Source organism: Emys orbicularis, chromosome 19 (genome assembly GCF_028017835.1).
Source record: "Emys orbicularis isolate rEmyOrb1 chromosome 19, rEmyOrb1.hap1, whole genome shotgun sequence".
NCBI lineage: Eukaryota > Metazoa > Chordata > Testudines > Emydidae > Emys > Emys orbicularis.
The window spans coordinates 19,544,216-19,673,153 of NC_088701.1; the positions used below are offsets into that span (position 1 = coordinate 19,544,216).

Consider the following 128,938-nt stretch of genomic DNA (forward strand, 5'->3'; position numbering starts at 1 on the left):
AAACTGAGGCACATGGCAGGGCCGTGATTTACCCATGCTCAGTGGCAGGAGTCAGGGATAGGACCCAGGTATCCTGACTCCCAGCCCAGTGCTCTAGCCGGTAGACAGCTCAGCCTCAGGCTTCCCACTTGCTGCCCCCTTGCGCTGGTCTGTGCCCTCCCCCGTCCGCCCAGAACCAGCATTCGTCTCTCCTCCCCACCCGAGTGAACCCGAATGCCCCCGGGAGAGGGGCCAGGTGCTGGCGGCTGGGAGGGAGGGAGTGACTCCCCCAGCTCTGGGAGTGCTGAGTGCCCCTTATCTCCATCTCCTCCCGGCTTAATGCTGCTGCTCTTCCTCCTCTGCCCACAGGCTCCTCCGCTCGGGCTGGCTACTGGTGCTAAAGAGACAAGGGGTGGGGGCTGCCAACGCAGACCTCCCTCCAGCTGCATTGCAGCCGTGCCTTGCCAGTTCTCAGCCAGGACTCCAGCGCTGTGAGCTTCCCCGCAGTAGTGCCCAGCCGGGACTCCAGCGCTGAGAGCTTCCCTGCAGCAGTGCTACTCCAGCGCTGTGAGCTTCCCCGCAGCAGTGCCACTCCAGTGCTGTGAGCTTCCCCGCAGCAGTGCCCAGCTGGGACGTCAGTGCTGAGAGCTTCCCCGCAGCAGTGCCACTCCAGTGCTGTGAGCTTCCACGCAGCAGTGCCCAGACGTGACGTCAGTGCTGTGAGCTTCCCCGCAGCAGTGCCACTCCAGCGCTGTGAGCTTCCCCGCAGCAGTGCCCAGCCAGGACTCCAGTGCTGTGAGCTTCCCCGCAGCAGTGCCCAGCTGGGACGTCAGTGCTGAGAGCTTCCCTGCAGCAGTGCTACTCCAGCGCTGTGAGCTTCCCCGCAGCAGTGCCACTCCAGTGCTGTGAGCTTCCACGCAGCAGTGCCCAGACGTGACGTCAGTGCTGTGAGCTTCCCCGCAGCAGTGCCCAGCCGTGACTACAGCGCTGTGAGCTTCCCCGCAGCAGTGCCCAGCCGTGACTACAGTGCTGTGTGCTTCCCCGCAGCAGTGCCCAGCCGGGACTCCAGCGCTGTGAGCTTCCCCGCAGCAGTGCCCAGCTGGGACGTCAGTGCTGAGAGCTTCCCTGCAGCAGTGCTACTCCAGCGCTGTGAGCTTCCCCGCAGCAGTGCCACTCCAGTGCTGTGAGCTTCCCCGCAGCAGTGCCCAGCTGGGACGTCAGTGCTGAGAGCTTCCCCGCAGCAGTGCCACTCCAGTGCTGTGAGCTTCCACGCAGCAGTGCCCAGACGTGACGTCAGTGCTGTGAGCTTCCCCGCAGCAGTGCCACTCCAGCGCTGTGAGCTTCCCCGCAGCAGTGCCCAGCCAGGACTCCAGTGCTGTGAGCTTCCCCGCAGCAGTGCCCAGCTGGGACGTCAGTGCTGAGAGCTTCCCTGCAGCAGTGCTACTCCAGCGCTGTGAGCTTCCCCGCAGCAGTGCCACTCCAGTGCTGTGAGCTTCCACGCAGCAGTGCCCAGACGTGACGTCAGTGCTGTGAGCTTCCCCGCAGCAGTGCCCAGCCGTGACTACAGCGCTGTGAGCTTCCCCGCAGCAGTGCCCAGCCGTGACTACAGTGCTGTGTGCTTCCCCGCAGCAGTGCCCAGCCGGGACTCCAGCGCTGTGAGCTTCCCCGCAGCAGTGCCCAGCCAGGACTCCAGCGCTGTGAGCTTCCCCACAGCAGTGCCCAGCTGGGACGTCAGTGCTGTGAGCTTCCCCGCAGCAGTGCCCAGCCGGGACGTCAGTGCTGAGAGCTTCCCCGCAGCAGTGCTACTCCAGCGCTGTGAGCTTCCCCGCAGCAGTGCCCCGCCGGGACGTCAGTGCTGAGAGCTTCCCCGCAGCAGTGCTACTCCAGCGCTGTGAGCTTCCCCGCAGCAGTGCCACTCCAGCGCTGTGAGCTTCCCCGCAGCAGTGCCCAGACGTGACGTCAGTGCTGTGAGCTTCCCCGCAGCAGTGCCCAGCCGTGACTACAGTGCTGTGAGCTTCCCCGCAGCAGTGCCCAGCCAGGACTCCAGCGCTGTGTGCTTCCCTGCAGTAGTGCCCAGCCGGGACTCCAGCGCTGTGAGCTTCCCTGCAGCAGTGCCCAGCCGGGACGTCGATGCTGTGAGCTTCCCCTCAGCAGTGCTCTGCCTCTCATGATATTGCTTTACAAACCTGCAGGGGATGCTCCCAGTGTCCTGCTCTAACCACTAGACCCGCCTTGCTCAACTTTTCAGGGAGAATAAATCTCTGCCTGTTAGGGTGCCCAGCATGGCTGAGCGGCTCTGCGGGAATTCCCTACCCCACGGGTGGTTCTAGGAAGGGGAATCACCCTGCTGCCCTGCAAGCTTGCACTGCCCCAACCCCCCGCAGCTCTGAAATCCCCAGATCCCGCGCCCCCCAGCCCCAAATAACCGACCCTCTCCCACTTCCCCCAGCCACCCTCTCCCCTAGCACCGCTCAGCTGACGTCCCCTCCCCATCCCCCATTGCAGGGTCCCTGATTGAAGTCCAGAGCGGGGAACGCACCCAGGGAGCAAACGGAGGGTGAATCTGTGAATCCAAAATGGGGGGGGGCTGCCCCCCATCCCCATCCTGGATCCACAGCAGGAGTTGGATCCCCCCTGCCAAATTCCCCTTCCCCCAATGTCCTGCCCCTACTGCTCAGCTTGTATATCTCCCACCCCGTCAGCCGGGTCTGTTCCCCCTTTCGGGACTAAACCAGGGGGCCCAGCATCCGTCAGACACGTTTATGGCCCCTATCGAAGGGCTGCGCTCCCAGCTGTCTGGGAGGGGTCCAGGGGAGCTGACTGCCCTCCCCACCCGCTGATGTGCAGGTGTCCAGGCGTTTATGGGCGCCCTCGCCTTTAACGAGATGGGGGACGGCTGGAGGCCGGGATGCTAATTGATCCCTGCAGCCCCAGCACAAGGCCCCGGCTGGCTCCACTGGCCCAGGGGGGGTGGTTGTGTCCCGAGTGTCGAGTGTTACCGAACCCCACCCCTAGGGGCGCTGCGACCATTTCAAGCAGCCTCTGGTCTTGGATCATCTGTCAGCTGTGAAGCTAAGCAGCGGTGGGGGTGTTCAGGAGTGGGAAGGGAGACCTCCTCTTGGAACCAGTGGGGTGGGTGACTCAGTGGGGAGCGCTCTCCCCTCACAGTCAGGCCTGATCCCAATGCCTCAGTGTGGTTCTAGGGAGTGCTCTTCCTTCAGTCAGTGCTGACTCCCTGGCTGAGCTTAGGGGTGGAGGGACAGTAGGGGGCGCTGTGCTGCAGGGAGCGGGGTGGGGGCCTCAGGAATGTGAGAGATGATTATTACTAACTTTCCCCCCCCCCCCCCGCCTTGGGGCTGCCCGGCCCCACTCATGGTGATGGTGATGGTGCTGCCCCCTCCCCCTCTGTTCTCACCATATGGATCATGAAGGTTGCAGTGTTTATGGCATCAGTGGGGCTGGAATGTGGGAAGGAGCCTTGGGGCTGTTGCTGGCTCCAGAGAGGGCCTGGCCCCTCGCCTCCCCCCTGGGCGAGCCTTTCCTTCACTGCCACAATGAGATCCCCTTACTGGGGCACGCCCGAGAGAGAGCCAAACAGCCCCCAGATCAGACCCATGGCCCCATCCAGCCAGGTGTCCCCCCCCCCCCCCCGCGAACAGAAGCAATGGCCCGTGTGCCCAGTACCCCATCTGCTCCAACCCCTAGTCAGGGACCCTTTCACGCCCTGAAGGAGGGGGCGGGGGTGGATCTACAGCAGGGGTAGGCAACCTATGGCATGCGTGCCGAGCTGATTTTCAGTGGCACTCACACTGCCCGGATCCTGGTCACCAGTCCGGGGGGCTTTGCATTTTAATTTAATTTTAAATGAAGCTTCTTAAACATTTTAAAAACCTTATTTACTTTACATACAACAATAGTTTAGTTATATATTATAGACTTATAGAAAGAGACCTTCTAAAAACCTTAAAATGTATGACTGGCACGCGAAACAAATTAGGTGAATAAATGAAGACTCGGCTCACCACTTCCGAAAGGTTGCCGACCCCTGATCTACAGCCTGTGTCTTTGTGAACCCAGATGTTGAGCACCACCGAAATGCAGCCACCTCTGAGGTAGAGCTTGGCAGCTGTTTAACAGTGGGGATGGGGTATCTTAGCCAAAGTTAGGCAGCCCCTGCACTTGGGTAGTGTGGCCTAGCAGACTGAGCAGTGGATAGGGAACTGGGAAGCCGCAGGTTCTAATCTCGGGTGCTGACTCACTCTGTGGCCTGCGACCAGTCCCATCCCGTGCTTCAGTTTCCCCCATGTGAGCTGAGAGGGTCAGTCGGTCTCAGGGCGCTGGGGTGATAGTGCCCCTATGGGGTTTGCATGGCCTGTGCAGAATTGCTTGGGCCTGGTGTGAAAGACCCCTACGTGGGCTGCAGGCAGTTCTGCCGGGATTCTGAGCTGGGAAAGAGGCTGGCTAGAGCATGGTGCTGAGGGTGTGTGTGTGTGTGTGTGTGTGTGTGTGTGTGTGTGTGTGTGTGTGTGTGTGTGTGTGTGTGTGTGTGTGTGTGTGTGTGTGTGTGTGTGTGTGAGAGAGAGAGATGGGGGAGGGGATCTGCCAAAGATGCCTGGGGGTGGCTGATGGAGAGGGAAATTCTTCGCTGTGGATTTGACGGTCAATGAGGAACCCACTGGAAGGTCTCTGACACTAGTGATGGTGCAACTGTGAATGAGTCAGGGCACGAATGCGAGAGACTGACGTGTGACTGTCTGCCTGTTGGTATGCGGCTGTGATGGTGAGCGTTTGTGATAGTGATCGAGTGACCGATGAGCCAGTGTGTGGGAAGCGCAGTAGTGCTGAGTGTGAGTTGCATCTGAGAGCGTGCGGGAGTGACACCAGCGCCGTGCACGTGCCGCTGTGAATAAACGTGAACGTGACTGTGCATCGTTCGTCTGTCCATCCTGGTGGGGAAGGGGAGGAGTTGGAGGGAGGCCAGGGGCGACCCAGCTGTGTTCCCAGTTTGCTGACAGAGTCGGGTTCCTCTTTCCAGACAGTGAGTGCGTCACTCCCAGCAGCTGGTGCCCTGGTGGGGCATGGCATGCAGGGCTGGACGGTGGAAGGGCCTGGCACCGGGCCATGTGGCCAGTGCAGGAAGTAGTCAGAGCGCCACAACAGGAAGTGGAAATGCCAGCCTCACCCTCTGCTAGGAACCCAGACGGTTGCAGCATACACTGCTTCCTGGAACCACAGTGGCCGGCCAAGGGCGGGTGTCACCTGGAGCTGTCCAGCGGGGCTGGGTGGCAGATGGTAGGATGCACCAAGCCCCAGGAACAGGCCAGGCCTGGCAGGTCTGGCCTGGCCCCTGATTGGGCTCTGGGCAGAGATGATGTCATTTCAGTCACACTGTTGCACAAGGGGGCCAGAGTGACTCTGCTTCTCAGAAACATGCATCAATGCAGGGGAAGAGGGCAGGAGGGCTGCCCATGTGGGGAGCTCCCGGCTACTCCAGCCCAGCCCTCCCAGCAGGGGGCGCTGTGGGGAGCAGGGCAGGAGGGCTGGCCATGGCGGGAGCTCCTGGCTACTCCAGCCCAGGCTCTCCCAGCAGGGGGCGCTGTGGGGAGTGGGGCAGGAGGGCTGGCTGTGGGGGAAGCTCCCAGCTTCTCCCAGCAGGAGGCACTGCGGGGAGTGGGGCAGGAGGGCTGACTGGGGGGGGAGCTTCCAGCAGAAGTGCTATTGCTAATGGAACAAAGGTTCACGCCCATGCTTTGCAAGTACAAGGTGGGCGGGGTGTCTATAATATCATTAAACACAGGTCATTTTGTGGGGGGTCCTTGCCCACCCTCCCCATCTCAGTGGCGCGGGGGCTTGCTCCTCCCCCTCCCCCTGGGGATCAATCTCTCCTGGAGCTGGCAGGCTGTGGAGGTTTCAGACATAATAAGAGAAAAGTTTCCCCGGAGGCAGAGGGAGGGATATGGGAGGCGGCGGGGGGGCAGCAGAGGTTTAGCCCTGGGGCGGCTGGGCACATGGGAGCCAGCCACCAGCAAGATGAGGGATTCATTTCTGGCATGGGTCAGCTTAACCGGGAGGGGAGGGGGCAGGGGGGGCAAAGGGGGGGAGACGTGGGGAGGCCTCAAGGAAAGAAGAAGGAAAGTGTGAGCGTCTCTGTGCAAAACAAACAGGGCTTTATTCAGACAGGAAGCCACAGTGGCTGGGCGGGCGGGCGAGGGGCCAGGGCCTGTACCCTCCCAGCGGCATCCCGTCCCCTCCCTGTGCCCCCTCAGCCAGCTCATGGGGGTTGAGGTGTAAGGTGACGCTGTACCCCCAGGTACATGGTAAAGCCAGGCTGCCACCCCACCCCACTGGCTGACTGGGGGTAAGTGACACTGTGACCCCGAAGGTGTCCCCCCCCACTCCCGATGTGAGTGACGCAGGTGACATTGTGACCCAGAAAATGTTGCCCCCTCAGTGCGGGTGACAGGGGGAGCAGGTGCCACCGTAACTCCGAGGATGCTGCCTGCTGATGCAATCAGCCCCATTTAACCCACTGGGACGGCCCCACAGGAGTCCTACACCATAGTCCACAGCTGCCCTCTTTGATGGGGGCGGCCCAGGGAGACTACAGCTCCCAGCATGCACCGGTCCCAGTGGCCTGCCTAGGATGAGGGCATTGTAAGTTGGGACTTGTAGTCAGTCTCTCTGGGGCACCTGGCGACAGGCCGGACTGCATCCCTTTGTGCCGCTGAGTGGCGGCTCTCAGGGGGGCTCCTGGCCTGTTGGCAGAAGGCTGCAGGGGTCCCTGGTGTTGGCATCTCGCTAGCCTGCCGCGTGCCCCACCCCCACAAAGGCTAGCCCAGGCACATCTGGTTCTCGTGAAACATTAGAAGGCTAATAGTTTTAATTGCCACAGTTGGGGGGAGGGGGTTCTGGTCCCTGTGCTGCCTGCAGCTGGGGGGGGGAGGGGGGAAGGCTTCTTGTAGGCCTCTGCCCTCCCCCCAGCTCAGCTCGCCTCCATCTTTCAGAGTCATTAGGGCAGCCCTGGCCCTTCCTGTCGGGGGCTCTGCATGGAGCAGGCAAGAAGCACCCGGGTTGGGGGTCCCAGTTCATTGGCAGCGGTTGGGTCGGGAGTGACTAGCAGAGGGGGATGAGGCTGAGCAGGCTGGGGGGGGAGGGTGAGTCGAGGGATGTCACCTGAACTTATGCAGGGGCTGTTGGGGTGGGGTGTGGCGGGCCTGGGGCCTCCGGAATTGAACCATGAAACTGTAGGGGCCTGGATGGGAGCAGGAGCTAGACTCTTTGCTGCCCCAGAAACACAAGCTCGACCCCTCCCCCCAAAAACAGACATCACACACGGCTGCACACGCCACACACACGCACCACAAGGGTGTGCACAGATATTGCACGCAAGCACATGCCACAGACATCACATGCACTTGCGCATGCCACACATGCGCCGGCGTGACACGCACGCATATGGGCCTGCATGTGGACATGGTGCCTACCCCCGCACACACGCACTAGGCTGAGAGGAACATACGTGTTTCTGCAGCCCAAACACATGCACAGCACATGGGCCCACACGTCACACATGCCTATGCATGCCAGCCCAAGGCAAGCACGTACCATGGTGATGTAAGCATGAAGGCAATGACACACGTGTTGAACAGATGGGAGCACACAGGAGAGCCATGGTGACAGCAGCACACCCACGTGGACACTGACAGAAGTACACAGCAGTAGGACACGCGTGCCACACTGTACCGAACATGCACACACAGACACGATCCTATCACACCCACACAAGCATGGACAGATGGACACAAAGACATGCAGACATCGCACATGTCTGCATACGTCATACACATGCACAGACATGTGTCTCCATGTGCCACACTGACATGACATACACACATGCATTGCACTGACAGAAGCCCGTACGTGATGAAGCCAGATGCAAACATGTGCAGTGATACAAGCGTGCACACCTGGGCATCACATTGACTCAAGAACACATGCGCCAACACGAACATGCAGACACACGCACCACACCAACAAGCGTGCACCAACATGCATGTGCTGCACCGGCACATGCTCCATGTGACGCCACACTGACACGAGTGTGAATATAGTGAATAATGGAGCAAAAAATCTCCCTGAGCACGTTAGGATGATTAAACCAAAATGCTTCTAGTTCACTCCCTTCCTGCTGATGCTGGAGCCTCTGGAATAACAGTGACTCGTGCAATGGCATGCCCCAGTGGGGTGAGCTGGGAGGGGCCCGGGAGGGGCCCATCCCAGTCCGGGGGCTCATTCCAACCCCCCACCCCGACGTTAGCTAGCATAGGACCCCTCGATGTGGGGCTGCTTCGAGAGTTTGAGCGGGTGAGTTCTGCGCCCAGGGAGTGAGGGAATGTCTGCAAGGCTTAATCGAGTCTGTGTGAGTCTGGGAGGGGAGCGGGAGCCCGCGCCTCCACGCTCAGGCCTTCTACAGAGCCAGGGTTTGTGCCGAGCGGCTTCTGGTTTTAATTACCGGGCAGGCGGGTCAGGATAATTGGGACCTTTTGGATTTCAGCAAACGCATGCGAAAGGGAAGGAGGAAAGAAAAACCCTTTCGGGCCCTGCAGCACGTCAGCCCCGACGTGGCATGCCCCACCCAGGGTCCGCCGTGGCACGGGTCAGTGTGTGTACCTATAGCCCCCCCCACACACACACACCACCTCTCTCCAGCCGCAATGTGTGCGTCACTTTATATATCATTTGCAAGTTCAGGGTGCATTGAGGATTTAAAGCTGGGGGTGGGGGGGTGGGGGGGGAATACTGCCCCTCCATTCAGACTTGCCCTGCTGCCACCAGGAGTTGTGGGTGCTCTGCCATGGGTGATCTGATGTGGGGAGTACAGGAGGTTCCCCCCAGGAGATCTGGGGGGAGGGGAGCAGTTTTGGAGGGGCGAAGAGCACTAATGCCCCCATGGAGCGGGGACGCCTGATCCCAAATCTCCCAGCAGTTTCTGCTCTAGGAGATCCACAGGGTGTGTAGAGCAGATCTGCCCCCCTTGGCCCCCTGCACACACACATGCTCACCCCCTGGCAGGAGGCACTGGGCTCTGGCCCCTGCTTCTGGCTCAGTGGCCAGCTCCCAGGGCGGGTCCGTCTCTCGCTGACGGTTTATTTTTTCCAGGCAACTATAAATTGCTGAAGCTGCCTGTGGAGCCACGTGGCTGCCCCTCCAGAGGCTCGGGGCTGCGGCCCCCCACAACCCCTGTGAATCCCCCTTTCCCCTCTTTGCAGGGGGCATTGGGGCCCAGCCATTTCATGTTGAAACCCCCAGCGCCCTGACTAGGTCTTGGCTGAAAACTGTGTTTCAAACCAGCGCCGCCAACATAGCCCCCCCCCCTGCCCCCCCAGGGACCCGGGGCCTCAAGCTACGAAACTGGAGCTAAACCCCAGCTCCAGACACCCCTGAGTCCCGCATCCTGAACTGGCCCCTCCAGACGGGAGATGTGGCTGGGGCAGGGGCGTGCGGGGTGGGAAGGTCGCCCCTGTCCTGGGTCGGGGGGCAACAGTGGCAGAGGCCTGGGGGGCGGAGTGGGGGGGCTCGGTAGGAACAGGCGGGTGCCTGCTGTGTCCTGGCGGCTCCTCATCGGATCTGTGCCGCGCGCTGCAGGCAGGGAAGGGAAGGGTTGACATGGAGCTGGGTCAGTTGAAGGTTACTGTACCCAAAGGGGGTTCTCGGAGAGTTCAAGCCGAGCTCGCGGCTCTGCCTCTGCGCTGGAAGGAAAGGGAGGGGAGCTGGGGGGGGGGGTAGGCTGGCCCAGCCAGCAAGGGAGCGGGGAGCCAGGCTGGCCCAGCCAGCGAAGGGGGAAGCTGGAGTGGGGGGAAGCCAGCCCAGCCAGGGAGGGGGAAGACTGGGGGAGGGGCCAGCCCAGCCAGTGGGGCCAGTGTGAGCCAGTGTGAGGGGAGATGGGGGGAGGGCAGGCCAGCCAGTGGGAGGCGGGGGGGGGGGGGGGCTTCAGCCCAGCCAGTGGGGAGGGGCTGGGGAGAGGGCAGCCCAGCCAATGGGGAGGAGGCTGGGGGGAAGCCAGCCTAGCGGGGGGGGGGGGGGGGCAGCCCAGCCACTGGGGAGGAGGCTGGGGGGGAAGATGGACTAGCCGGGGAGGGGGCTGGGGAGAGGGCAGCCCAGCCAATGGGGAGGAGGCTGGGGGGAAAGCTGGGCTAGCTGGGGGAGCAGCCCAGCCAGTGGGGAGGAGGCTGGTGGGGAAGCCAGCCTAGCCAGTAGTGTTGGGGGGTTGGTGGGGAAGTCGGCCTAGCCAGTGGGGGGGGGGGGCAGCCCAGCCAGTGGGGAGGAGGCTGGGGGGGGGGAGCTGGCCTAGCCAGTGAGGGCGGAGGCAGCCCAGCCACTGGGGAGGAAGCCTGGAGGGGGGGCAGACCAGCCAGTGGAGAGGGGGCTGGGGGAGCAGGCCAGCCCAGCCAGCATGAGGGGAGATGGGGGGAGGGCAGCCCAGCCAGTGGGGGGAAACCAGCCCAGGCAGCGTGGGGGGAGGCCAGGGGAGGAGGCCAGCCCAGCTAGTTGAGGGAGAAGCCTGGAGGGACCTGGGGTGGTCCAGGTAGTAGAGTAGGGAAGGCTGGTGAGAGCCAGGTTAGAGCTGAATGGTGGGTGTGGGGCAGGGGAGGCCAGGCCAGCCCAGGTATGGGGGGTGGGGGAGGCTGGCTCTAGGGGGAGGCTGGGTCTGCCCAGGCAGCAGAGATGGGAGGTTGGGGGGAGGCAGTGGAGGTAGGAGGCCAGGGGGGCGTGGGTGGAAGCTGGGCCCAGCCAGCCTACACAGCATATAGCAAAGTGTGGGGGGGGGGGGGTGGAGAGGCTGGGCCAGCCCAGGAAGCAGAGGAGGGGAGGCCAGGCCAGGCCAGGCCAGGCAGCAGAGGGAGGGGGAGGATGGCTCGGCTTGGCCTTGCTTAGGCTGTGGAAAGGGTAGACTAGGCCTGCCCAGGCAGCAGGGGGGGGAAGGGAAGGCCAGGGAGGGGGAAGGCCAGGCCAGCCCAGGCAGCAGAGGGGGGAGGAGAGAGGCCGGGTCAGCCCAGGCAGGGTGTGTGTGTGTGGGGGGGGGGGGGGCTGGGTGAGGGCGGATCTTATTTTTACTGAGAGGCATCTGAGATTGAAAGGAAATGGAGCCTTTCAAGCCACAGGAATGTATCACTGCGCCCTACCCAAGGGTGGGGGTGGGGGTGAGATGGGGTCGTGCGGGCAGCTTGTGGGGGCGGGCAGGTTGGCACAAGGAGATGTGTAGATGCATCCCTGGTGTCAAGGCTTTGCCACCCACAGCCCCTGTTGCCCACAAGCAGTGGAGAGGGTGTGTGGAAACAAAAACACTGCATGTGGATGGGTGTATGTGAGACTGTGCGCATGTGAGACAGTGTGAGCAAGCCTGTGAGACTTTGTGTGACCCTGTGAGACTGTGAGTGTGAGAGCGACGGTGTGCACATGTGAAACTGTGCGTGCATGATAGTGAGACTGTGTGTGAGAGAGACTGTGAGACAGCGTGACACTGAGACTGCACATCTGAGACTGCATGACACTGAGACAGTGAGACTGTTTGCATGTGACACTGCGTGTGACACTGTGTGAGAGCATGAAACTGTGCGTGACACTGAGACTGCACATGTGAGACTGCGAGACCGTGTGTGCGTATGACACAGACAGTGTGCATGTGTGACACTGAAACGGCGTATGACAAACTGAGGCTGAGTGTGACACTGACACTATGTATGAGACTGTGTGTGCATGTGATACTGCAAAACACTTTGTGTGTCAGACTGAGTGTGTAACTCTGTGTGTGACATTGTGTGTGACTGACTGTTGTGTGTGTTTAAGACCTTGTGTGAGGATGGAAGGAGGTGAGAGACTGTGTGTGTCCCTATGATGTGCATGTGTGACATTTTGTGTGAGACCTTCTATGGTGGAACAGTAAGAATGTGTGACTGTGTGTGTGTGTGTGTGAGAGAGAGAGAGAGACTTGTGTGTGTGTGTGTGTGGGGGGGGGTGCAGCTTGTGCACGTGTGTTTGTCCGAAAGCCCGTGTGTGTGTGTGTAGGTGTGCCCTCCTCTTTATAGCCACGCCCACTTTGTCCCAAGCCCCACCCCCAGCGCTGAGGCGTTTGCTTTTCCAATAGGTACCCAGCACTAGCCGCTGGGACTCACCCAAGGCGCGTCCAGCGCAGCACCGCAAGCCACTGCCGGGCTTTTTGGGGGAGGTCTCAGTTGACCCGGCGCCCCCCAAACCCGCCCTCCCGCCGAAGTGTGGCTCTCTCCCCCGGTGGTTTTGTGGGGGAGGGGGCGCAGCAGGGATTCCCTCCCCCCACCCCCGCTCAACCCCCAAATCACCCCCCTCCCCGCCGCGATGTACGACTGCATGGAGGCGTTCGCTGTGGCTCCCCGGCAGCTCTTCGATGTCACCAACCAAGGCTCCTGTATGCTGCGCAAGGCGAGCATCAGCCCCTGTTTCGGGGCGCTGGATCCCTTCGGCTGGCCCCAGCCGGCCAGCCTGCAATGTAGGTGGACCCCGGTTCCTCCTTGGGCAAGGGAGGGGTGGGCCGCGGCTTGACTGATGTGGTGCCGGGGATGGATGGATGGATGGGTTGCCACGCGTGGGGCTGGGCCGTGGGTGGGTGTTTCCGTGGGGAGGGGCGCACGCCCGGTGGCTGAGCGCCAGTGTGGCGGGGGGCGTGTGCCACCCCTGCCCGGGGGAGGGGGGGGGGTATACATGTGCGTGTGCGTGGGTTGTTACCCGAGTGGGGGGAAGCAGAGAACCCACTTCGCGCCCGCGGTCTGGCCCCGGCTCTTCGCTTCGCTCGTTTCCTCCTTTAGAACTTTACGCGGGGGGGGGGGGGGGGAGTTTGGTGAGAAGTGTTTTTGGAGAGGGGCGGGGGGGGGCGTGGGTTCCCCCCCCGCCACCGTCATCCTCCATCCATGGCCTCTCTCCGCTTTACCCTGCTCCTGGGGTGGGGTACAGTTGGGGGGACAACGTGGCTCAGTTTCAGGGGCCCTGGGGTCCCCTGTCTTGTTTGGCTGGGGTTGGGGGTCGCGTGTCCCTTTCCAGTCCCCCTTTGTCTTTAGCGCGTTAATGAAAAGCCCCGGAGGGCAGGAAAATGAGGACCAGATGAGGGTGCGCTTTGAAGCCGATCCCAGGGGACCTCGAGCAGGGGGTGGGTGTGTGTGTGGGGGGGGGGCGGGGGCGGCGAGCAAGGCAGGAGGGGTCATTTCTTCCAGCCTCACTAGCCAGAGCCAGGGAATTTTTCTGTTTCTTTCTTTTAAATATGGAAATTTGGCGGCGATCCACCGAGCCGTGCAAACAGGATGAGGGATTGGAGATGTGCTGGGAGAGGAGCCTGTGGCCGGAGGTGTGTAGGGGGCACAGCATTGGGTCTAGCACCCCAGCTGTAACCCCCCCACCCCGGCAGAGCCAGGAGCAGGGACGGGGTGTGGAACTAGTAAATGGGGGGGTGGGAGGAATCTTCCATCCCCAGGACCCCCTGGCTGCTCTGAGCCTACGACCCTTTGAGTGGCGGCCAAATCTCTCTGCCTTTGGCAGCCACCACTTCTGTTTACAAGTTGAGGAACAGGCTGTTTTCAGCAGCCGGTTGTAGGGCAGGGAGAACGCCCCGTCGCAGCCCCGGGCACCTAGCGGGGCAGAGATGGGCATAGGGATGGGGTGGGGCGCCCCCCCCCAAGTAAATCTGACCTTTTCTCTCCTCCATCTCAGCCCCCCACCCCCTTTCCAACGGTTTCATTTCAGTGCTGGCCCCACCCCACTCTGCCAAGCTTTTCCCTGCCAAGGCTGCTCCTGTCTCGCTAACTCCCCGCTCCAAAATGGGGCACATAACCGTTCCTTAGCACCCTGGGCTTAGGGAGCAGGTCGAGGCCTGGACAGATCCCTAACGTGCCACCCCCCCAAAGTTTCCATCCAGGTGGGTTTTTTTAGACTAGGAATCCATTGCAAACCCAGGACCTGTCTGGCATTCAGAGCCAGGTGGTAAAGACACCCCAAAACACTGTGGGGGATTGGGCCCCCCCATGTGTGTGCGGTGGGGGGGAGGAGGGTGACTGCTTTTCCTTTCTCTCCTTCATTTGCTCCCGGCTCCTAGCCTCACTTGCTCCTCTCTTCAGCCTCAGTTTCCCACAGGGTACCCATCCCCCTGGAATTTTTAGCTTGGGCAGGACCCCACCTCTCCCAGGTGTAGTGTAGGCTTGGGCTATGCCGATTGGCTACATGCAGATGTGCCTGAATGGTTCTGTCCAGACCTGGTGCAGGGTGCCCCAGAGAACAACCAAGGCGGAGTGCTCGCCCAGTGCCCACCCAGCCTGGAGAGTTACCTCTGCCATCTGCTTTCACCACGGTGGGAATCAGGGATCGGGGTCGGGTGGACCCGGAACATGCATGTTCCTGTGGTTGTTTAGAATAGTAGCAGCTAGACGCGTCGGCTGAAATCAGGGTCCCCTTGTGCCTGGTGCTGCAACAGAGCCAGTCCCTGCCCCAAAGAGCTCCCAGTCTGCAGAGGCGAAGGGAAACTGAGGCAAAGGGACTTGCCCCGGGTCACACAGCAGGTCACTGGCAGAGCTGGGAACAGAACTCAGGTCTCCCCCATCCTTGGTGTAATGAGTCGCTCCTTGGCACTGGCTGCATGGGACACCTAAAACATTCACCTCATTTGCCTGGAATGAGCGCCCCCCCCTTGCGTTAACACCCCTCCCTCTACCCCAGCGACCTCTCTGCCCATGGGCTCCGGCTGGCAACCCGATGCCAGAATCCCCCCTCTCCTTGCCCCAGGTTTCACGTGAGGCTGACCCAGCCTCAGCCGACCCCCAGGTAGTTCGGAGAAGCAGCACCTGGACTGGCCCTCCAAACCGAACCTCTCTTTGCTCGCTCCTCCCCTTCCTGAGCCAGGACACACCTCTGTCTGTCCTCATCTCTGGGCTGGCAACTCCTCTGGCTCAGGGCCTAGCTGCTAATCTCCCCCAATGGAGCCAGGCCAGCCGGGTTGTCCCCCCCCTGGAGCTGGCATCCCCACCTGGGAAGGAGGGGCTGCCAGACAAGAATTCCCACTCTGCTTGGCTGCACGCACCCCCCCAAGGGGCATAGCAGGGGCAATCAGGCCGGGTAGAGGGGTGGCCCCTGCTCTGTGCACACTGGGGGAGCAGGGGCCACCCCCACCCCTCAGGCAGCAGGGTACACAAGGCTCAAGGGTGTAGGTCTTACATCAGCATGGCCCCATTGAGATCAGCGACCGGGCCTCAGGGCCCCATCCAGACCCTAGGTGGAAGAGTCCTATTTTGATTTCCTGCCATCTCGCCCCCATGCCCCCCTGCCTTGGCAGCAATCTTCCTGAGGGCAACTTTTGGGGTAGTTCTCCACAACCCGCCCTGTTCCGCTGACCCATATGTCGTGGAAACCACAGTGAGCGAGGTCACCAGGGTGGCCCCGGAGCGGCTGTTGTCAAAGGGAGCAGGAGGCAATTTGGGGCTGGGCTGGCAAAAGCAGTGGCTACTAAGCTTCCCAGCCTGGTAGCCTGTGGCACCTCCTGGGCAAGGAAGAGCTGCTGTAGTGATTGATCAGGGGTGTGGGTGTGGGTGAGTGTGTGTCTCCTAGCAGAGGAGCATGCATTTGTTTGTGTGTGTTTGTGTCGGTTTGCATGGGTGTGCCCAGGCATGGGGTGGGGGTGCGGTTCTGGGTGAGCCCTGCCCCGGGCTGGGCTGTGTGTCTTTGCTTGAGGCTGCGGGCATGTGTGGGTGTTTGGCTGTGGTGTGTGTCTGAGTGTGGGGGGGGGGAAGAGGGGGGCCGTGTGTGGATTACTCCCTTTGTAAAGTGTCAGGAATGCAGTTACTGAGACAAATGGCTTATATAGCGACCCAGCTGCAAACATTTTACGGCCGGTTATAAATGGCCTGTTTGAAGCTGTGCGAGGCTAGGGCAGGAATTTCCTCAATTTCAGCAATTTAGGCTTTAAAAAAAAAAAAAATCTCAACCACCACCAAACTTCCTGCCCCAGGTCAGGCAGCGGGAGAACTGGGAGAAGGACCCTTAGCTGGGCCCAGCAAGAACAAGTGGGCTGGGCCGTCAGAACCAGGCTTGTGGGAGAGCTGGCCCCGTGACAGCTCCCTCAGGAGCCTGCCCAGGGACCTTGTATTAAAGGATTCAATAGGGCCGTGGGTTGCTGCTGATGCTGGCGTGGTTGTGCCAGGACATCAGGGCACCGGGCTGCAGATGCCAGGCAAGAGCTTTGCAGCCTCCTGTGAGCACGGGGTGTACTGGGTGAAAGGTAGAGCTGTGGGGCCACAAATGAGCCCAGTTAAGAGAACTGGTCGCCAGTGGTGTGTGCCCCTAAATGTTCCCTTGCTGGAGGGCAAGACCACCCCTGCCCTTCGGCCCGCCACGCCCCCAGCTAGTCCAGGAGCGGGATAGGCAGCCCCCCTGTGCTGGCATCGCTGGTGGCAATCCAGAAGCGAGCAAAAGGCACAAGCCACAAGGTGGGTTGGTGTCCTGTGGAAGACGAGCGTTGCAGCGGGAGTCCCAGCCCAGATCTGCACACACACAGGCCTCGGGCTACCAACACCACCATAGCGACTGGCATTAAGCAGCCCCGCTGGCGGGCAGACAGGCCAAGGGCTGAACAGGTCGGGCAGCCCAAATTCCCATCCGACCCGCTGGCTGCTCCTCCGAGAGAGTTCAGAGCGGTGCTGGGATGGGAAAGCAGCGCAGGGCTGAAGGAAGAGGGGATGCCAGGCAGCTGAGCTGGGGTGCAGCGAAGGGGGAGCAGAGACATGGCAGGGCCGAGCTGGGCACAGCACCTGCCGTCCTGCCCCCTCCAGCCCAGCCGTTAGCTCGGCAGCTGCCCCTTCTGCGCTGAGCGTTTCCTGCCAGCGGCTTGGCTCTCCTGCCCACACCCTCCTGCTGGTGCCCGCTCTGACGCGGGCATGCGGCGGCGGGCAGGATGCAATTGACTAGCGAGGGACCCTGCCCTGGTGTGACGCCACCCCCGGCCCCTCTCTGATTGGCTGCTTGGTGGGTGGTGGAGGGGCACCTGCTGCGCTGAGAGGAAATGACCCAGCATTATGGGAACAGGCTGGCAGCGGGGCCATGGCAGTGGGGCGTGGGGGGGGGGAAGGGGAGCGCCGTGCGTCAGGTGCCCACGTGGCTTTGGCAGAGAGACGATTGCAAGCCCAAGCTGGTGCCGGGGGGGGGCGGGGAAGGAGATTGAGTCACACGAGCCCGTCGGCGCCTCCCCAGGCAGCCCCGTGTAAAACAGCCTGGGGCCGCATGAGCTCTGGCTGCCTCTGAGTGCTACGCCCCAGGATTCGCGGGGCCCGGGCCCTTCCTGGCTCCCGGCGCTGGGTCTGCAGGTGGGGCTGTCAGATCGCTGGGGAATGGGGTGACAGGCTCCGTCCGTCTGCGTGTCCCTCCATCCCACACACATCCCCAGGGGAGCGGAGCACCCAGCGTTCTCCCTCTGGGGTTGAGGATTTAGGGGAGCAGGTGGGGTGGTTCAAGCCACCCCTTCCCCAAAGTAACCCCCCAAGCCCCCACCCCAGGGCTCCTGGGAGGGTTGGCGTGTTGTGTACAGAAGCTATTAGGAAGGGATTAAGTTAGGGTTGTAATGTGATTCTCTCCAGGAAATGACAGGCCCGATAGCTGGTGGCCTCAGAGGGCCAGGAGCCTGTCCCAGCCTCTTGTAAAGTTACCAGCAGGCTCCAGATCTGATAAGCCAGGAGCTGGGCCCCTTTCTCTCTCTCACCCAATGGATGGGGAGGAAGGGCTGGGCTGGGTGTGGGGGAGGGGCGGGAGGGCAGGAAAGCTGATGGGGGTGGGGGGAGAAATGTTGCACTCTGCCCTGGATCCTGGGGCCAAAGGGATGGACATGCAATGAGGGGAGAGAGAGGGGGCTGGATGCGTGGGGTAGGCGGCGGGACGGGGGTGAACGCCAAGGGGCAGAGGGATGCGTTACAGGGGGTGGAATAGGAAAAGTGGAGAAACATTGTGGCAGGGGGATTGATCCAGCCAGAGAACGACTCTCCCCCAGGGGAAAAGCTGCGAGCCCCATTGCGCTGCGGCCTGGAGCTGGATCTGATAGGCACGTCCCCCCCCCAGGGGAAAGGGCGGGGAGCCCCATCATTCCACAGCAGGGAGCTGGATCTGGCTGGCTCATTGTTCCCCCAGGGGAAGGGCCAGGAGCCCAGGTGCTTTAGGTCAAAGCGATGTAGCAGGGACCCACCCTGCCCTGGCTGGGAGGGCTGCACTAGACAGGACCAAGGGGCTCTTCTCCGCTCCCAGATCCCAAAGTCCTGACTCCCCGCTAAGGGGAAACGAAGCCCCTGGCAGTGCTAGGTCAGTTACAGACCTTGGAACTTGACTGCCTGGTCTCTAGGAGGAGGGTAGGGCAGGGCAGTCTAGTGGCTGGGGGGTCCCGACACTAGGATTCTATTCCCAGCTCTGCCAGTCACCTTGGGCAAGTCTCTGTGCCTCAGTTTCCCCCGCCACCCTCCATCTAGACTGTGAACTCTTTGGGGTCAGGGGCTGGCTCTCACTCTGTGTCTGTGCAGCGCCTGGCACAACGGGGCCCCGATCTCAGTAATATCAACGATAAGGTTGGCAAGGGGCCAGCTGAGGAGGTGCAATTGGGAGAGTGGTGTCTGGGTACCCGTGCCATTGCTGAACCCCTTGCAGTGCCAGGGGGAGGGACCAAAAAGGGCCCCAGAGCTGAGCTTGTGTGTGGGGAGAGGGGTTGAAATATAATGGGGTGTAGGGGACAGGATTGCCCCTCTCCCCTTTGCTATCCATATATTGGGAGCTGGTGGGGTGCAGGGGGCAGCTCTTGGCCACCCACACTGTTGTGTGGGCCAAATCCAGGGCTGGCGCTTTGATCATCCAGAGTAGAATAAACAGATTTTAAATTGTTTCACAAAGGAGATCAGTATATTATCCCCATTATATAGCTGTGGAAACCGAGGCACAGGGAAGCAACTTACTCAAGGTCACACAGCAGAGCTGGGACTAGAACCCAGGTCTATCCTGACTCCAAGTCTAGTGCTATAGCCATTAGGCCATACTGCCCCATTGCTTTACCCCATGGCTTTGCCCAGCCTAAGCTTTTGCCTGGATCTGGTTTTTGCATCTGAACATGAGGCTGGTCGGTGGAGCACTGAGCTCCACTAGAACCACCATGAACCTCCCTTTGGCAGAGGAATTGGCCTTTCCCCTCCTGGCCCAGTGAGCGCAGGCATTGGGAGGCAGGGCTCCTGGGTTCCCTCACCAGCTCTGGGAGGGTTGATATCAGTGGATAGAGCAGAGGAAGGGAGTCAGGCCTCCTGGATTCTATTCTCAGCTTTGGGTGCTGTGTGATCTTTGGGATTACAGCTGGGAATCAGGACTCCTGGATTCTCTTCCCGGCTGCTCCATGTATTAGCTGTGTGATCTTAAGCCAGTCACTTCCCTGCGCTGCGCCTCAGTTTCCTCGTCTAGGAAACCCCCACTCTGCCTCCCTGAGGCTTAATTAACAAGTGTCCGCGGAGCGCTTTCAGATCAAAGGGCAAAGGATCAGTGTTATTAATCACTCTGGCAGGTTGCTGCTCGCTGCACCTGCTGGAATGTGGCAGCCACCTGACGGGAATGCAAAGCCCTCTTCCACGCTTTGACTCCCTGACATTGCCTGGCCCTGCTTTAACCACCGCCACGGTGTTTGAACAGCAACCCGTCCTTTTATCCAGCTGCTGCAGAGACACAGGAGTGATCCTGGGCGGGGAAATGAGAGCATCTTCCATCATGTACCAGAGCGGTTCGGATTGAAAACACGGGGGCATCTGCTCCGTGGGCCACGTGCAGTTACACGCCACCGGGCGAAGACCACGTCTCAGGGAGACCATGCGGTGCCACGGAGCAGCCCAGGGCCAGCTCTGACCGAAAACCTTTGCTGGTGCAGCAATATTGGAGAGGGGGGTGATTTTTAATGACATTTCTTAAGCCCCAGTGTAGACACGGTTCTACTGGTGTCAGAGCGCTTAGGTAGGTGTAGCTTAGGCCAGAGCGCAGTACAGACTTCTGGCAATGCAACTGTAGGCTGCCTCCACATATAAGTACATAGGTATTCCTGTACCGGGAAAGCACCACATGGCTTTATTTTGCCTTATTATTCCTATCCCGGCAAAAGCATGTTTTGGCCGGCAGAAGCTGCGTGCTAGGAGAGTTTGCTGGGGTAGCTGATCTGGTGAAGACCTAGCCCAGGCTGGGAGCTAGAGAGCCAGAGGCCTGGTCGACCTAGCTAGCTACATTGCTCAGGACTGTGAAGAATTTCATGGCCTAAGTTCTGTAGTTCAATCAGCCTAACAACGTGGGAAGTGTCTACATCACGGTGCTTAAGTGGCACATTTGCAGCGGCGTAGCTGGGCGGCTGTAGCAGCTGCCATGTAGACAGACCCAGAGAGAACCCCAGGGTCCTATCTGTGTCCAGCCGCCTCAGTACAAACTCCCCTTTATACTCCTCACAGCAGGGCCCCATCTAGGACTGATGCCCTAAAAGGGATCCAGGATCCAGGCAGATGCCCCGGAACGGAGCACGAGTCACATTGTGGTCCCCATTACACGTCACTGGGCTGGGTCATTCATAAGCCCATAAGAACGGCCATAGTGGGTCAGACCAATGGTCCGTCTAGCCCAGTATCCACAATGACCAGAGCCAGATGCTTCAGAGGGACTGAACAGCACAGGACATGATCAAGTGATCCATCCTCTGTCCAGTCCCAGCATCCGGCCAACAGAGGTTTAGGGACACCCAGATCATGGGATTATGAGCCTGACCATCTTGGCTAATAGCCATTGATGGACCTGTCCTCCATCCACTTAGCTAATTCTTTTTTTATCTCAGTTATACTTTTGGCCTTCACAATATCCCCTGGCAAGGAGTTCCACAGGTTAACTGTGCATTGTGTGAAGTGGTGCTTCTTTATGTTTGTCTGCAACCTGCTGCCTATTAATTTTATCGGCTGATCCCTGTTTTCTGTGTTATGTGAAGGGGTAAATACCACTTCCTTATTCACTTTCTCCACACCGTTCATGATTTTATAGCCCTTTATCACATCCCCCCTTAGTCGTCTCTTTTCCAAGTTGAACAATCCAAGTTTTTTTAATTTCTCCTCATATAGAAGTTGTTCCATCCCCCTAATTATTTTTGCTGGCCTTCTCTGTACTTTTCCCAATTCTAATATACCTTTTTTGAGATGGGATGACCAGCACTGCACACAGTATTCAAGATGTGGGTGCACCAGGGATTTATATAGTGGCATTATGATATTTTCTCGATCCCTTTCCTAATGGTTCCTGACTACTGCTGCACATTGAGCCGATATTTTCAGAGAACTATCCATGAGGACTACCCGGTCTCTTTCTTAAGTGGTAACAGCTAATTTAATTCAGATCAGGATCCCTCTCCCCTCCAATAGCTGATTGTCTAGGACAGTGTTTTTCAACCTTTTTTTGGGCAAAGGCACACTTGTTTCATGAAAAAAATCACGAGGCACACCACCATTAGAAAATGTTAAAAAATTTAACTCTGTGCCTATATTGACTATATATAAAGTAATTCTCTTGAATAGGAATCAAATAAACACAAAGAAAGTATTTTATAATTACTTTATTATGAAATAGTAAGTAAACAGAAATATGAAAAATTATAAAATACTTTATTCAGTGCGCAACCTGGGCCTGTTTGGCTGAACACAAAGCTGATATTCTGAGCTATTTATAGTCCTTAACATCAGTGGTGGGATTCAAAAATTTTAGTAACCAGTTCCGACATTCAAGCATGGTTTAATATTTTTTTCCCACGGCACACCAGGCAACATCTCGCGGCACAGCGGAACAGTGGTTGAAAAACACTGGTCTAGGATACTGCTTCTGAGGGCTGAGGAGGTGATAAAGAACTGAGGAGCTGCTGAGAGTCTCCATAGAAATGCAAAGCACTGTTGTCTGTCAGGGGAGCAGGAGCTAGCATCTTATGTTGGGCCTGGAAGCCCTAGAGAAGGAGAGACACTGCTACTAGATTTTTGTTTATTCCCCATCAAGGAACCAACTGTTTGGGCAATTTCCTTCTCTGGGCTTGCCCACCTGGGAAGTTATACTAAATCATCATCCTGGGATAAAGGGCTCTGGCTACCCCAGTTTAACTCCCTATGTGGACACTCTTAGGCATGGTCTACCTTTGAAATATAGCTCAACCTAGCTACATCGCTCGGTGTGAAAAACTTCACCCCCCCAGAGCCTGTAGTTAAGTCAACCTAGTTCCCGGTGTAGATGCAGCGTCGGTGACTGGAGAATTCTCCTGACCTAGCCACCGCAGCGCAGGGAACTTAGGGTTGCCAATCTTGGTTGGACGAATTCCTGGAGGTTTCATCACATGACATAATCTTTAAATGAAAGATTCACCTTTAATTCCTGGAGACTTCGGGACAATCCTGGAGGGTTGGCAGCCCTCCATCGCTCAGGGAAGCGGCTTGCCTCCATCAACGGATGCATCCCTTCTGTCGATGTAGGAAGCAGCTACGCTGTGGGGCTACAGGGCCGCCCGGGGGGGGCCCAAGTTGGGCAATTTGCCCCGGGCCCCGCAGGGGCCCCCACGAGAATATAGTATTCTATAGTATTGCAACTTTTTTTTATGGAAGGGGCCCCCAAAATTGCTTTGCCCAAGGCCCCCTGAATCCTCTGGGCGGCCCTGTGGGGTTACAGCAGCATCACTGCAGCTGGGCCACTGGACTGCCCGTCGTGTAGACGTAGCCTTAGCCCAGACTAAGAGTGGCTTTTCTGTGACTCAGTTTAAATCACTTCCAAAGCGACATAAGCTATATCGGGTGTTAGACTGGGATAACTATAGTGGTTTCAATCCCCCCCCTCCCCGTCCCTTAGCTTATCTCATAACTTCCCATGGTTTTGGTTTTGAACCTATTTAAGCTAAACCACAGTAAACTGCTCTTAATCTGAGACCTTGTCTACACAGGAAAGATACACCAGCTATGTAAAATCAGTGTGACCGGCTGGGTGGATGCCTGCTCGGTGCACCGTGTTTGTACCCGTATAACTGTGTTGGTTGGAGGGCTGATTTTTTACTGAAAGTGACACCAATACAACCCCTTGGGTGGATACAGTTATGCTGGTATATTCCCCTTCCCATCTGGGAATGAGCCACGCCAGCACTGATCGTGTGTGTGTGTGTGTGTGTGTGTGTGTGTGTGTGTGTGTGTGTGTGTGTGTGTGTGTGTGTGTGTGTGTGTGTGTGTGTGTGAGAGAGAGAGAGAGAGAGAGAGAGAGAGAGACACTAGACCGGTAGGATTCAACCACTACAACGTCCTAGTGTGGCCCAAGGCCAGGAGTTCCTCGGGGGTGGAGTTTGGGGTGCTAGACCAGGGTAGCGTTACCGGTGCCTTCAGTCATACTGAGAAAATCTCTTGTGTAGACAAAGCCTAAATCGGTTTCAATTTTAATCTGGTGCTGTTTTGCCCTGAAGACAAGGCTTTGGATTTGAAATTAACACAACGGCAACTGTATGGGCTCAGACCGCTGCTCACAAGTCATCTATCTATCTATCTATCTATCTATCTATCTATCTATCTATCTATCTATCTATCTATCTATCCCCATACACCCCCTCTATCTATCTATCTATCCCCATACACCCCCTCTATCTATCTATCTATCCCCATACACCCCCTCTATCTATCTATCTATCCCCATACACCCCTATCTATATCTATCTATCTATCCCCATATACCCCTATCTATCTATCTATCTATCTATCTATCTATCTATCTATCTATCTATCTATCTATCTATCTATCTATCCCCATACACCCCATCTATCTGTCTATCTATCTATCTATCTATCTATCCCCATATACCCCCTCTATCTATCTATCCCCATACACCCCATCTATCTATCTATCTATCTATCTATCCCCATACACCCCCTCAGTGGTTTGATCATTGGCCTGCTAAACCCAGGGTTGTGAGTTCAATCCTTGAGGGGGCCATTTAGGGAACTGGGGTAAAAATCTGTCAGGGGGTTGGACTAGATGACCTCCTGAGGTCCCTTCCAATCCTGATATTCTATGATTCTGTCTATCCCCATACACCCCATCTATCTATCTATCCCCATACACCCCCTCTATCTATCTATCTATCTATCTATCTATCTATCTATCTATCCCCATATACCCCCTCTATCTATCTATCCCCATATACCCCCTCTATCTATCCGCATATACCCCCTCTCTATCTATTTATCTATCCCCATATACCCCCTCTATCTATCATCATGCGCACCCACTCTTTCTCCCCCCTCCACATACATACCTCTCTTCTCCTCCTGGACTTTTCCCCATTTATGTCAGTGGCAGCAGGATCCCTGGGGCTTTCTTTATAGACCAAAGTTGCCTTTGGTAAATAGCTGAAGGACCCCACACGCCACCGCCAGCCAGCACGTCGGGATCGGTGGTGCCGGCTGCAGGAAGAACTGCTCCTTTTCTAGCACCGCGAGGTATAACATACACACGGGTCAGAGTGAGTCTCCCAGCCTACGTCTGGGCATTGCTCATTAAAATCTCCCCTGTGCCCTGCCCCTGAGACGAAGGGTCTTAATCCAAGGGCTTGGTGACCAGATCCCCGCTTGGGCAATCCCTCCAATGAGAAGAGATTCTCCTGCACGGTCCCTCACTAAAATCATCACGCAGCACTGCTGGTAACCGGCTACTGTGTTCCTCCCCAGAGGCGGCTGCATCTAAGGATTGCTTGTGGTTGTAACAGGTCCTCTGGGAGGAATGTCCTGTGGAATCAGAGATGGTCCCTGCTCCCAGCAGTTGGGGGGGTGGGGGGGAAGGTGTGTCTTTGGATCAGTGGATGTAGTTTTGACTCTGTCTAATTACAGACACTGGCAGAGAACTTCACGTTAATCATATTAGACTTCGGGGATGTAGTGGTTTGCCTAGGATCACACAGAGAATCAGTGACAGCTGGAAATAGAGTGAGTCAGGACTCCTGGGTTCTTTAACCACCCTACTCCCTCCGAGAGCTCAGACTAGAGCCTGGACGTCCTTATTCCCTGGCCCCTGCTTTACCAAGCAGATACACTTGCCTAGATTCACAAGTCCCAACTGTGTTCTCCATTGCCACATGGCTCACTCAAATCTGGAATCAGAACCCAGGAGTCCTGGAGCCGGCTCCACACACTAGGCCGTGCTCTCTGCCGAGATCTTTGGTTAGAATCCAGGAATCCACTAGGCCATACTCCCCACCCAAGTCCAGGATTAGAACCCAGCAGCCAGAACTCCACCTGCTGCTTCTCGGTGCCGTGAGTCTGGTGGGCTGGGAGTCCCACAAGCAGTGGGGATCCTGCCCCCCGTCTCTAGCCCCGGGCCTGAGATGAGCTAGCCCTGTGAGCTGGCAGCCCTATTCCACCTGCTTGGAGGCAGAATGGCCCCCAGCAAGGGCCGGGAACGTGTGTGGGTTTGTTCGACCCGTGATGAAAGGCGCGGAGCATCAGACGGTTGGCGGTGCAGAGGGGATTTATGGCCCGCCCGGCTCTTCCCCTCTCCGCGGAGGTGGGAGGCCCTGGGCACAGCGCGAACTGTCCTGATGCTGGATTTATTTCCTCCCCTCTGCTCCCACCTGTTGCAGGGCTCCGGGTTTATCTCTGCTAATGATGCTGTAGCCTTGTCAGCCTGGCTTCGGGGCTGCAGCCACAGGGTGGCTGGGGGACCCTGGCCGTGGCTGAGGGTTTGAGCATCACCATGGTTTAGGAGGGCTCACCCGAGCAACCAGTTGGAAAGCTATCTCCCTCTCTCTCTCTCCGCCACACTTTCTTTCTTTCTTTCTGCCTCACGCACCCTCTCCCACCACTCCGCTGCTCCAGGCAGGAAGGAAGGAGGCTGTAAAATGCAATCAGGAGGCCAGGAATTTTGTGGCTCAGTTTGTTGTTGATGAAATGGGTGAGCCGGTTCTGCCAAGCCTGCTGGGGGAGGGGTTTATTTTGAGAGTGGGGGGGGGAGATATCTGGGAGGAGCAGAGCTGTGTTGGGGGACAGTCTTTTGGGGGGACTGGTATGCAGGGGGTGGCACTGAGGGGTGCTATCTGGGAGGAGCAGTAGCTAGGGGAGCTGTGTCGGGGGATGGTATTTGGGGAGACCGGTATGCGGGGGGGGGGGTACTGGGGAGTGATATCTGGGAGGAGCAGTATCTAGCAGAGCTGTGTTGGGGGATGGTGTTTTGGGGGGACTGGTATGCTGGGGGGAGATATCTGGGAGAAACAGAGCTGTGTCGGGGGGATGGTATTTTGCGGAGGACCAGTATGCAGGGGGTGGCACTGAGGGGTAATATCTGGGAGGAGCAGTAGCTAGGGGAGCTGTGTCGGGGGATGGTATTTGGGGGGGACAGGTATTCGGGGGGGGCGGTGATATCTGGGAGGAGCAGTATCTAGGGGAGCTGTGTTGGGGGACAGTATTTTGGGGGGACTGGTATGCAGGGGGCGGTACTGGGGAAAGGGATTAGGGAGCTCCTAGACTGGTTTTCCAGAGGGGTACCCCTCCCTGGGAACCAGCCCTCTCTGTTGCCCACGGCCAGGCCTGGGTATCTCTGCCAGCTCTGATGGCTCATGGGATTGGGCAGACTAGGCAGATCCGGGTTGGTTTGTGGGAATGGATTCGGGGGCAAGGGCGGGATGGATTCATTGCCTCAGGGGGCCCGCTCAGAATCCAGCCGTGTCCCTGGGGAATGGGGCCCTCCCCCAGCACCTTTCAGCAGGCCTGTCACAGAGCACTGGGCCCCCTTCTTCCCAGAGACCTGCTTCTTGGTGCTGGTGTCTCAGCCAGAGGACTCATAGTAAGGTCAGAAGGGACCATTATGATCTTCTAGTCTGACCTCCTGCACAACGCAGGCCACAGAATCTCACCTACCCACTCCTGTAACAAACCCCTGACCTATGTCTGAGCTATTGAAGTCCTCAAATCGTGGTTTAAAGACCTCAAGGTGCAGAGAATCCTCCAGCAAGTGACCCGTGCCCCACGCTGCAGAGGAAGGTGAAAAACCTCCGGGGCTTCTGCCAATCTGCCCTGGAGGAAAATTCCTTCCCGACCCCAAATGTGGTGATCAGCATGTGGGCAAGACTCACCAGCCAGACACCCAGGAAAGAATTCTCTGTAGTAACTCAGATCCCACCCTATCTTACATCCCATCACAGACCATTGGGCATATTTACCTGCTAATAATCAAAGAGCAATTAATTGCCAGGGCAGCACTATGGTGGCTTTGAACCCATCCCTGGGGTGGGGGACCAGGCCTCGTCCACGCACATGCCCCTTCAAGGGCGGGGGGGGGGGGGCTGTAATGATCACTAGGAGCCCAGCCCCATACCCCCTCTTGCCTGCGTAGCAAGAGATGGCAGCTGGGGGCAGGAGGGCTCTGATCTGTGGCTTGGTGACCCCTGTCTGCAGCTTAGCCTTGGACCCCCTGGAAGCCAGGTGGCCAGTGTGGTCTGAGCTCTCAGTCCCCAGTCTTCATAGCAAGATGGGGGGGGGGGGGAGCTCACCCAGGCCTGCATGGGACAAGATCCCATTCACATTGGATTTGTGATCCCACCCATGTAGCCTGGGAACTGCTGTCTAACCCCACCCGGACCCCAAGGCATCTGCCTTCTAGCACTCTAATTCCTGGGGTCAGCTGAGGATTGTCCCTGCCTAGGGGCCTGCGGGTGGCTTCTGGAATATTGCATGGGTTGGGTTTCTAGGCAGGAGTTGGGTCCCATGGATCAGATGCTGGTGAGGGAGGGGCCTTCCCTGTCCCATGGAGACAGATCTCTGGGAGCTGGGGCTGCTGGTGGGGAAGAGGGCCCAGAATCAAATCGAGACGCGCTCATCGGGGACAGTGCACACCCAGAATCAAATCGAGACGTGCTCACTGGGGACGGTGCACACCCAGAATCAAATCGAGACGCGCTCAACGGGGACTGTGCACACCCAGAATCAAATCGAGACGTGCTCACCGGGGACGGTGCACACCCAGAATCAAATCGAGACGCGCTCACCGGGGACGGTGCACACCCAGAATCAAATCGAGACGCGCTCACCGGGGACGGTGCACCCAGTATTAAAGCCAAACATTCTCACCCGGGGCTGTGCACACGCACTCAGTCAAGCACACACATGCTCTCCCGTCTCTGCACCCACACAAACAACGATCCACACAGACACACTCTCTTGCAGACTCACAATCAACTCCACTGATGTAGAGATACACACACACATTCCCATGCCTCTCAAAGGCGCCTCCCTGTGTGTTTATGGGTTACTTTCAGGTAAATAAAAGGCTGCAATTGAGATATAATCACCTTACCCTCCCCTCCTTTGTCTCTCTGCTGATCTCCCAGGCGGGAGGGGAGTCACAGGGCGAGGTCTCAAATCCCCTATTGTCTTATTGTAAAGAAGGGAAAAGATGCAGAGGGTTAAAATTCATGAGCCTCTAATCGTCCACTTGGCCTGTCAGTCATGGAGATGAGATTGTCTCCCTTGGGGGGAAGGGACAGGGATGCTGGAGTCAGGAGCTCCCCCATGCATCAGCCAGGGCAAAAGGCTGCTCCCCCGGGGTGAGATCAAGGGGTGCGGGAGAGGGGCATGGAGTGTGGGACCCCGAGTGTTTTCAGGCTATTAAATGCAGGGGCATTGGTTCGGTCCATGGGGCCAGCCGCCCGCTTTGCCCCTAGATCTGAACCCCTGTGGAACTTGTGGGCTCAGAGCTGAGGTTTTGGCGGGAGGCCCTAGTTCTGTTTGGCAGAAGCTGGGGCAGAAAGAAACAGGCCTGTTCCTTATTGCTGTTATGGTGGGAGTCAACAGGTGGTGCTGTCGCATAGTTGTGCTAGTTCTTAGCCTGCAGGCAGTGCTCCGCCTTGGAAGAGACACCCTATTGTTTAGTTTTGGGGGGGATGCACATGCACCCACCAGGGAGCTGTTGCAAGCAACAAGAGACAGTTTGCGCCCAGGGTGCAAGGAGGCTGCCCCCTGGCCACAGATGGCAGAGGCAGCACCCCACACCCTGCAGCTGGGTCTGCTCTCTGTGCTATGCCAGGCTCAGCCGTGCCCATGGACGGCAGAACTGGGTGGTATGGAGGGCTAGTGTTCCCCACAATGGAAATCTTGTATGTGTGTGTGTGGGGGGGGGGGGCGGGGGGCTGATGTTTCTGCCTCCATGTGTCATTCCCTGTGAACTGCGCACATGCATGGGGGGCAGGAGAGCTAGTGGGACCTGCAGGGGCTGGGGTGGCCACCATGGCATCTGGGAGCCCATGGAAACCCTCGATCTAGGCCCCCTCCTTATTAAACTTTGGCTGCGGCCCGGTTTGCTCCCTGCCCTAATCTCTCTAACCAGGGTTAATTATTCTTGAGGCAGACTTGCTCCCTGGGAACTGGGCTTTGGGGTTGGGGCTGAGATTTATTACAGAGGGGATTGCCTGTGTGCCGTTTGTCACCGCCTCTGTTCCAGGCCTGGCGAAGGAAGCATATGCAAGTTGCACTAAGTAAAGAACCCAGTTCTCTGTGTTACTGCTTTCTCCCGCCATGGGAAGCTGATCAGCAAGGCCCTGAGATCCACACCCCAGTATTATAACCGCTGCTACAGTCATGCCGAGAGGCCCCAGCCGTGATCGGGGCCCTGGTGTGCAAGGTGCTGCGCACGCTGCACAGGGTCACCAATGCTAGTGGTGTTGTTGGAGTGTCACTTTGCGATCTCTGGTTCCTGGCCGCTGAGGATTTCTGCCTGAGCTTGCAAAGGTTTCTGGGCAGCAAGTGCCAGCGGAGGGTGCTGCTCCCCTGCCCATGCAATCTGTGCCCTGCATGGGACCAGCAGTCCAGGGCAGCAGGGCCCAGCTCGGGGGCAGCTCTGCCTTCCTGGCAGCACTAAGTGGGGCTGGGAGAAGTGAGGCAAGCGAGGGTGTGCCCCTTGTGGCGCACCCTGCTGAGGGTGGTGGCGATAGAAGAGGGGATCCCAGGAGTGTGTGTGCCACCTACGCCATCTCTAGCCCGGCTGTACGCTCCCAGCACTGGGCAAGGGCAGTGTCTGGGGTGTTGGGTGGGGACAGGAGCGGCGCCAGGGTTTTTGGCGCCCTAGGCGGGGGTCCTTCCGTGCTCCCGGTCGTTGTCGTCAATTCTGCGGCGGGGGGGTCCTTCCGCGCTCCCGGTCTTCGGGGCACTTCGGCGGCGGGTCCCGTAACGAGTGAAGGACCCGCCACAGAATTGCCGCCGAAGACCCGGAGCGCGGAAAGACCCCCCCACCGCCGAATTGCCGCCCCCCCAAATCCTGGCGCCCTAGGTCGCCTAAATGGAAGCACCGGCCCTGGGTGGGGAGCTGGGGAAGAGCCAGAGCCCGCATCCTGGGAGCAGGAGGAATTAGTCAGGTGGTAGATGGGGAGCTGATGTCCAGGGGAGGGGGAAAGGATCTGAGCAGGGGGCTGGAGCCAAGGAAGGCAGCCAGAGAGGGTGCAGAGCAGAAGTAGGGTAGTGCCCATTGGCGGGGCAGGGCACCGAGGAGGGAGCCTGGGGAAGGGGGTGAGGGTGGGGAAGGGTCCCATCTGTCAGCCAGAAGCAAATGGCTGGGGTATGTATCTCTGTGCGTTTCAGGATGAGACTGGAAAGATGCGTGGACACCAGGTCAGCAGCAGAACCTAGGTGTCCTGGGGCCCAGTCTGTTGCCTGGCCACCAGCTCACGTGGCTGCTTCCCCGAGTCTCATCCTTTTGCTGGGTGGGCTGAACAGTGCCCAGTGGAAAGCCCTTCTCTCTAGAGGGCTCACCGTCTAGCCTGATTTATCACTAAAGACCTCATGGAGACGATACAGCAGCAGGGAAAGAACCTAATCCTGTTCTAGTATAACGCTGGCTTCTACTGCTTGAGCTATAGGAGCATCCCCCTCAGCCAATAACAGTACAGGGCCTATGGCACACAGCTGGGCAGTTCTGACTGTGTCCAGTAGAGGGCAGCATTGCACACATCAACAGCTCTGCTCCTCGCCCGTAATATATAGGGGCTAGTCGCCACTCACACCACAATTTGCACAAGAGAAACAAAGCAGTGAATGAAATATGCTATCAGTTTAAAATGTCTCCCCTAGAAAGTTCCTGGTTTTCATGTATCCTGTGGGATGCTGCTGAACTCTGGGAGTTGCCTGGAAACTCTGCACCTGTGGTATTTCTCGGGCTGTTTCATCAATAAGTTCCAGAGTTAACATCACATCAAAAGGGAGCAGTTTGAGTTACTGCTTTGGGCTGGCTGGCTGCAGACTCAGGCAGTGGCTTGTGGTCGTGTTTGGAAGGTTATTGATATAACTTGAAGGGCTGGCAACTTAAACTTAAATTCTGTAGAAACACCCCCCCCCCCCGCCCTTTGTCCCCCAAAACCCAGAGGGAAGAAAGATTGCTTGGAAGTTGCATACTCTGCCATGCTGGTTTGTTATTGTTGGGTCTCTTGTGAGTGCTGGAGCTGGGTGTACTAGTGTGTTGCTGTAGGGTTGCTTCTTAGCACCAGTCTGTACACACAGATTTGTTATTTTAGAGTTGCTCAGGGCTAGAGGGCTCCACACGCTGGTTTGTTATTGTAGGGTTGCTCAAAGGCCCAACGTTGTAGGGTTGCTATTGTTTTCCTTTTTTAAGAAAAATGAACGTGAGATGCACACCCTGCTGGCCCCCCTCCCCCTGGCTTTGGAGACTGTCCAAACCTAGGCAGCGCCCGCCCCCTCCCGTTCCGTCGCGGGGGTCCACCTGGACTGACGGGGGTTTTGGGACTCCGCTGCTCTGAATGCAGGCTTCCCGGGGCTAGGGTGGGGATAAAGCAGCCAAAAGGCAAGAGGCAGGACACACAATGCTGGGCCCTCTGTGGAGGGATAAGCCCGCAGTCCCCGTGGGGTATGGGTGTGCCCCCTCCATCCCCTTGCCCCCCCCCCCCTCCCCGCCGCCATGGGCCTGGGGGAAGGGGGATTAGGTTACACGGCTCTGGTAACAATTCCAACCTGTTTGGACTGGAATGTGGCATTTAGAGCCCGGCTACAGGAAATTCGCTCTGTGCTGAAAGATAGAATTGAAAACAGTTTGCAGCCCGGCCTGGGGGCGCCTGGCTGGCTGGGGGAGCAGGGGGTGGGGGTCTGCCTCTGGCCTGGGGTGGAGGGCAGGGGGATGGGGGGCTCACTCTGGCCTGCAGGGAGCAGAGAGATTGTGGGGGCTGGTTCTGGCAAGGGGGAAAGTAGGGGGATGGGGGGGCTGGCTCTGGCCTTGGGGGAGAGCAGGGGGATGGGGGGGGGGCTGGCTCTGGCCTGGCAGGGCAGAGGATTGGGGGGCTGGCTCTGGCATTGGGATAGGTTGTGGAGGGATTTGTTCCCCTCTGGTTATTTTGGCCAATGCTAAATTCCTAGCAAGTGGCCCTGGCAGCCCTAGGCCGGAGGTCTCCCACAGTAGCATGTTCCTTGGGGCCCATCCTGACCCCCCAGGACCCCCCCCCAGGATGGGAAGCCCCCAATACCAGGACTCAGAGAAGGCTCCTGACAGAAGTTGGGGGGATTTTACCAGCCCCCCCCACGCTGGCAGGGCCGTCCCCGATCGCCTTGATCCTGCTGCCCTTGGGGTTTACCCGGATGCTGGCTCCTGATGCCCCTGCCGTTCCCTCTCTCTTCAGCCGTGGAGACCCAGAGCACGAGTTCGGAGGAGATGGTGCCCAGCTCGCCCTCGCCGCCCCCGCCCCCCCCGCGTCTACAAGCCCTGCTTCGTCTGCAACGATAAGTCCTCTGGCTACCACTACGGCGTCAGCTCCTGCGAAGGCTGCAAGGTAACGGGGACCCCCACCCTTGGGGCCAGCAGCACGGCTTGGGGCTCCGCCAACTCCTTGCTTTGCCCCTCTGGAGCCTGGCTCTCCGTTGGGCACCCCTCGGGGCAGCCAGAATCGCCTGCTGCCCAGGGTCTTTGCTGGTCACACGGGGGCTTCTTCCCCAGCTGCCGGGCGGGTGGGTCTTGCTCAGGGTCCCACCGACGGCCAGATTTGGGGTTGGGCAGGAATTTCCCCCCAGGTCAGACTGGCAGGGACCATGGGGGTTTCCACCTTCCTCTGCAGCATGGGGGGCGGCTCGCCGGCTGGAATCATCCAGGCACATGACCCCTAATCAGTTCCCTGCCGTTGCCGGGGCCTCGGGCACCTCGGTCTCTCCTGTTCTCTGCGGGTGGCACGCACCAGTTCAGTCTCCTGGGGAAATGCTTCAGTCTAGCCCAAGAGACTCAGTGTCCAGGGGTTTCGGCGTGAAATGGAATGGCCTGTGCTGTCCAGGAGGTCAGACTAGTGGAGCCGAGGGTCCCTTCTGACCTGCACTGAGAGGTCTTAAACTAACCACCGAAAGACCTGGGTACCAGAGAGCAGACGATGGGGAGAGCTTGTGGTATGGTTGCTATGACAAGCTGGGGTCCTATTGTGCCAGGCGCTGCACAGACCTCAGCTGAGATCAGGGCCCCGTTGTGCCAGGGACAGTCCCTCCCCCAAAGGGCTCACAATGCAAACAGAGGGGAACAGAGTTTTGGAAGTGCAGTCATTATTTTGCAGGAATAGTGGCTTTTAGTCCAAAATAGAGTGTCCAGGGGGTCACTATTCTGGAATAGCAACATAGTCTGAACACCTGAGTGCTGGGTTAGGGCTTGGGACCCCTGGGTTCTAGTCCTGGCTCTGTTGGGTGACCAGTCACTGCCTCTCTTTGTTTCTCAGTTTCCCCACCTGTAAAATGGGGCTAGCGATAGGTACCCCCTTTTTAAAGTGCTTTGAGATTTGCTGATGAAACGAGCTAGGTGTCATTATTATTCCAGTCAATTTCCCTGTGTAGACAAGCCCTAAGAGAATGACCAGGATAGAGAGAATTTGTGGGGCGTGAAGGCCAAGGGGGACACCTGGCCCATTTAAAACTGATCCCAGGGCGTTTTCAAAATGATGGCCCTGTGGAACTCACCACCACTGGATGTTCTTATGCAATAGGATCTGTCAGGGATGGCTTAGATATACGTGCTGCCTCAGTGCAGGGAGAGGGACTGGGTGACCTCTCGAGGTCCCTTCCAGCCCTACACCTCTACAATTCAATAGGATTTAGAGAAAGGCAAGGCAATTACATGAATAGTGAATTGCATTGGAGGCCAGGATGTGCAAAGGGGCCCGAGGTGGTTGGGCGCATTGCATTTGGGCACCCCACTCCCTTTGCAGATCCCAGCCAAAAGGCCTATACATTCTCCTGCTGATGGCACAAGCCAGCTGCTAAATGCCAGGGGTCAGTCCATGATTGCCCGTGAGGAGGGGGTTGACTCTCCAGCATCCCCAGTGTCGGAGCCGGCGCACTGGGCTGGATGGACCATTGCTCTGATCTGCTGCAGCGACTGGTGCTCCAGCATGCCAGGTGGGGGGCGGGGTGTGCTGGTGGGGGGGGTTCTGTTTGTGTTTGCCAAGGCACCTGCTCGGAGCTGTAGGGAGCATGGGGTAACCCCTTCCCCGCCTCTTCTCCCCCCCTGGACATCCCTACCTCTGACCCACCCCCCCATCACCTGCATGTCCCTGTCTCTCCCACCCACCCCCAGGGATTCTTTCGCCGAAGCATCCAGAAAAACATGGTGTACACGTGCCACCGTGACAAGAACTGCCAGATCAACAAGGTGACCCGCAACCGCTGCCAGTACTGTCGGCTCCAGAAGTGCTTCGAGGTCGGCATGTCTAAAGAAGGTGAGGCGCCAGGAGCAGCGGGAGGGTGGGGGCAACGGAGATGGGGAGCTGGAGGCCAGGGGGTGAGGGAGGAATCTACCTGCAGCCGGATCACATGGAAGATTGGATCCAGCTGGGGCAATGCCCCGTGCGTGCTCCCGTGCAGAGAGACGGGCCCAAATGCACCTGTTCCCCCCCCACAAGTCCTCTACCCCTGCAGGGCCCTGCCCCACTGCACTGCTGTGCCACAAGACTGGAAAGTCACTGGTGCAGAGGTGTGGGAGCGGGAAGCTCCCAGCCCCACATGTGTTTGGGGAAGGGAGCGCGCTGCGCAGAGCCCCATAGTGTTTGGTGAGATCTTTGCCCGAGTCTGGCGCCCTCAGGGGCTCGTTTGACCAGCTGTGCTGCGGCTAGGACCTGACATCCAGGCCTGGCTTCGGATCATTTGGATCCAGGGTTCGAGTTTGGCCCAGTTCAGATCTGTGGTGGGGGAGGTTGGATCCAGGCTCTGGTTTGAGGCCTGTCTCGTTCAAGGCTGGCGCCCATGGCGAGGACACGCTAGGACATGCTTCCAACACGGGTAGTTCTTGGGCCAGAGTAGCCGGAACCAGGTGAGAACAGGACACAGGGGCCAGAATTGGATCTGAATCTCACGGGGGTCCAAATCCCTTTGGTTCTGGCCCCTTGGCAAAGAGGGCTTCGAGACCCAGCGGCTAGAGCCACTGTAACCATGCCCCCGTGGTGATGATCTCTCGCACTCACCCCTGCCGCCCGTCACATGGGAGCTGGAGGAAGGCTTGGAAGAGGGCGGCTGCCCCTTTAAGAGTGCTGTCAGCTGGATGGTCCATCTGGAGACAGAGTGCCTCTTGGCGGCTGTTGCTTTTACTCCGACTGCTAAGGCATGTCCTCACGAGCCGGCCGGGGTGGGGCCCCCATTAATCACTGTCTCTTTAAGAGCCCGTAATTAGGAATGTCTGTCTCAGCCCTGGCCATTGATTTCCAGGCCCCTGTCGCTTTAAGGGCGGAGGGATTTTGGGGGGTGAGGGAGAGATGTCTCGAAGGAGACAGGAAGTGGGTGGTCTGTGGGAATTGGGCCAGGATTGGGCAGGGCTGGGTATCCTGGGCATCCCTCCCACCCCCAGCGCTGGCTCAGCTAGAACTGAATGGGCTCCAGGATCCCCCGAAGAGAGATCAAGGGGTTCCCTCCCCCCCCACTCCAACAGCTGGTGGGCATGTGAACAGCACTGCATGGGAAGACTGGCACAGGTCCCAGATGTGGGGGACCTGCCGCCTCTCTGAACTGCCCTTCCCTGCTACCCCCCGCCTGCACCCCCCACTGTCTTTGGCTGTCTCACCTGATTCTTCAAACACCCCACCCCCCACCCCACTGCCACACCTCACCCTGGCTTTCGATGGGCTGAAGGTGCCAGTAGATGGGGTGGGAGGGCTGAGCAGCTCTCCCCTCCCCCAAGCCATGGCAGCCCGGGCTGTTGTGCATCGGGGGGGATAGGGCTGGATCCCCAAGGCAGTGGGGTGTCTGGTGAGGGGGGGCGGCTCTGCTGGCAGCCCCTCCCTGCCGGCATTGTGCTGGCCGAGGCTATAAGTGGATATCCTGCCGGCTCGCGTATCCTGTTGCCAGATTCCCCCTGGCGCTCCATGCTGGGGTGAGCAGGAAGTGCAGCCTGGAAACGTGCGGCCACAGGGCGGGCCGGGAGAATGCACACGCAACGGGAACGCTGGGCCCCGGGCGGGGGGGCCCTGCCGGGCTCGCTGGGCCTCAGGACTGCTGGTGCCCTGGTTTGGGGATGGCAGGGATGAACCAACCCCCCCAGGCATGGGGCTGTCTCTGTCCCCCTGGCTGCAGCCTAGTTCGTCTCCCTCCTTCCCCCTGCCACCTGGAGGCCAAGCCGGGCGGTCAAGCGAGGGGTCAGGGCTCAAAGTACTTTGCAATGGGCCCGCCTGGACAGGTGCAGCAAGAGACCGGGCAAGCCTGGGGCTCCCCGGGGAGCGGGGCCGGAGCGGCCGCAGTGGGGCAGAGGGAGAACCGGGAAGCCCCATCCTTCACAGGAGACACTGGGCAGCCAATCCGGTGCAGCCACGTCAGGCACTGACCCGTGTGCTAAGCAAGGTGGCCAATCAGAATCCATTGGTGCTGGGCACCAACACATGGTCGAAGCCGGACAGCCAACCAGAATCCATTTCCATTGGGCTTTAGCCTGCAATAGAAGCCAGGTGGCCAACCGGGATCCATTTCCATTGGTTATTAACCCACATTAGGATCCGGGTAGCCAATCAGACTGGGCTCCCAGCTGCCCGTTGCCAATGTTAGAAGCTGGACGGCCAATCGGGTTCCAGCCTCCCCCCAGGACACATGCCACAGGGATCTAGCCAGCTGGGGCACTGTGAAGGCAGGGGCTATTGGGGTACCAGGCAGGCCCAAGGGGGGCAGCTGGCACAAGCCAGCAGCCATCAGGCTTTGGCATGATGGGCTCGTGGGCTCCCTGGGCATATGCTGTGGGCGAAGGGGGAGAGTCGGGGGGGGGGCAGCCAATGCCATGTCACCCCCCCACTCCCATTTATCTGAGTCGTCCCCCCCCCCCCACACACACACACGCTTTATCTGGCCTCCCTGTCTGCTGCTTCCTGTTTTCCTTGGGCTGAGCACAGGCCTCGGTGTTTCCCAAGTGAAGGCTGGGAAGCGCGGCGGGCAGGGCCCAGCTGGGCTGGCAGAGCCGCCTCCGGGGGGCAGGATGGGCGAGGGGTGTAGAACCTGCGGGGGGGGACATGGGGACACCAGCCCAGTGCAGCCTGGCTCGGAGGAGGCGACACCCAGACCAGACCAGCTCCGACCCCTGTGGGCCCAGCGTGAGTGGCCAGGCGGTGGGCCTAGGTCCCAGCCGAGTGGCAGAGGCCGTGTTTTGACACGGGGGGTTGTAACGGCACCTCCTGCCTCTAACCCGCTGCCCGGAGCCGAGCCTCAGTGGCTCTGCGTCCGTGCCACGCAAGCCATCATCTCGCCGGCTGCCCCCAGGGCCACGGATGGGAATGCGCCTCAAGGGGCGCCCGTCGCTAGGGCAGGGGGCTGGCGGGTTGCTGTGGGCAGATGCTTGCTGGGCCATCCCTGCTGGCTCTGCTCACCCCTGCTGAATAACCCCGCTCCGGGCCACTGGCTCTGCTGCTGGAAGCAGCTTTCAGGAGCGAACCTGGCAAAAATACCCCCCTGGGTGGGGCTCGAACCCGGACCCACTGGATGTAAAAGGCCAGGGCTCTGCTGTCTGAACTGAGGACTGTGCCGATTGCGTGCATTAACTGCTGGGAGGGGGAATAGAGCACCACAGTGTATAAACCTAGGTTACCAGCATTGGCCCCGGGGTGGGGGGAATGTTTCCCTCTGCAGAGACAGGATTCGCTCCCCCCGGCCAGGGGCTGGGGCATGCACCAAATGCTCCCTCACCATGGCAATGCAAGAAAGACCCCCGCCTCACAGAGTGCACTGTCTAAATAGAGCACATGGGGAAACCGAGGCACACAGACAGCAGTGAGTTGCCCACGGTCAACCAGCAGAGCCAAGAATAGAACCCAGGTCTCCTGCGGCCCCCACTGCTGCCCCTGCCACTAGCCCCCACTGCCTCGGCCCAGCTGAGAGGGAATGCCCAAAGCATGTGATCCGAAAAGTGACCGGCAACAATAGCAGCTTCCTAGTCATGCGGCCCTTCCATCCCCAACCCCAGTGTCGCTGGGTTGGAGTCAGGGGGGCCAGATCCCCCTATGGTGTAGGTGGGCGTGTTTCCACTGGAGTCAGGCCAGAGCCCCACCTGGTACAGATCAGCCTAGCCCCACTGAAGTCAGTGGCACCACGGCAGTTTACACCAGCCAGGGATCTGGCCAATTGGGTTGATTGGTGATCTCTGTTTTAAGGAAGAATGTCCCAATGGTGGGGGGTGTTTGGGCTGGGTCAGATCCCCAGGGCCAAACGCCCCCCGTGACCGTGCGGCGTCCCACCCACGCTCCCAGCCCCGGACTCTGAGCCGGGGTCAGGGCCGGTCATACGGTGCCGTGTCCTGACCAACACCCCCCTCTCCGGCAGCCGTGCGGAACGACAGGAACAAGAAGAAGAAGGACGTGAAGGAGGAGGTGGTGGTGGACAGCTACGAAATGACTCCCGAGCTGGAGGAGCTGATCCAGAAAGTCAGCAAGGCCCACCAGGAAACCTTCCCCTCACTGTGCCAGCTGGGCAAATACACCACGGTGAGCCCCCTGCCCGTGGCACTGCCCGTCTCCCCCAGCCCACCCGGGAACCCCCTTCTGCCTCCCCTGCTTCCGTCACTGGCCTCCGGGTCCCAGGGCTCAGCCTGTGGGAATAACAGAACCACTTTCTACCACCCCGGGCTGCCCACTGCTGTCACTAGGGGGAGCTGTTCTCAGCCAGGCTGCCTGGCACCCCTGAGTGCACAATCCCCAAGGAGTGCAGAGCTGGGATTCTGCACATTGGCCACCAGGTGGCACCAGTGCCCCTTAAACATCCAGGTTCAGTGGCTGGCTCCGGCGGGGAGAGGGGGTTGGGGCACCCGGGTTCCATGCCTGGCCCTGGCGGGGAGAGGGGGTCGGGGCACCCAGGTTCCGTGGCTGGCTCCGGCGAGGAGAGGGGGTCGAGGCACCCAGGTTCCATGCCTGGCCCTGGCAGGGAGAGGGGGTCGGGGCACCCAGGTTCTGTGGCTGGCTCCGGCGGGGAGAGGGGGTCGAGGCACCCAGGTTCCATGCCTGGCCCTGGCAGGGAGAGGGGGTCGGGGCACCCAGGTTCTGTGGCTGGCTCCGGCGGGGAGAGGGGGTCGAGGCACCCAGTTCCGTGCCCGGCCCCAGCTGGGTAATCTCCCCATGGCTCTTAGTTGCAGACTGTAGGGGACGATCCTTGCCTAGGTCCCGCGGTGCAGCACTAACCACCACCACCCCCGTTCCCTCCCCCAGAACTCCAGTGCCGATCACCGGGTGCAGCTGGACCTGGGCCTATGGGACAAGTTCAGCGAACTGGCCACCAAGTGCATCATCAAGATTGTGGAGTTTGCCAAGCGCCTGCCGGGTTTCACCACCCTCAGCATCGCCGACCAGATCACCCTGCTCAAGGCAGCCTGCCTGGACATCCTGGTGAGGAGCAGCCTGGGGGTTTAGTGGGGGACTCAGCTGCCTAGAGCCTCTTCTCTCTTCCTCCCCGCTTCCTTGGGCTGTGGCTCGGTGAGACCCCTGGGCCCCTGCCCAGCCTGTGTGGGGAGGGGCTGGCCCAGCGGGTCTCGGCGCTCACCCCACATCCCGTCCCTGGCAGATGCTGCGGATCTGCACGCGCTACACGCCGGAGCAGGACACCATGACCTTCTCAGACGGGTTGACCCTGAACCGCACTCAGATGCACAACGCCGGCTTCGGGCCTCTCACCGACCTGGTGTTCGCCTTCGCCGGGCAGCTGCTGCCCCTGGAGATGGACGACACCGAGACCGGGCTGCTCAGCGCCATCTGCCTCATCTGCGGAGGTACCGGCCGGCCCCGGGCCACCACCGCCTCGCCCGGCACCCAGGAAGGGGGGCTGGGCACACCGACGCCATCACAGCTGCTGCAGCCCTGGCCTCTCCCAGCAGGGGGCGCTGTAGGGGGTGGGGCAGGAGCACTGGCCATGGCAGGCGCTCCCAGCTACGCCAGCCTGGCCTCTCCCAGCAAGGGGCGCTGTGGGGAGCGCTGGCTGTGGGGGGTCGAGGGGGCTGGGTATGGGGCTGTGACAACCAACATGTGTGTGCCCCCCCCTCCCCCCCCAGATCGGATGGACCTGGAGGAGCCGGAGAAGGTGGACAAGCTGCAGGAGCCCTTGCTGGAAGCTTTGAAAATCTACGCCCGCCGCCGCAGACCCAACAAGCCGTACATGTTCCCCCGCATGCTGATGAAAATCACCGATCTGCGAGGCATCAGCACCAAAGGTGTGGGCTGTCAGCTGGGCACTGCTGGGGGGAAGCTCACAGCGCTGGTGCCTCCTGGCACTGCTGGGGTGGAGGCTCACGGCACCAATGTTCCTTGGGGTACTGATAGGGCACTACTGGGGGGAAGCTCCCAGCACCACTCTTCCATCTGGTACGGACAGGGCACTGCTGCGGGGAAGCTAACTGCACCGGTCTCCCATCTGGTACTGACAGGACACTACTGGGGGGAAGCTAACTGCACCGGTCTCCCATCTGGTACTGACAGGACACTACTGGGGGGAAGCTCACAGCACCTGTCTCCCATCTGGTACTGACAGGGCACTACTAGGGGGAAGCTAACCACACCTGTCTCCCATCTGGTACTGACAGGGCACTACTGGGGGGAAGCTCCCAGCACCCCTCTTCCATCTGGTATGGACAGGGCACTGCTGCGGGGAAGCTAACCGCACCTATCTCCCATCTGGTACTGACAGGGCACTCCTGGGGGGAAGCTCACAGCACCTGTCCCCCATCTGGTACTGACAGGGCACTACTGGGGGGAAGCTAACCACACCTGTCTCCCATCTGGTACTGACAGGGCACTGCTGCGGGGAAGCTCACAGCCTCCTGCAGTGCCAGCTCACTGCTCCTTTCTCCCCACCCCCATCGCAGGCGCGGAGCGAGCCATCACCCTGAAGATGGAGATCCCTGGCCCCATGCCCCCCCTCATCCGGGAGATGCTGGAAAACCCTGAAATGTTCGAGGACGACTCGTCGCAGCCGCCCCCGTCGGCAGAGCCCCCCAGCTCCGAGGAGAGCCCGGCCGAGAGCAAGAGCCCCGAGGAGACCCCCTAGCACTCTGGGGAGTGGGGACTGGGAGAAGCCCCATCCTCAGGCACCCCACCTCCCTGTCCAACACCGAGCTGGTTCGAACAAGCCACAGCTGCCTTCACTCTGCCCCCCCCCCATTGCTGGGGGGCGGGCATGGGCTGGGGGGCAGCTAATGGAGATTGTCTGTATGCTGCCTCAGAGGTGTAGCTCTTGCCTTAACCTTCTCTCGGGAGGGGGGCAGTCTGGAGCCCCCCACCCCCAAGCTTTTTTGTTTGCCAAAGTCTGACTCCAAGCCAAAAATCCAGGGGCGGGCAAGGCCCGGCCAGAGAGCTCCCTGCCTGGGGTGGGGGGCAGATCCCTGGAAATGGACCTGGAGGGGTTCAGCAGAGCCCCCCACTCTGCCCCAGCAGTGCAATTGCCCGTCCAGCGGGGGGCGCCCTGGAGCCAGAGAGAGAGAGAGAGAGAGACTTGGAAGTGAGCCTGGGCTGGGATGTCGGGGTGCCCCCCCCTCCACATCCCCAACGATGCTGCCTCCAGATTCCCAACTCAAGATCAGTCAAGACCCTGCCTCCTAAACTGATGTTCCCTGCTGGAACCCAGGCATCCCGGACCACTGCTGCAGATCTCTGGAGCTGGGGATTGCTGGGCGAGAGGCGGGGGACGGAGCAGCCCCCCCAGCCCGTGGAAAGCCCAGGAACCCCTGGGCGTGTTGGGAAAGGAGGCTGAGTGGGAGGGAGGGGGGGATGCTGCTCCCCACCCAGCGTCCTGCAGGTTTCGGGGGACGCGGATCTCGGGGTGCGGGGATGAGGTCCAAGTTTGGGAGGTTTATTTTATTTTATGTTTTTGTTGTATAACGTGCTAATGGTTTGGGATCACTCCTCGGCGGTGGGGGACGAGGGGTCCCTGTCGCGTCTCCTGGGGGCTCTGCTCGGATGGGGGGGCCCCCAGAGGCAGGGGGCCGGGCTGCAGGGCTGTATCTGGTTTTGCTTTTGATGCTGTTCAGGTTTGGTGTAGTTGGGGCGTCTTTCGCTCTTGACCCCCCCCCTTCCCATAACCTCCAGTTCCAACCCTGCCCCCGTGACCCTCCCTCCTCATTCCCTACCCATAACCCCCAATGCTGCTCCCCATAATCTCCTGGCCCTGCCCCTAACCCATCTCCCCATAACCCTCCCCCTCAATCCTGACCCTGCCCCCACAATCCCCCTCCCCAACCTCACCCCTTGGTGCTGATGATTTTGGGAACACACAACACTAGAGACCAAAGATGGGGGGTGGGGATCGGAGGGCAGGAGCTGGTGGGGTCACAGGGGGACAGAGGGAGCTGCCACCCTCCCAGGGGCTCAGCCCCCCCCCCCCAACAAGGCTGCTCCATGATGTATCCATGGGGAACATCCCCCACCCCCTGTGCCCCTAGGAAATGGGCACTGCCAGCTGGGACCCGGCTCCCTGCCGGGGGTGAGGGGAGCAGCCTAGCCCCTTTGCACAGCAGCCTGGAACGCTGCCCCCAGGGGGTGGCACTGGGGGGGCCCTTTGCACATCGCCCAGCCCCTTTGGGCCCCAGCGGCTCTACAGCACCCCCTATGGACCAAAGCAGACAGCACCTCAGCTCTGGACCCCCCCTTTGATCCCCCCCAGATGTCCCCTAGGGCCAGTCTTGTCCCCCAAAACCTCCACTCCAATCCTTGCCTGGGAGACTGTTGTCACCTGATCCCTCCCTCCCCACATGCAGTGTCACGTCCACCAGCCTTGGGGGGGGGGGGAGTGGTGGAGTTTGAATCCGCACACAGCCCCTGTAGGTTCCCCCTCCCCTCAGCACCCCCCAGATGTGGGGGAAGGAGCCCTGCAGGGACCCTGATCTGTTACACTACAAGATGGGGGGTGGGGGGGGGGCGGGGAATCTCCCTCTCCTAAGGCCCCCATTGGTGCTGGGGCTGCAGTTCCAAACTCCTGCATCAGGGGGCACTGCCACCCTCACAAGGAAGCAAGTTCTGCATGGGGGGGGGGCAGGGCGAGCTGTAGCCACGTGCTGCCCCCTGCAGGGCAGCCCAGCCTCTACAGCCCCCAGCCTGGCAGCACTTTCCCTGTTATTTATTGGCTGGTTTTCACCCTGGGAAATGGACCCAATTGCCCCCTCCCCCAACAGAGAGTGGGGCAGGGGGAGACCCAGGGGACCCGCCCTGGCATGAGACACCCCCCTTTGCCCCCCCGAAATCTCTGCTGCTCCCTGATCCTGTTGAACTGCCAAAAAGAAATACCCCAGACCTTAAAACAAAGCCACGGACCCTGTTACGGGGGCGGGGGGGGGGACTGGGAGGGGGGATCTGCACCCCCCCACCCCTCGGTCATGTTTACAGCCAAGCTTTACATGGTATTTTAAAAGAAAAGCCCCTTTCCCATTGCCCACCCCCTTGGCGCCCAGCTCTATCGCAAAGGGGACTTTTCTATTTTTGCAAAATAAAGTGACGGAAACTCAGCCCAGCCGGCTCCTGCTTTGGTGTGTGGGGCGCCCCCACCTGGCCATCCCAGCCTCTCAGCACCCACCCCTCCGCGGCCTGACGGGGTGGGTGGGGCTGGCCTAGCGCCTCGTGCCCCAGCTGGAAATGGGGCACTAGGAGGCACCAGACTGTCTCCTGGAGGAATGGTGGGGCGTGGGGGCTGTTTATACAGGGTTCCCTTGCCCGGTTCTGAGATGCAGCTGCATCTGGGGTGAGTAGTGGCAGCTCTTTAACAGCCTACAAGTAACGCTGCACAAATCCTGCCTCATAAAACAACCCTGTGGACGCTGCAGGCGGAGGGAAGTCTCCATGGCTGGGCCTCCCGGGAACACAGCGAGGCTGGACTTGACCCCCAGCCACGCCAGGGTTCGGCATTGACACAAGCAAGGAGCGCCCCCTCCTGGGTCCTAGCGCTGCCTGCAGCCCCCGTGGCAGGCACTGGCTGAGCCTGGCCATTAGCATTCATAGATTCTAGGACTGGAAGGGACCTCGAGAGGTCATCGAGTCCAGTCCCCTGCCCGCATGGCAGGACCAAATACTGTCTAGACCATCCCTGATAGACATTTATCTAACCTACTCTTAAATATCTCCAGAGATGGAGATTCCACAACCTCCCTAGGCAATTTATTCCAGTGTTTAACCACCCTGACAGTTAGGAACTTTTTCCTAATGTCCAACCTAGACCTCCCTTGCTGCAGTTTAAGCCCATTGCTTCTTGTTCTATCCTCAGAGGCTAAGGTGAACAAGTTTTCTCCCTCCTCCTTATGACACCCTTTTAGATACCTGAAAACTGCTATCATGTCCCCTCTCAGTCTTCTCTTTTCCAAACTAAACAAACCCAATTCTTTCAGCCTTCCTTCATAGGTCATGTTCTCAAGACCTTTAATCATTCTTGTTGCTCTTCTCTGGACCCTCTCCAATTTCTCCACATCTTTCTTGAAATGTGGTGCCCAGAACTGGACACAATACTCCAGTTGAGGCCTAACCAGAGCAGAGTAGAGCGGAAGAATGACTTCTCGTGTCTTGCTCACAGCACACCTGTTAATACATCCCAGAATCATGTTTGCTTTTTTTGCAACAGCATCACACTGTTGACTCATATTTAGCTTGCGGTCCACTATAACCCCTAGATCCCTTTCTGCCGTACTCCTTCCTAGACAGTCTCTTCCCATTCTGTATGTGTGAAACTGATTTTTTCTTCCTAAGTGAAGCACTTTGCATTTGTCTTTGTTAAACTTCATCCTGTTTAACTCAGACCATTTCTCCAATTTGTCCAGATCATTTTGAATTATGATCCTCCAAAGCAGTTGCAATCCCTCCCAGTTTGGTATCATCCGCAAACTTAATAAGCGTACTTTCTATGCCAATATCTAAGTCGTTAATGAAGATATTGAACAGAGCCGGTCCCAAAACAGACCCCTGTGGAACCCCACTTGTTATGCCTTTCCAGCAGGATTGGGAACCATTAATAACAACTCTCTGAGTAATGTTATCCAGCCAGTTATGCACCCACCTTATAGTAGCCCCATCTAAATTGTATTTGCCTAGTTTATCGATAAGAATATCATGCGAGACCGTATCAAATGCCTTACTAAAGTCTAGGTATACCACATCCACAGCTTCTCCCTTATCCACAAGACTCGTTATCCTATCAAAGAAAGCTATCAGATTGGTTTGACACGATTTGTTCTTTACAAATCCATGCTGGCTGTTCCCTATCACTTTACCACCTTCCAAGTGTTTGCAGATGATTTCCTTAATTACTTGCTCCATTATCTTCCCTGGCACAGAAGTTAAACTGACTGGTCTGTAGTTTCCTGGGTTGTTTTTATTTCCCTTTTTATAGATGGGCACTATATTTGCCCTTTTCCAGTCCTCTGGAATCTCTCCTGTCTCCCATGATTTTCCAAAGATAATAGCTAGAGGCTCAGATACCTCCTCTATTAGCTCCTTGAGTATTCTAGGATGCATTTCATCAGGCCCTGGTGACTTGCAGGCATCTAACTTTTCTAAGTGATTTTTAATTTGTTCTTTTTTTATTTTATCTGCTAAACCTACCCCCTTCCCATTAGCATTCACTATGTTAGTCATTCCTTCAGACTTCTCGGTGAAGACCGAAACAAAGAAGTCATTAAGCATCTCTGCCATTTCCAAGTTTCCTGTTACTGTTTCTCCCTCTTCACTAAGCAGTGGGCCTACTGCTGTGGTAAGACACGGAGGCGCCAGCTCAGGACCCCGGTGTGCCAGGCGCTGCCCAGAGCAAGAGACGCTCCCTGCCCGGTGGAGCCCAGGATCTGACTAGACAAAGGGAGCAAGGGGAAACTGAGGCATGGAGCAGGAAAGTGACATGGCAGAGGCAGGAATAGAACCCAGGTGTCCTGCCAGTGCCCTGCCTTCCTGAATGCTGATGGTTCTGCAGTAATGACCCCCACCCCCGGAAATACTCCTCGCTCCACCCCTCCCCTGTGGGCTCTCCTAGCCTCGCCCCTCACTGGAGAGCTCCCTGGCAGGGGCTGGGCCCATTCACACCCCAGGCCGTGCTGCAGACCAGCCCCAGCTTTGGTTTGGCCCCAGGGGCCCTTTGGATGCAGAGCTGGGGGCTGCAGGGGTGGGAGCTGCTGCATCAGCCGCGGGAGCAGCCCCAGCCCCCCAGCAGCTCTGCTCCCCTCTGAGCTATGAGACTCCCCCCATGCAACACCCAGCCTGGGAAGGGGGGACCCTGCTGCAGGCCCAGGAGCGGGGGGAGGAGGGGGAAGAGACTCTGGACATGCAAGAGGAGCAGCAGTGAGGCTGTGGGGTTCAGGGGGCAGGACTGATTTGGGCAGATGTGGGGCTGATGAGCCCCCCCCCTTTTCAGACTATAAGCACTGGCAACCCCCACCAGCTCTGTCAATACACCCCCACCACAGCTCTGCCACTGCCCTCGAATCCTGAGAGCAGCCGCGCCCACCGCCCCTTGATCCCAACCCCCCCCCAGCTCTGCTGGTACCCCTCACTTCTGACCTGTACCCCCCTTGCTCTCCCAGCCCTGGGCTCCCCCCAGCTTTGCTGGTACCCCTCACTTCTGACCTGTACCCCCCCCTGCTCTCCCAGCCCTGGGCTCCCCCCAGCTCTGCTGGTACCCCTCACTTCTGACCTGTACCCCCCCTGCTCTCCCAGCCCTGGGCTCCCCCCAGCTCTGCTGGTACCCCTCACTTCTGACCTGTACCCCCCCCTGCTCTCCCAGCCCTGGGCTCCCCCCAGCTCTGCTGGTACCCCTCACTTCTGACCTGTACCCCCCCCTGCTCTCCCAGCCCTGGGCTCCCCCCAGCTCTGCTGGTACCCCTCACTTCTGACCTGTACCCCCCTGCTCTCCCAGCCCTGGGCTCCCCCCAGCTCTGCTAGTACCCCTCACTCCTAACCTGTACCCCCCCTGCTCTCCCAGCCCCGGGCTCCCCCCAGCTCTGCTGGTACCCCTCACTCCTGACCTGTACCCCCCTGCTCTCCCAGCCCTGGGCTCCCCCCAGCTCTGCTGGTACCCCTCACTCCTGACCTGTACCCCCCCTGCTCTCCCAGCCCCGGGCTCCCCCCAGCTCTGCTGGTACCCCTCACTTCTGACCTGTACCCCCCCCTGCTCTCCCAGCCCCGGGCTCCCCCCAGCTCTGCTGGTGCCCCTCACTCCTAACCTGTACCCCCCCTGCTCTCCCAGCCCCGGGCTCCCCCCAGCTCTGCTGGTACCCCTCACTCCTGACCTGTACCCCCCTGCTCTCCCAGCCCTGGGCTCCCCCCAGCTCTGCTGGTACCCCTCACTCCTGACCTGTACCCCCCTGCTCTCCCAGCCCTGGGCTCCCCCCAGCTCTGCTGGTACCCCTCACTTCTGACCTGTATCCCCCCTGCTCTCCCAGCCCTGGGCTCCCCCCAGCTCTGCTGGTACCCCTCACTTCTGACCTGTACCCCCCCCTGCTCTCCCAGCCCCAGGCTCCCCCCAGCTCTGCTGGTACCCCTCACTCCTGACCTGTACCCACCCCCCTGCTCTCCCAGCCCTGGGCTCCCCCCAGCTCTGCTGGTACCCCTCACTCCTGACCTGTACCCACCCCCCTGCTCTCCCAGCCCTGGGCTCCCCCCAGCTCTGCTGGTACCCCTCACTCCTGACCTGTACCCACCCCCCTGCTCTCCCAGCCCTGGGCTCCCCCCAGCTCTGCTGGTACCCCTCACTCCTGACCTGTACCCCCCTGCTCTCCCAGCCCTGGGCTCCCCTCAGCTCTGCTGGTACCCCTCACTCCTGACCTGTACCCCCCTGCTCTCCCAGCCCTGGGCTCCCCCCAGCTCTGCTGGTACCCCTCACTTCTGACCTGTACCCCCCCTGCTCTCCCAGCCCTGGGCTCCCCCCAGCTCTGCTGGTACCCCTCACTTCTGACCTGTACCCCCCCTGCTCTCCCAGCCCTGGGCTCCCCCCAGCTCTGCTGGTACCCCTCACTCCTGACCTGTACCCCCCTGCTCTCCCAGCCCTGGGCTCCCCTCAGCTCTGCTGGTACCCCTCACTCCTGACCTGTACCCCCCTGCTCTCCCAGCCCTGGGCTCCCCCCAGCTCTGCTGGTACCCCTCACTCCTGACCTGTACCCCCCCCTGCTCTCCCAGCCCTGGGCTCCCCTCAGCTCTGCTGGTGCCCCTCACTCCTGACCTGTACCCCCCCCTGCTCTCCCAGCCCTGGGCTCCCCTGCGGCCAGCTCGGCCCTGTGCGGCCAGTGCCATCTCTAGCTCGCAGTGGGTCGGGCTGGATCTGGCTGAAGTGCTGGTGATGCTAGAGGCCTCAGGTCTCCCAGCTCATAAACGCCACGGGGCTACCGCTGCTGCCCCTGCCAACCCAGCGCAGCCCCCGGCCCCCGGCTGGAAGTGGGGGACCCGGGTGACATCGCTCCCTGGTCCAGGTCAGATCTCAGCTGCTGCCATTTCTGGCCTTGCAGTGACCCCTGCCGGCCACTGGGGGTCGCCGTTCCCCAGCTTTTGCGGCCCCATTGCTTTTACTTCACTCCCCCCATGCTCCCACCTGCCTGGGCCAGCAGGGGGCAGCAGAGGGGCGGCAGCTCCGCGGGGGGGGGGGGGGGGTGTAGGTTCTAAACACGCGACCCCGGAAGGGGGGGGGGGGAGAACCTCCGTCCATCTGTAGTGATGGGGGGGGCAGAGACCAGGAGGGGTGGAGACAGTCCCCTTGCAGCACAGCGCCCCCTAGTGACCCCCCCAGCACACCGCCCCCCTACTGAGCCTGCCCCTCCCCCGCTCCCTGCATCATGGCACCCCCTTACTGAGCCCCCCCCAGCCTAGCACCCCATAGCGCTGTGTTGGGGCATTGGGGGCCAGCACGAATTGCAAGGAGACAGCGCCCCCTGCTGAGCCCCCCGGATTTCCAGGGAGTCTCTCACCCATGTACTGACCAGGCCCCACCCTGCCTGGCCTGTGAGTGGTGCCAGAGCTTAGTCCAGGGGGGCAGGAGGGGCAGGGTGCTGAGCCCCTCCCCCACATGCTGGGTGCAGCCTCCCCTGCCCCCCCGCGCCTCCCCCCACTGGCTCCATTCCAGGCCCTGGGGCTGCAGCCTGGAGGGTGGGTTCATGTATCTCTCCAGGCGGGGGGGACGGGGGGGAGCATGGCAGGCGCGGGGGGGCTGCCAGCAGGGCACAGTTAAAGCTGAAAAAACCCTCTGTGGCCGCAGGGGTGGGGAGATTTCTAAGAGCCAGAAACCAGCACGAAAAGGGGGGGGGGGGGGTCACTCAGCCTGAGCAGTTGCAACATGCACAGCCCAATGCCTCCACGCCCCCCCCACATCCACAGCGCCCCCCCCCCAGTCCTGCTCACAGCCCCCCCACGGCCATGCACATGCCCCACTCACACACAGGAGCAGCCCGCTACACTCACTGTCACGCCTGCCCCCTCCCGCACACACACGCTGGTGCACGTCTGACCCATGCTCAGTGTCTCCCCCCCCCCCCCCCAGTGGCTGGGCCAGGAAAGAGTTTCATGAGACAGCTGTTGCCGTACTGGTGCCCCACCGAGGGTTTCGCTTCTGAATCCAGAGGCTGCGGGGTCAGTCCCCCGGGGTGTCACGGTGCATGATGCGTCTCAGTCCTGACCACTGGCCCAGCCCTGGGCTCCCCTCCCAGCCCTGCCGATGCCCCTCAGTCCTGCCCCACAGCCCCCCACTGTCCAGCCCTGGGCTCCCCTCCCAGCCCTGCCGATGCCCCTCAGTCCTGCCCCACAGCCCCCCACTGTCCAGCCCTGGGCTCCCCTCCCAGCCCTGCCAACGCCCCTCAGTCCTGCCCCACAGCCCCCCACTGTCCAGCCCTGGGCTCCCAGCCCTGGCAATGCCCCGGTATCTCCTTCTTTCAATCTTCACACGGCTCTTTCCTTCTCTCCCCCAGCCCCCAGTGCTTCCCCACCCAACCCCCACGGCACCCTCCCCCTTGCTCTCCCCCCTCCACCTTAAACCATTTCCACTGCTCGACTTTGGTTTCCTATCACAAAAGATTCATGCAAATAGCAGCCAGTACACAGCTGCCTCTGAAGGAGGAAGGACTCGGGCTAGCGCAGCTGCACGGCTCCCCAGGGCTGGCCGGTCCCCAGGACGTTGGGATCTCCCCTTCCCGGGGGCTTCATTCCAGCCGGTGAGTGGCCTTGTTTGCTATCCCACTGCTGGAACCAACAGCCTGGGCGCTGTGGGCTCTGAGCTGTGAGTGCTGACTCAAGCAGCTGTCCCGGGCTGGGCGGGTCGGGGGCGTCAGCGGGGTGGGGGCGGCGTGAGGCTGATCTGTGTCCAGTGGCCCAGATCTGACAGCCTGGACCCAGCGGCTAGACTCCCCCAATGGGACTTCTACCTGACCCCTCAGGTAGTGGCTGCTCCTGCCCTGAACGAGGTGGGTTCTGAACCCCGGCACGTTCCATCCCGCCCAGTGTCACGGTGCATGTTCCCCGTACGGACAAAATTCTCCCATTTGCAAACCTCCTGCCTTTTACATTTTGTTGAATGTTCCCTCGCTTTTATACTGTGAGAGCATGAAAGGTGAACGCCCGATCCACAGCCTCTTTCTTTCACAGAACGAATCTAGCTTTCTCTTTTTGTATCTTCTATCTATCTCTTTCTACCTTTCTTTCTCTACCAATCCATCCCAATATACACCTTTCTTTCTTTCTTTCTTTCTTTCTTTCTTTCTTTCTTTCTTTCTTTCTTTCTTTCTTTCTTTCTTTCTTTCTTTCTTTCTTATCTAATGCACTCATCTCCTTAGTATCCAGAGCCCCGCCTGTGCTGCTTTGCAAGCACAGCTGGGATCCCCCCCCCCCCCCCCCGGGCCAGGGAGGGGGGCTGTCTCCCAGCACTTGTCCGCGGGTCAGGGGTCTCCACCCAGCTTTGTGCTCTGTGACCGGAGTCAGACGTTGCACTTGGCATCAGAAAGTAGCGAGGCTGGGACCCGCTGCAGCTAGGGCTGGGGTGGGCGCCCCTGAGGTCTGGGAGCTGAGTCCCCACGGGACGAAGGTTGAGCGTAGATTCCAAGGCCCGTTGAGCTGGACTAACCTGACTCCAGAGCAGAGGCCTGGGACGTCCCGCCAGCCAGCCCTGCATCGGCTGAGCTAAAGCCAGGGCTGGAGCAAAATCGGCCTCAACTCCCGCTCAGTGTGAGCCTGCTAAATCCTCTCCAGTTTGCCCCAGGGCTGGGGTGATATTTCCCCACTTGGGGGAGAGGAGCTCAGATTTGCCCTCCCGCCAGCTCCATTCTCTGTCCATTCATGTTGCTGCACCAGGGAAAACTCTCAGCGTGCAGGCGTTGCACTAGTGCAATGCGGGATTTGCACATGGGTGTGCACTGCTGTGTCAAGCCCTGTCTTACCCGGGTGCGGCGCACGACGCTGGGAGGTCCCAGGGCAGACAGATCCCCGTGCAATCAGGATACAGAACCTCCTCCAAGAACCTGTGTGACCCAAAGGCTTTGACCCCCCCCACCCCCACCCCAGCACTGCCATGCCGTGAGGCCCATAGAAAGGTGACCAGCAACGGGCTTTTAGCTTGATATTGAATGTGCAAGATCTGGGGAGGGTCTGTGAGAGGCAGAACTGGCCTTGCTGTTCGTTTTCATGTTACAGACGTCAATGTTTTTCTCCCCTGGGAAACGCTAAGGCAGACTAGGGAGCTGGTGGACAGATGGGCTCAGACACTGACTGCAAATGCTGAGAGGGGGAGAGATTTGTATTCGCTCTGTTTAAAACCCGTAGCTGTCTTTTTGCCCCTGTGAAACTCCAACACCCAATGAATGCTGTGGAGAAAAGCGTTGGTTGTTAAATTTCAGGTTTCTCAGCCTTCGGTTCCCAGCTGAGTCAATTCACACCCCAGAGACCTCCGGCCTCAGGAGGGGAAATCTGTGATGCTCATTCTGAGCTGGTCTGGTGTAAATTCAAAGCGGTTCCATTATTTCCAGGCTAGTCTGGGTGGGAAGGCCTGTACCCAGACCGACCTGAGCTCAGGTCAGGAACAAACTGCCTTTCACTCCACCAGCTTTAGCTGCTCTGATTCCGAAGGGGAGCACCCACACCCCGAAACGGCAGAGTCGCTTTGAATTCGCCCCTTTTGCTGCTGAGCCTGTGTGTGGATCGGCCCAGAGGCTTAAAAACCAGGGGGAGTCAATCCAAACCTTTATTCTTTCATGGAAAAATGCGGGCAATGTCCCATGTTGGTGCACGCTCATGTGGACGTCTGGGCCTTTGTGTCGTGCCCTAGGGTGCAGTTTGGGTGTTGTACCCCACTGGGGAGTGTGATATCCGACTCCCCGCCCGCTGCCCGAGCCGCAGATGAGTTGTTGCAGCCTCTAACCAGTGAGTTTTGGGTTTTTCGCTCCCTCTGGAGCATCTTGTCTTTTAGCTCTGGTCGTGCCCGGTTCAGTGCCCGGTGGGTTGGGTCAGGGGGCTCTCAGCAGGGTTGGAAATTTGTTCCCTTGAAGCCAGGGCCCTTTCCCAGGGCGTTGCTGGCCTCCTGTCACGCTGTGGGCTGGAGCATCGAGGTTGTTGTTTGTCACTGAGTTTTTGTTATTTCCGATTTGTAGACTTACAGGAGCCCTGGCTCCCAACTTCCCCCCCCACTCCTCCCCCGCTCTAACCGATTGGACCCCACCCCCACCCAGAGCCAGGGATGGAACCCAGGAGTCCTGACTCCCAGCTCTAACTCCCTACACTCCACTCCCCTCCCAGAGCTAGGAGGAGAACCCAGGAGTCCTGACTCTCAGCTCTAACTCCCTACACCCCACTCTCCTCCCCAAACTGGGGAAGGAACCCAGGAGTCCTGACTCCCAGCCCCTCGCTCTATCCACTAGACCCCTCTCCCCTTCCATCCCCGCCGGGAAGTTTGGTCCCCATGGCAGCAGGATCAGCCCCAGCGGCCGGCTGGTTGTAAAGAGGAAGTGTCACTCTGCAGCTGAGGGCCTAGCAGTGAGCCAAACTGGTGCGGCGAGAGCTTTGCGGGGGAGTCAATACTGGGCCGGATGGGCTGCTGTCGTGGCCTGGTTAAATGCTCCCAGTGCAACCACACGCCCTATAACCCAGGCGAATGCCAGGCAAGGTGAGCGCCGGGCGCCCAGGTGAATGCCTCCAGGCCGGGGGCTCTGTCTGGGGAAGCTGTAGATAATCGCTCCAGTGTGAGCTCCCAGCACGACACCGTGGCAAAAAGGGTCAGTGCGGTCCCGGGGTGTCGAATGGGACTGGTAGGCAGATGTAGGGACGCGCTCGCACCTCCGCGCACGGCGCTGTACCCGCGGCTACTGGAATCCTGCGGCCAGTGCCGGGCGCCACGCTGCATGGGGTGGAGAGAGTTCAATACACTGATCCAGGGGCTGGCAAAGATGTCTTTTGATGAGGGGCTGAATGGGAGAGAAGGCTGAGAGGGAGCTGAGCTGTGGGTCTGGTACTGAGATGCTGCAGAGAGGGCTGAGGGCTGGAGGCTTCTCTCCACCTCGCTGCCAAAGGAAGCCGCCTTTTAAAACCAGGCCGGGGCATGTTCTTTTAAGAGATCGGCTCTCGGAATGAGCTGGGGGCAGATTAGCGGATCGCAACGGTCCCGAATCGCTGAATCTCTAAGATCCAGTGGCTAGCTGCTACAGTTGCAATAAGATGCAATTTCCTAGCTGGGAGGGTAGAACAGGGAGGGTCTGGGTGTCAGGACTCCTGGGTTCTATTCTCAGCTCTGGGAGGGGAGCGGTGTCCGGTGGTTAGAGCAGCGGGGGCAGGGCTGAGTGTCAGGACTCCTGGGTTCTCCTCCTGGCTTGGCCACGGACGCATTCTGTGTCTGCGAAACCAGTCACCTTCCTGTTCCTCGTCCCCTGCATCCCAGGGAGGGGGAGGGAGGCTGGATTCATTCTTGTCTAGCTCCAAATCCCCACAGGGTAGGCGGGGAAACCGAGGCACAGAGCAAGGCCGTGCCCGGTGATTCAGCAGCGGAGTTGGGAACAGAACCCAGGAGTCCTGGGTCCAGTCATGTGCTTTGACCACCTGCTTCCGCTCCGCCGTGATCTCATGTGGAGGGAAAGTTGGGTGAAACCTGCACGCTAACCACAGCTCCTGCCTCTGACAGGCACCTGGCGTGGTGGGGAGCAGCGGGGAGGCTGTGGGCAGGGCTGTGCCTGCAGCCCGACTCTGGGCCGCCTCTGCTCATACCCCTCAGGTGGGAAGGAAGCGTCAAAACCTCGGGGGCACGGGGGGAGGCCTGCGCTGATGTGGTCACAGATTGCATGAGGAGAGGGCATGTAGGGAATCGCCAGGGCGGTGCGTAGCTGGGCAGGCGGGGGCATGGGTTTGAGCCTGTGTCTTCACTGCAGCAATAGCGGCGGGGTTTGGGCATGGTCGGCCCCTGTCCCCACAGCCCCCTGCGGTGACCCCAACCAGCTCCATGGAGGTGAAAGCCCCTGGGCCCATCTGCACTGGGACAGCTCCCTCCCTGGCCAAACACCACAGCTACTGCTGCAGAGTGTGTGTGTCAGTGTGGGAAGGGTGGGTGTGTGAGGGGCCTGGCTGCACGTGTAGAGTGTGTGTGTGTATGTCTGTGTGGGTGTGTACAGGGAGGGTGTGTAAGGGGCCTGGGTACACGTGTTGTGTGTGGGTGTGTGAGTGAGTGTGTGTTTTGTCTGGGTGTGTGCAGGGCAGGTGTGTGAGGGGCCTGGCTGCACATGCAGTGTGTGTGTATGTCTCTGTGTGTGTGTGAGTGTGTGTGTGTACAGGGAGGGTGTGTAAGGGTGTGTGTTTTGTCTTGGTGTGTGCAGGATTTGTGTGTGAGGGGCCTGGCTGCACATGCAGTGTGTGTGTGTATGTCTGTGTGTGTGAGTGTGTCTGGGTGTGTACAGGGAGGGTGTGTAAGGGGCCTGGGTACACATGTAGCGTGCGTGTGTGGTTGTGTGTGAGTGAGTGTGTGCTTTGTCTGGGTGTGTGCAGGGTGTGTGTGTGAGGGGCCTGGCTGCACATGCAGTGTGTGTGTGTATGTCTGTGTGTGAGTGTGTCTGGGTGTGTACAGGGAGGGTGTGTAAGGGGCCTGGGTACACATGTAGCGTGCGTGTGTGGTTGTGTGTGAGTGAGTGTGTGTTTTGTCTGGGTGTGTGCAGGGTGTGTGTGTGAGGGGCCTGGCTGCACATGCAGTGTGTGTGTGTATGTCTGTGTGTGAGTGTGTCTGGGTGTGTACAGGGAGGGTGTGTGAGGGGCCTGGGTACACGTGTGTAGTGTGTGTGTGTGCGTGCGTCCCGCTGTCTGCTGGGCATGTGCGTGAGGGGCCTGGGTGCGTGTGGGCGTGTTTGGGCGTGTCGTGTGGGTGTGTAGGGAGGAGGCCAGTTTACCACACTGCATCCTGTGTCCCTCCCTCCATCTGCACCAACACAGGGTTGGGATTTTCCATTGTTCCTGGGGCGGGGGGGGGGGGGGGGCGTTCTCCAGTATTCCCAGTGTGTGTATGGGGGGGTTTCTCTGTTGTTCCCTGTGGGCGCTGCCCAGAGCTAAGCCCCTCTATGGAATGGGCCCCATCCTGGAGCTGCCTGGCCGCAGGGAGCGGTTCTAGGAATCCAGATGTGGGGTGGGGTGGGGGGAGAAGTGAAACTCCCCAGGCCAGGGTGGGGGCCAGGCCGTGCCCCCCTGCTCAGCACTTTCACTTCCCCACGGCAGCGAGGGGAGAGTTCAGTGCCTGGCTCTGGGCAGGAGACACCTCTGCCTGCAGCGGGCAGGGGTGGGGAGGGGGGGCAGACAGCATCAGGCCTGAGGGGAATTGCGGGGGGGTTGATGGGACAGCTGCCCCCCCACCTCTAACCATCTCCCCTCTCCCTGCCAGGCCATGAAGGGCACCGGGCTGGTGGTGGGGCTGGGCCTCCTGCTGGCGGTGGGGCAGGGAGAGAAGACGCTGGAAGCAGGTAAGGAGAGGAGATGGGAGTGTCGGGGGGCAGGGGGTGGGTGTGGGGCGGCAGGAGACTTCTCTCTGGTTTGTCTGGGCCCTGCAGCGGGTGAGACACCCATGGGTGCTGGGGCAGGGACTGGGGGTGTCACTTCATCCAGGGGCAGCGTGTGGGGGGCCCTGGCCTGTGTCCATTGTGGGGCCCCATCGGTGAGGTCGGGGAGAAGCCTCTGGCTGAGTGGAACCCACCTGCTGCCCCCCTGGGGCACCACAGCAGGGCCTGCCCAGCCCAGCCCCCCAATCCTTGCCCAGCCCTGTCCTGACCCCCAGCCCTGCCCTTTATCCCAGCCTGCCCCCGAGCCCAGCCGCCCAGCCCTGCCCTCCAAGCCTCCCCCCAGCTCTGCCCTGCCCCCCAACACACCCGCCCAGCCCTGCCCTCCAAGCATCCCACCAGCTCTGCCCCCCTCAGCCCTGCCCTGCTTCCCTCCCCTCCCCCCCCCCCAGCATGGCCCAGTCCAACCTGGCCTCACTCCTAGTCAAGGCTTTTGCCATGGCAGGGTTGGCTCCTGAGTGCCCGGCTGCGGGGCAATGCATGTCTGGGGAATGGGAGTGATGGGGGGGGGGGCTGAGCGGTGGGGAGGGGGTCTGCACAGTGGGGGGGCTGCGGGCTGTGCTATACCTCGCGGTCGGGGTCACTCCCGACGGTCTCCCCGGTTCCCTGCAGGCTCCTGCCGGCCCCGAGCCTCCTGTCGCGACTGCATCCGCTCCCAGCCCAGCTGTGCCTGGTGCAAAGCGCTGGTAAGTGCCCGTGGGTGCTGGGGGGCGGGGGGGGGAACGCAAGCGAGGGGATCCCCCCAGCTGAGAGCAGAGCCGGCTCACTGAGCAGCCCCACGGCCACCCCCGCCCCCGGGGAGTCCAGCTGGGGCCAGGGGCTGGGCCAGGGTCGGAGGGATCCCGCTGCCCTTGGGGGCCCTGGGATGTTCTGAGCTGGGGTTGGGGGGGGTTTCCTGCTCTCCTCCCACAGCACCTCCTCTCTGGGGGGCTCCTCTCCCCATCTCTGCTCTCAGCCCTAAGGATCTCCCCTCCCACCTCCCAGCCAGCCCCATTCTGAGCCCCAGGCCCACTCCCCCTTGGCCCAAGGTCCACCCACACCAGAATAGGGACCCCAGGATGCTGCCAGCCCCACTCGTCTGCCCCAGCCGGACGCCACTACCCCCTGAACCTGGGGAACAGGCCCCAGCTCCACCAGAGCCCCTCAGCCCCGACCCCCAGCCAGGGCCGCCCAGAGGATGCAGGGGGCCTGGGGCAAAGCAATTTCGGGGGCCTCTTCCATAAAAAAAAGTTGCAATACTATAGTAACATGTATCTGGAAATGTCAAAATTAACCAGTGAAAGACATTCAACAATTAATTTCTAATAATTTGAAAATACACGAAATACATTATTTAAAAACATTAAAAGCTGTAATGGGATGTATACATTTGCAATTACATAATGGGCTGTCGCTGGGTGATGGTGATGGTTGGTGCCAATGGGTTGTTGCTGCCTGGGGGTGGCGCTACTGTTGCCCAGGGCTGGGTGGGGAGCTGGGCTCTGGGTCGGGGGGTGCCCAGCTCAGAGAGGCTGGGCTCAGAGCTGGGGGTCAGGGCTGGGGGTGGGATGGGGTCGGGGGGTGTCCGGTTCAGAGGGGCTGGGCTCGGAGCTGGGGGTCAGGGCTGTGGGGGAATGGGGTCAGGGGGTGCCCAGCTCAGAGGGGCTGGGCTCGGAGCTGGGGGTCAGGGCTGTGGGGGCGATGGGGTCGGGGGGTGCCCGGCTTACAGGGGCTGGGCTCAGAGCTGGGGGTCAGGGCTGTGGGGGGATGGGGTTGGGGGGTGCCCGGCTCAGAGGGGCTGGGCTCGGAGCTGGGGGTCAGGGCTGTGGGGGGGTGGGGTCAGGGGGGTGCCCGGCTCAGAGGTCCATGTCTTCCGCCTCCAGGCCCTGCAGAGGCTCCTTTATGGTGCAGGTAGTCCGGCGTGGAGAGTACTGGCGCACGCCTTCCTGCGCCGCTTCCGAGGGCTCCGATACGACCGGCAGCTCCTTTATCTCGATCCGAGAGGTCTTCCGCGAGACCTCTCCGGGCTGCCGGTCTTCTACCAGGACCTCCTCCGGACCTGGAAACTGTTCTCAGTGACCAGGTCCGTGGCGGCCACCGGGGGGGCAGATCTCCTCGCGGAGCCCCTGCTACACAACCCCCAGCTCCGTGTGCAGGCGGCGGAGTCCCCCGCGGTGCGCCAGAGGTTGGTCCTGGCAGAAGTCACCAGAGTCGGAGACCTCCTGGACTATGACCGGGGAGACTGGCTGGATCCCCTGACGCTCGCTCGGCGCATGAGGCTCTCCAGGCCTTGTACTCCCCGGCGCGTACTTCAGGAGGCGAGGGCTGCTTTGCCGCCCGCTGCTCGGGTCTACCTCGACCGGGTCCTGCACGAGGGCACTCCCCGCCCTCCCTCAACCCCTGACCCTCCGGACCTTTTCATCGGGCCCCTGCCCCGTGGACCCAACCGGCCCCCCCGCCCCTTCTCCGTGAGCCGGCTGCACGACTTTCAGCCGGTTCGTTTCCAAACCGCGCCAAGGAAACATCTATACACGCTCGTGCTCCACACCCTTCACTTCCTCACCCTCGTGTCCCGCCCCGATACAAAGTGGCAGGACCTCCTACCACCTGTTGAGGGTGAGAAGCCCCGGTGGGCCAGCCTATACTCCACCCTGGTCCCGAGGCCCACCGGGGATATCAGCTGGCGGATCCTTCATGGGGCCGTGAGCACGGGCGTGTACTTGGCGCGGTTTACCCCTGTCCCAGACACCTGTCCTTTCTGCGGCGTGAGGGAGACCCTGGCTCACGTTTACTTGGAGTGCACCAGGTTGCAGCCCCTACACCGGCTCCTCACCAATATTATGTTGCGTTTTTGGTTGCACTTTTCCCCTCACCTTCTCATTTATGCACTCCCTATCCGTGGCCCCACGAAGTCACGGGACCTCCTGGTCAACTTCCTCTTGGCCCTGGCTAAACTGGCCGTTTATAAAACCAGGGAGAGGAGGTTGGCCGATGGAGGCTCCTGTGACTGTGGGGCCTGTTTCCGGTCCTCTGTCCGTTCACGTATCCAGGCAGAGTTCCTCTGGGCGGCGTCCACTGGCTCCCTTGACACCTTTGAGGAGCAGTGGGCGCTGTCCGGGGTTCTCTGCTCGGTGTCCCCGTCAGGTTCCCTTCTTTTGACCCTTTGACCGCACTCCTGTCCCTGTTTTTACATTAGTTGTCCCCCGTAATGATTTGAGTTTCAGGCCCTGTGGATCCTCCCCTTAGGCTGGGGGGGGATCCTTTAGCAGTGGACGGGCTTACGCCCGCCCACTTCCTGAACCCCAATATGTCAGAGGGGCTGGGCTCGGAGCTGGGGGTCAGGGCGGCGGGGGGGTGGGGTCAGGGGGGTGTCCGGCTCAGAGGGTCTGGGCTCGGAGATGGGGGTCAGGGCTGTGGGGGGAGTGGGGTCAGGGGGGTGTCCGGCTCAGAGGGGCTGGGCTCAGAGCTGGGGGTCAGGGCGGCAGGGGGGATGGGGTCAGGGGGGTGTCTGGCTCACAGGGGCTGGGCTCGGAGCTGGGGGTCAGGGCGGCGGGGGGGTGGGGTCAGGGGGGTGTCCGGCTCAGAGGGTCTGGGCTCGGAGATGGGGGTCAGGGCTGTGGGGGGAGTGGGGTCAGGGGGGTGTCCGGCTCAGATGGGCTGGGCTCAGAGCTGGGGGTCAGGGCGGCAGGGGGGATGGGGTCAGGGGGGTGTCCGGCTCACAGGGGCTGAGCTCGGAGCTGGGGGTCAGGGTGGCGGGGGTGTGGGGTCAAGGGGGTGTCCGGCTCAGAGGGGCTGGGCTCAGAGCTGGGGGTCAGGGCTGTGGGGGGAGTGGGGTCAGGGGGGTGTCCGGCTCAGAGGGGCTGGGCTCAGAGCTGGGGGTCAGGGCGGCAGGGGGGATGGGGTCAGGGGGGTGTCCGGCTCAGAGGGGCTGGGCTTGGAGATGGGGGTCAGGGCTGTGGGGGGAGTGGGGTCAGAGGGGTGTCCGGCTCAGAGGGGCTGGGCTCGGAGCTGGGGGTCAGGGCTGCGGGGGGGATGGGGTCAGGGGGGTGTCCGGCTCAGAGGGGCTGGGCTCGGAGCTGGGGGTCAGGGCTGTGGGGGGAGTGGGGTCAGGGGGGTGTCCGGCTCAGAGGGGCTGGGCTCAGAGCTGGGGGTCAGGGCGGCAGGGGGGATGGGGTCAGGGGGGTGTCCGGCTCAGAGGGGCTGGGCTCGGAGCTGGGGGTCAGGGCTGTGGGGGGAGTGGGGTCAGGGGGGTGTCCGGCTCAGAGGGGCTGGGCTCGGAGCTGGGGGTCAGGGCTGTGGGGGGAGTGGGGTCAGGGGGGTGTCCGGCTCAGAGGGGCTGGGCTCAGAGCTGGGGGTCAGGGCGGCAGGGGGGATGGGGTCAGGGGGGTGTCCGGCTCAGAGGGGCTGGGCTCGGAGCTGGGGGTCAGGGCTGCGGGGGGGATGGGGTCAGGGGGGTGTCCGGCTCAGAGGGGCTGGGCTCGGAGCTGGGGGTCAGGGCTGCGGGGGGGATGGGGTCAGGGGGGTGTCCGGCTCAGAGGGGCTGGGCTCGGAGCTGGGGGTCAGGGCAGCGGGGGGGTGGGGTCAGGGGGGTGTCCGGCTCAGAGGGGCTGGGCTCGGAGCTGGGGGTCAGGGCTGTGGGGGGAGTGGGGTCAGGGGGGTGTCCGGCTCAGAGGGGCTGGGCTCGGAGCTGGGGGTCAGGGCTGTGGGGGGAGTGGGGTCAGGGGGGTGTCCGGCTCAGAGGGGCTGGGCTCGGAGCTGGGGGTCAGGGCTGCGGGGGGGATGGGGTCAGGGGGGTGTCCGGCTCAGAGGGGCTGGGCTCGGAGCTGGGGGTCAGGGCTGCGGGGGGGATGGGGTCAGGGGGGTGTCCGGCTCAGAGGGGCTGGGCTCGGAGCTGGGGGTCAGGGCAGCGGGGGGGTGGGGTCAGGGGGGTGTCCGGCTCAGAGGGGTTTACCATGCTGCTTACTCCCGCCTCCCCCCTCTCCTGGAGCCTCAGCGCGCCGCGTCCAGGAGCGGCCCTGGACAGCGCTGCAGCGGCCTGGTTCCACGGGACCTGAGCTCCCGCCGCTCGGCCCGGAGCTCGGAGCCCCGCCCCCTTACCACGCGGCTCTGAGCAGGAGGAGCTCAGGCCACGCTGCAGCGCTGTCCAGGGCCGCTCCTGGACACGACGCGCTGAGGCGCCGGGGGATGGGGGAAGGTGGAGGTCGGGGGGAGCCTCCGACATTCTCATGGGGGCCCCTGCGGGGCCCGGGGCTTGGGGCAAATTGCCCCACTTGCCCCCCCTCTGGGTGGCCCTGCCCCCAGCCCTGGGGTCCCCCCCTCACCTAGCTACGCCAGTGCCCCTCAATCCCGACCCGCTGCCCCTGCTATCCCAGCCCTGGGCTCCCCCCACACCCCCTCTGCCAGTGCCCCTCAATCCCGACCCACAGCCCCACCTGCTATCCCAGCCCTGGGCTCCCCCACATAACCCCTCTGCCAGTGCCCCTCAATCCCGACCCGCTGCCCCTGCTATCCCAGCCCTGGGCTCCCCCCCATCCCCTCTGCCAGTGCCCCTCAATCCCAACCCACCGCCCCACCTGCTATCCCAGCCCTGGGCTCCCCCCCATAACCCCTCTGCCAGTGCCCCTCAATCCCGACCCGCTGCCCCTGCTATCCCAGCCCTGGGCTCCCCCCCATCCCCTCTGCCAGTGCCCCTCAATCCCGCCCCACCGCCCCACCTGCTATCCCAGCCCTGGGCTCCCCCCACACCCCCTCTGCCAGTGCCCCTCAATCCCGACCCACAGCCCCACCTGCTATCCCAGCCCTGGGCTCCCCCACATAACCCCTCTGCCAGTGCCCCTCAATCCCGACCCGCTGCCCCTGCTATCCCAGCCCTGGGCTCCCCCCCATAACCCCTCTGCCAGTGCCCCTCAATCCCGACCCACCGCCCCACCTGCTATCCCAGCCCTGGGCTCCCCCCATCCCCTCTGCCAGTGCCCCTCAATCCCGACCCACCGCCCCACCTGCTATCCCAGCCCTGGGCTCCCCCCACCCCCTCTGCCAGTGCCCCTCAATCCCGACCCACCGCCCCACCTGCTATCCCAGCCCTGGCTCCCCCACATAACCCCTCTGCCAGTGCCCCTCAATCCCGACCCGCCGCCCCACCTGCTATCCCAGCCCTGGGCTCCCCCCCATAACCCCTCTGCCAGTGCCCCTCAATCCCGACCCACCGCCCCACCTGCTATCCCAGCCCTGGGCTCCCCCCACACCCCCTCTGCCAGTGCCCCTCAATCCCGACCCACAGCCCCACCTGCTATCCCAGCCCTGGGCTCCCCCACATAACCCCTCTGCCAGTGCCCCTCAATCCCGACCCGCTGCCCCTGCTATCCCAGCCCTGGGCTCCCCCCCATAACCCCTCTGCCAGTGCCCCTCAATCCCGACCCACCGCCCCACCTGCTATCCCAGCCCTGGGCTCCCCCCATCCCCTCTGCCAGTGCCCCTCAATCCCGACCCACCGCCCCACCTGCTATCCCAGCCCTGGGCTCCCCCCACCCCCTCTGCCAGTGCCCCTCAATCCCGACCCACCGCCCCACCTGCTATCCCAGCCCTGGCTCCCCCACATAACCCCTCTGCCAGTGCCCCTCAATCCCGACCCGCCGCCCCACCTGCTATCCCAGCCCTGGGCTCCCCCCCATAACCCCTCTGCCAGTGCCCCTCAATCCCGACCCACCGCCCCACCTGCTATCCCAGCCCTGGGCTCCCCCCCATCCCCTCTGCCAGTGCCCCTCAATCCCGACCCACCGCCCCACCTGCTATCCCAGCCCTGGGCTCCCCCCCATAACCCCTCTGCCAGTGCCCCTCAATCCCGACCCACCGCCCCACCTGCTATCCCAGCCCTGGCTCCCCCACATAACCCCTCTGCCAGTGCCCCTCAATCCCGACCCACCGCCCCACCTGCTATCCCAGCCCTGGGCTCCCCCCCATAACCCCTCTGCCAGTGCCCCTCAATCCCGACCCACCGCCCCACCTGCTATCCCAGCCCTGGGCTCCCCCCCATCCCCTCTGCCAGTGCCCCTCAATCCCGACCCACCGCCCCACCTGCTATCCCAGCCCTGGGCTCCCCCCCATAACCCCTCTGCCAGTGTCCCTCAATCCCGACCCACCGCCCCACCTGCTATCCCAGCCCTGGGCTCCCCCCACCCCCTCTGCCAGTGCCCCTCAATCCCGCCCCACCGCCCCACCTGCTATCCCAGCCCTGGCTCCCCCCCATAACCCCTCTGCCAGTGTCCCTCAATCCTGACCCACCGCCCCACCTGCTATCCCAGCCCTGGGCTCCCCCCACCCCCTCTGCCAGTGCCCCTCAATCCCGACCCACCGCCCCACCTGCTATCCCAGCCCTGGCTCCCCCCCATAACCCCTCTGCCAGTGCCCCTCAATCCCGACCCACAGCCCCACCTGCTATCCCAGCCCTGGCTCCCCCCCATCCCCTCTGCCAGTGCCCCTCAGTCCCGACCCGCCGCCCCACCTGCTATCCCAGCCCTGGGCTCCCCCCCATCCCCTCTGCCAGTGCCCCTCAATCCCGACCCACAGCCCCACCTGCTATCCCAGCCCTGGGCTCCCCCACATAACCCCTCTGCCAGTGCCCCTCAATCCCGACCCACCGCCCCACCTGCTATCCCAGCCCTGGCTCCCCCCCATAACCCCTCTGCCAGTGTCCCTCAATCCTGACCCACCGCCCCACCTGCTATCCCAGCCCTGGGCTCCCCCCACCCCCTCTGCCAGTGCCCCTCAATCCCGACCCACCGCCCCACCTGCTATCCCAGCCCTGGCTCCCCCCCATAACCCCTCTGCCAGTGCCCCTCAATCCCGACCCACAGCCCCACCTGCTATCCCAGCCCTGGGCTCCCCCCCATCCCCTCTGCCAGTGCCCCTCAGTCCCGACCCGCCGCCCCACCTGCTATCCCAGCCCTGGGCTCCCCCCCATCCCCTCTGCCAGTGCCCCTCAATCCCGACCCACCGCCCCACCTGCTATCCCAGCCCTGGGCTCCCCCCACCCCCTCTGCCAGTGCCCCTCAATCCCGACCCACCGCCCCACCTGCTATCCCAGCCCTGGCTCCCCCCCATAACCCCTCTGCCAGTGCCCCTCAATCCCGACCCACAGCCCCACCTGCTATCCCAGCCCTGGCTCCCCCCCATCCCCTCTGCCAGTGCCCCTCAGTCCCGACCCGCCGCCCCACCTGCTATCCCAGCCCTGGGCTCCCCCGCATCCCCTCTGCCAGTGCCCCTCAATCCCGACCCACAGCCCCACCTGCTATCCCAGCCCTGGGCTCCCCCACATAACCCCTCTGCCAGTGCCCCTCAATCCCGACCCACCGCCCCACCTGCTATCCCAGCCCTGGCTCCCCCCCATAACCCCTCTGCCAGTGTCCCTCAATCCTGACCCACCGCCCCACCTGCTATCCCAGCCCTGGGCTCCCCCCACCCCCTCTGCCAGTGCCCCTCAATCCCGACCCACCGCCCCACCTGCTATCCCAGCCCTGGCTCCCCCCCATAACCCCTCTGCCAGTGCCCCTCAATCCCGACCCACAGCCCCACCTGCTATCCCAGCCCTGGGCTCCCCCCCATCCCCTCTGCCAGTGCCCCTCAGTCCCGACCCGCCGCCCCACCTGCTATCCCAGCCCTGGCTCCCCCCCATAACCCCTCTGCCAGTGCCCCTCAATCCCGACCCACCGCCCCACCTGCTATCCCAGCCCTGGGCTCCCCCACATAACCCCTCTGCCAGTGCCCCTCAATCCCGACCCGCCGCCCCACCTGCTATCCCAGCCCTGGGCTCCCCCCCATAACCCCTCTGCCAGTGCCCCTCAATCCCGACCCACCGCCCCACCTGCTATCCCAGCCCTGGGCTCCCCCCACACCCCCTCTGCCAGTGCCCCTCAATCCCGACCCACAGCCCCACCTGCTATCCCAGCCCTGGGCTCCCCCACATAACCCCTCTGCCAGTGCCCCTCAATCCCGACCCGCTGCCCCTGCTATCCCAGCCCTGGGCTCCCCCCCATAACCCCTCTGCCAGTGCCCCTCAATCCCGACCCACCGCCCCACCTGCTATCCCAGCCCTGGGCTCCCCCCATCCCCTCTGCCAGTGCCCCTCAATCCCGACCCACCGCCCCACCTGCTATCCCAGCCCTGGGCTCCCCCCACCCCCTCTGCCAGTGCCCCTCAATCCCGACCCACCGCCCCACCTGCTATCCCAGCCCTGGCTCCCCCACATAACCCCTCTGCCAGTGCCCCTCAATCCCGACCCGCCGCCCCACCTGCTATCCCAGCCCTGGGCTCCCCCCCATAACCCCTCTGCCAGTGCCCCTCAATCCCGACCCACCGCCCCACCTGCTATCCCAGCCCTGGGCTCCCCCCCATCCCCTCTGCCAGTGCCCCTCAATCCCGACCCACCGCCCCACCTGCTATCCCAGCCCTGGGCTCCCCCCCATAACCCCTCTGCCAGTGCCCCTCAATCCCGACCCACCGCCCCACCTGCTATCCCAGCCCTGGCTCCCCCACATAACCCCTCTGCCAGTGCCCCTCAATCCCGACCCACCGCCCCACCTGCTATCCCAGCCCTGGGCTCCCCCCCATAACCCCTCTGCCAGTGCCCCTCAATCCCGACCCACCGCCCCACCTGCTATCCCAGCCCTGGGCTCCCCCCCATCCCCTCTGCCAGTGCCCCTCAATCCCGACCCACCGCCCCACCTGCTATCCCAGCCCTGGGCTCCCCCCCATAACCCCTCTGCCAGTGTCCCTCAATCCCGACCCACCGCCCCACCTGCTATCCCAGCCCTGGGCTCCCCCCACCCCCTCTGCCAGTGCCCCTCAATCCCGCCCCACCGCCCCACCTGCTATCCCAGCCCTGGCTCCCCCCCATAACCCCTCTGCCAGTGTCCCTCAATCCTGACCCACCGCCCCACCTGCTATCCCAGCCCTGGGCTCCCCCCACCCCCTCTGCCAGTGCCCCTCAATCCCGACCCACCGCCCCACCTGCTATCCCAGCCCTGGCTCCCCCCCATAACCCCTCTGCCAGTGCCCCTCAATCCCGACCCACAGCCCCACCTGCTATCCCAGCCCTGGCTCCCCCCCATCCCCTCTGCCAGTGCCCCTCAGTCCCGACCCGCCGCCCCACCTGCTATCCCAGCCCTGGGCTCCCCCCCATCCCCTCTGCCAGTGCCCCTCAATCCCGACCCACAGCCCCACCTGCTATCCCAGCCCTGGGCTCCCCCACATAACCCCTCTGCCAGTGCCCCTCAATCCCGACCCACCGCCCCACCTGCTATCCCAGCCCTGGCTCCCCCCCATAACCCCTCTGCCAGTGTCCCTCAATCCTGACCCACCGCCCCACCTGCTATCCCAGCCCTGGGCTCCCCCCACCCCCTCTGCCAGTGCCCCTCAATCCCGACCCACCGCCCCACCTGCTATCCCAGCCCTGGCTCCCCCCCATAACCCCTCTGCCAGTGCCCCTCAATCCCGACCCACAGCCCCACCTGCTATCCCAGCCCTGGGCTCCCCCCCATCCCCTCTGCCAGTGCCCCTCAGTCCCGACCCGCCGCCCCACCTGCTATCCCAGCCCTGGGCTCCCCCCCATCCCCTCTGCCAGTGCCCCTCAATCCCGACCCACCGCCCCACCTGCTATCCCAGCCCTGGGCTCCCCCCACCCCCTCTGCCAGTGCCCCTCAATCCCGACCCACCGCCCCACCTGCTATCCCAGCCCTGGCTCCCCCCCATAACCCCTCTGCCAGTGCCCCTCAATCCCGACCCACAGCCCCACCTGCTATCCCAGCCCTGGCTCCCCCCCATCCCCTCTGCCAGTGCCCCTCAGTCCCGACCCGCCGCCCCACCTGCTATCCCAGCCCTGGGCTCCCCCGCATCCCCTCTGCCAGTGCCCCTCAATCCCGACCCACAGCCCCACCTGCTATCCCAGCCCTGGGCTCCCCCACATAACCCCTCTGCCAGTGCCCCTCAATCCCGACCCACCGCCCCACCTGCTATCCCAGCCCTGGCTCCCCCCCATAACCCCTCTGCCAGTGTCCCTCAATCCTGACCCACCGCCCCACCTGCTATCCCAGCCCTGGGCTCCCCCCACCCCCTCTGCCAGTGCCCCTCAATCCCGACCCACCGCCCCACCTGCTATCCCAGCCCTGGCTCCCCCCCATAACCCCTCTGCCAGTGCCCCTCAATCCCGACCCACAGCCCCACCTGCTATCCCAGCCCTGGGCTCCCCCCCATCCCCTCTGCCAGTGCCCCTCAGTCCCGACCCGCCGCCCCACCTGCTATCCCAGCCCTGGCTCCCCCCCATAACCCCTCTGCCAGTGCCCCTCAATCCCGACCCACAGCCCCACCTGCTATCCCAGCCCTGGGCTCCCCCCACCCCCTCTGCCAGTGCCCCTCAATCCCGCCCCACCGCCCCACCTGCTATCCCAGCCCTGGCTCCCCCCCATAACCCCTCTGCCAGTGTCCCTCAATCCTGACCCACCGCCCCACCTGCTATCCCAGCCCTGGGCTCCCCCCCATCCCCTCTGCCGGTGCCCCTCAATCCCGACCCACCGCCCCACCTGCTATCCCAGCCCTGGGCTCCCCCCCATCCCCTCTGCCAGTGCCCCTCAATCCCGACCCACCGCCCCACCTGCTATCCCAGCCCTGGGCTCCCCCCCCACATCCCCTCTGCCAGTGCCCCTCAATCCCGACCCACAGCCCCACCTGCTATCCCAGCCCTGGCTCCCCCCCATAACCCCTCTGCCAGTGCCCCTCAATCCCGCCCCACCGCCCCACCTGCTATCCCAGCCCTGGCTCCCCCCCATAACCCCTCTGCCAGTGTCCCTCAATCCTGACCCACCGCCCCACCTGCTATCCCAGCCCTGGCTCCCCCACATAACCCCTCTGCCAGTGCCCCTCAATCCCGACCCGCCGCCCCACCTGCTATCCCAGCCCTGGGCTCCCCCCCATCCCCTCTGCCGGTGCCCCTCAATCCCGACCCACCGCCCCACCTGCTATCCCAGCCCTGGGCTCCCCCCCATCCCCTCTGCCAGTGCCCCTCAATCCCGACCCACCGCCCCACCTGCTATCCCAGCCCTGGGCTCCCCCCCCACATCCCCTCTGCCAGTGCCCCTCAATCCCGACCCACAGCCCCACCTGCTATCCCAGCCCTGGCTCCCCCCCATAACCCCTCTGCCAGTGCCCCTCAATCCCGCCCCACCGCCCCACCTGCTATCCCAGCCCTGGCTCCCCCCCATAACCCCTCTGCCAGTGTCCCTCAATCCTGACCCACCGCCCCACCTGCTATCCCAGCCCTGGCTCCCCCACATAACCCCTCTGCCAGTGCCCCTCAATCCCGACCCGCCGCCCCACCTGCTATCCCAGCCCTGGGCTCCCCCCCATCCCCTCTGCCGGTGCCCCTCAATCCCGACCCACCGCCCCACCTGCTATCCCAGCCCTGGGCTCCCCCCCATCCCCTCTGCCAGTGCCCCTCAATCCCGACCCACCGCCCCACCTGCTATCCCAGCCCTGGGCTCCCCCCCCACATCCCCTCTGCCAGTGCCCCTCAATCCCGACCCACAGCCCCACCTGCTATCCCAGCCCTGGCTCCCCCCCATAACCCCTCTGCCAGTGCCCCTCAATCCCGACCCACCGCCCCACCTGCTATCCCAGCCCTGGGCTCCCCCCACCTCTGCCGATGCCCCTCAGCTGGGCTGTCAGACAGAAGTGACTTCTCATCCCAGCCGTGGCCTCTGATTCACCCTCGACCTTTTCCTGTTCTTCCTCTGGCTTCTCACGAACCTGGTGTTTCTGAAAATAACAAGCTGAGTCACGCAGACTCAGCTCTCCCCCACCCCCAGCTCTGCCGGTGCCCCTCAATCCTGCCGCGCAACCCCACCTGCTATCCCAGCCCTGGGCTCCCCCCCCCACATCCCCTCTGCCAGTGCCCCTCAATCCCGACCCACAGCCTCACCTGCTATCCCAGCCCTGGGCTCCCCCCCATAACCCCTCTGCCAGTGCCCCTCAATCCCGACCCGCCGCCCCACCTGCTATCCCAGCCCTGGGCTCCCCCCACACCCCCTCTGCCAGTGTCCCTCAATCCCGACCCACAGCCCCACCTGCTATCCCAGCCCTGGGCTCCCCCCCCACATCCCCTCTGCCAGTGCCCCTCAATCCCGACCCACAGCCCCACCTGCTATCCCAGCCCTGGGCTCCCCCACCCACATCCCCTCTGCCAGTGCCCCTCAATCCCGACCCACAGCCCCACCTGCTATCCCAGCCCTGGGCTCCCCCCCCATAACCCCTCTGCCAGTGCCCCTCAATCCCGACCCACAGCCCCACCTGCTATCCCAGCCCTGGGCTCCCCCACCCACATCCCCTCTGCCAGTGCCCCTCAATCCCGACCCACAGCCCCACCTGCTATCCCAGCCCTGGGCTCCCCCCCCACATCCCCTCTGCCAGTGCCCCTCAATCCCGACCCACAGCCCCACCTGCTATCCCAGCCCTGGGCTCCCCCCCCACATCCCCTCTGCCATGCCCCTCAATCCCGACCCACAGCCCCCTGCTATCCCAGCCCTGGGCTCCCCCCGCAGCTCTGCCGGTGCCCCTCAATCCCGACCCACAGCCCCACCTGCTATCCCAGCCCTGGGCTCCCCCCCCCCACATCCCCTCTGCCAGTGCCCCTCAATCCCGACCCACAGCCCCCTGCTATCCCAGCCCTGGGCTCCCCCCCCCACATCCCCTCTGCCAGTGCCCCTCAATCCCGACCCACAGCCCCACCTGCTATCCCAGCCCTGGGCTCCCGCACCCCACATCCCCTCTGCCAGTGCCCCTCAATCCCGACCCACAGCCCCCTGCTATCCCAGCCCTGGGCTCCCCCCGCAGCTCTGCCGGTGCCCCTCAATCCCGACCCACAGCCCCACCTGCTATCCCAGCCCTGGGCTCCCCCCCCCACATCCCCTCTGCCAGTGCCCCTCAATCCCGACCCACAGCCCCCTGCTATCCCAGCCCTGGGCTCCCCCCGCAGCTCTGCCGGTGCCCCTCAATCCCGACCCACAGCCCCACCTGCTCTCCCGGCCCTGGCCCTATCTGGCACAGGCACCCCTTAGCGCGGTGGGGTTTTGGGGTCGTACGGGGGGCCTGGAGATGAATCCCCAACGTCCCCCTCTTGGGTGCCCGCCCCCCGTGGTCAGAACCCATGCAGCCAGCGCATTACCCCGCATGCCAGGGAGCCGTGCAATCTGTGTCCAGCTGCCCCCCCCCCCCCCCAGGTAGGGCCCCCCATGCGGAAATCCTCTCTGGTGCGTTATCCCAGCTGGGGGGGTCCCAGGTGGCGTGTGACAGCAGCTCACCACATCCTGCCACCCAGCAAGGCAGGAAGCCTGGGGGGGGGGGCGGAATCTCAGAGCGTGAGGGGGTCGTGTAACTTAACAGCACCAGCCCCGTCTCTCGCCCCTTCCGGCTGAGGGGCTCGAGATGCAGCGCAGACAGCACAGCCAGGCACCCGGGGGGAGAATGCATGTGGGGGAAACTGAGGCACGGGGGGGGCGACTTGGCGAGGTCCACACAGTGACAGTGGCAGAACTGGGAAAACCCACCCCACCCCACCAGACCTATTCCCCTCCCTGAGCTGAGGATAGAACCCAGGTGTCCTGCCTCTCAACCCCCCCCCCCCATGGTAACCCACTAGAACCTCCCCAAGCCGGGGATAGAAGCCTGGAGTCCTGGGTCCCAGCCCCTCCTGCTCTAACCCACCAGACCCATTCGCCTCCCTGAGCTGGGGATAGAACCCAGGCGTCCTGCCTCCCAAGCCCCTATTGTGGTTGTTCGGTTTGGTGCTGCTCTGTCCTGCAGTGAAACCGGCGGCTTTGCCCTCTCGGGAGCTCGTACCACGGGGTCTGGCGGGGGGTGGGGGGATTCCCAGCTGTCTGTGCAGCCTGGGAGTATGGATCCCTGTGGGTCCCTCTGCCTCCTGGCACAGACAACCATGGGCACCAGCCACTGGGCCAAGCAGACCAAGCCCTTCCCTGCCCCCTCCCCTGGGCACGGCTGGGGCTGGGCTGAGTGGAGGAGCTGCTGGCGAGGATGGGAATGGGGCACTGTCCCCCATCTTGCCCACCAGCTCCCCTTGCAGGGGGTCACACCCATGCAGGATTAAGGCTCCTATTTGCCAGACTTGAGAAAGGGCAGCGTGAAATCCCAGTGGCCCCTCCCTGGGGTGGGGCGGCAGAAATGGCTCTCAGTCCCCCCTGCCCCCCGCCTGCTACACCCATGCCTCCCAGCCATGCAGCTGGGCTGTGCACCTGTGTAACTGCTTGGAGAGATGGGTCAGTGCAACGGAGAGGATAAAAGACTTACTACCAGTGCTGGCCGGGGGAGCGCTCCCATAGCTCAGGGGGATGAGGAATGTGCGGAGGGATGGGGGGACCCAGTCCAGCTGTGTCTGTGGGGGCCATTTGCGAAGGGCTTGGGGGGGCACGATGGTGAAAGCCCCCCAACCCCCAGACGTCCCATCCCCCACTGCTCACGCTGCGGTTTGTCACCTTCTCTGCAACAGGAAACCATCAATGAGAAACAGATGAGATAATCGTCGCCAGCAGCACGTCTTGCACGTCCCGGGGGGGGGGGGGGGGAAGGGGTGGCCAGCAGTGTGGGGGGGGTGTCTCCTGATAGCACCCCATCCCCAGGGGCTTGGAACTGACCATGGGGAGCACCCCCTGCTAGGGCAAAGCATCAGGTGGGTGCCCCCCACTGCTCTGCCAGTGGGCCCCAGTGTGGGCGAGGGAGCTGGGCTTACCCAGCAGGTGCCCTGGGTGGTGTTGACCCATGGGGATGGGAAGGGATCTCGGGGGGGGGCAGCATGTTGGGGGGAACAGAATTGGGGGGAAGTGCCCCCCGGCTGCTCAGGCTCGTGGGCTGACTCCCCCTCCACCCTCCAGAACTTCACCAAGGCGGGCGAGTCGGATGCCACGCGCTGCGCCACGCGGGAGGAGCTGCTCCGGCGCGGCTGTGCCCTGGAGGAGGTGGTTGAGCCCCGGGGCCGGCACCAAGTCCTGGAGGACGCGCCCCTGAGCGACAGCGCCGAGCAGGAGACGGTGACCCAGCTGGCACCCCAAAAGATCGCCCTGTGGCTCCGACCCGGTGGGTCCCACTGGAGGGGGGAGGCTTGTGGTTGGAACCAGGCCCCATGCCAGGCTGGGGGGAAGCGTGGTGCTGGGGCCCAGCTGGGGAGATAGGGAGAGACAGGGATGTGGGATGGATGGATAGATCGAGGGGATGGATGGACAGGTATGTATGGGGTGGGTGGGGAGACAGAGGGGTATGTATGGGAGTGGGTGGATGAGTGGGTAGGGGGATGAAGGGGGCTGGGTGGGTGACTAGAGAGGTGGGTGGGTAGATGGGTTGGTGGATGGGAATGGAGGATACATGGCTGGATAGAGGGGGATGGATGGGGATGGATAGATGGGTGGATAGAGGGGTGGGGCGGATGGATGGGTGGAGGAGTGGGTTGGTGGTTAGAGGGGTGGAGGAGAGGAGTGGATGGATGGAGGGGTGGGGTGGGTGGATGGATGGATGGGAGGATGGGGAGGAGGTGGGAGGTAGGTGGATGTCTGGGGGGGATGGATAGGTGAGGGGATGAAGGGGTGGGGGATGGATGGGTACGTGGATGGATGGGCGGGAGGATGGGGAGGAGGTGGTAGGTAGGTGGATGGCTGGATGGAGGCAGATGAAGGGGTGGGGGATGGCTGGAGGGTGGATGAAGGGTCTCCCCCCAAGCTCCTGGCCTTGTAGCATGATTCCCTGCTGAGCCAGGTCCTTGGCTCCCTCCGCACCCCCTAGGAGAGCAGCACAGCTTCTCGGTGCGGTTCAAGCGGGCCGAGGGCTACCCCGTGGACGTCTACTACCTGATGGACCTGTCCTACTCCATGAAGGACGACCTGGAGAACATCAAGAAGCTCGGCAATGACCTGCTGGCCGCACTCAGGAACATCACCAAGTCAGTGAAGATTGGTACGAGGCAGCACCCCCCAGAGGGGCGATGCCCCCCTGCTCTCCTTGTGCTCCACCCCCCAGCCCCCCATGGGGCGATGCCCCCCATTCGCCTCATGCTCCACCCCCCCAACCCCTCGAGGGGCAATGCCCTCCCCCACTCTCCTCATGCTTTGCCCCCCCATGGGGTGATGTCACCCTGCTCTCCTCAGACTCTGCCCCCCCCACTCCCTGTGGGGTGATATCCCCCCCACCTCTTCCTCACGCTTTGTTCCCCCCCATGGAGCGCGGATGGAGCCACGGGCTGTGGGAACCTGGCCCCATAGTCAGAGCTCCATGGGGCTGGAGGGCAGCAGTGGGTGAAGGCAGGGCAGATGGTACAGGGTGGGGGATGGTGGGTCTAGTGGTTAGAGCAGGTAGGGGCTGGGAGCCCGGACTCCTGGGTTCCATACCTCACCCTAGGAGGGGAGGAGGATGAGGGCTTCAGGGGAGGGAGGGGGACTGGGGTCCATCTGGCAAGGATGGGGTCCCCCTGTGGCGACTGTGGGGCTGGCGCCTGAACCCAGCACCGCCTCTGCCCCGTCAGGCTTCGGCTCCTTCGTGGACAAGACGGTCCTGCCCTACGTCAGCACGGTGCCCGCCAAGCTGCGGAACCCCTGCCCCGACCGCTACGAGCAGTGTGACTCGCCCGTCAGCTTCCGCCACGTGCTGCCGCTCACCGACAACGCCAGCGAGTTCGAGAGCCGCGTGAGCCAGCAGCGCATCTCGGGCAACCTGGACTCGCCTGAGGGCGGCTTCGACGCCATCATGCAGGCGGCTGTGTGTGAGGTGAGCCGCTGGGGGGGGCTGAGTGTAGGTGGGGACAGTAGCCACGGGCTCTGGGTGGTGGTGGGGGGGGGCGTGTGTTGGGGAGGGGGCGGCCGGCTGTTGGGCATTCCCTGCCTTTTCATTGGCTCCCAGTATGTGCACGGCTGTGTGAGGGCACAAGTGTGCAAATGGGTGTGTACATGCACATCGCTGCCCAGGAGGTGTGCATGACTCTGTGTGTGTGCAAATGGGTGGGAACATGCACTTCACTGCCAGGGAGTGTGTGTGTCTGTCTCTGGGTGTGCACACACACACACACACACACACGGGTGTGTACGTGTGCATTGATGCCAGGGTGTGCATTAATGTCGGTGTGCGCGTGGCTGGGTGTGAGCGCTCATGTGTGATTGGCTCTGTGTGCGTGTGCACGTGTGCTCAAAGGGTGACTGTGCACATGGGGGGTGTGCACGCACGGGTTCTGTGAGCACAAGTGCACATAAGAGGGTGTGCATAGCGGTGGGGGGGCAGGCGCTCACACGTCTGTGCGTGTGCACGTGGGTGTGCAGGTGTACATGGCTGCAAGGGGTGTGTGAGAAAAAGTGCCCATTGCTGTGGGGTCGGCAGGTAAAGCCCTGCCCAGATGCTGAGGGCGGGAGGGGGACAGGACGGGGGCATACCGACACAGGGGGATGGGGGCAGACGGATGGGCGGGGAGATCAGGGCAGACGGATGGGGGGGCAGATCAGGGCAGGGGGATGGGGGCAGACGGATGGGGGGCATACTGGGGCAGGGGGATGGGGGCAGACGGATGCGGGGGCAGATCAGGGCAGGGGGATGGGGGCAGACGGATGGGGGGCATACCGGGGCAGGGGGATGGGGGCAGACGGATGGGGGGGCAGATCAGGGCAGACGGATGGGGGGGCAGACGGATGGGGGCAGACGGATGGGGGGGCAGATCAGGGCAGGGGGATGGGGGCAGACGGATGGGGGGCATACCGGGGCAGGGGGATGGGGGCAGACGGATGGGGGGCATACCGGGGCAGGGGGATGGGGGCAGACGGATGGGGGGGCAGATCAGGGCAGTGGGATGGGGGCAGACGGATGGGGGGCATACCGGGGCAGGGGGATGGGGGCAGACGGATCCGGGGGCAGATCAGGGCAGGGGGATGGGGGCAGACGGATGGGGGGCATACCGGGGCAGGGGTCTGGGTAGCTGCAGGGGGCGTGCAGGCTGGAGGGACCAGTGGGTGGCCATTGTACCTGCTCACCTCCCCCCCCCCATTCCCCGCCCCACCAGGAGCAGATTGGCTGGCGGAACGTGACACGTCTGCTGGTCTTCACGTCAGATGATGTCTTCCACACGGCAGGGGATGGCAAGCTGGGTGGCATCTACCTCCCGAATGACAACCAGTGCCACCTCGACACTGACGGCCTCTACAGCAAGAGCCACATCTACGTAGGTCCCCCCCCATTCGGTGCCCCTCGTGGGGCAATCGGGATGGTCCCTGCAGCACCCTGCACCCAGCTGGGGGAGGCTGGGACGAGGACGGGGGGCAATGCGCATGCCCTGTAAAAGAGAGGGGTGCAGTTGGAGCCCAGGAACGGCTGCCCGGATGCCTGGCTTCTATGCCTGGGTCTGGGAAGGGAGTGTCGGCTAGTGTTTCAGCAGTGGGAACTAAGGTGCCTCTTACTACACCCAGAACTCGTATTGAGTTCGTGATCCCTGCTAACCCCCACATTAATTTTCAGCAGCGACTCCCCGCCCCGTTTGGATTCGCGCATTTGATGTTTCCTTCCTAAGCAAAGCGCTTTGCACTTCTCTTTACTGAATTGCCTCTTGTTGATTTCAGACCCGTCCTCCCATGTGTCAAGGTCATTTTGAATTCGAATCCTGTCCTCCAAAGTGCTTGCAACCCCTCCCAGCTTGGTGTCAGCTGCAAATCTCATCCGCCGCCTCTCCACTCCCTTAGCCAAGGCACTAGTGAAAATATTGACTAGTACTGGACCCAGGAGTTACCCCTGCGGGACCCCCGCAGCTCTGCCCTCCCTGTTTGACGGCAAGCCATCCAGAGCGACTGTTGGAGGCCGGGCTTGTACACCCACCTTATAGTAATTTCATGTCGCCCGCCATCTCCCTAGTGTGCATGTGAGACTGTGTGAGAAGCCGTATGAAAACCAAGCGACGGCATGTTGACAGCTTCCCCCATCCATTAGACCAGCAACTCCATCACAGAAGGAATTGAGGTGGATTTGTTCTTGACAGATCCGGGCTGGCTGTTATCCCCTAGCCGCTTACAAATCACTTGTTTCATAGTTGAGGCCAGCTGCTTTCCAAGGGTCCAAGTTAGGCTGACTGGGCTGTAATTCCCCGTTTAAAGCCCGGGGCTGTTTGCCCTTCTCCGGGTACCTCACTCGGCCTCCATGGCCTCTCTCGCGATGGGTTCTGAGTGCCTCGGCTAATTCCTCAGGCCCGGCCGCCCCTGGGTTCCGTTCCCGGTGCTGGGAGGTAGGAGGGGGTCAGAGCCCGGACTCCTGGATTCGACTCCTGCTTGGACGCCCCCCTGGGCTGGCGGTGCTGTGTGGTGACCGGTGGGCGCTGCCTCTCGTTGCAGGATTACCCCTCGGTCGGGCACTTGGCCCAGGTGCTCTCAGCCTCTAACATCCAGCCCATCTTCGCTGTCACTGGCTCCACGCTGCCCGTGTACCAGGTGAGGGCGGGGGCAGGCTGGGGGCGGAGCTGGGGGGGGCGGAGGGGGGGCTCACTCACTCACCCGGCCTCTACCCCCCTCCAGGAGCTGAGCAGGCTGATCCCCAAGTCGGTGGTGGGGGAGCTGAAGGAGGATTCCAGCAACGTGGTGCAGCTCATCTCTGATGCCTACAATGTGAGAGGGAGGGGCAGCTGGGGGGGGAGGGGATGATGGCATGTAATGGGGGTGGGGCTGAAGGTTTTGAGGGATCCTTGCAGGCCCCCCCCCCAGTACCCCTCCAGCACCTCCCCCAGCAACCAGCATATCCCTGCAAGGCCCCCTCTGGCCTGGGCACCCCATGCAGGGTCTCCTTGACACTTGGGGGGGAGGTGGAGGGGCTGGGTGGGGGTGTGGCCTAGTGGTCAGAGCAGTGGGGCCTGGGACCCAGGAGGGCGGGTGGGGGCTTGGAGGGGCTGGGTGGGCGGTAGGAGCCGGGGTGGGCGTGGGCTGGCTGGAAGCTGCAGGGGCAGGCGTGGTGAGTGAGCCAAGGAGGGTCCCTGCAGCCCGCACCCGAGGCCTCGCACCCCCCCCACTCCCGCGGCTCCTGGACGGCCCGTGTGCCCCTCTCCCCCCAGAGCCTGTCGTCCACGGTGAACCTGGAGCACTTCCAGCTCCCGCCCGGCGTGAGCGTGGCCTACGAGTCGCACTGCGAGGGCGCCAACCACTCCCTTGGGGGCCACGGGGGGGTCTGCTCCGGCGTCCACATCAACCAGCTGGTGAGCTCCCCCCCCCTTCACCCCTGCCAGGCTCTGGGGATCCCCAGCTGAGCTGCCCCCATGGCCTGGCTCCCCTCCCCCACCCTGACACCCCGGGGTGGGGGAGGGCAACCCAGCCCAGTCCCTCAGTTGGGCTGCCAGGCTTGGAGGCCGGGGTCTTCCTGGGCAGTGTTAGGACAGCCTGACCCACTGCGGGGGGCTGGGTAGCTTGTCCCAGTGGGGAGAGAGGACAGCCAGCTCAATGGGGGGAGGAGGGCTAGGGGAGCCTAGGGAGCGGAGGGGGCTGGGGAGACTGGTGAGGGAAGGGGCAGGCTGGGGGGGAGGGGGAGAGGGGATGGGGAGCCTGGAGAGGGGAGGGGGCAGGCCAGCTCAGTGTGGGAAGGGAAGCTGGGGGCCCTCTGAGGGGAGGGGGCAGGCTGGCTTGGGGGGGAGTAGGTCTGGGGAACCCAGTGAGGGGAGGGGCAGACTGGGTGGTGAGGGGGAGAGGGGCTGAGGAGCCCGGGGAGGGGATTGGGCAGCTCAGTGGGGCGTGTGGGGGGGGGGGAGTGTCTTTGCTCTGGGCCTGGTGGCCGGAGCAGGCGTGTTTACCCCTCCCCCACGTGCCCGTCTCCCCCAGGTGAGTTTCACGGTGAAGGTGCAGGCCGACGCCTGCCTGGAGGGGCCGCACACCTTCGCGCTGCGGGTGCTGGGCTTCACCGAGGAGGTGCGCGTGGAGCTGCAGACGCTGTGCGACTGCCCCTGTGGCCAGCCTGAGCCCAACGCCACCCACTGCAGCGGGGGCCACGGCACCCTCACCTGCGGGGTCTGCAGGTAAAGCCCCGCCCAGACGCTGGGGGGCGGGGGGCAGGACAGGGGGCATACCGGCGCAGGGGGATGGGGGAGGCAGATCAGGGAAAGGGGAACAGACTGCTCAGCAGGATGGGGGGGGAAGGGAGCCTGGCCTAGTGGGGGGCTGGTCTTGGGCCAGGCTACAGGGAGTTGGGGGCATCTCAGCTGATTGGGGAGGAGCACTGGGGACAGCCCAGAAGCCGGGGGCAGGAGGGGGCAGCTAGGCTGTGTATGTGTGTGTGTTGGTGGGGCTGCAAGCATCTTGGCCCAGTGGCTGGGGGGGGGGGGAAGGGTAAGAGGCCCCCCCACCCTGTTCCCCTGACCCCCCTTCCCCCACCTTGCAGCTGCAGCCCTGGCCGCGTGGGCAAGCTGTGTGAGTGCGAGCTGGCGGAGGCCACGGACCTGGAGGCGGGGTGCCGGGGCCGGAACGGCACGGGCCCCACGTGCAGTGGGAAGGGGCAGTGCGTGTGCGGGCAGTGTCAGTGCAACAGCAACGTGCGAGGGCAGCACTGCGAGTGCGACGACACCAGCTGCGAGCGGCACGACGGGCAGCTCTGCGCAGGTGAGGGCAGCCCCGAGGGGCTGGGCAGGTGCTGGGGGACTTACGAGCTTTGATAGCGCCTGCCTCGCCCACTGGGACAATGGAGGGAGGAGTGAAGGGGTGGAGGATGGCTGACGGGCATGTGCAAGGCGAAGGAGGGATGGAGAGAGGGGACGGGGTGGGGGGCCAGGTTGGCTCCCAGACGGGAGCAGGTGCTCGCCCAGGCTGACGGCACCCTGCCCCCCTCCCCTCCGCAGGCCAGGGTCGGTGCCAGTGTGGGAGTTGCCTGTGCGACGAGGGCTACACGGGCGGCGCCTGTGACTGCAGCCTGGACACCCGCGCATGCCTGCAGGACGGCGTGGAGTGCAGCGGGCACGGGCGCTGCGTCTGCAACAAGTGCCAGTGCCAGCCGGGCTACTTCGACCGGCTCTGCAGCCGGTGCACGAGCTGCCGGACCCCCTGCGAGGAGCACCGGTGAGCAGGGGGCAAAGGGCAGCGGTCGGGACGAAAGCTAAGCACCCCTAAGGCCAGGTGGGGTGGGTCAGGCTGGCAGGGGGCTGGCAGAAGGTGGCAGGTTGGGGCGGGGCGGCAGCAAGTGGTGGCAGGGGCTGGGAGCAGGACAGGGTGTGTATGTGGGAGGGGCCGGCTCGGGATGGCGGACAGGGCAGTGCAAGCAGGGGGGACCCCGGAGGGGCCTGCTGACTGCAGCTGTCTCACTGGCAGGGACTGTGCCGACTGCCAGGCCTTCAGGATGGGCCCGCTGAGCCAGAACTGCAGCATCGCCTGCAACCACACCGTGGCCACAGTGGTGCCCGAGGCCACCGTCAACGAGCACTGGTGCAAGGAGAAGACGGACGACGAGCGGATCCTGATCTTCCTGATTGAGGGCATGGAGGGGGGCAAAGTTGCCCTGAAGGTGAAAGACAAGGACGGTGAGCGCTTGGGGGAGGGGGGGGGGGGAGCCAGGGACAATGAGTACCAGTTGGGGTTGGGCGGGGGCTTGGGTAGAGGGGGTGACATGGGGCAGGCTAGGGGCTGGGTACTATGCCCCAGGAAGGACGAGCAGCAGGGAGAGAGGGGCCCAGTGTGGGCCAGAAAGGGGGAGGCCAAGCAGTCGGCAGGGGGGGCAGTGAGACCAGGGAGCGGGAGTTAGCCCTGCAGGTAACCTCCCCAGAACCCTGAGACGCATCCCCAGAGCTGGGGGGGGAGTGCAGCTGTGCGGGCTGCCGGGGTGGGGTTGGGGGGTGCTGCTGCAGGCTTCACTCAGGCCCGGGCTCTTCCTCCCCTCGTAGCTGTCACTGACCAGACCTCCATGATCGTGCTGGGCTTGGTCCTGGGCATCGTGGTCATCGGGCTGCTGGTCATCATCGCCTACCGCATCTCCGTGGAGATCCTGGACCGGCGGGAGTACATGCGCTTCGAGAAGGAGCGGGAGCAGGCCAAGGGGAACGAGGTCAGGGCCCCACCCCTGCTGTCTGTTCCCCCCCACTGGCAGCCCCTTCCCTCCCCGCTCAGGCCTTCCCCCTTGCCTGGCCCGTTCAGCCCTTGGCCGCTGCCAGTTACTGACACAGGGCCTGTCGGAGGAAGTGGGCTGAGGCTTGGGACCAGATGGGAGCCAGCGAGCTCCCTCACGCCGCGGCCATCCAGTCCCAGCACCCCGGCTGAACTGGACGGCTTCCCCGGGCCCGAAGGCTCCCTACCTCCTTCCCCATGTGCTGCAGCCGGTATTCCCTGCGTCTCATGCCGGGGTGGGTGAGGACGTTCCAGCGCCTGGCCCAGTTCGCTGCTGGCTGAGATCATGCTGGAGTGGGACAGTCTCCTCCTCTCTGGACCAGGCCCCTCAACAGCCCCAGATACAGCTACTTGTCCTAGGTCAGCGGGAACAGACCCCAGGTTCCCTGAGGCCCCCCCGCCTCCCCTTTGATTCCAGCAACCTCTCTGCCCTCCCAGGTCAACAACCCACTGTACCAGAGTGCCACCACCACCGTCATCAACCCCAGGTACAACGAGGACTGAGGCAGCATGGATGGCTACCAACGGCACGGGCCCCCAGGTGCCACGCTCGCTACGGCAGCCCCCCCGAGCTCTCCTGGAAGGGAAGGTGCAGGCAGAGGGCCCGCTGCTCGGCGGAATCCCACACTGCTACCCGCTGCCAAATAGGCCCACGGGGACGTGCCTGCTTGTGCTGCCAGGCGTGCCCACTTCTTACTGGAGGAGCAGGATGCAGCCCTGGCTCTGTCCCGGGGCTCTTCCCAGCCCGAAGCCTCCCTGCTTAAGTAGCCCCACCCTGTCCTCCCCTTGCAGCACTAAGTCCCAGAGCCTGCTGCTTCTCTGCCCCCCGCAGCGCGTCAGTCAGCGACCCCCAGCACCAGGAGAGCACGAGCTGCTGCCCACGCCCAGCAGGAGAGCTCTGGGGTCAGAGACTAGCAGGAAGGGCCGGGCTACGGCGCACCAAAGCTCCACTTTTGGGGGGCTTCTCTCCAGGGCACTGTAGGGCAGAGTAGATCCAGGGGAAACTCATGGCCAACCACTGGGGCAGGGGGGGGCGTAATTGGAGCAGGGCCATTCAGCACCAGAAGAGAAGCAGCAGGCGTAGTCCCTCCTGCCAGCACAAAGCCAGTAAAACCCCACTGGGAACCGGCTGCTTAACAACTTCTGGGAGCCTCTCCTCTTTATCACCACCAGCACCCTCGCGGCTCTCAAATAATGTCCCCCCCCCCCCCCCCCCAGACAAGGCACTGCCTCCCCCACTTTGCTGGGTGAATACAGAGAGGAATAAAGGGCTGGGGGAGCAGCCGGCTCAGCTCTTGCGTGATGTTTTATTGTGCGCTGCCCCTGACGCCTCGTTTCCTCGCAGACCCAGGAAGATACAATGAAGGGAGCAAACTACAGGCAGGCTGGGGGAAATTCGCAGGGATGCATTTGGCCCAGGCGTAAAGCAGGTCAAGCCTCTCTCTCTCTCTCCATCACTAACTGAAGCCAGTGTTTTCGCACACACAAAGAGTCAGGGCAAAGTGTGGGTGGGCCTGTGGGCAGGAGGAATACTTGCTCCCTTCCTCACTAATTAGCTGTTCGTTAGTGGTTGCAAGGAAGTGGGCGGGGGGGTCACGCTTGAGAATCAGTTGCTCGCACCCTTACACCCCCTGTGTACGAGGCAACCAGCCCGCCTCTCCCCAGGCCCCTGCCCTGTGCTCTCACCGGCTGTCCTTTCGGAGGAGGGCGCCTGGGGCTACTCCACATCTCCTGCACCTGCAGCGACCACCCCCTTCCCCTGAGCGCAAGGACTGAACTAAGCCCTAGTGCCTCTAGCCTGCTTGAAGCTAAAGGTTCAGGCCCACTGGCTTAAGGGCAGTAGTAGAAAAACCTCTCTCCCCGGGCTAGGAGGGGGGAAGCTGGGTTAGTGCCAGGAAAACTGGTACCTGTGTGCAGCTAATAGGGCCCTGGAGTTGAAATGAACAGGTGTGGGGTTGTTCCCAGCCCTAGAGGGGTGCCCATGTGGGGTTTGGTGATAAGAGAAAGTCTGGAAGGACGTTGTGTGCATTTCCTCATTTTGGCAGCTTCCCATGCTCAAAAGCGGAACCTCCCTGCAACCGCGTCTGCTTTCCTGACACAAACAAGCGTCAACTCCCACAAAGGGTGTGTGTGTGTGGGGGGGGGAAACCACACAGCACCAGGAGAGCCAGCCCCAGCTGCTGCTCCACAGCCCATGGGAGAGCGAAGGGCCCAGCTCGGAAGCCCTGTCAGCAGGGGGGCAGGGAGGGCTCCGTGGGACAGAGGCTGCAGTGGTGGAAGTCAGAGAGAATCAACGGGCAACGCCACCCAGTCACAAACAGCACCTATGGCCACATCCTGTTACACCGCTGACAAACGCAAGGTGACGATTCAACAGAAATTGCCACAATGCATTACACCAATGCTCCTGACTGATAGCGATTACGGCCCCCGGAGGACATGTCAGACCCTCTCATAGATAACTAGTCAACGACATGCCAAAGAACCAGCAACTGTCTTCTAATCCCCAGCCCCGCACCTCCTGGCCTAACCCCCGAGGAGGGTTGGTACACACTATCAACCAGCTGAGCTCCTGTAACCCCAATTAGCATTCACATTAACTGAGCCTGACCCTTTTCAAAAGGAAGCTAAAAGTCCTCCGCCGCATCTTGTGACAGAAAGTTCCAGGGGTTAATTAAAATCCATAGTTACCATGGTGACAGCAGACGTTTGGCCCTTTAGCTACTTGGGAGAAGTTCTTGGTTTGCTGAAGCTCAGAGGCCAAGTTTGTGTTAGTTGTTAGCTGTATTATGGTAACACCAAGGAGCCCATTTGCTACAACGTTTTCTAGCATGATTAGTGATTGCAGGCATCCAACACGGGGTCTGATGTCCAGAACATGGAGTATTTGCTCTCTCAAAGCAAGGGCCCTCGAAAGAGCCAAAGTTCCCAAAAACCATGACTCCCCTTTTTCATAAACCTTAACCATATGCTATAGGGGCTTTTTTTTTGGTTTTTCTGCACTACTGCTCAGGCCAGGATCCAAGGCCCTAGAGTGAACTAAGATAAGAAGCAGAGTAGAGTTTAGAAAAGAAAAAAAAACACAAGATTTTATTTAAATACTCTAAATAGGTCACAAAGGAACAGACACCACACTAATGGTAAAAAGATACAAGTTTATAACATCTTATAAAAACTACAGTTTAAAAGTGATTCTCATTTATCTCCTCAGTAACACACGCTCCCCCCCACCCCACCCCCAATCGCAAAATAAGTATATTTAAAAAAGACAAATAAGCCATGGGACTTTCCAGATATCACTCAGCTCGGATTCACTAACACAGGAGAGTTCTTGGTCCATCTGTCAAAACAGTAGTTCTGGGACAACTGGGGGCTACTTCCCGCCTGCCTTCAGGGATCAGTGTCACGCCAGTGCAACTGAGTTCGTTCTGCCATCCCCTTCTTGTTCACACACTCCTTGACTCAAGGGCAGGCAGGCGCGTGTATAATCTCTCACCCTTAGCCGGCAGCATGGTTTCCAATCCCTGGCCTTCAGGGGCGCATGCCAGAAAACACCCCTCGCTGCAGCCGGGCATGTGGTTCTCTGGCTGGGTGATTTTTAATGCTCACGAAGTGGGGAAGGAAATTATCCTGGCTGGAGATGGGAAATGGCATGATCAAGGTCTAATGATGCACATTAATACAGCTAGCCTCTTCCCTGGGCCGTTCCAGATACAGGCCTCACCTGAGCACAAATCAGACCGGAGTCTGGTGAGCTTGTTATGCATGCACACTAGAGAGCAGGGTCCCATCTCTGAAACACACAGACACTGTCCCCTTCCCCCCCACCCCGCCACCAGATGCGGGCTCATGTGGATACGGATGCTACAGGAAAAATTAGCTTTATATGGGTGCACAAGGAAACGAAGTGCCCATCTGCACCCCACTCCAGAGAACCAGCCAGCCTGACGCCGCTACTCATCTGCTTTTCAGCCATGGAGGGGCTGGGGACAGCTGCATTACGGTGGTGCAGTCACACTGGTGCAGCCATGCCGTGACAGTAAGGGGCTTGCAAGAGCATGGTTTACCCTAGCTTGAAAGCAGGGAAAGCTCCGAATTGCACCAGAATAATATGTTTACACTGGAGGGTTGTATTGTTTTAACTTACACTCCCCAGCACAGATGGGGTGCTGACACACCTCTTTGCTACAGCAAGTTAAAAGCCAATTTTAAACATCGTCTTGTGGGTGTTACCAGAACTGACACGTTTTCAGTAGATGTATTTTGGAGCGCTGGTGCTAGCCAGATTGCCCTTTTGCACCCAGCTCAGACAGGGAAACTTTTGTTTCTAGTCAGTTTCAGTTGTGTTCCTTGTCAGTTTCACTGCCCCCACCTTTCTCATGCGATTTCGGCTGCAAACCAGCTAGCAGCATCTAAATCCTTAGAAGAATAAACTCATAGTCATGAAACATCTCCATCAATATTACTCTTTATCCCTGGGTATAGCTCCTCAAGGGCTTGTGTATAAGGGGACACTAAGGAAAATTAATCTTAATTAAAGGTGTGAATTTATAGTGAATTAGTTAAACTGCATTAAATCCCTGTGTGAATGCTCTTATTCAGAATTCACGTGGTCTTAATTCGATTTATCTTAATTCACTTTGGAATGTCATGACAGGTTACTTCTAAGAGCATTTAAAAATAAAAAACAAATGTTCAAATCATCGTAAGTCACTCATTTATGGATATAAAATTTAACACTTTTTCCATGCATCAGCTGAGGGGGATTGCAGAGCACGAGTGAATCCAATAAGCCTCTTAGACCTGTACTTTTTACCGGGAATCGAAATACCTCTGCCGAGATCGTTTAGAAAAAGGCAGACCCAGCTGCAAACAATTTGACCTTCAGGCTTCAAGACAGCGGCAGCTTCTATTGTGCACTGGCAACCTGCAGTGTCAGCTAGACAGATGAACCCTTTGTATAGCACACGGTGTGCACGCATCAGCTACCCAAGGAAAAGGACTGTCTGTAGCCGCAGTGACACCAGCCGCTCTGCAGGAGCTCCTCACCACCAGGCCAAAAAACAGCTTTTGAGAAAAACCCCCAGCCACATAGATCACACACGCATCAAAACTCTGCAACACTGAACCCAAGGCAGCTTCAGGCCCTCAGACGTTCTGAGCAGCGAGGTTCCCACCCATAATTTAGGGGTCTCTGCCCCAGACCACAGGTGTTTCATCCGCTATGAAAGTTCAAAACCAAGAGTGAGTTAGTTTGTCCTCTAAACCAGCCTCTGGTTTAACCGAACCAACCGTTTGCCAACACCCTTTTGCCAGTAGTCCTACACGATAGCTTGTACTGCCCCCTTGTGCTGGGCAGAAGTACTGCCAGATTGTAACAGGCTGCCAACCAATGTTCACGTCACAGCCAACGCCCCAGGCTCCACCGTCAGCAGTTTTACACAGAAGATTCGTGTTCCAATAGTAAAACTTCATACTTCTCTCTGCAAAAGCGAGTCAGTATAATTAGCGCAGGGAGAACACAGATACTGAGCAGTACTTTGGGCAAAGTCGGTGTCAGAGCTGGGACTAGAACCCATGACCTTCTGACCTCCAGTCGAACGCCTTACTCGTTGGGTGGGGACTGGAGAATAAATAGTGACACCAAACACACAACGGGACATCCCATTTCAGCCATTATTGCCACGGGGCACAAGGAGCCAGGGCTGGACAGCAGATCAGGCCTGTTCGGAAGAGAATCTTAAGTCTAGGATTAAAGGCTTTTCTGGTGACATTCTCCAGGCCAAGATACTTCACGTTAACAGTGATGCCACCTCCAGGCTTTCAGTGTTGACCCCACCCATGAAAGCCAGTTCTACAGACGTGAGACACAGTCAACGAGGTAGCTTTTAAAAAGCCAGGATTTCTGGGGGCCCAACAGAACGACAGGCCAACTCTCCGCAGGAGCCAGATACTAGTCCCACAGCTGTGCTGAAGATCAGCGATGCTGATGTTTTGACGCGATAAGGGGCTAGATAAAGCTGCATGTCACTGCTGGTTTCAGCTCCCTTCACCACAACATGGGGGCGTGGGAGGCAGGGAATCTCCTTTTACCAAATAAAGAGGGTCAAAAGGTAGAAAGAGTCTTCGCTTCTCTAAAGGAACTCTCAACTTTTCCTGCCCCTCAAATTCCATCATCGGTGAAAGAGAGAGAGCAGGGAAAGACTCGTGCAAAAGTGACTTGTCTCTCCTTCTCAATCGGCTTTGACCCGATGGGACCAGCTAGAATGGTAATCACCAGTGGTTTGCCTGGAAGCTGCTTCCATACAACACTCCCTCGACCTTACACCCCACTGCCAGGTTGCAAGGCCCAGCATCATTCAAACAGCCGTCCCCTCTCCAGCCCAGGACAGCTTAGGCCACGAGCCTGTGGTGGAAGCGTCCTGAACGTCTCCTTCCCTGCTATGCCAACCCAGGCGCTGGCAACATGGAACTCCCAGCTGAGAAGCTAGCCAGTCACCCATCCCATTGCTCCCCACAACAGAGCCACAGACACTTTGCCTAGTGTGATTCTGAGTGACAGAATCAACGGGGCTTTCAGCGCTTCCTTGAGAATATGCCGCAGCCTAACAGACCTCACAGGCGCCAGCAGCCTGTGCTTTGATTCCAGACAACACCCAGAAGCTCCAGACGTACAACAGGGTGTGATTTTCTCGGGCAGGGAGACTGAAAAGGAACAATTCTAAGTCGAGGCTGCAGGGGCCTGGCAGAGAATCACGCAAATGGCACCGAAAATGAACCATTCCGAAACGGTCTCAAAGAGGAGCCTTGGCCTCTAACAGGCAGCAGGAGCTGATCACGCGGCGTGTTCGTTACGACGCTACTCTTCCATCCTGTGCGGTTACAAGCGGAGCCTGCGTTTGTCTGACAGCGTGGGCAGGCCAAGAGGTGGAGGATGCCCATTTAACCTCTTCCAAATCTCTGCGGCAACAAAGCATGTTAGAGGCAAGCAGGAAGTTGGACCATTGTGATTTCAGGGTCTAAGGAGCTCAGGTGCCCTGAACTCTCAGCTCACGATGGATTCAGCGGGAAGGGTAGTGTTTGGCACCTGGGAAAGACAATTCACGCTACCAGGTTCTACTCTAGCCGTTCCCCAAAGGAGACCGCAGTGCATATGCGGATGCGGTACTGCGCCGGGGAGAGATTTGGATGAAGGGCACCGCTCGAGTAAAGCATTCATACTGGTGTATCCAGCATGCAGGTGCAGAGAGCACGCTGCTGTCAAAATTCTACAAAAGAACCAACCAAGGATGTGTCAGGCCAAGCCAGGCTGCCCCGTCCTGTGCGGGGGGCTGTGGATCAGACACAGAACTCTGTTCTCTTTGGAAACTGGCTTTCAGTCCCATCTTTGAGGGCCGGGGGAAGGCAGAGCAGAATCTGGCAGCAGGATGCGTTGCAAATCTCCCCTGGCAGAGTGTCTCTCAGAGATATATGGATGAAGGAAAAAAAAAAATCCAAGATGGAAATCGGAACGGGTTTCTATCTTGGATTGGGGGGGGAAGGAAGAAGAGAAGAGGATGAGGAGCAGCACCTGTGGGGGAAGGGAGTCTGAAGGAACCTGGAGACCCAAAGGAATGTAGCAGCGAGATAAAGAGAGACAGAAGATCACCTTGCTAACGTTAGCAGCGTCCCTGCTGGCCTAAGCTAAACGTCGGCAGTATCTACCTTCGCCGGGCGAGGCCAGGCTGCACCAGTGCGGCGTGCGCTCTGCTGCTGGGAGAAGCTGCTACAGAAAGGATTTTATTTCGGTACGTAGCTAGCTACACGGAGGGCAACGGGGGGGGGGCGCATGATTTGAACTAAGTGGCAGAGCCACTGACATTTTAGAGCATTGGGGTCATTTCCCAAGGGCGCTTTGCTCCAGTGTCACTGATGCTCAGAAAGCCGAGTCCAGATTCTCGCTGCCCTGTGTAACCTTCCCCTGTGCCCTGCTCCCCCCTGCCCCAGAACAATTACCAGGACACCGAGTGACATCTTGGAGCAGAAACAGGAGCTCCTGACCTGCAGTGATGCCAGCTGCTGTGCCCAGAGACCAAGCTTAGCTAGACAGCTAGAAGCCAAGCTAGACCCAGGCGATGCAACCAGGGACATCTGGGTGGGGCTCTCAGAAGAGCACTGAGCAGGAAGTATCCAATATACTGCTGTCGCTGCAAGGGGAGTGGGAGCCAACGCGCCGACATGAACAGCCTCTTCCTTCCCTACACATTTGTTCCCAGCCGGGAAAGGTCTGATCTTTAGTTGACACTAGCTGGGCCTGAGTTTTCAGAGGCAGGGCATGACCGTGCGTTGGGAGCCAAGAGGGGGATTTGGGGAGGCAGAGTCGACGCTTTGGTAACAGTCTTTTTCTGGCCTGCAACAATCAGGGCTCCTGAGAGTGGCTGGGGAGCCTCACCCCCTCCCTCATGCTCATGGTTTCTGTTTCTTCCACAGGAGGAAGTTTAACTGCCTTTCCCTGCAGGTCCCTTGAGCTGTTTCTAGCTCCCCCTGAACTGCGCAGTTGCTCCTGGGCCACGGGAGAGTTGCCAGAGAGAAGATCACAGTTTATTTAAGTGGTTTCCACCCCCAAGTAGACAGGGCACCGATTTAATGGAAGTGAAATCCGAGAGTGGGTTAAATTCCCCCCAAATCCAGAACAGACACTGCAAAGATCCATTCCTGGCCGGCCCTCGGGGTCAAACACAAAGGGGTGGATCTTATCCCAAACTACAAAGCAACTGAAAGCCTTCCCGAGTGTGACCCAAACCCGGAAGCGTTTGAGGCAAGCGCATTTCTGAGAAAGCCAGATTATGGGCTGCTGCCATGAACCAGACTAGGATCTGAATTCCAGGGGGAACAGGGACGTGCGGTAATGGGATCACCCCAAGCATCCTCACATACACACACACTGGGGCCAAGGAAGGAGGGCAGCCTCTGGCAGAAGCCGGTCCCCACAGCCATGGGCTGTATACCCCGAAGCACTGCCTGTCATCAGGGGTTTGTGTGTTGCTAAGAGACACGTCCAGACAGTGCCACGCGGGTTCACCCGGGCGATGTATACAGCAGCAGCTCACACAACACCATTTCATAGGACACTGATCGCACCAGCTGCTGGGTGTCACAAGAGTTTCAACTGAGTCCCCGCAACCGCTCCCCTCCCCCCTCCAACAGTGCGCTCTCCTCCCTCCCCCTCCAACGTCCCCCGCTCGTTTCTTGAGGTGGAAAGAGCAGGAGGAAACTCGGTTACAAAATCAGACGCCCTAGAAATAAAAGCTCCGCAGACCTCATAACCAAGCTCTCGGCTGAGATGAGTTCCTGCATTTCACACCTGAACCAAAATCCTCCACAGCTGCCGCTTATAATCCACTGCTTTGTTGGTCTCTTCCGGTGAGACTAGTTAAAAAAAAAAAAAAAGAGTCCAAAGAACAACACGGTTGATTTCCACCCCGCTGTATTTCATACCTGTGAGCTCTACCTGGGCGGGAGCAGGTCGATCAGGTGATGGCAAGTGTTAAGAGTTTGAGGGGAGTGTAGCGAGCTTTGCCCTGTTGTCCCCCGAAGCCTTTCCTGAGAGGCAAATGGTGATACTTCAAAAACAAACCAATGGAAAAGAAGGTTTATACACAGTTGCCTGTGGCTTCTGCTGGTTGGGTCGAGATTCCAGATCATCCTCATCTTATTTACAGTGTCAGGACCCCATCTGAGAGTCTAGGAGAGTCCTCAGCTCTGTCCCCCCCTTGGCCGGGGGAGCAGGAGCAGGCAAAACCAGACACAGAAAACTGAAAATCCTGTCCACGTCCTAGCTTCTCCACCACATCGCCCTGGCTCCTAAAGCAGCAGCTGCGAGTCAGGGGTTTTGGTCTGGCAGCCCTGGCACATTCGTTTGTGTCTAAGCAGCCGATCTGTCCTGGAGAAGCTCTGCGAGAGATGGAGAAGAGAGAAGGGCGTTATTGCGCCATCAAATCCGGCCAATAAGAAAAGCACCAACGCAGGGCAGTGTGTGCTGCTGGAGTCTGTTAGGGGAAGGGCAGGAGCGCCCTTCGGAGCTAGGAGACTCCTAGAGCAGCAAGGCAGGGCTAGATTCTCTGCTCAGCACAGGGAGCTGGGTGCTGACCCCAGCCCAAGTTATAGTAGTCTGAGGGCTGCTCTTGCTTACACAACTGCTGCCTAGGGTCACTCAGACCATTGGTTTTCAGACCATGGGTCGCGGCGGCTCTGGTCAGCACCGCTGAGCGGGCCGCTAAAAGTCCTGTCGGCGGTGCTGCCCGGCTAAGGCAGGCTAGTCCCTACCTGTTCCAACACCACACTGCACCCCAGAAGCGGCCAGCAGCAGGTCCATCTCCTAGGCTGGGGGAGGAGGGGGGGGGCCACTGGGCTCTGCCCCTGCCCTGAGCACCGGCTCCACACTCCCATAGGCCGGGAACTGGCCAATGGGAGCTGTGGGGGCGGTGGTGCCTGCAGATAAGAGCCACTTGCACGCCTCCGCCTAGGAGCCGGATCTGCTGCTGCCGGCTTCTGGGATGCAGCGCAGTCCGCCGTGCCAGGACAGGTGGGAAGCCTGCCTTAGCACCCCCACTGCGCCGCTGACCGGGAGCTGTCGGAGGTAAGCCTGTGCCGCAACCCCCTGTCCCAGCCGTGAGCCCCCCCAAACCCAGAGCCCCTTCCTGCACCTCAAACTCCTCATCCCTAGCCCCACCCCAGAGCCTGTACCCCCAGCCCAGAGCCCTCACCCCCTCATGTACCCCAACCCCCTGCCACAGCCCAGAGCACCCTCCCACACCCTGAATCCCTCATTCCCAGCCCCACTCTGCAGCCCTCACCCCCGAACCCCAACCCTCTGCCCCAGCCCTGAGCCCCTCCCACACCCCAACCGCCCCATCCCCAGCTCCATTGAGTTGCGGGCATCAATTTTCTTCAACTGGGTTGCCAGAAAGAAAAGTTTGAAAATCACTGACTTAGGCAATGGAGAATTAGCACAGCCATGTCCCATCCCCACTCCCTACACCAGCTTTTAATTCCCACTGGATGGGTCCCTAACGTCTGTCATGGGAATTCCCCACTGGCTGTTTTCAGCCAGAAGCCAACCTCTTGAACAGCACAAGGGGCTGGACCATAACCAAGAACCTGCCCAGCGCCCAGCCACGCTGCTCAGCTGAGCGAGTCGGTGTCTAGAGAGAAGACACAGCCCCACGTGGTTGAGCAGCTGGCTGTTCTGCACTGCTCTGCTGGGTGGGAGCCCAGAGTCTAACCCAGCTCTGACACCGACTCTGCAAGACAGCTGGGCCAACGTTTTCCATGCGTGGCTACGAACTGGGGGTGCCTCTGTTTTGGGGGAGCCATCCCGGGCCGCCTGATATTTTAAGAGCTGCTGAGCATCTGCAATCCCAGCACAAGTCCAGGAGGGCTGGGGGCGCTCACAACTCCTGTCTCAGGTCATGTCGGCACCCTAAAAGGTAGCGATGTCTGACCTTAAACCCTTCGCAGTCCCCTACTTCCCAGGGGGCTGTGGAAGGATTTGCTCACGGCTCTGCAGCGCTAGGAAGATGAGCCGTGCTCCGTAGGCCCTAGGCAGAGATCTGCACTGCTAGGCCCAGACCAAAAGCAGCACCAGGCAGATTGGACCGGGCCAGATCGAACAGCACAAATTCCCGGCAAGCTCTCGTCCAGGCTGTTCGTAGGAGGACCGTGGTTCCGATAGGAAGGAAGTGGCTTCCCCCACTGTGCGCGCACAGATCGGAGTGCGCTAGCTCCCCGTGATAATCCCGCTGTCCTGCTCTAGGAAACCACGGAGCCCAGCAGCCTCCCCAGCACAGAGCCTGGGCTGATGCCTTGTCCCAGGAACGGGGCATCTCCTCCCCACGCCCAGCCGCTTCAGGAGTAACCCTTGCAGGGCGTGGGCGGGGGAGTGTCTGCAGCAAAGCGACCCCGCCCCTCGCTCTGTGGCATGCCTGGCCAGGGTGGGGGGTTACCTGCATGCAGCGCTCACACTGGTAGGGCTTTTCGCCGCTGTGCACGCGCTTGTGGCGCTCCAGGTGGTACTTCTGGATGAAGCGCATGTCACACAGATCACACTCGAATGGCTTCTCACCTGGGGAAGAGCAGAAGGGGCTGTGATAGGGAGGCTTGTACTGCCCACTGCCCCCCCCCCCCCCCCCACTCCCAGTCCACCCCAGTGGTGGCACGGAGCCTCATGCCACCACCTGGTTCCGAATCCCCACTGCCCTGCACGACCCAACCTTGCCCTAGACCCCCACGCCAGTCTGTCTGGCTTGCATCTCCGCCCTGGTCTCCTACTGTGCCCCCCTCCCCACTTACCCGATCAATAATGCCACTTTGAACCCCCTCTCCTCTTCATTTCCCTTTCCTAGTCCTGTCTCAGCGCCTTCCTCTGTGCTACCCCTTATACGTGGGCAGCTTCTTAATCCATCTGCAAAGCCGCTGCCTTCTCCCCGTTCAGAAAGATCCTTCACCAGGCTGGTCGGCATTAACTGATCAAGAGGTGCATGCCCCACAGCTGAGTAACCATCTGATCTTGTGGCCGCGGCGCTTCGTCGCTGCACCACATGGGAGTTTCCCTTGAAAACTCACCAGGGCAGGGACGGATTTAATCCTGCCCGTCATCCCCTCTGCACAGTCTGTTTGATCCCCCGCTTTTCTCTGGTGTCACAGCCCCACCCTATTCTACAGCTCACAGCTCTCTCCACCTCGCCGCGAGCCGGGCTGTTCGGGACGAAGCAGCAGAAAAGCAAAGAGAGAGGCAGGGGGATAGGGACAGAAGAGCAAGGATCTTCCACCATCATGATCCAGGCTCTCAGCAAGGAGCGGCTCATATGGCAACAGCAGCTTCCTCCTCGTCAGATCCAGTGGTAGGAGCTAGAACGCAATGCAATGAACGCACCACTTTTAAAGGCAGCGTTCGCAAACTCTGCACCCAAGACCTATTATCCAGGCAGGTACATGTTCTCATTTAAACATCGCTAGGACCCTAGTGCCCTCTTGCAACCTTTCTGCTTAAAGAGCCGAGCAGTTTGATCAACAGAGCCCCCGTCCCCACTGGAGCACAGTTCAAGTTACAGACGCAGCTGGAGTTACGGATCAGCCTCTCAATGCGTCACCCCCTGTTCTGCTTCTGAGCCAGAAGGCCCACACCAGCCATCGGCAAAGCAAGACCTTCGCTCTCCTGGCTCTTTACCAGTGTGGATGAGGATGTGTCTCTTGAGATGGTAGCTGCTCCGAAAGGCTCCGTAGCAATGCTCGCAAATAAAGTTCTTGGGGATTCTCAGCTGGAAGGAGCCGTTCTGCTCAATCACCATCACCTGCGAAGCACAGACAGACCCTCACCGTTCCAGCGCACGGCACAGCGAGCACATAACACTGCTCTAGGGTCAGGTACTGGGAGAGGTCTTCACCCCTCCCTACCCCCTTCCATTTGGTGACGTCCAAGCACTCTTGTGAATGCTTCAGGCAGAGACCATTTTTGTCATATGTCTGTGCGGTGCCTAGCACAACAGGACTTCGGGGCCCCTAGCCACTGCGTTAAAGATTGTGAAGCACTTTGAGATCTCCTGATGAAAAGCTCTACGTAAGAGGAGGTACCATTATTACTGCTACAATATAAATAGTTTAGCCTCCCAATCCTCCTAGAAGGGAAGACAGAAGATGAAGACACCGAGAGGTTAAAGGATATGTTTGTGGCCATGCAGCAGGCCTATGGCAGGTCCAAGGACAGAACTCGGGAGTTCTGATTCAAAGGGTACGTCTATACTTACCCGCTGGTTCGGCGGCAAGCAATCGATCTTCTGGGATCGATTTATCGCATCTTGTCTAGACGTGATAAATCAATCCCGGAAGTGTTCGCCGTCAACGCCGGTAATCCTGCTCCGCGAGAGGAGTAGGCGGAGTCGATGGGGGAGCCTGCCTGCCGCGTTTGGACCCGCGGTAAGTACCTTTAAGTTCGAACTAAGATACTTCGACTTCAGCTACGTTATTCACGTAGCTGAAGTTGCGTATCTTAGTTCGAACTGGGGGCTTAGTGTGGACCAGCCCCAAGTCCCATTGCTTTACCCACAAGAGCACTCTTCCCATTTTAGCAGAGATTCTTCTTGCAGGTGAGACGGGCTCAGTACTGCAGGGAGAACTAGTATCTGCCACAGGACGTGAGTTCACATTTTGGTTTGGGGGTATCGTGTCCACCCCCCACCACCACCTTTACCCCAGTGTCACTCTTGGAGCCTGTGAATCCATTTCTTGGCTGAAAGGTGCTGGGCCCTCAAGGCTGAGCAGTGCAATGGCGAGGAGCCGGATGCCTGAGCTGTGTGAGTGTTTGGAGCCAAACGCCTGAAATCCGCTGCTGTCTGAGATACAGGCAGCAATGCCAACAGCTCGCTCAGGAAGAAGGGTTGGCCCTGAGCGTGGTAAGACTTCATAAGGCAGCCCCGTCTGCCCCGCTCCTCCCTGACCATATGACGGACGATTACCTGCCTTTTTAATGGTCTTTTTTGGCTGTGATGCTTCTGCCGGCTCTTCCTCTTTACGGCTGCGAGATTTCTCGCTCTCCTGGCGGAGACCCTTAAGGAGAGAAAATAGGGGTCAGTTCTTTCCCTGTGTGCATTTCCAGAGCCCCTTGCCCCCAGAACCCTCTGGAGATGCCCTGAGCCGTTACATTTAGACACCCCTTTCTAGTCACGTCAATGACAGTAGGTATGGGGATGGGGCAGGATCAGGGTAGAGATAACACCTATAATAGCTCCCCCCATACCAGCATGTTCGGGCTGTTCCCTCTCTCTCCATTCTCTGTCTGCTTGGAGCTCTGTTTTGGCATCATCTTCTTGCTGGCAACAGTTGGCACGAGGCACACCCCAGAGAGGCCCTCGCAGGCCAGGAGACTCGCCTAAAAGACAAGACAAACAACCATGAAAGGTGCAGGGTTGAGTTGAGCTTAGCCAGCCATAACCTAACCAACCACTGCCCAAACATGCCAGTGCCCTCTAACAGAATGAATTGGGCATATTCAGCCACATGTGCAACTACACCACCCTCTGGTGGCTGGAGGTCTACAAAGAGGGTTTATAAATTAATATTACTGGTAGCTAACGGGAGAGTTCCCTTGAGCTTAAGAAGTGCAGTGTTTTGGGAGCAAGCATTCCAGTTTTGTGGTGGTATGTGTGCAACCATGTTGGTTGCATATGCTTAACCTCCTGTTTAATTTAACCGATACTTCGTTTGATCAGAACTATATTGTTTGCATTAAGTATCGACTTCTACCCGTTATCACTGTGGGTCACCAAGGGCTCTGCAGCCCATTCAGCTTGACAGTCACCTCCCTGTGACGTTGCATTCCTGTTAGAGATGGGAAAATTGGGGCTCATTACCTGAGCCATCTTGTCTGTCTGTCCTCAACAAACGGATTGTAACAATTCTTTAGCCTTAATTCTCTCCCGGGAAAGAATTTTACGATTAGAAAGATTTTTTTTTTTTTTTCAGTTAATCATTTTTTGCTGGTCTTGTCCAGTACCCTCCACTTTGCCGACATCTTTCTGGATTCTGAGAGCCTGGAATTGTGTGTGGCGTTCTAAGGGTGTCTTCCCCAAGCACTGCCGAGAGCTGGAGAAGCTAGACGGGAAGGTAACTGACTGCACCGCTTTTACAGAGGAGTCATCCCAACCCTAGCCCTGCTTCTGGATGGATCCTGGATAAAGGGAGTTGATCTCCGTGCCTCGATATCGCTGCAGACACTTCTCTGGTTTAATCTGAGCCTGTGAGTAATAAAAAAAAAAAAAAAAAAAAGAAGCATAACTGAACCAATTGATGAGGGACGGCTAGAGAAAGAAACTTCTATATCAGTGTGCCAAAGCACCTTCATTCAAAGAGAACCCAGGCAAAATTCATTGCTTAAGGCCACGTCTACACTACCCGCCGGATCGGCGGATAGTAATCTATCGGGGATCGATTTATCGCATCTCATCTAGATGCGATAAATCGATCCCCGAATCAACGCCCGTACTCCACCTCGACAGGAGGAGTAAGCAGAGTCGACGGGGGAGCCGCAGCAGTTGACTTGCCGCCGTGAGGACGGCCAGGTAAGTCGAACTAAGATACTTTGACTTCAGCTACGCAAATAGCGTAGCTGAAGTTGAGTATCTTAGATTGATCCCCCCCCAGTGTAGACCAGCCCTAATATTAGCAGAGGTTTTGCTGGAAGGTGAGAAGAGACAGAATACTCTCTCTCTACTGTTTACGAGCTTCTCTAAGCCCTGTGCAAAGTTAGCCTTGACAACAACATTTTGCAGATGGGGAGACAGACAGAGAGGTAAAGTGACTGGCCCCAGGTCACACCGAGAGGAGAATCCAGGAGTTCTGACTCTCAGTGATCTGCCCTAACCTCTAGGCCATGCTCCCACCCCAAAGCTGGGAAGAGAACCCGGGAATCCTGACTGCCACCTTGTGTTCAAACACACCCCTTCCTTCTTCCAATACCGGCATGTACAGAAAGGCTGCACTGGGTGCTCTCTGACATTAGTATTTCGCAGTTCAGGAGAAAGTGTTTAGACATCGTAACTTTCTATTCTTAGAAACAGGAAGCATAAAATCTGACACTCTGTAGTGCCATCTGTCTGCTCCGTGATGCTGCATGGAAGTACAGGGAGGCTGCGAACGAGCAAGCAGGAATGAGCATAACTGTGGATTGTCATTCCTGTCCATGCATGCACAAGTGGAGTGAGTGAGCAAGTTTGCGATTTGCCGGAAGATCACCACACACCTTGGTGTGAACTACTATGAGTGCGGACACACAGGGCAGCAGCACAAGTGAGGTCCGGTGCATGAATCGGAGGAAGCAGGCACCACAATAGGTGCTCAGTGTAGCATCCCAGAGTGCACACTGGGTAAGTGTGCACAAACACCCAGCTTGTTGCAAGCTAAATTCAAGTGCCTCTGCAGCATGCTCGTGCAATAGCCCCAGCCTGTGGGCAAGTGTGCAAAACCACAGCATGGGTGTGCAAGCACGCAGCTAGCCCAAGGCTGGGACCCAAGAGGGCAACGTTGCAACCTGTGCTTGTGTCTGAGCGTGCAAGGCCTGAGCACGAGTGTGCACACAAGCGCGTGGGGGGGGGGCGGGCAAGGCCCAACGCCCACAAGTGTGCAAGTCGCACCCCCGAGCGTGCAAGCCACCGCGCACGCGGGTGGGTGTAAGTGTGCAAGCCACAGCCCCCCGAGCGTGCAAGGGCCCCGGCGCGAGCGTGCGAGCGCATGCGCGCAAGGCCGAGGCGCGCGGGGGTGCAAGGCCGAGCCGGCCCCGGCCCCCTGAGGGGTGGGGCCCGTTGGCCCCCAGGGCCCGCGGCCCGTCGGCTGTGGGGTCCGTACCTGGCTCGGCCGCTGCGGGCTCCGGGCTCCGCCGTTGCCTCCGCGCTCTCCCCCGGGAGACAAGTTTACAAACAGCGGCCCGAACCCTCTCGGCCGCCGCCGCTACCCCGGAACCGGAAGCGCTTGGCACAGGGGTCACGTCCAGTCCGCCCGGGCGGGGCCGGCGCGTGCGCACGGCCGCTCCTGAGGCCACCCCTGCCGCCATCTTGGTGCAGGTAAGTGAGCGGGAGGGGGCTGTTACCAGGGTAACCATGAGTAGTGGGGAGGGAGATGCTGAGGCCTCTGGGGCTGGGCTCTCCTTGGCCCCAACATAAACTCTTGGGGGAGGGGCTCTCCCTGGCCCCACCCCAATATACACCCCCCCCCGGGGGAGTGGGCTTTCCCTGGCCCTACTCCAATATACACCCCCAGTGGGAGGGGCTCTCCCTGGCCCCACCCCAATATACACCCCCCCCACCGGGAAGTGGGCTCTCCCTGGCCCTACTCCAATATACACCCCCAGTGGGAGGGGCTCTCCCTGGCCCCACCCCAATATACACCCCCCCCACCGGGAAGTGGGCTCTCCCTGGCCCTACTCCAATATACACCCCCAGTGGGAGGGGCTCTCCCTGGCCCCACCCCAATATACACACCCCCCCCCGGGAAGTGGGCTCTCCCTGGCCCTACTCCAATATACACCCCCAGTGGGAGGGGCTCTCCCTGGCTCCACCCCAATATACACCCCCAGTGGGAGGGGCTATCCCTGGCCCTACTCCAATATACACCCCCAGTGGGAGGGGCTCTTCCTGGCTCCACCCCAATATACACCCCCCAATGGGAGGGGCTCTCCCTGGCCCTACTCCAATATACACCCCCAGTGGGAGGGGCTCTTCCTGGCTCCACCCCAATATACACCCCCAGTGGGAGGGGCTATCCCTGGCCCTACTCCAATATACACCCCCAGTGGGAGGGGCTCTCCCTGGCCCCACCCTAATATACACAGCTGGGAATTAGGGAGATTTAGCTTTCCCCCCATCAAATATACACAGGGGATTATGCCCCACTCCCATCAGTGGTGAACTGGGGCACCTGATCCCACTGAGCAGCCCCAGGGCGTTGAGGGGGGGGTCCTTTGCACCCCAACCCCTCCCCACCATCAGGGGGTGAAAACAAATACTCTTTCTCTGTGGAGAGGAATCTAGACATTTGGGAGATACCCCATCTTGCAGCCCTGTGCTGCAAGGCAGGGAAGCAGTCCTGGGCTCCCATCTACGGTGCCCTGAGAAGCAGGTGTTGGCTTTGTAGCATCCCTCTGTGGACCCCCCCAGAACCTGGGACTAAGGGGGATCAGGATATGGAGTTGTACTGCTGGAGTGTAGAAGGAAAAGGGGGGCTTTTCTTACCCCTTCCTGCCAGGGGGTAAGGTTGGGGTAGGGTAGATCGGTCATTGAATCAGCACGTTGCTCCCAGTCCTGCATTTTCCACAGTAATTAGCACGGGCCTAACTTTTCTCCCGCTGACGTACCATTGATACACTGAGCGCTCTGGGAAAATTTCACCCTGATTTGCTATTGGTTCTGATTTCTTTCCCTTGTGTCACTTCCCCCTCATAATATCCTTTGCAGCTCCAATGCCCCAGTCAGCTCTTCCTCTGGTGACTCCTGTTCTCTATGTGTGTCTATTTCACCTGAAGAAGATCTTAAAAGGCTTTGCAAACCTCCAGGAAGAGCCACAACCCCTCTGCCAGGTAGGGCTGTGTTGTTATCATCCCTGATTTACAGATGAAGAAACTGAGGCACAGAGGAGTGATGTGATTAGGGTCACGCAGCGAGTCAACAGGAGTCTGGCCTTGTTAGAACATAAGAACGGCCATACCGGGTCAGACCAAAGGTTCATCTAGCCCAGTATCCTGTCTACCGACAGTGGCCAATGCCAGGTGCCCCAGAGGGAGTGGACCAACAGGCAATGATCAAGTGATCTCTCTCCTGCCATCCATCTCCATCCTCTGACAAACAGAGGCTAGGGACACCAATCCTTACCCATCCTGGCTAATAGCCATTAATGGACTTAACCTCCATGAATTTATCCAGTTCTCTTTTAAACGCTGTTATAGTCCTAGCCTTCACAACCTCCTCAGGTAAGGAGTTCCACAAGTTGACTGTGCGCTGCGTGAAGAAGAACTTCCTTGTATTTGTTTTAAACCTGCTGCCTATTAATTTCATTTGGTGACCCCTAGTTCTTGTATTATGGGAATAAGTAAATAACTTTTCCTTATCCACTTTCTCCACATCACTCATGATTTTATATACCTCTATCATATCCCCCCTTAGTCTCCTCTTTTCCAAGCTGAAGAGTCCTAGCCTCTTTAATCTCTCCTCATATGGGACCCATTCCAAACCCCTAATCATTTTAGTTGCCCTTTTCTGAACCTTTTCTAGTGCCAGTATATCTTTTTTAAGATGAGGAGACCACATCTGTACGCAGTATTCGAGATGTGGGCGTACCATCAATTTATATAAGGGCAATAATATATTCTCAGTCTTATTCTCTATCCCCTTTTTAATGATCCCTAACATCCTGTTTGCTTTTTTGACTGCCTCTGCACACTGCGCGGACATCTTCAGAGAACTATCCACGATGACTCCAAGATCTTTTTCCTGACTTGTTATAGCTAAATTAGCCCCCATCATATTGTATGTATAGTTGGGGTTATTTTTTCCAATGTGCATTACTTTGCATTTATCCACATTAAATTTCATTTGCCATTTTGTTGCCCAATCACTTAGTTTTGTGAGATCTTTTTGAAGTTCATCACAGTCTGCTTTGGTCTTAACTATCTTGAGCAGTTTAGTATCATCTGCAAACTTTGCCACCTCACTGTTTACCCCTTTCTCCAGATCATTTATAAATAAGTTGAATAGGATTGGTCCGAGGACTGACCCTTGGGGAACACCACTAGTTACCCCTCTCCATTCTGAGAATTTACCAGTGTGACAGTGCAGGGGGTAGAACCAAGTTTGCTCGACAGAGCCAGCATGCCAGTACTACTGGTGCAAGGTTGGCTTCGCTTCAGAACTTTTGTACTTCACAAGTAAGCTCACACTCCTCAGAGCGGGTGCTAGCTGGGTCTGTTTTGAAAGTTGAAAGAGTGGATGGGGAGGGGGAAAGTGCTTTTAAAGTGTCTTGCAGCCTGAAAACGTCCATCTTTTGACACTCAGAGACAGGGTCTGGGTTTAAATCTGATGGAAAGTGCTGATAGCTAATGGCTCATGGTGTCCAGTGTGTTATGATTTTGGTGGGTCTCAGAGCTTCTCTTAGGTAATAATAATAATCCCTAGCTTTTATCAAGTGCTTTCCATCAGTAGATCTCAATACAATTTACAATGCAGGTCAGTATCATTACTCCCATTTTACAGATGGGGAAACTAAGGCATAAAGAGGGGAAGTGACTTGCCCGAGGCGATCCAGCAGGCCAGTGGCAGAGCCAGGAATAATAATAGAACCCAGGTTTCCTGAGTTTCAGTCCAGCACACATTGCCTCTCTCAGTGTTCATGTCACAAAAGCCTCCGGCACAAAGGGCACTAATTAGTGTCTTTCTTGTTACTCTTATTTATGAATTAATGATTAATTAATAATTAATCACAGAGAACCAGGGATCACCCAATGAAATTTAAAGGCAGCAGGTTTAAAACAAACAAAAGGAAGTACTTCGTCACATAATGCACAATCAACCTGTGGAACTCACTGCCAGGGGATCTTGTGAAGGCCAAAACTATAACAGGGTTCACAAAAGAATTAGAGAAGTTCATGGAGGATAGGTCCTTCAATGGCTATTAGCCAAGATGGTCAGGGATGCAACCCCATGCTCTGGGTGCCCCTAGCCTCTGACTGCCAGAAGCTGGGAGTGGAGGACAGCAGATGGATTACTCAGTGATTGCCTGTTCTGATCATTCCCTCTGAAGATTGGCCACTGTCAGAAGACAGGATACTGGGCTAGATGGACCGTTGGTCTGATCCAGTATGGCCGCTCTTATAGGGCATCACTTACGGGACTAAGGCAGATCTCAGTTATGCTAGGTACTGAACAAACAGAGAGTAAATAGTCCCTGGATGAAGCAATGGATGGACTAGGGAGACAGAACTCCCATCCCAGTCCTAGACACTGCCTTCCGTGATCAGGATGGCTGGACGCACATGAACGGAGAGCAGTGGGCTGGGGCAAAGCATACCCTGCTGCTGCCCCTGCTGTACCGGGCGGTACTTTCCACCAGTGCTAAATTATTATTATTATTATGATTGAACATTTGTACTGTGGTAGCACCCAGGAGTTCTAGTCACGGAGCAGGATCCCACGGCACTAGTGCTGTACAGACCCAGAACAAAGAGGCCATCCTTGCACCACACTTTTAAAAGAACGTGCATCCAAAGGGATTTTTGCCCAACATTCCCTGTGCATTGAAAAATCCCCCCACTTTAGGGCGGGGAGGTGGCAGCTTAGGGACTCACTGTTCCCTGCGAAGCTCCTAAGAGAAAGGTGGGTGCATAACTGGCTGGATAACCGTACTCAGAGAGTTGTTATTAATGGTTCCCAATCCTGCTGGAAAGGCATAACGAGTGGGGTTCCGCAGGGGTCTGTTTTGGGACCGGCTCTGTTCAATATCTTCATTAACGACTTAGATATTGGCATAGAAAGTACGCTTATTAAGTTTGCGGATGATACCAAACTGGGAGGGATTGCAACTGCTATGGAGGACAGGGTCATAATTCAAAATGATCTGGACAAATTGGAGAAATGGTCTGAGTTAAACAGGATGAAGTTGAACAAAGACAAATGCAAAGTGCTCCACTTAGGAAGAAAAAATCACACATACAGAATGGGAAGAGACTGTCTAGGAAGGAGTACGGCAGAAAGGGATCTAGGGGTTATAGTGGACCGCAAGCTAAATATGAGTCAACAGTGTGATGCTGTTGCAAAAAAAGCAAACATGATTCTGGGATGTATTAACAGGTGTGTTGTGAGCAAGACACGAGAAGTCATTCTTCCGCTCTACTCTGCACTGGTTAGGCCTCAGCTGGAGTATTGTGTCCAGTTCTGGGCACCGCATTTCAAGAAAGATGTGGAGAAATTGGAAAGGGTCCAGAGAAGAGCAACAAGAATGATTAAAGGTCTTGAGAACATGACCTATGAAGGAAGGCTGAAAGAATTGGGTTTGTTTAGTTTGGAAAAGAGAAGACTGAGAGGGGACATGATAGCAGTTTTCAGGTATCTAAAAGGGTGTCATAAGGAGGAGGGAGAAAACTTGTTCACCTTAGCCTCTGAGGATAGAACAAGAAGCAATGGGCTTAAACTGCAGCAAGGGAGGTCTAGGTTGGACATTAGGAAAAAGTTCCTAACTGTCAGGGTGGTTAAACACTGGAATAAATTGCCTAGGGAGGTTGTGGAATCTCCATCTCTGGAGATATTTAAGAGTAGGTTAGATAAATGTCTATCAGGGATGGTCTAGACAGTATTTGGTCCTGCCATGCGGGCAGGGGACTGGACTCGATGACCTCTCGAGGTCCCTTCCAGTCCTAGAATCTATGAATCTATGAAACAGGGATCTACACAGACTACTATGACTCCCTGACCTACAGACCCCTTGTAATAATGTACAGTACACAGCCCCATGTCACTGACAGTTGTTTCAGAAGCAATGGGGACCCTTAGTGGCAGGGAGTGGCAAGTGCAGCCTGTATGGCTGCTACAATCACGTGACTTTTCACAGCTTGCAGATCTGGGATGTCGCAGGTGAGAAATTCCCGCTGGCTTAAAATAAAGTGTGCCTTGTTGTTGAAATCCCTATTTGCTCTCCATAAAAGTCTGGCAGGGATCTGTCCCTTTTTGGGTCTGGCCAGTCCTGTGATGATACCATGTAGACTAATACCTGTAGTTAATTTCCCATTTGGATCCGTAGGCCAGGGTGCAGGAATTGATCCTGACATGGTGTGCTGGTTGTGCTGCTCCCACAGAGTTCCTTTCCCCTCCCCACCTTCCCCTCCTTTAGGGGGATAAACACGCAGAAAGCAGGCTGTTGGGCAAAGCACATTTGGAAGGTAGGTGGATTCTCATGAATTAGGGGTGGTTTCCTGGAGCGGAGTGGGGCTGTAAAAGGGTGATGTTCATTCTTGCAAGTAAATGAGATTACTGTGAAATAATAAGGGTGGGTTCAAAAGTTGAAAGTTTAATGATTTACAGTGAAAGGCCTTGTCTTACCCAGGGATTGTGATTGTAACATGCTCTCTGTGACTCAGATCCCTCTTTGCCTTCCAATTGCTTTTCAGAACTTGTAGGTTTCATGCTCCTTACTATTCTCAGGCTGATCATAAACAAGAGTAGTGTTTATTTTAACAAACACAGGAGAAGCTTTTTCCCAGGGCCCCATGAGCACAAGTGGCATAGAAAATCACTGGGGCTTGTGCTCTGAAATCCCTTAGGTACCTTCGAAAATATTCCCCTCAACCAGTCAGCAGTGCTGCCAACTCTGATGATTTTATCGCAAGTCTGACAATATCTGGTGCCTCAAAACCCCAGGTCCTGGAGTCCTGTGATTAGAAGAGCATCTCAGCTATCTTTTTTTTTTAAATTACGTTTCTAACCCTCATGGTTGCAGAGAAGAGCGTGAGAATGTGAAGCCAATGTGACCTACAGGCTCAGAAACCAGTAAGCAAAGAAAAAGAAGCCCATTTTTATTTTATTTGGCTTAAAATCATGATTTTTTTTTTTAAATCTCATGATTTTGGGGACCTCACTCCTGATTTTAGAAAGCTTGGGGTTAAGTGGTACTGAATCAACAGGAGAGAAGTTTGGCTCAAGACGCAAATTAAAACCCTGACTCAGGAGAGTAACAGCTTGTGGGAGTTAAGCACACGTTTAATGTCCTTTCCTCCATTGGGGTCAAAGTAATGTTCTTTGGGAATGAGCGCTCTCCAGTGGCGCTGGAAGGACCAGAAAAGTTGCGGGGGGCCAAGCAGCAACCAAAAGAGGGGAGCAGCTGGGGGATGCCCAGGGGAATAGGGAGTGACTCCCTGCAGAGCCCGTCCTGTTCCTGCCTTCCCCACTACCTATGCTTGGCTCCTGCTCCCCCTGCGGGGGACTCTGCTGTCCAGGTAACCCTGGTACCCAACTCCCGTCATCCTCCGGCTCCCAGAAGCTGTGGCTTCTGTGCTCCCCTGCCTGGTCCTGGCTGCAGCATCCCGGCTCCCCCGTGCTGACCTGCTACCAAGCACCTATATTCTCAAAAGGGCAGGGGTGAGCTGGGGAGGCCCAGGGGAACAAGGGGTGACTCCCTGCATGGCCTGTCTGGTCACTGCCTCCCCCAACCTGTGCTCAGCTCCTGCTCCCCACTGGTGACTCCACTGTGCAGACGGCTCTGGTTTCTGGCATCACCTGTCTCCTGCCCCTGCACTCCACTGCCTGGTCCTAGCTGTAGCATCCCAGGTTACCTCCATGCTGACCTGTTGCCGAGCGCCTATATTCTCAAAGTGGGGGGCATGGGTCCCCTGTTTAAAAAGTGGGGAGGCAATTGCCCTTTGCCCGCCTCCACCCCCCAACCCTGGCTCTGACACTGATTATGCTCTTGCAAGAGTAGGCTTTCCTTTCTCCTTGCTCTCTCACTCTCTCCTTGGTCACTCCTCCTTTTGTAGTGCGGCGTCCATCCTTTCTAGAAGGAAAGCTCTTCAGGGCAGGGACCTTGACTTCCTTTGTGTCTGTGGTGCTGCCAGCTGTAAATAATGCATTATAATAACCAGCGGACGTGGGCCCTGCAGGATCCAAACACTCTAGATTTGGGGGGAGATTTGGATCTGAGTGAGCCAAATACTGGGCCAAACCAAATGGATCAGACTGAACAGGCCAGATCTCAGCAACCCTGAAGGTGGTTTTCAGGTCCAAGCTTTGCATTTCAGGTGCATAAGCTAAGACCTGGCGTGTGCAAACAGGGTTCCGGGGGCACGACCACCCGCCCTATCTTTAAGGCTACATGGGAGAGGAGGCCCGAAACCTCTGCCTCTTGTAACTTGGGGGCTCAGCATGGGACAGGTGGAGAATCAATGAGGTAAGAAGATCGTAGCCTGCCCTTGATTTGAGTGTTGTATTCGTTATACTAGGAACCTCCTAAAAATTGCTGGAATTTCCATTCCTGAAACAAACGACTGCTAAATTTAAATCCCCAATAAATGGAAACGTTTATTTTCAGGCAGTGCTTTCAGGCAGTGCTTTAATCAGCCTGTGCATTTCCCCGGGAGAACGGCTGTGGCTGGATTGGAAGAAGGCGTGGATGGTTTTTAGATCCAGTAATAACATTTATAGCTTGGCAGGCTCAGATAGGAGCAAGTACCTCTCATGCTGTAATGTGAGCTGCAAGCCTGTCTGGGATTGGAACATCATTTTTTGTTACCGCCTCTGTACATCATTGCACAATCGGCCAGGTGCATGATGGGATTATATTAACTTTTCTTTGAAGTAGCAGTTGTTGGCAGGATTCGTGAGGCCACACTGGATGAACCAGTCATTTGATCCAGTGTGGCAAATCCTCTACAAGGTCTGTTTTGTTCCATTTCTGCACTGGGAGTTGCAAGGTTTGCTTTAGCTGGAGAATGCACAGAGCAGGAGACAGACAGAAATCAGGGGTGTCAGCGTAACAATTCCATTACATCAGGTGTAAGAAAAATTGGTGCAAATGGGGAAGTAGCACTCACCTGGTACTCAGTGATCAAGTGTGACTTGCACTGAGCAAGTATTTAGCAGAGAATTAGCTGGTGCAGCTAAATTGGGGAATGTATTTATTAATTGTATTAAAGGCGCCCCATTATACTAAGCACTGTATAAATACATGGTGATTGATATCCCTGTCCAAAGAGCGTACAGTCTAAATAGTCAAGGGTAGGAGAAAGGAAACTTTATCATCCGCATTTTACAGAGGGGATCTTGTACAGATCTTGTACGCCTTTACAGAGGCACACTCAGACTCATGTAATTTGCCCCCACTCACACAGGGAATCTGTGGTAGCACCAAGAACTGAACCCAGCTCTCCTAAATCCCAGGTCAGTCTCTTAATCACAAGACCAGCCTTTCTCTCACCCATATTGGGATGTTGAGGGCATAAATTAATGTTTAGGGCAGAGGGTGCTCTCTCTTGCACCCCTGGGTAGTTGCTTTTTCGGCTGCACACAAGTGAACCTTGTATGCACATCCATTGCTTGCTAAAGCAGTCTCCACTCTCTGCGCTTCCTCTTGACTTAAGTTGGTGCATTGCATGCGGGGGCTTGTAGGTGCTACTTGTTGCACCTCCTCTGGCGGTCGGATGGGGTGCCGCGCCCTGGGACTTGTAGTCCTTGCTAGCCACACCTCTGCAGAGAATATGAGGGCAGGGCTCTGTGGTCTGCACTGAGGCCAACAGAGTGCACTTTGGCCAGAGCTGCCTAGTTCATTTCACCTCTGGGAGCTGACAGGTAAGGAGCTGCTGCATCTCCACTGCGCCTGACCCACAGGAAGGGGGGAATGAGAGAGAGGGGCTGGGAGGGAAAGAAGAAAGGGGTTCAGAAAGCTCCCATCGGTGGCCGGGCACCCTGCCCCCTTCCTTGAGCACCAGATGATCCGTAATGATCACTTTTCCCAAAGGAACAGAGGGGTAGCCGTGTTAGTCTGAATCTGAGGGTGCCACAGGACCCTCTGTTGCCTTTTCCCAAAGGAGTTTGTAATGTCTCAGCATTGCTCTGGCCTGGGCTGTCCCTGGCATTTCTGTGGCAAACAGCATTTAGCACATAGAAGTACAGTACCTCGGAGCCGGCCTGTTTGGACTGAGCACAGCAGGGGGCTACGTGAATTTGACTCTATTTGTGTCTGGCAAATAGAAAATCTCCTGGAAGCAGCAAGGGGTGCCTTTAAGAGCTGCTGTGTGGAGTGATTTGTCAGTAACAGAGTGTTTCCTTTGTACTTTGTCCCTGTGATCTGGGCACAGATTTCACGGCGCTGGACAGGTAACAGGACACTGGGTGGCTTTTTTCCAGAGTGGTTGTTTGGGGGGCGCATTGGGGAGAGCTCAGCACAGTTATTTGTCGTGGGCGGGAAGCGTTTTCAGCACGGCATAAAACTGCAAGGAAGAATCGGACTGTGGCCCGAGGGCTGACCGACGGGATCGGGCACAGGCAGTGCCGCTGAGATGCAGAGGGGTGACTCCGTGGTACAGAGGTTATGGAATAGGGTGGGCATCGGATTATCACTGAAGAGCGCTCACAGTAGAAGGGGTTTTTTAGGAAGGGTTTCACAGCAGAGATGGGGATTGCGTGGCGCAGAAGGAAAGGAGACGATGTCCTAGGCAGGCAGCCGGGGTGCTGAGATCGCTGCCTACCAGGCTGACCATTATTGTCCCATTGTCTCCTGGTAGTCCTCCCTCTGTGTGGCTGAATCCACCTGTCGTCTCATGTCTTGTACTTGGATAGGGAGCTCTTTGGGGCAGGGACCGTCATGTTGCTCTGTTTGTACAGCGCCTAGCACAGCGGGGTCCTGGGCCATGACTAGATGCTACCACAGTTCAATTTTTTCAATTATTAGCCAAGCATAAGGGGAAGGCGGGGGTGAAGAAGAAGAGAAAGAGGATACTGGCTTAGGAGGTGCACAGGCAGCAGGAGGAGGAAGAAAGGGAAGCTGTAGAGGCAAGGCCTACAGAGGACTTTGAAGCTCTGGGGGGAGGGGAATGACCCTTAGTTCCAAGCTCTTTGAGCTCATGCTCCTTGGCCTATAACCCACCAGGAGTTTGTGGCCCCTGATCTGCGGAGGAATGTCCTCCGCATGTGACGAGGAAGGCTGCAGCCATACCTTTGGGTGACGTGCCCGGCATCTGGGCTGGCCATGTTGCCTGGACATGAATGGTCAGCGCTGGGTGGTGTCTGCAGATGACCAAGTCCTACAGCAAGGGCTGGTCATTCTAGAGGGGTCCATATCACCCACCCCTCTGGGGATCATGCTGCAGGTAGGGTTGTCTGTGACTCCCGCTGCCCTAGGGAAGGTGCCGGAGCAGGCTGCGAATAGGGAAGGTTCCTGTACTGCAGGTATGATGTCCAGAGCTCCCCAGGCTTCACGCTTCTCTCCCAGGAAAGTGTGGGTCTCCACAGAGATTCACAGACGTCTGGTGTGTTCTGATGTACAGGGGCATGCTCGGGGGAAACGGCTGACGATGGCAGAAGACCCCCTGTCCCACCCCGCCCTGGATAAGGCGGCCAGCGAAGAGTTCCTGCAGGAAGCTTTCCAGATCATCCTGGAGGAAGCCGTCAGGAAAGGGACAGATGTCGCAGAAAAGGTGGGGCTCCTGAGGGCAGGGGTGGCTGGCCTAAGCTCCACCCCTTCCATGGGGTAGCCTGTGGCTGGCCCCTCTTCAGCGTGGGCACGGGAGGGAGTTTTCCCTCTTACCACAAAGGTGTTTTGCAAAGGGCTCCTGTCTGTTTCTAAGACGAGTTGCTGCCAGTGGTGATCATTGGCCCTCTCCCTGTCTCCAGGTGCCCTTTGCCCAGAGCGGTGGTGATCATCGGCTTTTCCAATCCATTGGCAGGAATGTGGCACCACCAGAGCAGTGATCCAGCTGGCCTTAACCAGTGTCACAGGCCACCCCCTGCAGCCACGCACAAGTTGCCCCCTACTGCCTGGGCACAGACTGAACAGCCACCCCCTGCTACTTGGGCACAGACTGCCCCACCACCCGGGCACAGATTGCCTGGTCACCCTCTACAATATAGGCACAGACCAGGTGGCCACTTCCTGCCACCAAGGCACAGACTGTCTGGCCACCCCCTGCCAGCCGGGCACAGACCACCTGGCCAAGGGCTGGACCAGGAGCCCTATGGCCCCACCTCATGTATACAAAACAGCGCCAATCGCACCCTCGGCTTTAATATTAAAGGGGAGCTCATGGAGACGGCAGTTCACAGCCTGCAATTCGGTCTGGCCACTCAGCTCAAGGAGCATGGTACGTCGTAATGGACCGCACCGGTGCCTAGAGAGGAGAGCGGCCACAGGCTGCACGCCAGCGCCCATCCACACTGTACTGGGCCCGCTCATGCCTTAGATCGCAGGCAGAGGAGTGACTTTGCTCGGCATGTGCTGTCTGTTCCCCTGACCGCTACTGGCACTGTGCTCCGCTGTCCCCTCTCCCAGGGGAGGATCTCCAAGAGCTCTGGACACGCTGGGGCACTGAGCTTGGAGGCCTCGCTCTGGGAGGCAGGCCGGCAGCATCCCACTTTGCAGAGGGGAAAAAACGAGGCCCCGTGGTGTGAAAGAGCCTGGGGAAGGGCTCCATGTGTTGTCACAAGGGTCCTGGGGAGCCCCGGGAGGGAGACGTTCTGGGATTGCGGCCGCAGGGCGAGCCTCTTTCTGATGTGCTGCTCGGACCCCATTCCCCTCCCGTTTATGGGCTCAGTCCAGGGGAAATACATGCGCAGTCCTGGGCACTGAGCAAAGGCTGGACGGCTACCCTGGGGTCGGGGTGTGTGTGTGTGTGACCATTCCAGACTCCTCCATTGCCAGGGACGGTGAGAGGAAGTACCGGCGCTAACGGTGGGGAGGAGAGTGCGTAGAACTGAGCTGCCCCCTGCTGCTGCTTAGACAGGACCCGACTCCTTTCCCCCAGCCTGGAGTAACCCCCCTCACACATGTGCACAGGCTCCTGAGGTCACGAGCTGGGCGTCTTCTACCAGCCTTGCCCCCAGCTGGGCAGGGGCTCCCTGCTGAGGTGGGCCCTGCTTGCCCTGTGCCCCCTGGCGAAGGGAACATCCAGGGAAGGGCTGTTTTCCCAGCTCAGCAGGCCGCTGACAGATTGTCTCTGTCCCTTCAGGTCTGTGACTGGAGGGAGCCCCAAGACCTGCAGAAAATCCTGGACCTGGAGCTGAGGAGCAGTGGGGAGCCCCAGCAGAGGGTGCTGGAGCACTGCCGGGACGTCATCCACTACAGCGTGAAAACATGTAGGTGATGAGAGACTCCGACGGCTGGGCCTGGTGCAGCCCTCGGAGGGGGTCCCCCGCCTCCCGCTGGCTGTGCTCAGAGCAGCCTGTGTGCGCGTCAGAAGGAGAACAAGGCTCGCCCTCCACTGAGCAGGGCCTGAATGCTAGGTCAGAACTACGTCCGTAAGGGATATCAGCGCAGCTGTGACGTACCAACTAGGGTGTCTATGTCCCTGGAGCCCAGCCAGGTGAATGTGGCTATCGCCCTCTAGCGGCTGCAGCCCAAAGAGGGTAACGGCCTTGAAACTGCTATAGCTCACAGAGATTCTCCTTTAGCTCAAATTGTAGGGGCTGTATTTGTGAACTCACAGGTCCTGGGGGCTGCCCAGGGTAGGGCTGAGCTGGTGACTGATGTCGGATCTAGGCCAGGTTTAATGAGGACACAAGCTCTGTTTCCTGCTCTTTCCCTGTGTTAAAGTCTCTCTCTCTCTCTCTCCGCCCCGCCCCCCAGGTCATCCTCGTTTCTTTAACCAGCTGTTTTCGGGGCTGGATCCCCATGCCCTGGTGGGACGGATGATCACAGAGACGCTCAACACCAGCCAGTAAGTCCTTGCCCTGCCTCTGAGCACCCTTTGCCTGGAGCTGCCCAGGCAGGCAGCGCATCTAGCTAGGGATGGGGCACAAGGACAGTTAAGGACACAGGAAAGAGAGAATGCCGGGGCTGTTTGCTGCCAAAAGACAGGGAGCGGTGGGTGAAATTCACAAAGGGGGGGAAGTTCTGGGACCTCATTTTTGCCCTGAGGGTCCCAGAGGCTGCAGTGTCTCTTCTTTAGATGTAGAGGGGGTGTGGCTCCCCACACACAGCTCTGCTGATGCCCCATAATCCCGACCCATAGCCCCCACTGCTATCCCATGCCCACATACTCTTGAATCAGAGCTCCCATCACTGCCCAGCTGGTCTGCAATCTGCAATATGGACCAGCGCCCTGCAGGTTTCACTCCCTCCTGGGCTATCCATCTCCTGTGCAGCTCCAGGTAAGCCCCCTCCCCCAATGGCCGGGTGCCTCACTGAGGTGTGTCTGTGTGTCCCCCAGGTACACCTACGAGATCGCCCCCGTGTTTGTGCTGATGGAGGAGGTGGTGTTGAAGAAGCTGCGGGAGCTGATTGGCTGGGGGAGTGGAGATGGAATATTCTGCCCAGGTGCGTGAGGCTGATATACTGCCAGAGGGAGGGTCAAGCCAGGGGCACCCAGGGCATCACTGCCCTTTCATGAACCGGGTTTCCTGCTGGGATTGGGGTGCTGGGTCCTTCCTTCCCCATTGCCGGTCTGGTTTATGTCCCCCCCGACAGATCCAAAGCAAAGGTGCAGGACTAGACCCTCAGCTGGGGTCAATCGTGGTAGCTCCGTTGACACTGATTGAACTGCACCAGTTTCCCCAGGATCTGGCTCCTATACCATACAGCTCAGAACTGCCAGAGTCCTGCAGGGCTAGGAGATCCCTGAAAGAAGTGTGTGAGCAGGGTTAGCAGCTGGCATCCTTGGCTGACATGGGGGGCAGGGGGCAGACTCGGCCCTCCCTGGCATACACATGGAGCTGGAGCCAAACTCAGCCCTTCCTGGCACACACACAGGGCAAGAGCCAGACTCAGCCCTCCCTGCAGTTTACGGTTCACTTAAAAAGCAACAACGGAACATAACCTGTGGCCAAAGCTTTCTCCTGAGCCTGGCTCTTCCTAGGGCGCTTCTCTGCAGGACTCCCCCGATCTCTACCCTTCGTTCCCTCTGCCTCAGAGAGACCCTCCAGCCCCTTTTATGTCATGGCTTGGACTGGATAGGACCTCCCTTACAGAAGGAGGCAGCAGAAATACCTCTGTCTCTCTCTGCAGGGTTCGGGCACCCGGCACTAAGGTGAGTCAGCAAAAAAGCTCTGCTTTCTTATGCAGAGTCCTAGAACCTGACGCTCTTCCGGTGATATACCAGTGCCACCTGGGCCTTCCTCGCAGCAGTGCTCGGTCAGTGTGAGCGTCCTCCCGGCAGTGCCCTGCCAATAACAACCTCCTTCCACCAGTGTGAGCTTCCTCTCAACAGTGCCCTGCTGATGCCAACTTCCTCGCTTCAGCAGTGTGAGCATCCTCCCGTGCCCTGCTGGTGGTAGCGGGGACTCCACCAGGGCGAGTTTCTTCTCGATGCAGTGATTGAAGCCTCCTTCCTCCCCTCCAAAGCTGTCCTTGTTCCTGCCCCGCAGCACATGGGGAGTGGGCGACAGGCTTGCACTGATCTCAGTGGGTTTGTTTCCCTACAGGAGGCTCCCTCTCCAATATATACGCCATGAACGTGGCGCGGTACCAGCGCTTCCCGGACAGCAAGCGGACGGGCATCTGGGCACTGCCGAGGCTGGCGGTGTTTACTTCGCAAGAGGTGCAACCCGGGGCTTCCCCTTCAGTAGCCATGACAGGAGCATGAGAAGAGGGGGGCTGGGCTTGGTCTCCCCTTAAGGATGGGGTGCTGCAGTGTCACCCCATCAGAGCCACGGATCAGCAAGGCCCAGAGCAGGACCCACTTCTGCCCTCAGCGTCTGTGCCATTTGGCTTAACCCAGGCCATCTATAGTCCCCTCCCCAGTTTGGCCGGCGTGCCCTACACACAGCCCAGCACAGGGACTGGGGTCTTTTGGGGGTCCTTTTCAAACAGGAAGCATTGCATTGTGGGATGGAGGTAGGCCAAGTGGGTGTACCAGAGGGTTAAGGGTTGCAATGCCTGAGGGTCGCTCTCCGCCCCGGGAAGGATGCCCAGGGCCTGGATTCAGCCGGCTCTCGGAGCAGCGGTCCGCCCCGCACTTGTAAATGCCTGAGAGGTGCTGAGGGAGGAGGAGAGGAACGGGACGGAGGCTGCAGTTCGAGGAACTTCAGCACATGGCTTCTTGCTGTAGCATTTTCCTGCTAATTTGGACAAGGCCAAAAATCCCATAAACGTCAACATCTGTCTAATCCGTCCACGCCTTTGAATGGGCCTCTTACCAGAGTACGAGGGGCCCTGTCGGAGAATTAAGGCGCATCAGTTCTCCTTCCACCCCGTGCAGGGGTCCCCCCCATGGGAATAACGCAGCAGGGCTACACGATACAGCAGAGGTGCTGGAACTAGGGGTGCGGGGGGTGCTGCCACACCCCCTCACTTGAAGTGGTTTCCATCCTATCCAGGGTTTACAGTTTGGTTCAATGACTCACAGCCCCCCCCCCCCCCCACTATACAAATTGTTCCAGCCCCCCTGCAATACAGGACAAAAAGGTGCATTCAGTGAAAGCAGCCCTGACTCCCAGGGATCCTGCAGCTCTCACCTCTAAATGACACTTCCTGCCCTGTGATTTCTTTGGGACTGGACCCTGGCAGGAGTCTGTGCTGATTCCCTCCCTTCCGCCTTCCCGCACAGTGCCACTATTCCGTCCAGAAGGGGGCAGCTTTCCTGGGCATTGGCACAGACAACATCTACCTGGTCGGAGTGGATGAGAGGTGAGAGCTCACGCTGGGAATGCTTGGGGCCTTTATCCAGACCTGGCACTGGTTCCATTCGACTGCGCCTCCTTCCCTTCCTACAGCTGGGAGAGGCTGGTACGACAGCCACTGGAAGCACCCCAGCGCCCAGGACTTCTGCCCTGCTCTCTACAGCTCTCCTTTCTGGGAGCTGGAAGCGCCCCAGCAACCAGCGCCCCCTTCTGGGAGAGGCTGGGACTGGAGTAGCTGAATGCGCCCCAACACCCAAGGCACATGCCCCATTTCCTTCAGGCTCTGTATCTGGAGGATGCTGGACTGCAGTGGCTGGGAGCTCCCACAAGCCATCACTCCTCCATGAGTCCCATCAGTGACTCTTGCTGGCCTAAGCAGGGAGCAGGGTAGCTAACAGCTCCCACAGACGCTTCCCTTCAGCCACCTGCCTGGTCTTGGGTAGAAGAATCCATCTCTGCTCCCTGCACGGAGTCCGCCCCTGGGGATAATTTGTGCTCTCATCCTCAGGGGGAAAATGATCCCTGCAGACCTGGAGAAACAGATCAACAAGGCAAAATCTGAGGTGAGTTTGAGGTGGGGTGAGGGGGTCTGGTCTGTGGGGTAGGGAGCAGCCTGCTAGGAACACCCCCGCCCTGTAACGCCGCCCCCCACCCACTGCCCCTCTTCCTTTCCAGGGCGCGTGGCCTTTCTTCGTCAACGCCACCTGCGGCACCACTGTGCTGGGAGCCTTCGACCCACTGGTGGACGTGGCAGACCTGTGCGAGCGCCACGGGGCCTGGTTTCACGTGGACGTGAGTCCCCCAAGGAGGGCGGGGCAGGGAGATGTGCCCTCGGGCGCTAGAGATTTAGGAAGGGCTCCGTCCCTGGGCGCGTGCGATGTCTGTTCAGGAAGGGAGGTGGGGCTAGGGGAGCAGATGAGGAGGTCACTGGGACCCTTTGGTTACCACAGCTTGGCTGAACAGACCCAGCATTGCTGGTAATTGACAAGCCCTATCCCTAACCCCCACACGGCTTGTCTCCACAGCCAAGTTCACTCCTCTTGTAGCGTGAAGGATCCTGTGAACTCTCTTCCATCCACACACACAAACCATCACCCATGTTCTGCGATGCTACTAACGCCACTGGGGCACCGGCTGAAGCCAAAGTGAGCACAACTGGTCTGCTGCTATCACTCCGCAGTGAGGATGCACTGCTTGGGGGCCGCTAGTCCTCCAGTGCCTTCCCACCACCCCCTGGGCCACTTGGACAGTAGTTTTTTTTCCTGCCATCTCTCGAGCACCCAGACTGGAAGTCACTTGCCAATTCATATAGGCCAGTTTGGTGTTGGAACCAACGGCTGCATTCCTCCAGCTCTAGCGTCCTCTCTCCACGTGCGCTGGGCCTCATGCAAAACCCAGGCAGGAGGCTTTAGGGTCAGGCTCTCCCCTTAGAGCAGCCACAAGGCAGGGGATCGTAGACGTCACAGTGAGAGAAGAGGCCTTAGGCTGGGCTAGAAGGACCATCTTGAAAATGGGTTCCCCTTGGCTGAGGGTGCAGCATGCCCCAGTCTCAGCGGGTTTAGCCACATGTAGCTCCCCACTAGCTGCTGACTGAACTCAAAGCGCTGCTGTCTCTCCCTGTTCCTCCTTGGCAGGCCGCATGGGGTGGGAGTGCCCTGCTCTCCAGAAGACACAGACATCTCCTGCGTGGGATAGAGAGGTGGGTACTGTCCCCAAACCGGGGGACAGGGTTAGCGGTCGCGCTCGCAGCTTCATGGGAGTAGTGGAGGTCAGAGCCGTTGAGATCAGGCGAGGGGCTGGTTACGCAGGACTTTACATTGGGGTGAAGAACTTCAAGGACGCACTGAGAACAGGTATTGAGCCAGAGCGGGAGATGATCTCTCCCTGCATCACGTGATCCTGTCCGATCCAGCACGGGCAGCCTGTGCCCGTAAGACCCTGAAATTAGCACATTGTGATGTCAATATCAGTGTGTGCAGCTCTGTTCCTGCTGGTGAATATCGCATTCCATACACCTCCTGTAGCTGGCCGTCCGCTGCCCCAGTGCACCCACAGCCGGCCCTGCGCTCCCCAGCCCGTTCCCTGGCCCAGCTGATGTTAATGTCTCACTGAGTCTCCCTTTCCCTTGCAGGGCGGATTCGGTGGCTTGGAACCCCCACAAGATGCTGATGACGGGTTTGCAGTGCTCTGCCTTCCTGCTTCGAGATAGCTCCGTAGGTCTTCGCCGCTGTTCCCTCCCCTGCGAAGGCAGGCAATTGTAACCCCGCTGTGCTGAAGGCAGCGTATGTGCTGTTCCCTACAATGCCTCCTGCTGGAAGAGGCTGCAAACGAAGTGACAGGGAGCTCCCCCACAGCCAATAGCCCTGCCCCATTCCCTACAGCGCCCCCTGCTGGGTGAGGCTGGGAATGGAGTAGCTGGGAGCTTCCTTGCAGCCAGCACTCCTGCCCCGCTCCCCACAGCGCCCCCTGCTGGGTGTTGTTGGAAGTGGAGTTTCTGTGAACATGTAGAGCCAATCCAGCTCCCTCAGTGCTCCCTTGCTGGCCTGCCTAGCGCACGCTTTGTCCCTGCCGTCCCATGGGGCCCTGGTCAGGACATGCTGATGTGTTTGCTGGACCCTCCCATTGCAGGGCCTGCTGCAGCGGTGCCACTGCGCCAACGCCACCTACCTCTTCCAGACCGACAAGTTCTACGACATGGCCTACGACACGGGAGACAAGACCGTCCAGTGTGGCCGCAAGGTGGACTGCCTCAAGCTGTGGCTGATGTGGAAGGCCAATGGGACCGAGGGGCTGGAGAAGCGAGTGGACAGGGCCTTCGAGTTCACTAGGTGAGGGGTGGGGGATACAGGTGTACCCCTAACCCCAAGAGGTGCTCTAGTGATGCCCCCTGATCCTTACACATGGATGGTGTCTCTAGCTCCACCATTGCTTTATCCCCACCACAAAGATCAACGATGTTCTCTTCATCTTCTCTAGGTACCTGGCTGAGGAGATAAAGAAAAGGGAAGGTTTCCAGCTGGTGATAGAGGTATGGGCCACCTGGAGCCATTGCTACACCACGGCTCATCGGGAGCTTGTTGTTTTCCAAGGGATCGGGGAGAGTTTATCATGAGTTCCCAAAGCCCTTACTGATGGGTGGGTGGGCAGCAGCTATTTATCCTTGTTTCGTGAGTTGACCAGCAATGAAATCCAATCCCCGTGGGTGTTCCTAGAGCCATAAGCGAGGGGGGAGCAGGCTTGGGCCCTGTCCAGTCTCCAGAGGCTGCACCTCCATTAGCTGAGGTTTCGGGGTGCTCGGGTTGTTTACTTACAGAGATCCCTGCTGGTGACCCCTTCTCCTTTACCTCCCCCAGCCCGAGTTCATCAATCTGTGTTTCTGGTTTGTGCCGCCCAGCCTCCGGGGCAAGCAGGGCTGTGCCGATTACTGGGAGAGACTGGGAAAGGTGAGTGCAGGGAATGCTGGGAGTGGGGTGGGGGGGGAGCCCCTGTTTTCTGATGGATAGATACAGCCTCTCTAGATGGTAGTAAACTCCAGTACACCCACCCACACTCATGGAGAGAGAGAATGTGTGTGTGTGTGTCTGTCCTGTCCCCCTGCCAACCCCCAGGCTGTGGCACCCCAGCCTTCTCTCTGCTAGCCAGGCCAGGCTGTGGGCTGCTTCTCTAGCTTACTATGTACTAAGACTTCACTGTTTCTTTGTATCCAAGGCCCTAGGTCTTTGTCCCACTGGCCCCAGTTGATGTCTCTTGTCACACTTAGACACCAGCGTTCCAGGCATTATCCGTGAGAGGGATTTTCAAAGCCACTTGGCACAGTTGGACATCCAGCACCCAGGGAATCTCTTAGGGAGTCCCGCACCCAAATCCCATTGATACCTTTCAAAATCCAAGCTGTTATATGGTGACCCCTGCTGGGGGCGCCTTCCGGCATCAACCCACAGCACAACAGGTGCGCCCAGCCTCAGTTTCCCTTTTCCTTGAAAGGAATGTAGTCCGTCTGCCTCGGGGCAGAATGTCTTCACATACACCCATGCTGTGATTCCCCCGCAGCCTTGCAGTGAAACCTTTCTCCAGTTCCCATAGTGAACACATATAGTCATTTTCCCCTCCCCCAGCCCAGGGCCTCACCCACTGGAGAATCAGTAGCAGCACTGTGCCTCCACTTCCTTTGGCGCCTGCTCCAGGTCTCCCTGCCTGGGAATGACCACCCTTCCCACAGCCCTTCCCTCAAGGCTTTGCCCAAAGAGCTCCCCAGCTGTTCCCTAGGAGTCCCACGCCTGCTCGGGGGGATCCACCCTCTTGTTTCTGGGCTCAGCTCCCACTGACTAAGCTAGATCTTCCCCTTTTGCCTTGGGGCCACTTCCTGGGCCTTCCACCTATCAGGGTCCTCACTAACAGTCCTGTTCCTGCCCCCTCCCCAATTCAGCTCTCTCCACTGGGTCGCCTGAAGCTCTTTCCCAAGCAACGCCTGCTAGCTCATCACTGCTCCTCTCTCCTCAGGGGCTCCTCCACACCTCCAGTGTCTGCTTCCTCTCCTGGCTCATGGGGCCCTCTCTTAAGCTTAACTGGAAGGTGGCTGACACGTCACAGGTGCACTGGACCCTGCTCCTTCTTAAAGGGGAGAGTCACCACACAAGCCTAAAACCCTGAGCTAGCTAGATGGGTTGGGTTGGCCATTGGAGGGGTCTACTCTATAGCCCAGGAGAAGGGTTACAGGTTCATATCACAGCTGGCTAATTGGGTGGCCATATGCTCCACTGACTGATGCTGACATTACGTGCTGCTCCGCCTAGGTGGCTCCAGCTATCAAGGAGCGGATGATGAAGAAAGGGTCCATGATGGTGGGCTACCAACCCCTTGGCAGCAAGGTCAACTTCTTCCGCCAGATTGTCACAAATCCCGTGGTCACCAAACAGGACTTGGACTTCTTCCTGGATGAGATCGAGAGACTGGGCACAGATTTGTAGGGATCCCAGGCCCCCCTCCTCACCATCAGCTCCTGGCAGGTATCCCAGTGATGGTGGGACATCACATCCACTCCTGCCCATGGTATCCTTCTCCACAGCCTCCAGCAGGCACTACCATGATAACAGTTCACCAGAGTTCAGGTATTTATACCCTTAGTAAGGTGTTCAGATGCTGGCCTCTCCCACATGTCCTACGTAGACATTACACCAGAGAGGAACTCAGCTTTTGTGCTTCTCTCTAGCAACTCCCTCTCTTCCTCTCCTGGGTCCTTTTGAGAGAAGGGACATTGCGAAGGCCCAGAAGAGGGTAGCACCTGAGGTTACTGAAAAGATGGTAGCATTCTTCTTGAGAACATCAGCTAGCACGATTCCAGAGCTTTCCTTTGGCTGTGACCTGAGGCAGCTCCAGTAAGACTTTGTGGGGACTTGGGTACGTCTTGGACAAGCTGGAAGAGGATGCTTATCTTGGATTCTGGAGGTGGACATTTCAGCCCCAGCCTGCGGACAAGTAGAACATCAACATCTGGTGCAACAGGCCAGGGTCTGGGATGTACGCTCAACAGACACAGCTGATCACGTAGGAGGAATGGCGGTTGTGGGGCAGTCCACACATGCCGTGGAGATGCACCGAGCTGTGTGGAACTGGCACAAAGCTCCACCTGGGTTGCCTCCGAACAGCCTTTTCAAGTCAAACGAAACTGCCGAAAGCCACTTCTCAAGCTGCTACCAAGCGATCGCGGTGCTCCTTTGTCGTTCCTCCCCTGCCCTTAGCAGCACTCTGGCCTAGGTATTTGTGATTCATTTAATTAAGCGCATGATGTCAGTTCTTAATAAATGCTTGGTAAATGCTTCCCCCCCCACCCCAGCATTTCATAAGCAGCACAGCAGTAAACGTTGGCTTTTGGTTTTAGAGCCAAGCCACTGCTACATTTGTTAAATCGCCATACCAGCCCGGGGCAAATTCTGCTTCCCCCCATATTGTATTGCACTTGCCTGCTAACTAAAATGACTCACCTTAAAACGGTCTTAAAAAGAGACCACCAGGCTTATGGTGAGCTTAGAAGTTCACTGCTGCAAGTCGTCTTGCAACATTGCCTACTGCTCCAGAGAATCGGTAACACAACTTATAGCTGGAGAGACAGCATGGTCCAGTGGTTAGAACACTGCCCTGGGACTCTATTCCCAGCTCGCTGTCTTTCTGTGGCTGCAAATGAGTCACTTCCCCTCCCCGAGCTTCAGTTTCCTCGTCTGTGAAACGAGGACAGTGAGACTGACCTGCTTTGAGTTCTATGTAAGCATTCTCAGCATTGTCTGAGAGCTCATAAGAACAGCCAGACTGGGTCAGACCAATGGTCCATCTAGCCTGGTATCCTGTCTTCTGCCAGCAGCCAGTGCCAGATGCTTCAGAAGGACTGAACAGAACAGGGCAATTATTGAGTGATCCAGTCCCAGCTTGTGGCCATCAGAGGTTCAGGGACACCCAAAGCATGGGTTGCGTCCGTGACCATCTTGGCTGATAAGTTCATGGAGGATAGGTCCATTAATGGCTCTCTCATTCTTTTTGGACCCGTTATCCTTTTGGCCTTCATAACAACCTCATCTTTTTGCCCCAGCTCCCTCGCTGCTCGCTACCTGTCCTCCCCGCTGGAGCCAGCTCCCTCACTGCTCGCTATCTGTCCTCCCGTCTGCAGCCAGCTCACAGCCCTTCAGTCTTCTGCCTCCAGCCAGTTTGCTCTCATGTAGCCTCCCTGTGTGCCCCCATGCACCAGGCTGGGGTCCTGGGGGAGGGTACAGACCCCCTGCTGGCTGGATGTGGTATTGGCTGGTGCCCACACAGAGCCAATGGGCTCATGCTGGCACTTTAACACATTGAGATGGGGGAACCACGGCTTTAACTTGACTCGAGGCCTCATCACCACCGGGCATTTAGAACACGCTGAGAGCCGGCATTTGCTAGCGCCCCGCCCTTGGAGTCCAGCTCCGACAAGGCCACTGGGGCTGTTTGCTTGGACAGGAGGCTGGAGCTGCTCCTGTCCCTGCTTTGGTATTGGGCACAGAGGCAGCGATCAGACCTGCACCACTCCCACTGCAGGGCCCGGCCTGGCCTGTGCTGGCCTTGTGCAGCGGCTTTGCTGCAGCAATGCTTGTGCAAACTGGCTGCAAATCAGTAGGACCCCCCTTCCCTTCCCCCCCCCCCAGGAATCCCACCAGCACACAGTGCCTTCCCCACAGTCACATGGCTGGCTCTGCACCCCAACCCCACGACATAATATATGGAGATATACCTATCTCCGAGAACTGGAAGGGACCCCGAAAGGTCATCGAGTCCAGCCCCCTGCCTTCACTAGCAGGACCAAGTACTGATTTTGCCCCAGATCCCTAAGTGGCCCCCTCAAGGACTGAACTCTCACCTCTGGGTTTAGCAGGCAGGGGGACGTCCCAATAATGGGAGGAGGTGTGGCCACAGTAGCCCAGCCCCCTGGCTATTCCCCAGCTGTCATAAGGCCGATAGGGACCATATACAGCATATTCCTAACAGGAGAGCCATGTACTAAACTATTTTTTTAATCCCACCCCGCAATACCCACTCCCACCCGCTCCCGCAGTTTCTTGCATTTGTATCCCGCTCCCGCCCACAAAAACATCCAGTCCCACAAGAGAGAGAGGGACTCCCCCAGCCTACTAACAAAACACAACAGTCGGTTAATATATTATATATATAAATGGAATTCAGACAATTTTTACCACTAAAAGAATAAAACAAATCTTGCTTAAACCATGTAAAAAAAAAAAAACTTTAACTCCTACAATAATAGACATCAAATCTCTTTCTATCCCTCGCTTAAATTTAAGTATTAAAACCTTTATTTTTTTTGTAAAAAAAAAGCTCTCTTTACATTGCTGAAATTCTATTTATGACAAACTGCTGTCGTGTATATCACATATCAGGTCAAAACAAATTGCACCACAATTTTTCCTTAAAAGATGCAGATTTTTTGTAATGATTATAAGAAGTTGTTTAAAAGCCTGGAATGTTTTAAACCGCTTAAGCACCGATTTTAGAAATCTGAAACAAACCATTCAAGTTACTTATAGGTCAGGATTACTCTTGCTTTCTGAAAAACATTTAGCAGCAAAACTGCTCACTGCTCTAGGTTTTTGATAGAAAGAAATTTTAAAAAGAGGCTCACGCTAAGTGACTGAAAAGAAGGTCAATTTAAACAGCAGGTGCGGCTAAACTTGCATTTTGTTTCCCCACAAATTACCACAGTCTGTTTTTTTGCCACCCAATTCCGCCCACAACAAAGTACATTTACCTGCTCCCGCTGTGATGACAGTGGGTCCTGTGGGATCCCAGTCCCGCTGCAGGGCTCTAGCTATTATTAGTCTGCCCTGGCCAGTAGTGGAGCCAAGTAGCCCCAGAGCAAGGCAGCTTCCTGCCCCTCTTGCAGGGCTCTGCACCGGGGCTGGGATGAAATCCAACCACGTGGGGTCGTGCTGTGATAATAATCTGTGAGAAGCAGGGCCTGAGCCGCGCTGGCTTTGAGGACGTTTATTTCTTTGCAAGTACAAAAAGGCTTCAATGGTGCTTCTTGGTAAAAACGGTCTTTAAAAAAGAGCCGCCTAGACGAGACCCCAAGGCGAGATCGGGGGAGTGGATCCCCCAGGGAGAGGCCTGGGGGAAAGGATCCCCAGGTTCTTCTTCGAGTGATGTCCCTGTGAGTGGGGAAGAGCCCAGCCCAGCCACCACAGGGTCTCCCACTTTATAGCTGCCCCAGATCACAGGTGTCTCCTCCCCCTCCTTCTGCCCCCACTCCTGGATCCATTCCCTGGGGCTGTCCTGGGCCCCCTGTTTGGACTGACCCACCCCAGCGGGATGGGGAAAGCAGCCAGACACATATCTGGGGCCAGACTGTGGCACTTGAGGCTGCTAGCAGTGAAAGTGGCTTTAAAGGAAGTACATCCGGCCCCCTGAGTAACCCCCTCCCCCCGCACAAGGGCCTCCTTGGCTGGGATAGAGCAATGGGAGCTGCTGGACACTGAGCTCTTTAGAGAATCTGGCCATGTTTTCCCCATTGCACATGTAGGTAAACTGAGGCACAGGACAGAGGCCAACATTTTCCAAAGTGGCCAATGATTCCTGGGTGTCACCCAAGGCCTGGTTTCTGAGCACCCTCCACTCCTGCTAAGATCAACAGAAGCGGTGGGTGCTCAGCCTCTCTGCAAGCCAGGCCCTGTGGGGGGGGTCTTAAATCAGACACCCCAAAACTAAGGCACCACTGCCAATTGAATCAAGGTCCCCAGAGTACCATGCTAGTCCTTTAATCACAAGGCCACTCCACCCCCTGGACTTGGGGTTCACAACCTTTTTCTTTCTGAGCACCATTCCCCCCGCCCCACCCAATGCTATAAAAACTCCATGGCCCACCAGTGCCACAACGATTTTTCTGCATATAAAAGCCAAGGCTAGTGTTAGAGGCTAGCAAGCAGGGCAACTGCCCAGGGTCCCACGCCAACCTACGTTGCTCAGGCTTCGGCTTCAGTCCCAGAGGCAGGGCTCAGGGCCCCAGGCTTCAGCTCTGCACAGCAGGTCTTCGGCTTCCTGCCCTGGGCCCCAGAGTGGCTAACGCTGGCCCTGCTCACAGACCCTTGGTTGAGACCCGCTGCCCTGGACTAAGCCCCCCAGATCTCCTTAGGCACTGCCTGTGTCCCGGAGACAGTCGAGGGCCTCGGGCTGGAGGGGCACCCCGTCCTGGGAGAGAATGGTGCAAAGGTGGATGGCGGTGGCATCCTGCTTCGCTCGTTTCCTCCACTCCAAGAGCATGCTGAAAGCTCGCAGTTTGGTGTTGCCGGGATAGTTCTCCTCGATCTGCTCCAGACAGTGATTCTCCAGGTCCAGGAACTCGATGCCGATCTGCCTCCAGGTCTTGCCCATTTTCCCTGCCAGCTTCATCAGCTGCTGCTCTGAAACCAGACTCTGCCTCTCTGGGAAAGAGGGGAGAAGAGTCAGCCAGGAGACTGGCGACGCAGCCACATGGGAAGCTCCAGTCTTCCTGGCACTGTTGTCAGCGCTCCTGCCCTGCTCCCCACAGCGCCCCCTGCTGGGTGAGGCTGGGATTGGAGTAGCCAGGAGCTCTCCTCCCAGCCACCTTCCTGCCCCACTCCCCACTGGAAGAGGCTGGGACTGGAGTAACCAGGAGCTTCCTCGACAGCCAATGCTCCTGCCCCACTCCCTAGAGCACCCCCTGCTGGGAGACGCCGGGGCTGGAGTAGCCAGCTGTGTCACCCACAGCCAGTGCTCAAATTACAGGGGTCTTCAGAGGGGACTGGGCCCCCTTACTAATTTTAGGGGCTGCCTCACTGCTGTCTTATGTACCCCTTAGTTCTCACTACTATTTAAATTAAAGCAAGCCACTCAGTATTCAGGGCCTCTCCTATTTTCCCCATCATTGGAGCTCTGACTGCTGCCCTTCCCCTTACAGTGCCCCCTGCTGGGAGAGGCTGGGAACAGAGAAGCTGGGAGCGCTCCACTCCTGTCACTGAACCGCCCTGCTCTGTGGCTGTGCTCCTTACCATAGGCCTGTGGCTCACCTGCCCTGGCGCTGCTATTTGCAGCTTCACTGTGATTTGCATCGTCGCCGCTGTTCCCCGTTTCTCCTCCTGTCTGGAGCTGGCCGCCCTGGACCAGGTCCAGCCTTGGGATCTTGCGCAGCACCTGGTGGGTGATGTCTAGCGCTTCCTGGGGGTATGTCTGCATCAGCAGCTCAGCCACCTGGATGCAGGAGGCGCCGTCCAGCTTCCCGCGGCGTATGTGGGGAGCCGTGCCCCCATGGGGCAGGTAAAACTTGAACGTCTCAAACTCCTTCCCGCTCAGATCATCCAGGATGCGCAGCAGCTGCTCGCCCATCGCCATCCTGGCACCTCACCCCGGAGCCCCCCCGAAAGGCAGACCTGCGAGGCCCCAAAACAAACCAGACAGGTGATTTGGGGTGACTGGGTGGAAAAGCCCCTTTTCAGCCTCTCCAGGGGACCTGCTCTCTGAATGCCCCCTCCCCACTCCATCCCTTAGACTCTGGGGTCCCCCTTTCAAAATTCCTCTGATCTCCGGGGTTCGCTGTCTGTTGAACCACAGCACCCAAGCGTCCCTGAGGGGAGGCCCCAGTGCCCAGGCAGCTGGGCTGAGCAGGGAAGAGTCACCTCACAGCACAGGGGGTTTCCCCAGCCCACCCCAAAAAGTCCCTGCTCTCGGCAGTATGGCCACCATGGGGCCCCTGGCCGCTCCCACAACTGTGACCTCTGCAGGTTTCGGCAAGTGACGCCCTTATCTCTGCAAAACAGCAGCAGGGTCTTGCACAGACAGACAGCGTGGCTGGGACCCAGGACACCTGGCTTCTATTCCCAGCTCTGCTGGTGACCTTGAGCAAGTCACATTGCCTGCTCCATGCCTCAGTTTCCCTTCCCCACCTTTTGTCTGTTTAGACTGCAAGCTCTTTGGGGCAGGGCCTGTCTGTGCAGCGCCTGGCATGATGGGGTTCTGGGGCCTCTGGAAGATTGTTTAGCGTGGAAATACTGAGCCGCCTGGTTTTCCCTGGGTGCATTCGTGCATCTGCTCTCAGTGGGAACAATACTGGGGAGGGGAGGGGGTTGGGGAAATGGGCATTTCGGGGGTGGAAGGAGCTAGTGTGACAGGGCTAAAGGCCGCTCTCAATGGGGCAAGACCGGTAGCAGAGCCCTAGCTGTCCACACACACACGCAGACACTCCTACCAATGTGCTGCACCCCAGAGCCAGGCGCCCCAGCCCTCCCACCTCGCTCCCATTCAGCCCAGGCCTCCCCAGCTGGAAAGCCAGCCAGGCGCCCAATTCGCCCCTCGGGCGGGTGGCACTTTGTGTCGGGGACACTCCCAGGCGGCGCTGCCCTGCGCCCCCCCCCCGATACATGGCACCCAGAGGTGCTGGAGCCAGCGGGGCTGCCCCACCCCCCGGGCTTGACGTGGTCGGTTCCCATCCTATCCAGGGCTTACGGGTTGTACGGGGGCTCTCCCAGCGCCCGGATGGCACCTCCCCCTCCCCGACATGCGGCTGCTCGTCCAGCTACTCCCGGGGCCGCCCCGCGCCCCGGTCCCGACCCCACCCAGCCTGGCCCGGCTGGGGAGCCCCGGAGCTGCACGGGGGGGGGGGGGGGATCGCAGCCCAGGAAGCCCCGCCCGGTCCCGACCCACCTCGGAGCCCCTCTGGGGCGGATGCCGCCCCCGCCCCGGCCCCGCTCTCCGGGCGAGGCTGCCCGCGCGCGCCCCGCTGCCGCCACCGCCGCCACGCCTTCCGTCACGCCCGGCGTGATGACGTCCCCCTCCTCGCTGCGCTCACGCCGCGCGCGCGCGCGCGCTCGGCGTCCACCTCACTGCGCACGCGCAGGGTCGAACGCTTTCCGCGGCTCAGCGGGCAATACATAACTAATTAAATAGGGAGGCGGAAGTCGCTCCCACACCCGCCTCCTCGGGCGCGAACCCCGGATCCGCCCCCCCCTCCAGCCGCGCTGGCCACCATAGGGGCGGGGCAGCCCCCCCCTCCGGGGTCCCAGCCCTGGGGGTGGCGCTGAGTTGGGCCCCTGCCCTGGACACGCCCCGCGCCAACCAGCCCTTGGGACCCAGGCTTCCCCCTGCAGGGTCTCTGAACTTCCTCCGGGTCCAGATTATCCCACCGCACCCCCCCGTCGCCGAGCTCGAAGCCCTTTACACCCGGGAAGGAATTAATCCTTCCCGCCCCCACCAGCGGTCAAGCCGTCATGTCACGCCTCTGTCCTACAGAGGGGGAAACTGAGGCACAGCTGGAACCCATCAGACTGCCCCGACTCTTCCACCAGAGTTGGGCAGGGAAAGGCGGTTGTCCGTTGGGACTTGCTGCCTGCCAGATAACCTAGCGAAGACAATTCGCAAAAAATGCTGCAGAAGATAGACACGTCCCCGAAGAAGAGCTCTGGGGAGCTCGAAAGCTTGTCTCTTCCACCAACAGAAGTTGGTCCAGTAAAAGATATTGCTTCACCCATCTTGTCCAGTGGTTCTCAAACTTTTGCACGGGTGACCCCTTTCACACAGCAAGTTTCTGAGTGCGACCCCCCCTTATAAATTAAATACACTTTTTTGTAGATTTAACACCATTATAAATGCTGGAGGCAAAGCAGGGTTTGGGGTGGAGGCTGACAGCTCACGACCCCCCATGTAATAACCGCGTGACCCCCTGAGGGGTCCTGACCCCCAGTTTGAGAACCCCTGATCTTGTCTCTCATATATTTTGGGACCAACATGGCTACAACAACCCTGCAAAGATGCTGCAATAACATTTTGCTTTTAATTCATTTCACGTCGCTCCCTTTATGGAGGAATTCTTTATACAGGGATGAGGCATCTGGTTTGCTAGACTGGTGGAAATTTACCCCACAGAAACTCTATTTTTCAAATAGAAACCACACCATTTGTTAGGGCTGCTTGCCAATCGCTGAGCATTTCCTGCGAGAAATTCAGAAGGAAATGAAACATTTTTTTCACTTTGTTTCAAAATATGTTGTGGAAACATTGGATTTTTGCAATGAAACACATGTTTAGTGTTCTTTCCCCCTCTGTTCTCTCTAAAATGAAGGAAATGGGGGTTGGGAAAGAGAGAGAAAGTGGGAGAGAGAGAGAATGGGAAGGAGAGGAAACAAAAAAATATTTCAAATTGATGAAAGATTGAAAAATTTGGAACCACACACAGTAAAATGTCCACCAAAATTGTTTGCATGGTTCAAAAAGCCACTTCTCATTGAAAATGCTTTAATGGAAACAATTTGATCAGTTCTGCTATCAATATTAATACGATTGACACACACGCTCTCTCTCCCCCTACCCACCCCATTCATCAACAACTTGTCTTTGTTGACACGCAAAAGTGGTACTGTTTTGGCTATACCCATATAGTTAAAGCAGCACAGGCTACCTACCTGGTGTGGATGCAGTTATATCAGTATAAGAATGCCTATAATAATATCCAGCATTTATAGAGCACTTTTCATCAGTAGTTCTTCAAGTGCTTTACAAAGGAGAGCACTATCATTATCCCTGTTTTACAGATGGGGAAACTGAGGCACAGGAAGGCTAAGTGACTTGCTCAAGGTCACCCAGTGGTAGAGCTGGGAATCAGAACCCAGGTCTTCTGAGGCCTAGGTCAACCCTCAGTCCACTCGGCCACACTGCAAGGGGAGGTAGCTATGCTGGTAAAAGGCACCTTTATACCAAGAAAGGAGTCCACAGCAATGGTTTTATTGGTAACAAAATCACACTCCTACTGGACATAGTTCTACTGGGACAATGTCCCTGGAGCAGCATGAACATAAGAACATAAGAACGGCCGTACTGGGTCAGACCAAAGGTCCATCCAGCCCAGTATCCTGTCTACCAACAGTGACCAATGCCAGGTGTCCCAGAGGGAGTGACCCTAACAGGTAATGATCAAGTGATCTCTCTCCTGCCATCCATCTCCACCCTCTGACAAACAGAGGCTAGGGAAGCCATTCC

General features: G+C 59.1%; 4 protein-coding genes across 5 annotated transcripts; 3 read left to right on the top strand and 1 right to left on the bottom strand.

Moving 5' to 3' along the window:
• The first annotated feature begins 12,351 nt into the window (after window positions 1-12,351).
• Window positions 12,352-41,525, top strand: RARG (retinoic acid receptor gamma). The gene is given in 9 exon segments (XM_065419219.1): window positions 12,352-12,502; window positions 32,687-32,748; window positions 32,750-32,836; window positions 34,612-34,753; window positions 38,820-38,980; window positions 39,698-39,874; window positions 40,050-40,254; window positions 40,534-40,692; window positions 41,344-41,525. Coding segments are annotated over 9 exon segments (1,326 nt in total).
• Window positions 41,526-56,312: 14,787 nt separating this feature from the next.
• On the top strand, window positions 56,313-81,098 carry ITGB7 (integrin subunit beta 7). Of its 2 annotated transcripts, XM_065419302.1 has the most exons (15): window positions 56,313-56,388; window positions 57,094-57,167; window positions 72,393-72,594; window positions 73,294-73,464; window positions 74,030-74,271; window positions 75,548-75,706; window positions 76,863-76,958; window positions 77,043-77,132; window positions 77,573-77,713; window positions 78,330-78,523; window positions 78,886-79,103; window positions 79,340-79,556; window positions 79,806-80,014; window positions 80,375-80,535; window positions 81,033-81,098. In XM_065419302.1, the coding sequence occupies exons 1-15, from the start codon at window positions 56,313-56,315 to the stop codon at window positions 81,096-81,098; spliced, it is 2,316 nt and encodes a 771-aa protein (XP_065275374.1). The 2 variants fall into 2 exon arrangements, with proteins under 2 accessions (XP_065275374.1, XP_065275375.1); XM_065419303.1 differs by lacking the exons at window positions 56,313-56,388; window positions 78,886-79,103; window positions 79,340-79,556 and having other exon boundaries at window positions 57,102-57,167.
• Window positions 81,099-89,868: 8,770 nt separating this feature from the next.
• On the bottom strand, window positions 89,869-98,094 carry ZNF740 (zinc finger protein 740). The gene is made up of 7 exons (XM_065419529.1): window positions 97,971-98,094; window positions 95,981-96,364; window positions 95,368-95,499; window positions 95,091-95,177; window positions 93,802-93,925; window positions 92,579-92,697; window positions 89,869-90,527 (listed from the first exon to the last, which is right to left on the bottom strand). Exons 2-7 carry the CDS (start codon window positions 95,987-95,989, stop codon window positions 90,438-90,440), a joined length of 561 nt encoding a protein of 186 aa, XP_065275601.1. The 5' UTR covers window positions 95,990-96,364; window positions 97,971-98,094; the 3' UTR covers window positions 89,869-90,437.
• Window positions 98,095-103,930: 5,836 nt separating this feature from the next.
• CSAD (cysteine sulfinic acid decarboxylase) lies at window positions 103,931-119,388 on the top strand. The gene is given in 16 exon segments (XM_065419198.1): window positions 103,931-104,003; window positions 104,006-104,043; window positions 109,138-109,287; window positions 110,815-110,941; window positions 111,432-111,522; window positions 112,015-112,121; window positions 113,225-113,340; window positions 114,349-114,428; window positions 114,930-114,984; window positions 115,097-115,213; window positions 116,056-116,120; window positions 116,553-116,634; window positions 117,050-117,249; window positions 117,398-117,449; window positions 117,775-117,864; window positions 119,215-119,388. Coding segments are annotated over 16 exon segments (1,617 nt in total).
• The last annotated feature ends 9,550 nt before the right edge of the window (window positions 119,389-128,938 follow it).

Bases quoted from the DNA above. Each gene is read 5' to 3' on its own strand.
- ITGB7 (XM_065419302.1), top strand. From the start codon at position 56,313: ATGAAGGGCACCGGGCTGGTGGTGGGGCTGGGCCTCCTGCTGGCGGTG. The intron at 74,272-75,547 runs GTGAGCCGCTGG...CCGCCCCACCAG, and splicing joins TGCAGGCGGCTGTGTGTGAG to GAGCAGATTGGCTGGCGGAA. The intron at 77,133-77,572 runs GTGAGAGGGAGG...CTCTCCCCCCAG, and splicing joins TCATCTCTGATGCCTACAAT to AGCCTGTCGTCCACGGTGAA.
- ZNF740 (XM_065419529.1), bottom strand. The intron at 93,926-95,090 runs GCAGGTAATCGT...TGTGCTTCGCAG, and splicing joins CAAAAAAGACCATTAAAAAG to GTGATGGTGATTGAGCAGAA. The intron at 92,698-93,801 runs GTAAAGAGCCAG...GCTCTTCCCCAG, and splicing joins ACACATCCTCATCCACACTG to GTGAGAAGCCATTCGAGTGT.